Source organism: Aristolochia californica, unplaced genomic scaffold (assembly GCF_029961685.1).
Source record: "Aristolochia californica isolate CCGP_79_NKW_82.1479 unplaced genomic scaffold, dmAriCali1.0.hap1 SCAF_3, whole genome shotgun sequence".
Taxonomy (NCBI): domain Eukaryota; kingdom Viridiplantae; phylum Streptophyta; class Magnoliopsida; order Piperales; family Aristolochiaceae; genus Aristolochia; species Aristolochia californica.
Window position 1 is genome coordinate 11,563,559 of NW_027181992.1, and position 125,123 is coordinate 11,688,681.

Genomic DNA, 125,123 nt, shown 5'->3' on the forward strand with positions numbered 1-125,123 from the left:
TCTAACTCACACTGGACATCATTGCACATGTCTATGCTAGTTTGACTTACTGCCCCATGGCTATTGAGTTTCCCACTATCAAAACCAATTTGTCGTAAAGTGGGTGCCCTTCACGTCTATACTTCTCAGCATTGTTATGCTCCTACAAGAAAGAAACATCTTTTAGACCTCTTGCAATAGAGTTATAGTAATGTGAAAAACATGCAAAAATGTTTTGCAGTTCAGCATGATTTACTGACCTTGATATAGTCTTGCCATATAAAATAACATGTAGTAACTTGATGTGTGGTTGCATCTCAGTCAAACCAACTAGTGTTAAGATAGCTCGTTACTGTTTGGTAAGTTTTCTTCCATGATCTTGTTCGATTCTTGAGCTGCTCAAAAGTTTTTTTATTAAATGTGTCTTCATTAAACATCATGCTTCCAAACGCCATAGGGCAACATGTTCCCCATATTGACCTGCTCAACCAAGAGATCGCACATTTTGTTGTCATCCTCAAAGGTCCAAATGTCATATGCTCAAGGATTTGTTGTCTTCTTCCAGCCAATTATAATCTAAATCTGAGATGGTCAAACTTTATCAGACAACTTTTACTTGTCATAGTAAATAGGGACACATGGAAACACAAATAACCACTTAAAAAAACCACGTGGTGGATATTTAGGAGCCATTCGAATCTCCTCACCGCATGGCAAGATCATTCCATACCACTTCAAAATTATTCAACAACATTTTATAACATTTACAAATTAATCAAACTAATTCCATCTCAAATGACTAGAACAATGCAAAAACACACTCATCAAGTCCAAATTCACCTAACACACTTGGTAGAGCCCCATATGACTTCGCAATCACTACGAACCATACCACTTCAATGATGGAGGTCGGGTTTCTTTGGCTAAAGGACGCCCGTGTAGGCGATTCAGCCTAGTTTGAACTGGACTCAACCCACCCAATGGCCCCATAAACCCTAAACCTTAACTCCATTAGCCTCTAAACCCTAAACCCTAAACCCTAAACTTTTTACACTAAACCCCCTAAAAGCCCAAAACCCTAACCCTATAACCCTATAACCCCAAACTCTCAACCCCTAAACCCTAACTTCTATAAACACTAAACCCTAAATACCATAAACCCTACCATAACTATACTCTAAATACCCTAAACCCGAAATTATAGACTACCTTAACCCTAACTCTAAATACCCTAAACCATAAACCATTGAACCCTAAATACCATAAACCCTAACCCTATATCCCAAATTTATGCAGAAACTAAAATATAAATACAAATACCGCACACAAAAATTAAGATTAAATGAAATACAACAATAAATTAATAAAAAAAATTAGGGTTTAGGGTTATCTTCTAAAATTTTGGGAAAACTGAAACCCAATGTGGAAATCGAAGCCAAATGGAGAAATCAAGGGAAATCGAAGTAGAATTGAAGAAATTGACGCTAAAATGGGGAAATCAAAATCGAAATGGGTTGAATCAAAGGAAATTAGAGGATTTTTAGGGGAAAAGAGAAGGGCGAGAGGGAGAGGGGACATGGAGGCCGAGAGAGACAGGGAGAGGAGATGTGAAGACGATGAAGGGAGAAGAAATGAGAAGAAGATGAGAAGGGAGAAGAGATACGAAGAAGCCGAAGGGTGTGAGAACACGAGAGAAAGAAGAGAGAGAGAAAAAAAATCGGGAGAGGAAGGCCGAGAGGGAGAAGAGAGCGCGAATGAGAAAAAAAAATTCATCGGGGGAGGAAAAGATGCATCCCGAATGAGGCTCCAAGTGGATGATTCGCAAATTTGGGCTGAATCTGTCAAAGTCCTAAGCAAGAGTACTTCCCAGGAGGTCACCTATCCTAGAATTACTCTTGCCCAAACTCGCTTAACTTCGGAGTTCTAAGTCAGATACTTAGCCAATACAACCCGAAAAGACTAGCCGTTTAAGGTGCGGAAAGCCAAGTATCTAACTCAGAACACAAACTCTAACAAGAGGGAGGGAACCACTCTGACACCCACCCCGCCTGTTCTGGAGCCGCTTCTCACGGGATACGAACGCGGGCCGTGGTGTGCCTAGCTCTGATACCATGTCAAAGTCCTAAGCAAGAGTACTTCCCCGGAGATCACCCATCCTATAATTACTCTTGCCCAAACTCGCTTAACTTCGGAGTTCTAAGTCAGATACTTAGCCAATACAACCTGAAAAGACTAGCCGTTTAAGGTGCGGAAAGCCAAGTATCTAACTCAGAACACAAACTCTAACAAGAGTGGACGGAACCACTCTGACAGAATCACGATTCCACAATTTTAGCCTGAGACGATTACCTACATTTTTTCAGATGATGCTAGCACTGGTGCACTACTAACGACCTAATTTATTGGCAGATGGGCCCAAGCCCACACAACCAAGGAAGGCCCACATATCCAAGTGTGTTGGAAGATGGGCCCAAACTCATAAGACCAAGGAAGACCCACATATCCAAGAGTGTTGAAAGATGGGCCCAAACTCAGAAGATCTGGGACCCACAATGATCACGTGAGGTGGCATAAGAAGTCTAACATAACTATAATTATTATGGAAACAGATCTCATAGAGGAGTTTCAGTTTAAAGATGTTTTAGTCGTGTTAATCATCTATTTATATGGGGTTATTTAATTATGCTAGGACTTATCTTTAAGTGTTAGAGTTTGGGTGTAATTGGAACAAAGGTAGTTTAATTGTAATTGGACTCTACTACTTTCCTCTATTATAAATAGAGGTTCATGTACTTTGATTATAAGAAGTCAATGAAGTATATATCTTTTCCATAAATTCAACATGGTATCAGAGCAGGTTCTATGAGTTGACTTGGTCAACCCGCATAGGTAATGTGATCATTTTTTTATTTATTATATCCAGTAGTTTAGGTTCGTATTTATTTATTTTTAGTCCCTATACCTGTAATTTGTTTTATGTTTTTACCTCTATACTATGCTTTTTATATTTTAAATTATATATTGAAGGAAAGATATTCGAGTCTACTTTCTAAGGAAAAAATATTTTTCTAATTGGAGTTATCGACAAAGAGAAATCGATATTTGAAGCAGCAAAGGTCAGATCGCAAAAGAGGTACGAGCAACAACAAAAAGCTTGAACTTCTGAGCTATTTTATACTATCAAGAATAAGACTTTATATGGAGAATTTTATATCACAAGAAATATATGTAAATTTGTTTTCTTACTTATTTAACCAATTCTCGATCTGAATTTTTTATATGGAGATATTAATCTTGGAAGAGTCAATGGTCGTGCTGGTAAAAGGAGAATGAGTACTTAGTTTAGCCATATTATAGAGACCAAAATCTATCAGATTATATATCTCAATAGAAGAACATTATGGACCCATCATCTTGTCTTCCTTTGATTCTCATTATCATGTTATTGTTATTATTATTACTACATCTAAGTTATTTGGTTCAAGCTGGGATCACTGCCATTACCTCCCAGCTTGAGAGGGAGAAGTACAAGAAAGAGATATTTTATATGTTATGGTAATTTTAATGTAACAAAAATATTCAAGAAAAGGGGGAGCACGAAGATGAAGTTTTTGCATCTATGAAGAAATTTTTGCAAGAAAGAAAATTGAAGACCAAAAATCCTGACTCGCAATAATAGTTGTGGCATTTATTGGTGATACCTGACTCGACTCAACTTGATTCTATTTCTCAGGCTAGATTATTATTTTGAAGTATTCCCAACATATTCCTATAGTCAATATATTATTTGGTGCTGATACTCGCATCGGATTGTTTCATGGGTTCATCCCTTGTCAGCTATAGTTATTGTGTCTCTTTAGATGAGACAGTGGTGTCGTCAACATTTTATCTTCCTGTTTACCCATTACCAATTGGTTATTTGATAACCTTACTCTTACCATCATTTATTTGACTCTCACATACATCTTTGTGCCAACTTTTTGCGTGTTGTTTGGGTTAGGAGTTTAAGTCCATCATGGTTAGGTGTTTTTAAGTCCATTGAGACTTTTTTTATGTACTCGTGGGTCTTTTATCGTCGTCTTGTGAATGATAGGCATGACCTACTTATCACGTCTTTTATCGCCGTCTTGTGAATGACAGACATTTATCACCCATTTCTACCTGTGAGAGTCGGTGCCCGGGTTGAGCTTATTACTACATATATGTTACCCCCATTAATTAACATTTATTACTCCTACCACTTGAGAGTCATTGTCTTGTGGATAGATACGGTGATGGAAGAGTTTTTACTATACTTCTGAGCACTACGTATAAACCCACTACCTACGAAAGATAGGAGTGCCACTACCTGAGAATGATAGAAGTGTGCCCCACATTTAGCATGGGTTATGACCGGAGTATGGAGCGATGTTATACAGCTTGGAGTAATTTTATTCTCACTTATCTTATGCCAGTTGAGACTCATGGAAAAGAGCACCAGCGTGAGGGGGAGTGTTGGAAGATATGGATGACTGTCATTCTATACAATAAGATCGTATATATCATTTGCAGCAAGCTGAGAGTTCATAATGTTCTCTCACCGCCAGCTTGAGGGGGAGTGTTAGAAGATGGGCCCAAACCCACACGACCAAGGAAGACCTACATATCCAAGTGTGATAGAAGATAGCACCAAACCCATAAAACCAAAGAAAACCCATATATCTAAGAGTGTTAGAAGATGGGCCCAAACCTATAAAATATGAGACCCACTATAATCACATGAGGTGGCATAAGAAGTCTTATATAGTAAGAAGTCTAAGAGAGCCACAATTAATATAAAAGCAAGTCTCATAGAGTAATTTTAGTTTAAATTTTTTTTAATTATATTAATCTTTTATTTATATTAAATTATTTAATTATACTAAAACTTATTTTAAGGGTTAAGAGTTTGAGTCCCCATAAATTCAATGACAAATGCACGTGTACTTCATTGACTAACCCCTCTTAACGTTTCTCGCTTTGACACATGCACTGACAGAACCATTATTTAATGGAAATTGCACACTCCGCGGCTGTGCCCGTCTAACACAGATACTGTCTGGCTCTGCCCTCCCATCTCTCTTTCTGGCAAGCTCCATTTTCTCCGGTACTTCTTCAATCTCTACATATTGATTTACTTTGGTATTGGGACGTTCGTTTTCATTCTTTTTTGTTTTTAATCGCGTCAAGAATCAGTGGAAACTTTGTATGGAGAATCTTTTAAATCATTTGTATTGCATTTGTTGCCATTAATAGAATTAGGTGCTTTTTATTTTGTTTTGTGAATCGATTTTGCAGATTGAGGTTATTTTATTTATTTATCGATTTCTCTAGCTTGTCTACGGCGAGCCTGGGAGATTTCTGAGATTTCGTTGTTGAGATGGTTCTGGACTCTTTTTCTCGAACGGGTCATTTATGTTATTGGGGGTTTTGTGGTGAGATAATATCCTTAAAAGACGCTGGAAATGTGGACCTACAATGTCGAGTGGTTGAGAGATATGTTCTTTTGTAGTTGATGGAAAATATGAATGTTCTGTAGAATATTATAAAAATCGTCGCTCCAGGACAACGTTCTTCTTTCTTTTTTCGTACCCTTATTCTTTCTGGGATCTATGATTTTCTGTTTGTACTATTTGTTGAGGTGAGGTGCAGTAGGATGTGGAATCATTTTATTTTAGATGAGAATGCAAGAAGTCTTGCAGTTTTACATTGACTATCTTTTCTGTTTTGAGGTTTTGCATTTTATGTTGAAACCATTGCGCTAAAAGGCTCGAACCTATTAGGAAAGCAACTCCACGGATCTTATACAAGGACTGGCCCGGTCGATACAAACAAATATTCTAACACTCCCCTGCACGGGAAAACCCGTGGACAAACTCACCGGAAAAAACCCGGGATAAATTCACCAAAAATACCTGGGATAAAATTCGGTGGGAGCGGGACTCGAACTCGGGACCAACCTGCTCTGATACCATGTTAGTGGCTCCCCAATACTACCTAACAGACCGATCTATTAGGTGCGGAAAGCTACCGCCTACAAGAGTGGACGGAACCACTCTGACACCCACCCCGCCCATTCTTGACCACCTCTCACGGGATTCGAACGCGGGACGTGGCATGCCTAGTTATGATACTATGACAGCGGTTAGCCAATACACCCAAAAAGCTGATCTGTTAGGTGCGAAAAGCTACCGCTTACAAGAATGAACGTAACCACTCTGACATTTTATAAGTTCGTTTATGGTCTTCCGATTTCTGATGGGGGTTTTAGTGTTCCTTCTTGCAGGTTTGTTTTTGTCTCATTGCTTTGTCAACATTAGACATGACAATAATGTGCATTACATTTCTGCTTGCAATCCTACTTTTTTTGTCGATGCATGTCAAAGCCAGAAACGTTATTGTGTTCAGGAGATTTTGCAATTGGAATTGTTCAAGTTGGAAGAATGGAATTCCAAAGCTAAGGACTTACTGAGGCAGAAAAAAATTATGAGAATGTTAGAGGTGTAAAGAACAGGGAAAGGAAAATCAAGGATAGAGAGAGCAAGTGTCATTGCAGATTTCTTTACATTTTCCTCGGAGCTCTAAAATCTCACTGTTATGGATGCTGGGATTGCAGAGTTTCGAGGCAAATGTAAAGAACATAACATTTTGTATACATACTTTGTGTAGGAGGATAAAATGAGACCTGAGGAGAAAAGGTTTTTTGCTCTTTTATGGAACAATCGAAGCTATTAGAAAAGCTTTCAAAGCAAAGGATCAAAGGCAACTCGCCGCAAACAGGACTCTTTGTTGGACATTTGCCTCATAGTGCCTTGAAAGAGCATTAATGAGAAGAATTGAAGTACTTACTCAAAAAGACACCTTGGAGAACATTGTCAGTTTTGTTCTATTTGCCTTCCTTTTAAAAGACATGAGTGTCCCTCGATTTTGCCATTTTTTAGCCAATTGTTTATGGATACAGAAGATGGTTTCAAGCCTTTTGCTTTTCTCATTTTTGTCCGTTCACCTTTTTTTTCCCCGATTATTTGATGATTGTAATCTTTCAATTGTGCATGTGCTATCTTTAAGCACAAGATAATTTTAATCTACTATTTTGGTCATTGTTACCTCTGCATAAAATTCTCTATAATAGTTTGAACTTGTAAAAAATTATGCAAGCTTTAGCTGATGAGGCATTTTTAGATCGGGAGATATGAGTCCAAATGAGCATTCTTAGCATTGTCAATTCCTAAAGATTCTGTATTGAAAGAACAATTGAAGGGTATTGTATAAGATATGGGAAATTAAATATGGTTTTGAACATTTTGTATTTGTCACTTTTGTTCATTCCCTATTTTTCCCCTCAATTCATATATGATGGTAATCCCCATTTTTCCCCTCAATTCATATATGATAGTAATCTGCTATCTTGAATCAAAAATAATAATTCTAATATATTGTTTCGGTCATTGCTGCCTTCTATTGGAAAAGAGGAAGGCCGTGTGCCATTTAGGCTTATGTCCTCTTGCTTGCTCTTGCCTTAAAATAGAGTTTAAAAATAAGTTTTTATTACTCGAATAAAAAAGCCACGGAAAATAATAAATAAAAATATAAAAATAGTTCTTGATAAAATAGGTTAAGTCTGCAAAGCATACTTCTCCCACATCTCCCAGTAACTGGCCTGGCATACAGATTTCCTTTGACCTGTCACAAGACATTCTTCTCAAGCGTATATTTTCTCAAACAATAGTTTTGAAATTGATCATTGCGCTTATTCATTTTCCTGCATCAGGGCCACATGTTTGAAGTAAAATATTTGTCAAAAGACACAATTAGAAGCATGACTAAACCTTTTTTTTTAATTTCTATAGGACAAACAATAATTATCTCCAGCTTCGAACCAGTAAAAACATTTCTGAAACCATTACACAACGAGAAATACAGAAGCCCTAAGCAGAAAACTATCCCATTTCAAAAAAAAAAAAAAAAAAAGGAAGAAAGGAACTATCAGCACTCATCTTTTGTAAGGCGGCAATTTAGCTCCATCTGCTGATGGCTGATGCAATCCTTTCACACCGTACTTTTAAAGAACAGATTCCGATGAGGCCTTCTATAGTTCCATCAGAGAAGAAACACTTACAGAGCGCCTCCCAAGACTCAAATCTCCACTGTGGGAGTGAGAAACGTATACATATGAATCTTGAAAACGAAGAATGACGGTACAAAGGAAAGAATGAAAAAAGTACAAGATATTTCTCACGGATAAGTAGCAGCAGGGTATCGAACAAAAACAACAGAAGACAGTATCGGTAGTAGGAGGGCACTGGTTCCATTACCGAGGAACCTTCTTGCGGCTAAGTATTTCCTGCTCCTTTAATCGATGCTGGAATCTTGCCAAGCGGGCCTGCAGGCTAACCAAACCTGCTGCCTTACGTGAAAGGACAAAGCTCAGCTGCGTTACATAGTTGTCAATGAGACTACCAGGCTGGTCAACTTCAGCCAGTAGCTTCATCTCCTGATACAATAAAAAACAAGTATTAATATCAAGAAAACACCTTAAAAGTAACATGCAAAATCTAACTGTTGCTCTATAAATGTGCAAGGTTGTCTACTAGCTAAGTACTCATATACAGGCCTGTACATTGTGCAACAAAGTTTAAGACTATGGTATCCATGTAAAACATGAAACAGGGCCAACCACTACATTTTTACTGTAAAACACGGAAAAGACCAACAAATATAGCTCCCTTCATGAAGAAATTTTTAAAAGCTGTATTCAACCCATTGACGTAAACAAACTGAGGAGCCACAATAATCATGCCAAGCATTACTGTGCTCTTTATTTTGTTTTTCAGGTGCTTCCAGGGCTTTTTGTTTTTATTAGTGTAAACGGCTACTGCATCTGCAGATGACTATTGAAAGGGTAACGTCACAGGCTCAAGTCAACTCAGTGTACCACATATTATGAAAATAATTGTTTTGACATCAGACTGCAATAGCAGTTAAAGTAAGACTTACTTCACGCACTATTTCCATCGTCTCTTCAATTTCTTTTCTGTGAGCCGCAATTAAGGCTTCTTCCTCCTACACAAGTGAATACAAATTGAAAGTCAAACGTATGAAGCATCAAATTTGAAACATGCAAAAGAAAGAGAAACTCAAAGAACATGCAAAAGAGAGAAACTCAAAGAACATGCAAAGAAAGAGAAACTCAAAGAATAGCTATAAAATCAAAATAAAGCAACCTCAAGTATGGCATTGATTTCACCATCATGGACTGGGGGAGGTTCAGGTTCATATTGCCTGGATACAACATTATTTGAACTATAATCATATGCATGCTGCTGTTGCCTGTAACTGAACGATGAATCAGATCCCATGTCCTTTTTTGGCCAGTTGCTTTGCTTTTCAATTTTCTCTTCTCTATAAGCTTTTCTACGAGGAGGAGAAACTTTTCGTACTTTTTCTTCCTCAAACGTATCCACCGAGTTTTGAGCAGATGAATACAACTTGTTATTCGTTGTACTACTTTTCATGTCTACCCTTTCTCTGTCAATAGGACCAGTAGTTAACACACTTTCCTCCCTCCCATTGTAGCTGTATTGTGATGAGAAAACAGGGGCATTTCTCTCGTAATCGGCATCATAATTTTGTGAGAAATTCTCAATAACCCTCCTTCCAACATCAACTGTTTTCACTTCATTTGAATCTGAAACGTCTTCCATTTCCACTGGGACAGGAAGCGATGACGTTGATGAAGATTCTTTGATTGAAGGAGCAGATGCTTGATCCTTTTTAGTATTACCACTCTTAGAGAGGCTCTTGACCCTTTCATCATCATAATACAATTGATCAGAACTAAAGAATTTCAATAATACACGTAAATTATGTTAATACACTGTTGATAACATACCTATCAGCATATCTCAAAGTGTTGAGAGTATGTTCACATGAACCTGCATTCGGGGATATGCAAGAGATCATCACTGTCTTGGAATTACCGACAAAAGAATCACGAAGAACCTCTGTGAGTTTGCTTCCACGAAATGGAATATGAATCTGATCATTGTCAAGTGCACGGATACACTCTTTCAAGGCCAAAAGGCTCTTGTTGATCTCTGCACCCTCAATTCTGAGATCCAGAACCCAAAAATTAGTCAAAAATCTCAGAATAAATTATATGAAGAAAGTAGATAAGATGATTACCGAGTCTGCCGGTCATTATCCGTTGTGTCAGCACCACGTTCACTACCAGCAAGGTCAATAAAAGAAATCTTTCCAACGACCTTTGCAGGCTTGGATTCGTTACCATCATTATGGCATCTGGATTCAATTACTTCATGGTGCTTCTTAATGGCAAGCTGCAGAATAGCATGAGATCTGGACGACTCCTCATTAGCACCAGTGGAACCTGTACTTCTTGCTGCATTTCCCTTTTCAATAAATTCCTTAACAATTTGTACATCTGAGACTTCAAACTCCTGCAATCCAACAATGCATACTTGTTGACGACCATCTTCCCTCATGCACAGTTTCCTGATGAATGATCATTAAAAAAGGAGTTTAGATACCAAAAAAACACTATTTACTAACAAAAATATATGGCACTAAAATTATAAATCTTGCAATTTTTTAAATTGATACTAATTATATAACTTCTTTGAATCATACTAAGAATCAATGTACTTCCAACAAAAAGATAGATTGTTATTAGAACATATACTAGTAATCAATCTTGATTCCAGAAAATCACAATATCAGGTGTGAGTAAAAGTTAGAAAGATGAACAAAAACAGTGTGCAGAAGTAGAGCATAACAAGAAACAAAAGAACCTTCAACATGACAATATTAAAAACGTGAAACTTTCATGCAGAAAAAAAAAAATGTATGCAGCCAACCTTCGATCACTAAGCAGATCAAATAGTTTACCACCATATATCTCAAAATAGCTTAGCCATAGCTTAAACCTCTGGTTGCGGTAGATGGGTTGATGCAATAACCGAATGATGTCTTCAGTAGCTTTGAGCGGTAGAGGCTGCATGGTGAATGTTTTACCACTACCTGGAAATCAAATCCAGCCAGGTACTTATTAGTTACATGGGCATTTGTAAAATAAGATTTCAATAATAATGGACTAACAGCAAAGAGGTACTGGAGAAAATCCAAAAAAAAATCTCTGCACCTGTTTGACCATATGCGAAGCATGTCGCTTTTGTTCGCTGGAAAATTGTTGGAATGATCGGAGCTACAGTAACACGATAAACCTGTTTAAATCAAAGAAGCAGAAAAATGAATCATCATAAACAATGGAGATAAATAATTACCCAATAAATCAAAGTTAATAAAAAGATCCTAACAACAAGTAATTATATAAACGTGAACAATACAAAACTTAGTATGAAATGACATGAATGCATTGTTGGAGAACTTAGCGAGCCATCAAGCAAATCAGCAGAGTGAAATCAAATCAACAGAAGCCTGAACTGAGTTACTATTGATCTTTGATGTATACAAGACTAAACTGACTCAGACTTGACTTGTACGTGACTCAAGCGATATCAAGTGATAAAAATCACTTATTTGGACTGTGTGAGCTCAGCACTGTGTCCTTTTGCCTCCATCATCTCCTGGATTGCACGTGTCAGCCCTAGTTTGTGGTTCGTTGCATAAGTTTGTGCACTCAAGTGCTTAATTCTAGAATTATATTGTAAAAGAGAGTTTTTTACTTGAATTCTCTCTTTTTTCCTTGCCGAGTAGCCTGTCACTAGGCTCTATTGCCTGCATCATCACAGGATCAGGTGACGACAACCCTGAAAAAGGTGACATTTATAATTTTTCCCAGAGGATTACCTACAACAGCAAGAATTATGTGTTAGGGTGAGTTGGGTCTTCCAATTTTCAAAAACCCTAATTTTTTTCCCAGCAAGGTGGGATAGACAACACCTGTACACATTGACTTGTGAGTTTTTTTGAGACTGTTCAAGGTACATAATGGCTGATTCAGGTGAAGTTTTTACTCCTTCAAGTGGATCTGTAAGTTTAGAAAGAAAGGATACTATTATGATAACTACTGAGAGACTGAATGGCCAGAATTACTTAAGCTGGTCACGATCAATCATTCTATATTTGCAGGGCAGGAAAAAGACAAAATTCATTAGAGATGACCCTACTGTCACATTGACTGAAGACTGGGAAGCTGAAGATAGTCAGGTTATGACCTAGATACTTGAGAGTTTGGATCCTGATTTGAGAAATCAGGTTATGAACTGTGGCACTGCTAAGGAAATGTGGTATTCCTTAGAATCTGTCTATGCACAAGAGAGCAACTAGTCTCGTGTTTTTGAGCTGTATGCTATGATGTTTAGCCTTGAGAGGTCAACTGTCCATCACTACATACTACAGTGAGCTAGTTGGTATATTACAGGAGATCAATGTTTTCCATTCCATCACCACTAGTGAAAGGGAGAGTTCACACTGTTAAATTCATGGATAGGTTAGGACCTGAATTTGACCCTATTAGAGCTCAATTATTGGCCTTTGAGGATATTCAATCACTATTCACACCTGAATTTGACTCTATTAGAGTTCAATTATTGGCCTTTGAGGATATTCGATCACTATTCACAGCATATAGCCGAGTGTTGCATGCAGAGAATGTAGCATCAGGAAATGCATATGTAACCAGCACTCCAACATCAGCCCTAATTCCTTAGAATCATCTAAGGGTAGAATTAGAAACACCAGAGGAAAGGGCAAAGATAATCAAGGAAGAGGAAAAGCCCAAGTTGACATTAAGCTGAACAAAGAATGTATTCATTGTGATCATACAAACCACATCTCTGAAAAGTGATGGGAAAAGTTTGGTAAACCTGTATGGGCCAACTATCTTGTTCATGAGAGTACTGACTGCATTCAGTTCTATTTGTCCCCAAATTCCCTCTCAACTTGTTGTCAATAAGTCAACTCACTAAACCCATGAATTGCTCTGTAACCTTTTTATCCCTCACATTTTGTTTTTCAGGATCTTACAATGAGAAGGATGATTGGTCCGGCACGTAAGAGAGGAGGACTACACTATGTGGAGAGCAATTTACAAGAATCTCCACAAGCATTACACTTTGTGATTTCTCCTCTACAATAGCATCTACAGTTAGGTCATCCCTCTCCTTTAAAGTTGATTCAACTGTGTCTTGAGTTTCCTTCAAGTCTATCCTTCCAATGTGACTTGTGTCAGTTGGGCATACATCATAGAACATTCTTTCCTACAAGGCAATCCTGAAGCAGTTTCTCATTTGATGTCATTCATTTCGATGTTAGGGGACCTTGTCCTATGCCTAGTATTTCTAGTTATAAGTACTTTTTGCCTTTATAGATGATTTCAATCGATGTACTTGGGTGTATCTCCTACTGGAGAAATCTAAAGTATGTGATGTGTTCAAACGTTTTTATAGTGAAAGAAAAAATCAGTTTCAATACTTCTATTCATGTACTCCGCCCTGATAATGGTCTAGTATTTATGAATCAAAAGTTTGACTTGTTTCGTAAAGATTATGATATTATACACCAGTCTTCAAGTGTTTTTACACAACAGCAAAATGGCATTGCTGAATGTAAAAACCGCCATTTGTTAGAAGTGGATCGTCCAATGCTTTTCCATATGCATGTACCCATATCATACTGGGGTGATGTTGTCCTAAATGCTTGCTTCCTTATTAATCGGAAGCCTTCTTCTGTTATTGATGGGAAAATTCCTATCCACATATTACTACCATCAGTTACCTTATTTCCAGTCTCTCCTCGGGTCTTAGGATGTGTTTGTTTTGCACATGTATTTGGGTGTGTTCTATAAACAAGTTGTCACCTTGTTCTGTCAAGTGTATTTTTTATGGGCTACTCACCCACACACGGAAAGGATATAAATGTTATTGTTCATCTACAAAGAAAACATTTGTTTCTACTGATGTGACATTTTTTAAAGATGCTCCTTTCTTCCCTTCGACTTCCATTGAGGTGCCTTTGCCTATCTCTTTGCCTGAGGTTATTGTCCCAGTTTTTGTGGATGATATCCCTAATCCACTTCCTGATGCTACTACAAAGAAGTTACTATAGGTATATCACAAACAGAAAGCTAATAAAGATGAACCAATTCCCTCTCTCCTATTGGACAAAGAACCCCTTGTCTACAAATCCTAAGGTAAGTGAGTTATACCTGCCTATTGTTCTTCGGAAAGGTGTTAGAAAAGTCACATGTTATCCCTTGTCTCACTTTGTATCATTTGATTCTCATTCTGATTGGTACAAACAGTTTGACGTGTCCTGTCCTCCTACACTATTCTTTCATCTATGCAGGATGCTCATTTCTCCCCTCAGCGGAGAAAAGCAATGGATGCTGAGATGGAGTCATTATTGGATAGAGGCACCTGGAAACTATGTGATCTACCCGTTGGTGCTATAGTTGTGGGTTGTAGATGAATATACACAGTGAAGTATAAGCCAAACAACTCAGTTGAACGATATAAGGCTAGGATGGTTGCCAAATACTACACCCATACATATGAGATTAATGTTTTCGAAATCTTTTCTCCTATGGCACGGCTATCTTCAGTTCGAATTTTGATGTTTGTTGTTGTTAACCAGGAGTGGCCATTGTATCAACTGGATATTAAGAATGTTTTCTTGTATGGTGATCTAACTAAGGAGGTATATATGGAGCAACCTTCTAGGTATGTTACTCAAGGGGAGAATGACAAGGTATGTCAACTAAAGAAAGCCATATACGGTCTCAAACAAGGCCCACAAGCATGGTTTGAGAAGTTTATTCAAGTGATTGTGTCAATTGGATTTGTCAGGAGCCACTGTGACCATTCACTATTTGTTTTGAAGAAGTCTAGCATGGTGGTAATACTAGTATATGTGGACGACATCATTCTATCTGGCAGTGATATCCACGGCATTGAAAAAGTAAAAGCCTATCTAGCACAGAACTTTCAGACTAAAGACCTGGGCTCACAAAAATATTTTCTCAGCATTCAAGTAGCTAGAAGTTGTTAAGTTGTGGAGCCTAATCAACGCCCTACACTAAGTCGATACGCGGATCGATCTTCGCGGTAAGGTCACTGTGGGGGTTGGAAGGAGAGTGGGAAGTCCCCCTCCGCCCCCGCCCGGACCACGATATATTAATTGTTGTTTCATTAAGGGCAGTTTGAAAATTTTACTCTTGTATCGCGGTTGCCCTAATTTTCTCTTTATAATTGAGGGACGCCGTTGTTAGGGTTTTTTAATCATCACCGAGGAGTTGGAGTTGGAGTTGTAGCCCGAGAGAGGTTAGAGAAAACACTTGTAAGTGTGCGTAATTTCTCTTGTAAACTATTTCATCTTTATAGTGGATTACTGCAACGGCGGAAGACAGGACGTAATATCACCTTGAGGTGAACCTGTATAAATCTTGTTGTTTTTCGTGCTTATTTTTCCTTTCTTCCGCGATTATTATTATTGCTCTCGTTAGTTTGGAATTAGAGCGTCTAAATCCTAACAAAAGCAAGGCACATTTGGTACTAAATAAGAGGCAATATATCACCGATATGTTACATGAGTATAGATTATTGGGTGCTAAGCCATTGGAGACTCCAATGGAGGTTGGACATGACCTTCATGATGAAGATAATAATGAACTCCAAGAAAACTCATATATGCTACTATCACCCATCTTGACATATCCTTTGTTGTGAGTGTTATTAGTCAGTTCATAGAGTGTCCTCACATCTGGAAACTGCCTCGTGGATCTTCATATATCTAAAAGGGACATTTGGAAGGGGACTCTTCTTTAAACTTCACAATCACATGAAAGAGGCTTTCTCAGAAGCTGACTATGTTGGGTCAAAACTTCATCAAAAATCTATTATTGACTATTGCGTCTTCCTAGGAGGTAATCTGATTAGCTGGAAAAGTAAAAAACAGAATATTGTTGCTTATTCAAGTGCTGAAGTTGAGTATAGAGTTATGGCTCATACAATTAGTTACCTAATGCCAGCAAGATCTATGCTTAGACAATGGAAACTACAACACGAAAGGTCGATGACTGTGTACTATGATAATCAAGCTACCATATTAATTGCAGGAAACCTCGTGTTTCATGAAAGGACGAAACACATTGAAGTTGACTATCACTTCATTTGAAATGTTGTGATGAAAAATGAAGTCATCATCCCCTACATACGGTCCAGTGATCAAATTGGAGACATGTTCACCAAAGCACTGAGAAAACATGAGTTTGGTGTGTTTTCTAGCAAGTTGGGCCTTATGGATATATAAGCTCCGACTTGAGGGGAAGTGCATTGAAGGGCAAAATCATCATTTCAAACTGTCTATAAAGTCAAGCAACTACACTACTTTATTCTATATACTTTGTTTTATCTTTGGTTCAATTTTTATGTACTTTGGACAAGTATTTAGGGAGATACGTGGGTTTAAGTGAGATTTAAGTGACTAAGGGCATTTCTGTAATTTCTAACTCAGATCATTATAAATAGCATTGGGCATCCAGCTCGACCCCCACACAAAGTCTTTATGAACTCTGGTTTTCTCCCTTTCTTGTCTCCTTCTCCTTCTTCTCCAAAACCCTAAAAGTCAATTCTTTTACAATATCAAATATTTATTTTTTATTCTTCTCTCTCGATTTGAACATCAGACAAGTCGACGGAGAGGAAAGCAGCTGGAAGAATAAAAAAATCCGAAACAAGAAGTAAAGTATGTGCCCTAAAGAATTCCTATGCACCTTAAACAAGTTTATGTAAATTTTGATTATGTGTATGCATGTGTATGTGCCAGTTCAATATTTATAAAACTCATCAAAGTTACCAATCCAAGTTAACCAAGTCAAGAGTTTCAGGGTTGCTCCATCTAGTTCTAATTCTCAGTTTTCCCAACATACACAAAGATATCGTTCAAAAAAAATGCATGAAGGATCATCAACATACCCACATCCATCTATTCATAAATAAAATAGCACTAATGAAAAATATTGACACAAACAGTAAGTCATTTACCTTGTCATTTGTAACATGCTCATCCAGAACAGCATCAAAACAAAATTCATGCTTCTCAACGTAGGCAGTCAAATCCACCTTGTCACATTAATACTTACAATTAGCTCCCAAAAACAAACAACAGATAAGAATAGGAAAACCTTGATGTTATTCTTACTGAACCTAGCATCCACAACACTATTGGCTTAATTGAAAGTGAGATGTACGAGATTAAAATACATGGAAAGTAACAATTGCACCTTAAGCTTAGGTTCATGAACAGTTAACGCATTGTCATTGACAGTTACAATATCATCCTCCTTTCGAGACAATTCCTTCTTGTTCAAGGGCCTCTTACGCACCTGTAATGCATGTCAATAAGGATGAACAAAGTTAAAAAAAAAAAAATACAAGATCACGAAGCGAAATCTACTTTACTAAAATTTTGAAATAATGAATTAAATTACTTAAAATAAAAATTACTTAACAAAAAACTACAAGATCTCTAAGTTAAATCTACTTTACCAAAACTTTGAAATAATGAATCAAATTACTTAAAATAAAAATTCAAAGGTAAATGAAAAAAATGAAAGACGATAAGTTTGAAAAAGATCAGAGCATTAAAGGTTTTGAAATTCAGTAAAAAACTTATAACAAGCTTAATTGGGACTAGAATTCTCCAAACTGCAAACTCAGTTTCATGGAAAGAAAAGGGACCCCCAGCAGCCTTCCCATTCACAAAGCATAGCATATAGAGAGCAATGAGTGCCACAACAACAACAACAACAAAAAAAAAAAAAAAAAGTGTGTATAGTAGGCTGGAGATCTTTGACAGGTTTCAATTGACACATCGAACTGAGCTCTCATGGCAAATTGGAAGAAAACCCCAGACTTTAGGAACCAAACTCACCCATGTGAACAGCTCTTTCTTCAATCAGCCGCAGTCACAAACAAGAAACTGAACCTGACCATAACAATTGTAGAAGTACTTGCTGGTTAAGCAGAAGGTAACAACCATGCTGTTTACTTATTATATCCAAAAGCCAAGAAACTTCTTTGAGTGAGAAAATCCACAATGAGACCCAAGTTTATTCCCATGTGCATGTAGACACAACCATTCCAACACAAACTACAATCTAGATATGGTAGACCCTCGGGAACCAATGTCTACAACAGAAGGGGTAAAAGAGGAAACAAGGCCGACAGGAGAGGGTGGGATACCCAGGAGCTCATTGAGGGCGCTCCACCTGGCACCGGTAGTACTGTCCTCTAAGAGAAAAAACTGGAATAGAGGGACGTAAGGAGTGTAGAGTAGGAGGATAGGAAAATAGAAGAAGGTTTGAGGCTCTAGACCCTCAAAGTCTAGACAGTTTGAGAGTAGGAAGTTCAACAGAGGATGAATACTCACTAGGATTACAGCAGGTACACTGATGAAACTATTCTCAGGGTTCCAACAGGATGCAACATGATCCATGAAAATTATGGGTTCAGAAGAAAAGGAAGAGGTGATCCTTCAAACAAAAGAAAGGAAACTGAAGAGCATATCTTGGTTGCCATAATGTGATTGAATGAATGATGTAATCAAATGTTGGGCTTAACAAGAAAAAGACAGCTGGATATGTACACAAAAATCGTTTACGCTAGAAAATGGCAAATTAATTTCTGTTTTCTCATGTATTTCAAAACCCTAATTGGAAGAAACACAAGGGAATAAGGGAACTAGGAAATGCGCTATTGTTGAAATTTGTGGTCAAAATAATTTTTGGCAACTCAATTTTCTTTTCACCTTCTTTTTCATGTTGCACTCCATGTGTACGGGCACAGGCAATGGAACACCCTATACACTGTTCTTTCTTCTTAACTACATAAAATTTTCACAACATTAACCCTTTAAATACTAATATAATATTTTTAAAAGGGATAAATACTTTTAATAACAAGACAATTAATTATATAATGATAGTAAAACCTTTTCAATTTTGAAATAAATAGTTGTATCACACCCAAACACCACCAAATATCACAAGCTTGTCCCTAGTTTCAAGACAATCCTGACAGTAGCAATGCTTAAAAATTTTGAAAAAACAGAACTTACAAAATTCAAAAACATCTTTTAATAGTACAAAGGAAAATAAAGAGGGGGGGGGGGGGGGGGGGAGAGAGAACTATGGCTGCAAATTTTGGAAAAAACGTAGTCTCCAAACACTAGATGATACCATGTTATAAAGTGCAAATCTGTAAGAGTAACTCTGTAAATGAAACTTACAGAAGCAAATCGATCTTAATTGAAAGAAAACATACCACAACTTTGATCTTAGCAAGGTTGACCTCCTTTGAACTTGTTTCTTTGTCATTGATTCTCTCCTTCTCATTAGTGGATAACCTCATTAAGGCATCTGCTTGACCTCTCTGTTGTCTGTTATTTACTGCGTCCACATCATCATCAAATCCCCTACCAGTGACAGCAGGCATGAAAGGCGATGGCTCAAAAGGCTCTGACATAACATGCTACCAAGAACCAAACAGAATAACAAAATCAGCTCAACTTTTCTTTTCTTTTCTTTTTTTTTTTTAAAAAGTAAAATAGTAGATGCCTGGAGGTGTGGGGAAAAGAACTTTTCTTTTTTTATGAAACAGTGCAATGATGAATTATAAACAGCAGGATGGATAACTAAACTAACATCAAGAGAATAAAAGAGCAAAAAAAAAAAAAATTGAAGTCATTCTGATTGAAATATGAACATGTCAGGTCATCAGCACCCCTTCCCCCTAAGTGGTTTAAAAAAATAAAAAATAACTTCCAAAGTGCTCCGCCATCCAAAAGCTAAATATTATGTTCCTGGGAGTAGGCCCATTTTCCACTCAAATTCCTGATTCACATTCTTAGGCATGAAACCTGCCATCACCAATTCACAACTCAGCTAAGCAAATAAATTTTTATATTTGTATACATTTTTTTGTTACTAAAAGATAGTTGTCATATCAACTAAAACCAAAAAGATTTTTAGGAAAGTTTACACTTTTTCTTGCAACTTCACATCTAATTTGAATATTTAAAATTTTACTAGTTGATAACCCCTGGAGTTCACAGAACTACTCTCTTATGGGGTAATAGTAAGTTACATGAAATTATTCCAGAAACACAACAGAACTCGGTTGAGTATAAAACCCGAGCAAGTAAAATTTCAAGAGGAAGAAACTTTGTTTTAGAAGAAGAAGAAATGCAACATATCCAAAGTAACATACATCTGAAAGAAGCTCAGTGTCATCCATCGCATGAAGATCCAAGAGCCCCGCACCAAACTCCCCTCTCAGTTCGGGGGAATAAAACCCATCCGAACCCTGTGCTGTTCCTGAACCTTGGGCAGTCGGTGTGACCGGTTCAGACTCCCCATTCAAATTCAAGTTCCGCAGCAGCTTAAAGATTTTCTGCTTTTCCTCGGCAGATTGTACTCCATAACCCTACCAATAAATTATATAGATTTTCATAGCATCAGTACAATGCAAGAAACGAAACCTTAAATAGGGAAAAATAAAGTTTCAAATATACATGCAATGAAAAACCCTCAAAGTAAAAGCATATGATCGTTTTACTCGCTTCACAAAAGGAATAGATCAAAACAATCATGTTTTAACTATGAGCCGATCTCATATTTAAACTGCCCTCTCATCCTAAAAATACTGTAATGAGAACCAAATTATGCACTAACAAAACCAACCAGCGTTCACATCACATAACTAAACACGTTAATCAAAAAGGAAAAACCAAGATTAGTCAACAAACTGAAAATTAGTGTCATCATAAATTGATTAGCGTCACCCCAACAAGACATCAATCCTGAAAACGGTAAAACAGTTACAGAGAAACAGAAACTGAAAGAGAAAGCCTTACCTGCATGAGAAGATTTGGGAGAAGCCGCTGGTCGATTCCAGGAGCAGCTAAGGGAGCGGCCAGATGCTGCAAACCGGCAGATTGGAGCCAGCGCGCCATGACGGCGTCACTAGCGTCACTCACAGGACCCGCATTGTGCAGGGACCCGCTTCCGGGATGATCATACAGAGCAGCAGCCGCAGCGGCGTTGCTCTGCTGCATCTGGCCACCCATGTGGCGCTGGGCGCGGCGTTGAGGCGCCAATTTTTATATATCGAATAAAACCACTGCAGGGGAGAAACAAATTTCAAAAGAGAATCATAGATATGAAGCAGTAAGAAGAATGGTCAGAAATAGAAACCCTAAATCGATAAAAAAAAAAAAAAAAATACTCACATGGAGGCGAAAACTCAAAGATCGAGCAAAACATGAAAGTCTTTCCACGACACGAGATCCAAAGCGTATCAGATCGAATGCGGAAATGCAAGAGCGGATCGAATCCAATAAACGAATTTAGCCCTAACGCGAGAAGAAGAAACATTAATCCTCGAATGCATCGCAAGCAAGACGTTTACATAATGGACGCAATTCATCCAAAAAATAGTACTGAAAATGGACCAGATTCGGATCGAAATGAATCGCCAGGTTTGTCAGATGGCAATCCGTCAGAGAGATCTGACCACGAAACAACTAGTGAAATCTGGAGCAGATCGGAGAGAAAAAGCGAGACAACCCACGTCGCTCTGAGTAAGAGATTTCTCACGATGATGGCAGCGCCTGCACGCGGGAGTATGCTTTCACATATTAATAAATATTCACTCCGAAAGCAGATACATACCCAATTTTCCGGTGTATATATTTCCGGTGGAACGCTCCTAACCTCCAGAAGCGACTGATTTTTTCCTCGGAACCCAAATCTCGTCTCTTTCCACCAATTAAATTTTACAGAGGACTCGGAATGTCGGCCCTCAGCTCTGTATGCAATTACAGCGGTTGGCGGATATCATGAAAGGGAAATTTCTCCAACGATTCTAAATCTAATAACAGTAGGGCCGTTTTCGTCTCAGGTTAGCGAAGAGGGCGTTAATATTTGCCTTTGATATTCAGGGACTCTTTTTGTTGAAAGGATTTCGATTTCAAATCGCGCATACACCGGACGAAGCATGTGCCCGCGACGGAGGCCGAGCAGCCTCCATGTCGCGTTATGACCCAAACGAACAGAAATTTAAAATTGGAGGAACCTCAGAAAAGACCCTCGTCCTTGGGCCAAATTAACGAGATTACCCCCCATGTAGACCTCATCGGTCCAATCTGTACCAACCAAAGTCCTAGAAGTAGGACCCACTTTTCCAACAAAAACAAAAACAAAAGGGTAAATCCTCGTAGGCGAAGATTGCTTTGCCGTTACGGATAATAATAGGAAAAGACAAAGGGTAAATTCGGTAATTTACGTTACGCAAAGGAAATTTCTCTTCTAATGTTTGACATTTGAGAGGAGGGTACAGGTCAATTCAACGCTCCCTGTGATTAAATCTGATCCCTTCAAAAAGTGGGCCCAGAAAGGCTAACGACAAAGCTTCCCATTCGGTAAGGTCAGCTAGGGGACACCGGATAGATGTATTCTTTGGCGGAGAGCTCAAAAAGAAAGCAAAAAGAAAGGCTTCCTTGGGGCAAAAGCATGGAGGTTGGGATCCATCAAAAGCTGGGGGAATTCAAATTAAAGCTCATCATTTGTCTACTTAATTAGGTGTTCTGTCTCTTTTCAAGCTTTGAATTATATTCACCCTCATAAACATCAAATCCTATAAACCAACATTAGGGAAACCCATTGATTGATTAATGCTATCAATTTTGCACTCATTATGTGCCTCTTAAATCATCAAAGTAGGATTACCCAACTTTATTACCTCTTTATAGTCTGCATACTTGGGTGCTTGTGTTGAATACAATTGGCCATGTCTTAATTGTGATTGTCAAAGACCAAGGGGGGGTCACATACATGATTAAGGTGTTTACTTGTGAAACTATTCTAAAAATTTATCTTCAAGGTGTTGGGCCAAATTACTCTGACTATTTGCATGCCCATCAATTTTTAAGCAAGATATAATTTATGTAAGATGTTTAATACGATTAAATGTATAAATATTATACTGAGAATCACACATAGAGTAGTATTGATTAGATAATTCTGGAATAAAATTTATCAAATCATATACAAGGAGATTGTTTTAGCCTAGATATTTAATTTTTATACACCTGATTTATCTTCTTGTAAGTCATGGTAGTTGTTCCATATGGTTCACAATGCTTTGATAGAATTAAATTTAGTCATTAAATAAAAATCATAAAAATCAATCTCATAGATTTGTATATGTCCTTTAACCACAAGACAAATATTAGGCCATTCAAAGAATATTTGTAATGAACACCCACACCTACAAGCTATTACACATTTACCATTAGGAAGGGAATTATACAGTTGTCCTTTCTTCTTTCATTGTTGTCCTTACAATAAGGACGAAAAGGTCCTCAATATGAATTTATGTTGTGAAGAGACACTCATGTGTGTAGGGGTGGCATGACTAGTAAATAAAGAGAACTTCATAGATATGGTATAGAGTTGTTTGCAAAATTGTGTATGTCCTCTTATGTCTTTTTTCTTTTGAAATTTGTAGTCCTAAGAGCATTGTAATCATTATAAACACTTTCACACAACTATAAATACAATCGTAAGGCATGTGGTAGAACATTCAAGACTATTCATCTTGGCTCAAATTTGTTCATACACCTCTTCCTCTTTTTCTCTCCCTTTTCTCCCTTGGTTTCTTATCTCCTCTCTCCCAAAAGCTAGAGTTCCTCTCCTCTCCTTATCTTGAGATCTCTTGTGTTTATGTGTTGTCCCTAGAAATCAACATAGTATCAAAGTACACAAAGATTTGACGTGAAAAAGGAGAAGAAAATGGAAAAGAAATGAAGGAGGAAGAAAAAGAAAAAGACTTAAGAGGACATACAACATCTTGTATAATTACAACTGTATGTCATCTCTATGGAAGTTTTCCAATTATGTCACCCCTACACACATGAATGTCTCTTAATACTTTGGTGTTTGTAACTTCAATATCTATAATAGGCAAGGAATTAAAAAGATGTGAAAAATAAATAATTATTGGACACATTTAGTAATTGAGGTGGATTTTAAGATTTTTTAAGATGTGTCACGTTGCCCCAAACTTATGTCTCGAACATTAAGTTTTACATACCATTACATATGTCTCTTACTAATGTCCTAGGAATGCAATAAGGAGACATCCAAAATTTTCAAAAAGATAAAAAACCATGTAATCCTCAATCTATCCAGGTAAATTTTTTGAAATCCTCTTATGAATTTTGTGAAAAAAAAGTGTACAATGCACCAATTTTAAGAGAATGAAGATGATAAGTGTCTTATTAGATTGGGAAAAACTTGAAAATATCTTAATATAGGGCCGCAAGAGCGCCAAAAATTCAAAAAAAACATTAAATTAATTTTCCATTCATCCAACAACACACTACATTGTAATCACATATGTATTTCTTGTACTCCCGTCTTAAATGGGATATTATAAACAATCTTGTATCGATTTTATGCCAGTAATTATCTAATTCACAAAAAAGAATAGCCATATTTATTCGTTGAATAGCAAAATACATAGACTCAATAATTTTGCCAAAAAAATCATAATTGAAAAGTTCACATTTGAAATTGTTGCTACTTTCTAATAAACAACAAGTTTCAATGTAGGTAAAAAAAAAAAATGAAAATCGATGACTATTGAGTTTTGTGGTGCATATGGTCTAAAAAAAAAATAACGCTAACAAGTTAGCCCACCTTCGAGGAGGAGATGACCAAGGTATGGATTAGACTCAAAAAGAGGAGCAAATAAGAGGATGATCCCTTTTTAATTTGAATATTATATTTAATACTTTTAAACCATCAATTAGTTTATAGACAAGAAATTGATATTTATCATTACATCAAATTAATACCTTATACTTTATTTTATACCATCCATTCAATTAACTATAGTATTAATTGATTATTTATTAATTTAATACTTAATAGTGCATTATAGGGTTGAGTGTATCATACTATCAAGAATATGTTTCTGTAATTACACTTTAAAAAGATTACAATTACAATTATTATGAGTCAAAATGTTCAATTTAAACATGGTCATTTATTAACCACTAGTTATTTATGGTCTGATTTAACAAATAAAAAACAACTAATGACATGTTAATTGGATGTATTATTCATAATTTAAATTAATTGGTAGTTTAATTAACCTAAGTTAGAGCCTTATATTAGCCATCAAATATGCAAGAAGTTACAAATTACAAAGATAGGGCAAAAAAACAAGACAAACAACTATTAGAAGCAAAACAAATGCAAAAATTAAAGTTGGATCTTGTTATGAAGGATGGCAATAGGGTGGTTTCATGTGAAGCCACCCCATCCTAGCTTTAAACTTGGGAATGGGGTTTCTATTTGAACCCTATGATTTTATTTGTAAATAATTCAAGGGATGGGTTGTGAGTTAGAGAGAGAAAGAGAGAGAGAGAGAGAGAGAGAGACCATTCTTGGTAGATTTGACCTCCAAACACTTATAATACGGAGGGGGGGGGGGGGGCGGCATTACTTATATGATAATGTTGTCTTTCTCTTTTTAACAGTTAATTATGACAGCCAAATATACATGTTAATGCTCCCAATTTGTGAAAAAAAATTAAAAAGGTTTGCAAGGAATAATCTCAATAAAGGGAGGTTGGGTTTTGGGAGCAATAAGGAGTCATTGATGTCACATCCATATATTATGTATTTAGGGTGTGGTATATGGTATGTATACCATGTATTACATAAATACTTAAAAATATTATACCAGTTGCGGGGCAATGCTCTTTCTTATTTAGCTATAAAATACTTGACATTAGAGAGTTTTCTTTTATAAAAATTGATAGTATAGGGAGAGGATAGTTTTCTTTTATAAGACTTTTTCATACCTGCTCTTCAACACTCCATAATTTGGAGTTTAGAACTCAGCTACCAATGAAAAGGATTATTGGTTTTCAATTTTCTTTTGCTGAGAGGGGCGGGAGGTCAGTCAACGAAACGAAAATTTAAAGTTCATTTTCATCTCATGATTCAAATTTATTTCATTCATCTACATGAACTTCACCTTCAAACTTGGTGTTAGTGTGGACGACTTCACGTGCACTCGAAAACAGTTTCCAGTGTTAGTGCCCCAACATGAGAAAAATATAAAAATAAGAGAATCCCTAAACCCTAACAGTATACTTAATTAAAACATAATCCTTAAACCCCAAATTCGGTAAAGCATCCAATTATTACTACACGAATAAGTAATTTAATATATAATTAAAATATATTAATATAATAATTAATTGAATTAGATATTATATTATTTAATGATTACATTTTATTGTACATTAATACAGCAATTACATGAGCCAATGAAATATGCACATGATTAATTATAAATAATAAATAAATAATGTTATAAATAACAGAAAAGAATGTAATAAGTTCAGTTATTAATTTATTAATGACATATAATATACTTTAACCTAAAAAGGAATGATTTAACAGGAAAAATTGATCTAATCATAACTTTAACACACTATATATTTGTACGTAATAGTAATTAATAATATGTTTTCATTAAATTTAAAACTATTATTTTTATTAAATAAAAATGGGTTAATTAAACCAAAAGAATTGATCAAATGCTTGATTTAACAATATCTTAATTACCACAATTAAATCACTAATATAATACTAATTAAAAAATAAATATAATGAATAAATAAATAATTATTTTATTAATAACAGAAGATGGTTTTTTTACATGGTATTAATTAATAATATATTTCCACAAAATTGAATATAATTAATTGATCGAATGCATATTGTAACTATATTTTATTTACTAGACTTAAATATCTAGTTTAATATAGTAATAAAATTTAATAAAAATAATATATAAATAAATATACAACTTCATTAATAACCTAAGAAAGATTATTCTAATAACGAGTTCGTGCCTTTAGTATTAAAATCATCAAATTACAAGTTCAGTACAAAAGAACAACACATGTTCAAAAGCAATAAGATACAATCATCATTTATCATGCCACATACAAGTCGTTGTGTCATCTCAAAGTTGTGCGGCTCTTGTGGATTATAATGCACGTTGCCCCCGAATGCTTGTTGATTGGGTATCCTCTTCCACAAGACCATCGTTATCATCGTTGTTTGTATCATCCGTTGCACTTAATTGGACCCATCACCTCCTCCACCGAACTCGTCATCCGAATCATCATCTTCCAATTCAAATATATCATTGTAATCCTATCTACGTATATAATTGTGCAATAATAAAATTATAGTTTTTATCTGCATCTTTAAAGAAATGGAGGAGCGCCTTTCAACATTTGAAATCGAGCTTTTAAAGCACCAAAAGTTCTCTCAATAGTATTCCGCAAAAACGAGTGTCTTCGGTTGAATAATTTTTTTTCTTTCCTAGAAATATTATCTCCAAATTCTTGCAAATGATACCGAGTTCCTCGATATGGAGCCAAAAATCCTAGAAGATTTGCATAACCAACATTGACTAGATAATATTTACCTACAATAGAAATTGTATTTTACATAAAATAAATGAAGATAAAATAGATAAAAGATTACTGCATAAAAATATATTATTTACCTTCAGGTACAAATAGTATATCTCTACGAGTCAATGCGTCCTTCAGTACATGCGAATCAGATGTTGATCCCTCCCAACCAACAAGTACATAAATGAATTGCATGTCAAATGTACATGTTGCCATCACATTTTGTGAGAGATAACCATTTCTATTCCAGAACCTTTGTTGTTCTTCAAGTGGGATGTTCACTTTGATATGAGTTCCATCAATAACTCCAATACAATCCTAATTATATAATTTTAATTAAAATTGACTAACTTTGTATAGTAATCTAAATTTGTTTAGTTAGAGGGCAAGTGATGTTACCTTGAAGTATGGATAAAACATTGAATTATTTAAAATCTTCTAGTGTGTGCGTTCCAAAGGCCGTTTGATGTAATCAGAGTGACGTTTGAGAATAGCATCCAACACCTTGTTGAAATACCTACTTATGGTCTAGTTCGATCTATCAAACATCTCTGTTGTGACACTATGGGGGGGTTAGTCCACAATGAAGTGGAATGAATTCCCCCACATTACTTAGTTCATTAAGGGGGGGTTAGTCCACAATGAATTCCCCCCGCATTACCTAGGTCATCACAAATAAGGCGTTAGGGGGGGTTAGTCCACAATGAAGTGAAATGAATTCCCCTCGCATTACCTAGGTCTGACAAATAAGGCGTTAGTGTAAAAAGACTTGAATTAAAGTGAGATTACACCATTTCATTTGCCCAGGCAAAAACGGAGGAAAGTTGATTCCTACCTTTTTTCTGAATCATTCACTTACCACGAGTGACGGCGTCGCTTCTTCCCCCCCCCCGAAACGAAAAAATTCCTCTCATTTCCTCTTCTCCTCTCCTCTCGCTCGGCCTTCGTCTCCCGACGATTTTTTTCGCCCCATTTCTTCCCCTCATCTTCGCTCTCTCTGCTTTCTCTCGTTTTCGCTCTCTGCTTTCTCCGTTCACCCCAACTTCATTCATCCTGTCTCTCTCGCTGTACAACACCTAGGGTTTCTACCATCGGCATCAGCGATTCGTGGGATTTAAGGGTTCTTACCGAGTCTATGATGCTTCGGAGAACGGATTGGGACAGGAACCTCGTCGGCGCAGAGCAACGGAGGGACATTTGTTGCCATGAGGTCGATCTTCACGCCGTAACAGAATTTCGCAACGGTTTTGAAGGTCTTGGAGCCACCTGGAAAATCCAAAATCGAAGGTGTCGGAGCCGCAAGGCTCTTCGATGACGACGACGACTTATTTTTTATTTTATTTTTCACTTTTTAAAATTTTATTCTAATAACACGTAATTAGTATATTAATTTATAATAAACTTTAATCATGAATTAGTTTAATTATAATAAACTTTAAACCACTGGATTTACATTTTGTGTTAATATATTATTAATTAATAATACGTAAATAAATATATTATGTTATTGATAAATTAATATATTTATTTATTTATTATGTATTTTTTATTTTTTATTAAAATAGTGAGTTTTAATGTTAAAAAATATGTTATGTCATTACTAAATAATTTATTTATTTATTATATTCGTTTATGTTATTTTTAAAATTTTATTTATTTTAAATAATTTATTCTAGTCACATGTAATTAGTATATTAATTTATAATAAACTATAATCATTAATTGGTTTAATTATCCAAATTTATATAATTAATTAAACCATTAGGTTTATTTATTATATTATCTTATGTTATTTTTTAATTTTTTATTAATTTTATATAATTTTTTCTAGTCACACGTAATTATTTTTTTAATTTATAATAAATTATAATCATTAAGTAATATAATATAATTTTTCATTAATTAAGATATTCATATATTGTGGACTACACGTTAAATCACTTATAAGTGTAGTAATCACGTTTATTTTGGTTAATTATATGTTTAGATATATGTTCTATTTAGTATATTATAAAAGGTTACTAATTCTCTTCTTTATATCATACTTTTCATTTGGGGGCACTAACACTGGAATTTGTTTTCCAGCCACTTGAACTCGTCTATACTAACACCCAAACATGAGTTGAAGTAGAAGCAATTCATCTCACTTCAATTCAATTTTCCACTTCATTTCCACTTCATTGTGGACTAACCCCCTTGAAGTGAGATTACACCATTTCATCTGCCCAGGCAAAAACGGAGGAAAGTTGATTCCTACCTTTTTTCCGAATCATTCACTTACCACGAGCGACGGCGTCGCTTCTTCCCCCCCCCCTCTTCTCCTCTCCTCTCCTCTCGCTCGGCCTTCGTCTCCCGACAATTTTTTTCGCCCCATTTCTTCCCCTCGTCTTTGCTCTCTCTGCTTTTTCTCGTTTTCGCCCTCTACTTTCTCTGTTCACCCCAACTTCATTCATCCCGTCTCTCTCGTTGTGCAATACCTAGGGTTTCTGCCATCGGCATCAGCGATTCGCGGGATTTTAGGGTTCTTACCAAGTCTATGATGCTTCGGAGAATGGATTGGGACAGGAACCTCGTCAGCGCAGAGCAACGGAGGGACATTTGTTGCCGTGAGGTCGATCTTCCAGTCGTAACAGAATTTTGCGGCGGTTTCGAAGGTCTCGAAGCCGCCTGGGAAATCCAAAATCGAAGGTGTCGGAGCCGGAGGGCTCTTCGATGACGACGACTTATTTTTTATTTTTTTTTCAATTTTAAAATTTTATTCTAATAACACGTAATTAGTATATTAATTTATAATAAACTTTAATCATGAATTAGTTTAATTATAATAAACTTTAAACCACTGGATTTACATTTTGTGTTAATATATTATTAATTAATAATACGTAAATAAATATATTATGTTATTGATAAATTAATATATTTATTTATTTATTATGTATTTTTTTATTAAAATAGTGAGTTTTAATGTTAAAAAATATCTTATGTCATTAAAAAATAATTTATTTATTTATTATATTCGTTTATGTTATTTTTAAAATTTTATTTATTTTAAATAATTTATTCTAGTCACACATAATTAGTATATTAATTTATAATAAACTGTAATCATTAATTGGTTTAATTATCCAAATTGCTATAATTAATTAAACCATTAGGTTTATTTATTATATTATCTTATGTTATTTTTTAATTTTTCCTTTTATATAATTTATTCTAGTCACACGTAATTATTGTTTTAATGTATAATAAATTATAATCATTAAGTAATATAATATAATTTTTCATTAATTAAGATATTAATGTATTGTGGACTACACGTTAAATCACTTATAAGTGTAGTAATCACGTTTATTTTGGTTAATTATATGTTTAGGTATATGTTCTATTTAGTATATTATAAAAGGTTACTAATTCTCTTCTTTGTATCATACTTTTCATTTGGAGGCACTAACACTGGAATTTGTTTTCCAACCACTTGAACTCGTCTATACTAACACCCAAACATGAGTTGAAGTGGAAGCAATTCATCTCACTTCAATTCAATTTTCCACTTCATTTCCACTTCATTGTAGACTAACCCCCCCTAAATAACATCGTTAGTGTAAAATGAATTGAATTGAAGTTAAATTACATCACTTCATTCTCTCAGGCAAAAATCGGGGAATTTGGTTTCCCACCTATTTTGCGAATCAACCAATTGAATTGCGCATTGCTCATCACCCCCCCCTCGATCCTTCGACCAATTTTTTTTCCCTCTCTCCCTCCCGTCGGCCTTCCTCCCTTTCGGCCTCATCCACCATCCCAGAGTACGGGAGGCCGAGACTCTCAGCCTCCCGACTTCCCTTCTCTCTCGGCCTCCCCCTCCCCCTCGCGTCGGCCTTCCTCCCTCTCCTCTCCCTCTCTTCTCACTCTCGGCGTATTGTTGGAGCGCCGCCACCGTCGTCGTGGCCCGCTAGCCCGCCGCTGAGGAAGACGATGGTTTAATTTTTCTTAAGTTAAGGAAAAAATTAAACCATCGTAAAAGAATAATAATTTATATTTTTTATTTATTTAATATATTTATTTTATAATTACTATATTAAATTAGTGATTTAATAGTCGTAATTAGAATATTTTTAAAATAAATATTTGATAAATTGTTTTTGTTTAATTATCCCATTGCTATAATTAGTTAAACCAATGGTTTTAAATTTTGTGACAATATATTATTAATTATTAATACATAAAAATATATATTATGTTATTACAAAATAATTTATTTATTTATTATATGAGTTTCTGTTTTTTTAAATTTTTTATTATTTTTTAATAATTTATTCTAGTCACACGTAATTATTATATTAATTTATAATAAACTATAATCATTAAGTAATATAATATAGTTTTTCATTAATTAGGATATTAACATATTTTAATATTAAATGTTAAATCACTTATAAGTGTAGTAACCATGTTTATTTTAGTTAATTATCTATTTGGGTATATGTTCTATTTAAGTATATTATAAAAGGTTACTCATTCTCTTGTTTATATCATACTTTTCATTTGGGGGCACTAACACTGGAATTACACTAACACCCAAGGATGAGTTAAAGTTGAATCAATTCATTTAAGTTCAATTCAATTCAAGTTCATTTCGGACTATTATTGTTGACCAACAGTTAGGAGGAAATAGGCAAGTTGTTCTTCCACTTAGATGGTCTTTGTGACTGATAAAAACCCTCTGCTATTAAGTATCTTTGCCAATTTGCGAAATACAATTTGATTCATCCTACACTTTTCAAAATTTAACAGGTGATTTGTCTAGTGCCTTTTGCAAATACAACGGATCATTAATCCCACAAAAATGTGGTACACGTCAATCGCAATGGCATAGATAGTATCTTCCTATTACAACAATAATACATGTCAATCCAACAAAGTTGTAACCCTTTCTTCGTTTGTCATGATAGCCATGAAAATTTGTAAATTTAATATTCCTAAAAGTCATAAACAAAAATAAACATCAATCTTCAATCATAACCTATTCATCCATACTCAAACATCATATTCATAGCTATGAAAATCTTTAATTAACCACATCCATACTCATCCACCATATTCATCCACATAATATATTAACACAACAATCATATAAAATAAAAATATTAACCATACTGATAAGTCTTGCAACGTTATAATTCAAACATCGTCATTAATACATAACAATCTTCCCAAAGAAGATATTGTACTTAAAACGCATTACAAATATTTTCTTGCACAATATTTAAGCCACCCAACCCGCTCTTCCACTGTCATCGTCGTAAACATGGCCTTCTTATTTGGCGTATCCAACCATTCAGGAGTGCCATACTTCATGTCTTCAGACAGGTCCGGGATTTCCCTGAGGGCATTGACACAATCTTTTTCGACATCGCCCTCGTTAGTCTTCATAACACTATTCAATGCTTGAGCGATACGATTAACTGCATCAATGAATTTACTACTATCATTAATGGGTAATTCGCTTATCTTTCTATGATGACTTGAAGATGACACTTTACTTCTTCGAGATTGCTCAACTGTCGAATCATTTCGGCTAATGAATTGTGATGGAGTTTCCCTAACTATATCGACATTCTCGGGCTCGTCCATCGGGACAGGATCCGAGTCATGGAGGAGTTTATCACCCAGATCTATAGGAGCTATACTACTTGTCCCCATGGCTATTGATTTTCCCATTACCAAAGCCAATTTTTCGTAAAGGGGGCAACCTTGTTGTTTATACTTTTCAGCATCTCTATGCTCCTACATAAATAAAACATCATTTAAACGACTTGGAATAGAATTCTAGTAATGCGGAAAAAAATATAAAATATTTTACAGTACATCATGATTTACTGACCTTTATGTAGCCTTGCTATACAGAATGAGATGCAGTAACTCGCAGTGTGGTTGCATCCCAACCGAACCCACTAGTGTTGAGACAACTCGTTACCGTTTGGTATATTTCTTCCATGATCTTGTTCGATTCTTGAGCTGCTCAATAGTTTTTTTTTTCGACTGCATCTTCATTGAACCTATTGACACAATCCACATATACCTCATGCATCCAAACCTCATTGAGCATTTTGTTGTCTTCTTCGAAGGTATAAATGTCATATGATCGAGCAATTGGTTGTCTTCCTACAACCATTTATAATCTAAATTTGAGATGGTCCTCATGGAAAAAACTTTATCAGACAACCATTACCTGTCACGGAAATAAAAACCACAAAATAGAAAATACCATGTGGTGGATATTTATAACACCTGAATCTCCTCACCACATGGCAAAATCCTTCCATAACACTTCAAAAAATTTCAACAACATTCTAAAAGATTCTAAAATTAATCAAACTATTTCCATTGCAAATGCACTAAACAATGCAAACACACACACACACCCACACACATGAAGTCCAAATTCACCGAACAGCCCTGTAGAGCCCCATCTGACTTCGCAGTCACTACGAATTGTACCTCATCAGTGATGGGGATCGGGTTTCGTTGGCTAATGGCAGTGTATGCGACTCAACCTTGTTTGAACTGGACTAAACACCTCGAACTCTAAACCCTAACCCCAAACCCTAAAAACAATATCCTAAACCCTCAACCCTAATTCCAGAACCTAAACCCTAAACAATACATCTTAAAACCCCTTAAAGCCTCAAACCCTAAACTCTATCACCCCAAAATCGAGAACCCTATTTTTTTAATCCCTAAACCCTAAACCCCAAAATCGAGAACCCTATTTTCTAAACCCTAAACCCTAAACCCCAAAACCGAGAACCCTATTTTTTAAACCCTAAACCCTAAACCCCAAAATCGAGAACCCTATTTTTTAAACCCTAAACCCTTAAATACCAAGCATTAAATCCTAAATACACTAAATCCTAACCCTAATCCCCAAATTAAACCCTATAAAGATGGAATTGAACCATAAATACCATAAACCCTAACCCTAAATCCCCAAATTAACGCACAAAAATTAAAATTAAATCAAACACAACACTAAATTAATTGGAAAAAAATTAGGGTGTAGGCTTACCTTCTGATATTTTGGGAAAACCAAAGCTAAAGGGTGAAATCGAAGCCGAATGGGGAAATTGAAGCTGAATCAAAGTAGAATTGAAGAAATCAACGCAGAAATGTCGAAAATCAAAATCAAAATCGAAATGGGGGAAATTGAACGAAATCAGGAGGAATTTTAGGGAAAAGAGAGTAGCGACAGGGAGAAGGGAGTGGGAGGTCGAGAGGGAGAAGAGAGGGAGACCGGGAGGGATAGGAGAAAGGTAGAAGCAAGCAGGAGGCCTAAAGGAAGAGTGAGTGTGAGGGAGAGAGAGGGAGGCCAAGAGGATGTTCACAGCGAGAGGGAGAAGGGAAAGGGAGGCCAAGTGAGAGAAGGGAGAAGCGTGAGGGAGAAGGGATAAGCAACAGGGAGCAGGGAGAACGGAGATGGCTGCAAAGAGATCGAAGAAAAATTTCAAGGAGGAAGAAATGAAGAGAGAAGGAGAAGACCGAGAGAGCAAAAGAGACCAAAACAAAAAAAAAACGATGAGGGTTCGAAGCACGGTGCCAGAGTCATCTGGATGATTCACAATCTTCGGTGGAAAATAGATACCCAAAATCAAACCGTGGAGATAATTTTTGGATTCATCTTAGTCATCTACATGACTTGAACGTTGGTGCTCCACTAACAATGTCAGGAGATGAATTGAGTAATATGGTTGAAGTTCATCTCATGCGTCAAGTTGACTAACTCCCTCTTTATAGATGCAAAAACTTCATCTTTTGTGCTTCCCCTTTCTTAAATATTTTGGTCATATAAAAATTACCACAACATGTAGAATTTTTCATTGTAGATTATACTACTTCTTCTCAAATGTGGAATTCGGAAGGAGGCGCAACCATTGCAGTACTCAACTTCCAATCTCATTCTCATACTTCTCCTTCAATTCTCCCCCTCGAGCTGGGAGGTATATATATATATATATATATATATATATATATATATATAGAGAGAGAGAGAGAGAGAGAGAGAGAGAGAGAGAGAGAGAGAGAGAGAGAGAGAGATCTATATATATAAAAGGACCAACCAAAGTAACACACCAAAGGGTTGGCCAAAAAGGGGGTAACGGAGAGTAAAAAAAAATGATGGTAGGAGAAAGGCTACCAAGTAAAAGGTTAATGGGTATTAGAAGAAGAGAAAATAATCGCCACTTTAATAAAAAGAAGATTGTAATGAAAGTAATGAAATAATTGAATAAATTTGACCAAGTATAACTTTTTTTGGGGTGGCTACAATTTTTCAGAGTTAACTATGCAGATGATTTACAACCAAGTAACAAAACACTAAACTTGAAAACAACAATGATTCAAGATATTACATATCTTGAATGAGCACATCATGAAGTGATTAAGGGCACCAAAACTCGATGATTAGAAGACAAATTTGGCTAAAAAACTAAGATTTTAGGAGAAAAATGAACTCAATTCGTGTCAATGCCAGGAGAGATAATAGGAGTGAAAATAGGAAGGAGAGATTTTCAACTGAACTAACCTTTGGTGCTTCTAATATCAATATATAGCTCAGAATCACAAACGCTTTGTTGATTAAGAAACTAGACTCAAAGAGCTTTAATTTTGATATACTTTGACATAAAATATTCATTCTTAAATCTTTTAAGACCTCTTGATTTTTTTCATTCTGTAGTTTGACCTTTGCTGACTCCAATGCAAATATCTCCTTAAATATAGATAAGATTGACATGAAAAAATTTCCTTATGAAACTAGAATTTGATACCTTTCATTAAAATATAAGTATTCATAAAATATATTTATTTTGAGATAAATAATTTGATATATTTTGGACTTTGTATTTTGGTTGAACTGAGTGCTCTTTCTTCTTTGGCCAACATGACTATTGACCCTTCAAATTTGATATCTCCCTCTAGAAAACTCAGATTGGGAATTATTTTGATAAGGTAGAAAATATACTTAGAAATATAAATATCCATCTAAGTCTTGTTCTTGATGGCATAAAATGGCTCAAAATATGAAACATTTTGCTACTGCTCGAACCTCTCTTGCATTCTGATATTTGTTGCTTAAAATATCGATTTCTTTTTGTGAAAAACTTTGATTGAAAAAATTATTTTTGCAATGGAAATTAGACTTGAAGATATTTTCGTTAATATATAATTTATAATATGAAAAGCTTAGTATGGATCTATGAATGGTAAGAAAATAAAGGGTATTAGGATAGAATAAAAAAAAAGATAGAACACGAATTTAAACTACTTGTAATGACATATAAAAAAATGATCACATTATATCTATTGATTGACTGAGTCAACTCACAAAACTTGCTTTGATACCATGTTGAATTTTTGGGAAAAAAAATTTTCATTGGCTTGATGTAATTTGAGTACATGAGCCTCTATTTATAATAGAGGAAACAAGTATACTCCAATTACAATTAAACTATCCCAATTACATTCAAAATCAAATACTTAAAATAAGTCCTAGAACAATTGAACAACTGAGCATAAAAAGAAAGACTAGAATACCTTTAAACTGAGAATCTTCTATGAGACCTCCTTCCATAATCTTCTTGTTGTGAAAGTCATGTGAGACTATACCTGCTCTTCAACATTATCCAATTGAGTATGATGATTTTCAATATTTTTTAGAAAGTTTCAATCTATATGGATTTTAATTCTTCCTCCATACAATTGTTATTCTTGTTTAATCCTCATAAAGAGGAATTTCAATTTCTAATTTGGTGGAGGTTAGAGACATTTAAAAGCTCGAGATATGCATCTAATTTAATAGAATGATTCTGTTATGCACCTAACCAATACTACCCAAAAGACCGGCCTGTCAAGACCAGAAGACATAGGTACTTAACACAGGATCCCATAATCCCTCAGTGACACAGGATGCTCATGACATCACACCCCCCCTTCGCGAGCCGACAGCCCCGACGGGTCACTCGTCGTCACAGGCCCACTCGGGTTCCGTTACCTGGTGTTTCCCCTGACCCTATGTGTATTTAAATCCAGCCTCTGCGCATTGGGTCGATGCCGCCGGGATTCGAACACGCGACGGAAGGACGAAGCTCTGATACCAAATGTTACGGTCCCGGATCTGACACAAGGATTCGTTGTTGACGTTCTGGTTCGACCATGGGGAATTGTAGAATAACATGGAGGAATTGTAGAGAGACATGGAGAACGAAAACGAAGATCAAGCCAAAGGGAAGCTTGAAAACCCTAGAGCTCATTAAGGAGAGCTCCATGCCTGTTTACACTAGATTTAACCTAATTCTCAATGCTTCAATACTTGTCTTTCTCATTACTCTTACCCCTTAAATAGGGTTCACCCTGTTAGGGTTTAATATAAAATATTACAAAAAATATCCCTATAAATAAAATATTCCAAAAATACCCCGTGTGACCTAAACTGAAATAAATAAAGTAAATTAAAGAAAAAAACTAAAATAATAATGTTATTGTGTGCATAACATTACACCCCCCAGGTAGAACGATCTTGTCCTCAAGCTCGAAAGTAGGGTCTAGATGCCGACGTCTCCACCCGTGCCCAAGTAGCATCCGCGATAGCTATGTCCACCCTATGGACAACCAAAATTGGAGCATTTTTTTTCAGTGGCCCGGTTCGTGTTGGCCTAGGTTGACTCGGTTCGGTAAGCCCGGTCCGGCACGTGACTCAGCTTACTACACGGATTAAATTTTCCTAACTTAGGAAAATTTGAATCGGAAGTCGTCTTCCTCCTTCTGTGAAAATCTCGCCAACGGGTCTTCTACGGAAATCAGAAACCTTCGGCCTCCTCCTGTCGATCCCGAACAGAGCGGTCGTTGGTAATTGTGGAAACCTTGTCAACAACGGATCCTTCCCACACGACACCGACTAAGGCGAGCGACGGTCGTCTTTCTTTCTCATGGCACCGAACAGTGCGGAAATTTCGCCGACGGAGTCTCCTGCTTCTCCGATGGTGACTCGCAGCCCCCCAAAACTGAGAACCCCTCTCCCAAATTTTATAGAAGGCCATTTGCCGTTGTGCTGCTGAGATAGAGTTTGAGCGGAAATTTCGCCGACGACACCGACGAAGTCTCCTGCTTCTCCGGTGGCGAAGGGCAGTCTGTTGGGGCTTCGCCGCTTGGATAGTTTCCGAGACAGAGGGCTCTCGGAAACACATCCTGGTCGAAACCAGTGCCAGAAAATTCCCTCTGATTTTGGATTTTCAGGGTCCTTCTTGGAAATTTTTGAGGCCCCTGTAGTCGGATTTGGGATCGCACCAGTATCGCCCACCACCAACGACGTCTTGGAAGAAACACTTGCCGAAGCCCCAAATCTTGATCCCCGCTGTGTGGCTTTGGATCTCCCTGCGGGGAAATATTGAAAGTTTCCGAGGCATGGCCTTTCTGCTCGTCTAAAACAGCGTATGCCTCTTCAGCAGGGACTTTGGCCGGTAACGAAGATGAAATTTTTTATTTTTTCGGCCATTGGCCGTTCTACTTGACTAAAACAGTGGCTGCCTCTTCTCCGCATATGCTATAATCAAAGATTTGAGTTCGGAGGCCCTTCATTTCTGCGGCGGCATCGAGGTCCTCTCCTCTTTGTTCCGGGATTGTGTTCCTTCCGGTCGTAAGATGAGTTATCATGTTGTCCATCTTTTTATTCAATCTCTCCAACCACTCCATTGTGTTCCCGCTCTCTCAGAACTTGTCAAATTTTTTTATATAGGGAGGTGTAGGATGACTTGATCTCGGATCCCGTGTCAAAGTAATACCCGGGTTGTTTCTCGGATCCCCTTGCCCCGTGGATGGAGCGCTCTGCTCCCCTGACCATGGAGGTCGTCTGTGCAATGCCTTCTGTCGCAATTCTAAAGTACGAGTTATATTCATAGTGCTGAATAAGTTAACAGGTGCATAGAGCTCCACCTCAAGCTTTAACGCCTCATTCAGGCCTGCTATAAACAACGCAACTTGCTGATCTATTTGTACCATACTACTGGCTTGTGCTAATTTTTCCTGGAACAGTTTTTTATATTACTTTATGGCCCCAATTTGACGTAACAAACCAAATCTCCCAAAGGGTTGATGTAAGCTGAAGGACCAAAACGGAGAGAGCACAGTCGCTTAAATTCATCCCAATCTACCACGTCGCTATCAACCTCAACTAGCTAGTACCAAAGTTGTGCTTCCCCTAGTAAGTGGAAAACAACCACATTGACTTGGTCATAGGCTAGGACTCGCTGATGGCTAAATTTTTTTTCTCACCGATACAGCCATATCAAAGGGTCTTCTGACCCATTATAAGTAGGGAATTCCATTTTAGTATACCTTGGAACAGTGCCTCCCCTCTCGTAGAAGTGTCCCCCCGGAATGAGGGGTCCTTGCTGTCCCGAGAAACTCGTGCGCCTAGGAAATTCATCTCCCCCTTTGTTATATGAATGGTCCCCTCCTCTCTGATCTGGAATGAGAGGTACAATGCCTCCCCCCTGGTTGAGGAATCCCCCCGGAATGAAGGGGCCATTGGTCGTTCGTTCGGGAGGGCGGGGTGTACTGTTATGGTCCTTGGGTTAAGTACTTATATCTTCTGCTCCTAACAGGCCGGTCTTTTGGGTAGTATTGGCTAGGTGCTTAACATTTAGTATCAGAGCAGGTTCCCACGTCGCGAGTTCGAATCCCCAAGGGGAGTGCCTGGCGTGGGCGATAGCGAATCCCAGACACGGGCTCCGTAAGGGAGTATGGGCTCCTGACCCGGATCCTGTCGCTAAGTGTTAAGCAGTCGTGGACGTCGGCTCGCGAAGGTGGGGTATACTGTTATGTTCCTGGGGTTAAGTACCTATGCCTTCCTCTCCTAACAGGCCGGTCTCTTGGGTAGTATTGGCTAGGTACTTAACATAGCGATGCTAAATTGGAAGCATTTTGTCTAAATTGGTAAAACAAATAGAATTGTGATGCTCATGTCGATGGCATGAATTATGAGTAACTTTTATGAGTTATTTTTTATTATATCCGTATCAAGAAAGATTTAGATTATGAGTTTTGATAAGAGAAGGATGTCTAATAATTGGTTAAGAGAATTTTTATTCCATAAGAAGGCTATGTTAAATATTTGTGATTAAGAGGAATTGGAGTGGTTGATTGAGATTTGTTTAGGTGTTCTTTCATGGTTCATCTAAGGAAAGAAGCAGGCAGGGTGATAGTAAATATATGGATATGAATTTCAAGTATGTTATGCAATTTTGTTCATGGGTATGTAGGATTATTGTACTTCAATTCTATAAGTCTTGTAATTTTCAGATTAGGTGGATATGTAGAATCTATCTTTGAGATGCCAAGACTCTGTAAATAGAAAGTTGGAACATGAGATGGATATGGTGTTAAGTCTATGTTTGGATAAGCATCAAAACAACTATCATGTGTTACCTTGTTTATTCTTAAGTTACCATAAATATATTTCTTTCTTTTGGCTTAGGCGTAAAAGCTGAATTTTGGTTGTTATGATTTGGGGATGAATTGTGAATTATAATAAGTAGCAACACTTATCTTTTGAAACAGGTTAAGTAATTGTCATCTATAACATTAGAACTACGTGTGCATACATAGCGTATGCTTCTAAGATCTCATAAATGAACCTTCGAATTTGGACTAAGAACTTGTTATGAGACTAGGTGGATGGTTTTATTTGGCCTCACCTCATTTAGAAGTGAGGAATTTGTGGGTATTCTTTAATTAGACAATCATGAAGTTTTGGACCCTTAATATATGACGTTATATGTGTGCTTATTTTATAAAAAAAAAAACTTTTTTTTGTGTAAGTGCCCCATTTGTAGTAGGGAGTTTGGGCTTCAACTGGTTAACTAGAAGAAAATTACATGGACTTTATCAGAATATTGACAAGATGATATGGACATTTCTTGGGACACCAAGTGGGGAGTTTGGGCCTCAATTGGGTAACTAGAAGAGGATTAGATGAACCTTGTCAGAATATTGACAAGAAGATAATGAAGGTTAGAACAAGGATTACTAAAACTTATTTTGGCTAGAGATGATATTTCCCAATCACTTGTGTTGGCTTATTTTAAAATTCTACATTGAAGGCTTGTATTGAGATTATCTTCTTAGCTTTGCATGAAAATTTTGAGAAATTTTAGATCTTAAATCCTAAAATCCATGCGCTGATACCATGCTAGATTTTAGGGTTTAATCCATTATAGAGGCCAGTGGCAAGAGGGGAAAAGAGAAGGAAAATAAGAAGAAGAGAGAAGGAAAAAAAGAAGAAGAGAGAAGAAGAGAGAAAGAGGAAAAAAAAGTAGATGAGAAGAGAGGGAATGAGAGAGACTCGAACTTGAGATAGATAGAGCTTCCCCCCTTAGGTTCTAATTAGGTTAACTCCTCTCACCTTAATTTATATTTATAAGTCTTGATAAAATTATAAGGGTGTCCCTTGCCCACTTAGGGAGAAAAATAACATAACATAAACTTGATGACCAAATTACATCATATCCATTGCTATTTTTTTGTGTTTTTTTTCTCTACCCATTCTATTGATGAGTATAGATACAAAAAAGTTTGATGAAAATTTTCATTATGCAAAAGAAGTAGGGACAATATTCATATTCATAACCAAAATGAAAATTTCAAAATTTAATACCAAATTGATTAAAAATTTCTATGTGAAGCATATAAAAATTAAAAAAAAAACTCCAAACCATCTTATAAAAACAACTAGGTAATTCCAAAAAAAATTATTTAACTTGCACTAAATAATACTTATAATGTTTTCTATATGTAATACATTGAAATGGATTAATTCAAACAACCTTATACTTTTAATACCATCCCCATATTTCTATGATGTGTACTTGCTTTACATGATTAATTCTCTACAAAAGGTAGTGAAGGAATCAACTTCTTTAATGGCTAATGATGTGTGACCCTATTTGTGATAAAAAAAATATTGTAACTTGAATACGATAGTTATTTGAACAAATAAAAATTTTACAATTCAAATATTTCTCCAATCATATTTCTTGCCTAGAGATCATGGAAAACATGATGGGAAAAGTGTGATCGAGTAGTTGAAAGACTTCGTTAGTTTACTTAGTTAAAAATATATATTTCTAAACTAGAACTCATAGAATGTATAGGATAAACAAATATTTAAAAACAATTGACTATTGACTATTTTGGATATAAAAACTCAGATTTGTCCCAATTTGACTAACTATGAACCTTAAAAAGGTACAAGATTATGTAATGTAAAGACAAACCTATTTTCAACTGGAGTGGTACTGAAAGTAAGATGTGCAGTCAGTATTGATTGTTGTAAAATATGTTATTGCCTTTTCAAACAATCAATTTGCCATAGACTAATACTTGTAGTAACATTTGATGGCATAACTGGTATCTTAGTTGGCCTAGGTTAGAAAACATGTAGTTGCCAAATTTTGTTAATATTGTCACATTTGGTATAGTGAAGTGTTTTTTACTCATTCCTATGATCTTGATCACCACTATGAATACCACCTCTAGTATTATTTTTTTCTAGTATGACTTTCTCTAACAAATTGCTTATAACCTTCAATGCTTTCCCCTTTTCCTAACTTATAATTTAATAGAAAACTTCCTCTTGTTTAGTTATTCTCTAGGTAAGGTATCAAATCCTTATGGCTAGAGAAAATATTTAATCAAATGATTGTGATGGGTTTGTAGATAGAATATAAGAATGTATCGACTTCAAATATGGTTTTATTTATTGAGGAATAGTGCAACTACCAAGACTCGAATATCACTTAATATGTTCTAGATTTTAGAACTACTGATAAGATATGCAATATTTAACACCCATCTTTTGTAGTTTTTAATAATATTTTAGCTGAAAGATATGGTAAATATAGTTTGATATGCTATGACTTAACTAAACTATAGTAGATGATATGGGTCTCAACATGGTATATGATATCAAGATGCCTATTCCACTCTTCAAACAACCATATAAATTTAGTTGAAAATGTGTTTACACTATACTAGGAGTGACCTTAGCTATCTCTTCAAAAATATTAGACAGTGTTCATAAGTTTGACATGAAAAATATAAGTTTTTTTATGTGACCTAAAATTCATTTGTTGTGTCTAAATACATCCGTAAAAAAATGATTGACCAAACAAGATATGTTGGTTCATAGGTGTAGTAGTTGACTCTATGTAAGAAACCACAATATTAATAATAAGTGCGGGAAGGGTGGGGCTTTGCTTGTTGTCACACAATTGTGATCAGGTTAAGCAAAGCTTTCCTTGCCATCACACAGTCCCCTTCACACTTGCACTTTGTAGACTAATAGTGAGAAGGCCCTTGCCCTCCCTTTCTTTTTGCCAACAAGGGAAGAGCCCCAACCTCTCCTCCACTATTTCGAACTTCCACATTATAAAGGTAAAGGGGCCTTCCCCTTGGGATAGACAAGGGAGAGGGACAGGGCCATAGCCCTCCTTGCTTGTACCCGTGAGGGTAGAGCCCCACCCCTTCCCCTTGTAAAAATAGTGAGGGTGGGGGCTATAACCCTACACCTACCTTTGCACCTTCCTTGTACTCATAGGGGTAGACCCCAACCTCTTCCCCTTGAAGATTGAGGGAGAAATTCCTTCTCATATTTTCATTTTAAAATTTTTAGGGCATAAAGTTAAGTGACCTAAGGGGTGTTAGTCAACTTGAAGGATGAGATGATCTTCAACCGCATAACGCCCTTCAACACTTGAAGTCGTTAGTGGAGCGCAGATGAAGCTTCATCTCGATGCAGGGGATGAAGGGGTCCTTCATCTCCACAGTTTAATTTTGATCATCTGGAAGAAGGCCTTGTTTGATCTTCTTTGAATTGAAGGACGGGCGACGCTAGCTTTTTCCCCTTTCTCTCCTCGCACCCCCCCATCGCGTGTCGTCATTTCTCATTTTTTCTTCCTCTCTCCCGCACTCCCTCTCTCGTCTCCCTGTGCCCCCGACGTCATTGCTACCAAAATCGATCTCGTCCTTCGTCTCTGGCCACCGTCTCAGTTCCCTCTCGTCTCCGGCCTCATCTCTCGGTCTTCTCTCAGCCTCGCCCTCTCTCTCGCACCCCCTCTCTCGTCGCCATGACTCCCTCTCTTCTCTCGGACTCGCTCTCTCTCGCTTCTCTCTCTCTCTATTCCCTCCCGACCTCCCTTTCTTCTTTTTCGTCTCCCTCTCTTCTCCCTTTCGGCCTCCCACTCCCTTCTCTCTGTGGCTAGTCTCCTTTCCCCCGAAAATACCTTTCGATTTCGTTCGATTTCCCCATTTCCATTTCAATTTTCTTCAATTTTGGACATTTGGGCATCGATTGCTTAATATCTACTTCGATTAGGCCTCGATTTCACCCTTCGGCTTCGGATTTCCCCAAACTTCACAAGGTATGCCTAAACCCTAATTTTTTTCATTAAATTAGTGTTTTATTTGATTTAAATTTATTTTTAGTGCGTAATTGGGGGTTATTTGTGCATTATTTTGGGATTTAGGGTTACGGTTTATAGTCTAAATTCTTGATTCGTGTATGGATTATTTTTAGGGTTTGCTGCTCGGTATTTAAGGGTCCAGTAATTAGGGTTTAGGGTTTATGGTTAAGCATTTAGGGTATTTTAGGGATTAGGGTTTTTAAGGTTTAGGGGGTTTAGGGTTTTTAATGTTTAGGGAGTTTGTGTTTTTAAGCTATAAGGTTTTTTGGGTTTAGGGTTTGGAATTAGGGTGTAGGGTTTAGGGTTTAGGGCTTTTAATGTATTAAGTTCTGGAATTAGTGTTTAGGGTTTGATGGTTTAGGTTTTTTTTTGTGGTTTGTGTTTCGGGTTTAGGGTTTAGGGTTTAGGTTAAGGATTTCAGGGTATTTTAGGGATTATGGTTTTTAAGGTTTAGGGGGTTTATGGGTTTTATGGTTTTGGGGGTTTTGTGTTTTTAACCTCTAGGATTTTTTAGGTTTAGGGTTTGGAATTAGAGTTTAGAGTTTTGGGCTTTTAAGGTATTAAGTTCTGGAATTAGTGTTTAGGGTTTTTTAGTCCAATTCAAACAAGGTTGAGTCGCCTACACGGGCGTCCATTAGCCAACGAAACCCGACCCCCATCACTGACGAGGTACAGTTCATAGTGACTGCGAAGTTATATGGAGCTCTACCAGGGGTCTTTGGTGATTTTGGACTTGATGTGTGTGTGTTTTCATTGTTTAGTGCATATGCATTAGTGAAAATAATTTAATTAATTTTGAAATGTATGAGAATGTTGTTGAGAATTTTTGAAGTGCTATGGAATATTTTTGCCATGTGGTGAGGAGATTCGGTTATTATACACATTCACCACATGGTATTTTTTTATGGTTTGTGTTGGTATTTTTTTTTTATGGTTTGTGTTTTCGTGACGAGTAAAGGTTGTCTGATAAAGTTTTTTCTGTGAGGACCATCTCGGATTTAGATTATACATAGCTGCAAGAAGACAACCAAATGGTCGAACATATGATATTTGGACATTCGATGATGATAGCAAAATGCTCGATCTCTTGGTCGAGCAGGTCAATCTAGGGATCAAGTTGCCTAACGAGGTGTGGAAGCATGAGGTATACATGGACTGTGTAAATAAGTTCAATGAAGACACAATCATGAAAAAAACTATTGAGCAGGTGAAGAATTGAACAAGAGCATGGAAGAAAACATACCAAACGGTAACGAGCTGTATCAACACTAGTGGGTTTGGTTGGGATGCACCCACACAACGAGTTACTGCATGTAATTCTGTATGGCTTGATTACATAAAGGTCAGTAAATCTGTATGGCTCGACTACATGATGTACTATAAAATATTTTTTATGTTTTCCGCGTTAGTATAACTCTATTCCAAGACGTCTAAATGATGTTTTATTCTTGTAGGAGCATAAAGATACTGAGAAGTACAGACGTGAAGGCTGCCCCCTGTACGACAAATTAGCTGTGGTGGTGGGAAATACAATAGCGGTAGGGTCAAGAGCTACAACCTTTGTCGATCAGGGCGATGAGGTGATCCGTGAATCGGAACATGTCCCGATGGATGAGCCAGAGGATGTTGATATAGTTAGGGATACTCCATCACCATTATTAAGCATGGATGAGTCTCTAGGTAATCAATCTGAAAGAAGTAAACGGTTATCTTCAAGTCGTCGTAGAAAGAGAACCGAAAAGCCCGATGATGACACTAGTAGAGGAATCTTTGATGTAATAGATCGAATTGCTAAGACATTTGAGAATTTCATGATGAAAGACGATATTATAAGATATTGGGTCAAAGCCCTCAGGGAAATCCCGGACTAGCCTACAGAATTGAAGTATCACGCTCCTTCATGGTTGGATACACCAAGTAAGAAGGTCATGTTTACGGAGATGATAGTGGAAGAACGGGTCGAGTGGCTTAAATTTTGTTTTGAAAACTAATTGTAATGCGTTATAAATACACTATTTTTTTGGAATATTGTTATGTAGTAGGCATGATATTTGAATTATGACGTTGCAAGACCTATTAGTATGGTTTGTATTTAAATTTAATATGTTGTTATGTTTATATATTGCATGGATGAATATGGTGTTTTGAGTATGGATGTGGAATGTGGATGAATGTAGGATGTGGAATGTGGATGAATGTAGGATGTGATTGAATGTAGGATGTGGAATGTGGATGAATGTAGGATGTGATTGAATGTAGGATGTGGAATGTGGATGAATGTAGGATGTGGGAATGTGGATGAATGTAGGATGTGGGAATGTGGATGAATATGGTTGTTTATAGGTGTGATTACAAATAGGTCATGATTGAAGATTGATGTTTACTTGTGTTTATGAATTTTAGGCGATTGAATTTGTGGATTTCCATGGATACTATGACAGACGATGAAAAGGTTGCAACTATGGTTGCATTCACAACTTTGTTGATCGCTATGGAAAGATACTATCTGTACCATTGCAACAGACGTGTACCACATTCTTGTGGGATGAATGGTCCATTGTATTTGCAAAAGGCACTAGAAAAATCTCCAGTTAAATTTCGAAAAGTTTACAGGATGAACCAATTGGTATTTCACAAATTGGCAGATATGCTTACTAGTAAAGGGTTTTTATCAGCCACAAAGACCGTCTCAGTTTAAGAACAACTTGCATATTTCCTCCTAACTGTTGGTCAAGGACAAGTGTATAGTGTGATAGTAGAGATGTTTGATAGATCAAACTGGACGATAAGTAAGTATTTCAACAAGGTGTTGGACGCAATCCTCAAACTTCACTCTGATTACGTCAAACGGCCTTCGGAACGCACACACTAGAAGATTTTAACCAATTCAATGTTTTATCCCTACTTCAAGGTAACATTACTTCCTATAACTAAATAATTTTAGATTAATATACAAAGTTAGTAAATATTAATTGAAAATGTATAATTATGATTGTATTGAAGCTATTGATGGAACTCATATCAAAGCCAACATTCCACTTGAAGATCAGCCAAGGTTTTGGAATAGAAAAGTTTATCTCTCACAAAATGTGATGGCAGCATGTTCATTTGATATGCAATTCACTTATGTACTTGCTGGATGGGAGGGATCAGCAACCGATTCCCGTGTACTGAAGGATGCATTGACTCGTCGAGATAAAATCTTTGTACCTGAAGGTAAGTAATATATTTTTATGCAGTAATTTTTTATCTATTTTATCTTCAATTATTTTATGTGGTATATAATTTTTATTATAGAAAAATATTATCTAGTCGATGCTGGTTATGCAAATCTTCCTGGAATTTTGGCTCCATATCGAGGAACCCGATATCATCTGCAAGAATTTGGAGATAATATTCCTAGAAATGAAAAAGAATTATTCAACCGAAGACATTCATCTTTGCGGAATATTATTGAGCGAACTTCTGGTGCGTTAAAAGCTTGATTTCAAATGTTAAAAGGCTCTCCTCCATTTTCTTTTAAGATCCAGGTGAAAATTGTACATATTTTTTGCATATTGCACAATTATATACGTGCAGAAGATTATGTTGATATATTTGAATATGAAGATGATGATTTGGGTGGCGAGCTCGGTGGAGGAGGCGATGCGGTCCAATTAGGTGCAATGGATGATACAGACAGTGACGATTGCGATGATCTTGAGGATGTGGGTAGCCAAGTAACAAGCATTCGGAGGTAGAGTGCATTAGAATCCACAAGAGCCGCACAATTTTGAGATGCCATATCGACTTCCATGTGGAACGATAAATGATGGTTTACTCTTATTACTTTTGAACATAGGTAATTTATATGTACTAAACTTGTAACTTGTTGATTGTAATATTAAAGGCACAAACTCGTTATTTGAATAATTTTTTTTAGGTTATTTTCAAAGTTGTATATGTATTTATTTATTATTATTTTTAATTTTATTACTATATTAAACTTCATATTTAAGTCTCTGGTAAATAAAATATAATTAAAGTATGCATTTGATTAATTAATTACTTTTAATTTTTTCAAAATATATTATTAATTAATACCATGCAAATCTATCTTATGTTATTAATATAATATTTTTTATTCATTAATCATAATTTTATTTATTTACTCTATTGTATTAGTGATTTAATAGTGGTAATTAAAATATTGTTAACTCAAACACTTGGTTTAATTAACTTATTTTTATAATTAATAAAATCAATGGTTTTAAATTTCTAAGATGAAGTTGTTTACACTAACACCCTATTTCGAAGATAAAGTTGTCCACACTAACACCCATTTCGAAGATGAAGATCATGTAGATGCATAAGATGAAGATGAAGATGAAGATCAAATTTTCATTTTGTTGACTAACCCCCCCTAAAAACCTCAATTACCTAGTGGTCATTTCTTCAAATTGGGATGGGGATGAGCGAAATTTCAGAGGCTTGAGGTCAAGTTCTAGCATCATATTTGAGCTCGAACTTGGCTTGAGATAAAGTTTGGAACTCAAGCTTGAGTTTTAGGAGGAGGTCTACACCTCCTCTCCTTTTTTGTGAATATCGGGAGGATGAATGATGCCGTTCGTACCTCCCCTTTCTATGAGAATAGAAAAGGTGAACTCCTTGTTTTGACATAGAAGAGAGGGAGAGGGTAGGGCTCCCCTGCCCAAGCAATGCATAGAAAGGACTTCGAGTCAATTAAAGAGTCGAAGTCAAAGTTTAAACTTGGGCAGAGCTCAGATATTAACCAAGCCAACTGAGTCAAAACCAAGTTGCCAAATTGAGTCAAAACCAAGTTACCAGCTCGGTGCCAAGCTTACAAGTAGTCAAGCCTCGAGAGTAATCTTTCATGCGAAAGTCACGGTGAAGTCAAGAACTTCACAAAATCACAAGGGGGGCTTAGTCAACATGAATCAGGAGATAAAGTTCATCCCGATTATTTAAGTCATTTACTTGAATCCGTTAGTGATGCACCAGTGCTGGCTTCTAGTGATTGAAGTAGGTAATAGGGATAAAGCTACCCAAGGCATAAGCTATGGAATCAGGAATCCGCAATATTTTTTGAGTCATCCACTTGAAGCTGTCGGGACGCGCCTTTCCTCCTGAATTTTTTTCTTCTCTCCCGCTCTGTTCTAAGATGAGAGGAACAAAGTAAAATAAAAAAAGAAGAAGAAAAGATACAAAAAAGAGAGAAAGAAAATGATAGGGGAAAACTTTGCTCCACCTTTAAAGTTGAAAATGAAAGAAGCAGAAGGCCTTTGTTAATGATATGTTTTCATGCTTTAATTTGTATATTTTTTACTCTTTTATTTAAAGCTTTTATTTTGTAGGAAACCTCAATTAATGCTTTTAGTGACTTTGAATTGTTTCTTGCCCAAGCAATGCATAGAAAGGGTTTCGAGTCAATTAAAGAGTCGAAGTCAAAGTTTAAACTTGGGCAGAGCTCAGATAAAATTAACCAAGCCAACTGAGTCAAAACCAAGTTGCCAGCTCGATGCCAAGCTTACAAGTAGTCAAGACTCAAGAGTAATCTTTCATGCAAAAGTCACGGTGAAGTCAGGAACTTCACAGAATCACAAGGGGGGCTTAGTCAACATGAATTAGGAAATAAAGTTCATCCCGATTATTTAAGTCATTTTCTTGAAGCCGTTAGTGATGCACCAGTGCTGGCTTCAAGTGATTAAAGTAGGTAATCGGGATAAAGCTACCCAAGGCATAAGCTGTGGAATCAAGAATCCACAGTATTTTTTGAGTCATCCACTCGAAGTTGTCGGGACGCACCTTTCCTCCTGAATTTTTTTTCTTCTCTCCTGCTCTCTTCTGAGATGAGAGGAACAAAGTAAAATCAAAAAAAGAAGAAGAAAAGATATAAAAAAAAAAGAGAAAGAAGATGATAGGGGAAAACTTTGCTCCACCTCTAAAGTTGAAAATGAAAGAAGTAGAAGGCCTTTGATAATTATATGTTTTCATGCTTTAATTTTGTATATTTTTTTACTCTTTTATTTTGTAGGAAACCTCAATTAATGCTTTTTAGTGATTTTGAATTGTTTCTTGCCCAAGCAATGCATAGAAAGGGTTTCGAGTCAATTAAAGAGTCGGAGTCAGAGTTTAAACTTGGGTAGAGCTCAGACAAAATTAACCAAGCCAACCGAGTCAAAACTAAGTTGCTAGCTCGGTGCCAATCTTACAAGTAGTCAAGACTCGAGAGTAATCTTTCATGCGAAAGTCACGGTGAAGTCAAGAACTTCACAGAATCACAAGGGGGGCTTAGTCAACATGAATCAGGAGATAAATATCATCCCAATTATTTAAGTCATTTACTTGAAGCCATTAGTGATGCACTAGTGCTGGCTTCAAGTGATTGAAGTAGGTAATCGGGATAAAGCTACCCAAGGCATAAGTTGTGGAATCAAGAATTGGCAGTATTTTTTGAGTCATCCACTTGAAGCTGTTGGGACGCGTCTTTCCTCCTGATTTTTTTTTTCTTCTCTCCCGCTTTCTTCTGAGATGAGATGAACAAAGTAAAATAAAAAAAAGAAGAAGAAAAGATAAAAAAAAGAGAGAGAGAAAGAAGATGAGAGGGGAAAACTTTGCTCCACCTCTAAAGTTGAAAATGAAATAAGCAGAAGGCCTTTGTTAATGATATGTTTTCATGCTTTAATTTTGTATATTTTTTTAATTTTTTATTTAAATATTTTATTTTGTAGGAAAGCTCAATTAATGCTCTTAGTGACTTTGAATTTTTTCTTGCCTAAGCAATGCATAGAAAAGATTTTGAGTCAATGAAAGAGTCAAAGTCAAAGTTTAAACTTGGGCAGAGCTCAGATACAATTAACCAAGCCAACTGAGTCAAAACCAAGTTGCCAGCTCGGTGCCACACTTACGAGTTGTCGAGACTCGAGAATAATCTTTCATGCACAAGTCACGATGAAGTCAAGAACTTCACAGAATCACAAGGGGGGCTTAGTCAACATGAATCAAGAGATAAAGTTCATCCCGATTATTTAAGTCATTTACTTGAAGCCGTTAGTGTGCACCAGTGCTGGCTTCAAGTGATTGAAGTAGGTAATTGGGATAAAGCTACCCAAGGCATAAGGTGTGGAATCAAGACTCCACAATATTTTTTGAGTCATCCACTTGAAGCTGTTGGGACGCGTCTTTCCTCTTGATTTTTTTTTCTTCTCTCCCGCTCTCTTCTCCCTCTCGACTTCTTCGTCTCTTTCTCCCTCTCAACCTCCCTCTCGCTTCTCCCTTCTCGTCTCTCTTCTCCCTCTTGGTCTCTTGTATACGGAAGAAGCACATTGATCACGCTTTGTGCCTTGTGGTGGTTTCTTTTGGCGGCTATCTTTGGATAATCTTCGCTTGAAGGTATTTGATTTCCCACTCCATGGTTTTAGGATGAAAACTTAGAGGAGTCGTTGATCTTCTTGATAATTTATAAACACCTTTCAATTGGTTTCTTTTCTCTTTGCTGTTATGAGTTTTGGATTCCAGGGCATACTTTTCGATTGGTTCTCCTTTAATGATTTATGAGGCCTAGGAATTGGCGAAGGTCTCTTTGAATTAAGTTGATAATTCAAGAGCTGCTATGGATATATTTATATACTTTTTTTTTAAATCAGACGAAGAAAGGACAAGACAAGATGAAGTGATACTTTTGCCAAGTGTAATTGGGGCTCCTTTTTGGTTTCTTCTTGTCCCTAAATTTATTGACGGGGACCTGCTTTTGTTGTTCTTAGATTTCCTGAGACGACGAAAGAATCGAGCTTGAACTCAAGGGAATTTGTGTGAAAAAATGATTTTTTTTATCAGATTGTCAGAGGAGAGGAGGAATTTCTTTATTTGTTGAATTCGAAGCAAGAGAGAAGAAATCAAGTTTTGTGTTCTTAAAACGATTGCCATATAGGCTTTTGGGGGTTTTCAATAAAAGGGTGATGCAGCATGTTCGAGTTTCATCTTTCTAAGCTCTTGTCCAAAAACTAGGAGAATTGGTTTAATTAACTCGTTTTTATAATTAATTTAACCAATGGTTTTAAATTTAACGGAAATATATTATTAATTAATAATACGTAAAAATATATATTGTGTTCAAGTAAGCATTTAATCAATTATTTTTGTTTAATTATTCTTTTTACCTTAAAATATATTTTATGTTATTAATAAATAAATAAATAAATTTATTATATTTTATTATTTTATTTTTATTTTTTATTTATTTTTAATAATTAATCAGTGCACAATTAATTGTCACAAGTAATTACTGTATTAATGTATAATAAACTATAACCATTAATTAATATAATATTTTAATTAATTAATTAGTATGTTAATATATTTTAATTCTACATTAAATTACTTATTAATGTAGTAATCATGTTAATTAATTAGTGCACAATTAATTGTCACACGTAATTACTGTATTAATGTATAATAAACCATAATCATTAATTAATATAATATTTTATTTAATTAATTAGTATGTTAATATATTTTAATTCTACATTAAATTACTTAATAATGAAGTAATCATGTTTGTTTTGGTTAATTTGGTGTTTAAGTATATATATTCTATTTAAGCATACTATTATTCTCGTCTACAATAACACCCCACTGGAATTTGAAATTGAATTAGATCATTCAATTGAATTTGAAGAACCTCTCGAACCGTAACGACGTTTGGAAGTGGATGCAGGATTGCTGGCGTTCACAATATCCTGAATCTCTCATTATGCTCTCGCCCCAACCCAAGTGAAGAACACAGAAGCAAGGATTCTCTTCGCTCATCTATTCACAAGGTCCAACAGCTTTACATTGGCATCCCGTGAATTCCTTTGGTCTGTTTTTATTTATGTTATTGGTGCTTGGGTTGCTGGTTTTCTCTGTGGTCATATATAATTTTATGTTGATTGCTCTGCATTAATCTGTTATGCTCTGTGGTTATACGTTTGATGTCCCTCTCTCTGTCCGCATGATTAGGTTTCCTCTTTTGCTTTGCCTGAAATTTAGATTTTTCGGGTCTTGGTTTGGGTGTCACATATGATACGTGTAAGGATTGAAAGTTATTATTTCTGAACCTTTGATGACTGCTACTTATGACTCGATGATCATTCAACCGCTGGTTTGAGTATATTTAGGATCTCTGATACCAATTTTGGTTAATTTCATTCTTTCACATTTTTCTTGAAATATTTGAAGTAGTTTGACACGATTAAATACATGTCGGATTCTATATTTAAGTGTATACATGTTTTTAGGTACCATGACATGACATGTAAAATTACTGGCGAATGAGACATAGTTCCTGTGGGTCCTTGTTTCTTTGTATTGAGTGTTTGCATATGTTCTGTCAGCGAGCTGAGTGATGTCTGATGTCTGGCAGCCAGCGTTGTCATGGCTATGTCCTATGATTTGCATTGTAAGCCTTGAACAGTTGTACTGGCTTTTCTTCTTCACCCATGTTTTCCTTCTATGCAGCAATAAACTGCGGTCGACTTCCCAACATTAACTACTCTGATACTTTGATACGAATTAAACACTTATGTCGACAAAATAAGGTTAAATTGGTAATTCTGTTGTGAAGTGTATGAAAGCTTTTTTCCAGGACTTTTGTAAGCATTGAGACCAGCTTTGATCATGTAGTTCTGATATCTGGCTGCTGAGATATGGTTGCTAGAAGGTCAGGTGTGTGTTTTAAATTGAGAACAGTAGTAGGATTCAAGGGGAACTAACCTCGGTTCATTTTGAGGAAATCACAGGTTTCATAATTGTAAAGGACAATTTTTTGGGAAAACATTTGTTTCTTTGGTCTTCTTTCATCAACTAATGTAAAAATTCTTTCTTTTATCATAAAAGTAATTGAAAATGATTATCCACAGTCAGATCTAATACCCAATGATTGAGATACCATTTAATGAAGTATAGTAACAGCTACCTAAAACATATTACTTTATTAAGGCTAGCTTGCTTTGTGGAGGTCTTGGCACTGGTGTAGTTCAAGTAGCTGTGCAAGACAAACTCGAGGGGCACTCTTGAATGACAACGAGTGAAAGATCACATGCTGTAGCAAACCACACCATTAAGGTGATACTAGTTCTACCACTGGCAAATTATAAATTGATGTGGAATAGGAATTTCTTAATTCAAGAAGGTGAGATTACTGAACTATGTTTAAAACATATATTGAATAGAACAAATATGGATGAAGGTCACAATAAACAGAAGAATGCTAGTTTTTAAATTCATCTCCGCCTATATGTTTCTCTCAAACAAAAAGAAAAATCTCTGCTTATACAAGTGTGAAAAGAACCTAACATGTTTGCAACACGAGAGAAATGAGCTCTGATGTGCTAATGATAGGTTGATTGTGTGTTTTTAAATTAGTTGATATTTTTGAAAAAAAAGGTTAAAGATGACTTAATTTTTATTCATGATGCTGTCATGCAAGGAAAGATTATTACTCCTTATGTCCGGTCGTTTGAATGACTAAGAGACATCTTTACTGAACCCTTTGGGAGACGTGAGCATATGATATGTTGTAACAAGTTGGAGCTGTTAGATATTTATGCTCCAGTTTGAGGGGGGAGTGTTAAAAAATATGGTATAGGGGTGTTTTGGTACTTACCTTTGTAATTTTGTCTAGGAGTGACCTAGTATTTTGTTTGGAACTAGCTTACAAGAGTATCTTAATATCTGTTTTTTTTTTTCTGCTTTGCCTTAAGTGTATTATGTAAGGATGTAGGAGAGGGTTATTTCTGTCTTTTAGCCCTTCTCACTTAAGTTAATACAAAGGATTAGGGTCGACTTTTTCCCCTAACCAGCTGCTTTTCTCACACTGCTTTTCATCTCTCTTCTTCCTACTTCTTCATCTTCACCTCTCTATTTTTCTCTGTTTTAACATAATCAAAGATCCATTCATATTGAGGTCGATGAAATGAATCATTTCATTTTGAGGCACCTTTGGGGTTACCCGAAATGATACTGTTGTCTTTAAATAAGTCCAAAATGGTGGGAGGCATTATGGAGGTGACATCCATTCTACTCGTTTCTGGTGTATACTTTTTTGTTTTTTTGAAATGGTGATGATATTGTTATGCTAAAAGGGTAGCTGCTAGAAGCCAGCTGTTAAGTGCATGTGGAGGGGGCCTAAGAACGAGAGGTTGTAGCTTTACTCCCTCCTTTGCTAAAGAGTTACGTGATAATGTCTGAGGGCTTTGTGGAGCTGCCCCATGCTTTGATCAAACACAACTGGAAAGATGTTGTTCATCTCCCTCTCATGCATACCTACAGAAGTAATTAATCTGCTGTCCCTGGCGCTTTGGAATCTTAAATTTAACTTTGATGAGAGTGCCTATGGGAATCCTTGTTGGTGGGTGCTACAAGGATGGCTTTCATGGACTGTTGATTGGTGAAGGATATTCAAGTTGGTAATTGATTGGATGAAGAATGCTTTGAATCCTCTGGGAGGTTCAGAGTAGTTTCTTGATGAAGCCATGAGCATCACACAAAGGTTTTGACATCTCTTGGAATCATGCAACCCAATCTGCAAATTTCATTGCTGTCTCCCTAGGTAAGGAGAGCACTTGCTTCAACAACATTGTTGTAGGGCATAGTGTATCCCTTCAGCTGTGTTTATATTTTGATGGAGGGCTGTTGTGGCCTTGTTTCTCTTTGCTTTTTAATGTAATCTTTTTTTTTTTTTTTTTTTGCTTCATTTATGCAATCATCATTCAGCAAAAGAAATTATATTATTTTCTTCGACTTTGATTAGTCTGCTTCTAGTCTTTCGTCACCAGCTTTCACCTAGCTAGCTGTAATCTGTTGTGAGTTAATTATTTGAAACTCTACTGAATGTTGGTGAAGGTGTGAGTATTGTAGTGTGAAACATAAAAGTCTTATCTGAAGCCATTTCATCTTTAAGAATTTGAAAAAAGTAAAAGAAATTGAAAATCAAGCATGATGACTTTAGGGAACTTTAAAAAAAGAGCATGAAGACAGTAAATTATAACATGTAGAAGAAGAAGAAATGAATTTTTAGGTATTATATTTAAATGAGATGGCTAACTTAGAAATATGTATAGCCAATTTTCATGGACAACTGTTTTATGTCCCATCAAATTACATCACTTTTGGTGCTTTTATTTGGCAAATTACCTGTATTTGCAACCAGGAACTGCCAAAACAACCAGATTAAAACTATGCAGTCCAGTTCAATAGTAACAGCACAAAGGAAAGCCTAAAAATTGCCTTATAGATGTACTTATCCATGTGGCATGGAACAACAAGTTAGGAGTTGGTGCATGGAAAAAGTGGGTCATTGAGGAAAGGGGAGAGATAGTTCATGCCATGATAGTGTACTTTGTTTTTTAGACTCTACTTTTCTGTGTTAGCTTGAGCAATATAAATGTGATGAAAAGTGTGGGGCCACTTGATCTTTTAATTTAAATGTAAAGTTGCAATTTAGGATGACATTATGCTACATTATTTCACTTTAACATTCTCTTTGGAAAGTTCAGAAAGCGAAATTATACCCTCTTTGCAAAGGATTGGTTTTCTTGTGCTGGTCTCTCTCTTCATCACATGTTGCAGTTACTTCTTGGATCCCTCCGGCCTTAAAACTCCATCAATTTAAGTTATGATTGAAGTTCCAAAGGTAATCTCAGCCTGGCGGGTTGTGATGGGGTGTTCACAACTCAGTTAGTGTGATCTCTTGGGTTGGCAGACCTAAATAAAGCAGAGATCAAGTTGGACCTTTTGCGACTTCTAGATTTCATTGAGTGTATCATAATTGTAGGGTCTCATCCATATAGAACTACAAATGGTCTTGCTGATAAGCTAGAAAAAGTGGAGGTCACTCTCCACCAGCTAGTTGTGAATGCTATCTTCCCTTCTTAATCTTTGGATCTCCTTCTATCTTTATTAAAATTTTCCATCAATAAGAAAAAGTTACACCTCTTTGTCAGTGAGTTAGATATTATCTCTAAGTGTAATTACCCTCTTACTTCCCTTGTTTAAATCTTTTTTATTCTATTGGAGAGTGATTAAGTGAATCTATTACAACTTTACCAGATTTCCGTGGTTTGTAAATTCAATCGTCCTCTTTTCTGACAGGTAGTCTATAGTACCATTAAGCAGTAAATCCTCTGTGCTGCTGTGAAAGACCTGCTATGTTACCCTGTGATACGACCATAATATCCTTAGTTGATATTTCGATACTTGATTTAAGCCATTCGAATCTATAGCAGTTTTACAAGGCAGTAAGAGCGCATGGGCAAGAGAGGCAGGGCAGCTGTGGTGGTTCTTGGTGACATAGGGCAAAGTCCCCGGATGCAATATCATGCGCTTTCTCTCTCACAACAGGCACTTGATGAACTTTCTTCTCTGATTAAATTTGCTTTTATGTTGAAATTGAAATGGCTCTTATGATATCATTGGGTTTCTTGTGAAAATTAAAAATGGATTTTTATGCTATCTTCTGAGGGTCTTAGTGACGTTGACAGAGTTATTTGCTTATGTTTGCAGGCTTTATTAGAGGTGGATATTGTTGCATATGGAGGTTAGTGGACCCTACTATGTGTTTCATTTTTTTTTTTTTTTGAAATAGTGCTGGATTATATTAAAGGCTCAAAATTAAGGAGGGGGGGGGGGGGGGACCGTCCCAAACAATGAGAGATTGCTGGGATGTTCCAAATTTTTATCTAGCCTATCAGCCAACAAATTAGCTGACCTAGGAATGTGATTTCATGTACAAGAAATAGAATATACAATGTCTGCTATGGAATAAATGGTGGGCCAATGTCGCTTAGGGGGGGAGGCCGTTTTGGAGCACCAACTAATGACAACTTTAGAATCCCTTTCAATCATTAGCTTTCCGTGAAGACGGTCCTTGAAAATTTCCAACACATGGAGAAGAGTAGTCACTTCTGCGGTGTTGGAGTCGGCAATACCAACCGACCACACATATGAAAGAATAGTCTCTCCTCTGTGATTTCTGAAGACTCCACTTGCACCGGCTGGTCCTGGGCACCCCATAGCACTTCCATCAAAATTTAACTTTATGTAGTCGCTAGGGGGAGGCTCCCATTCGGCCATGGCCGACACCTTTTGAGGACCCACCATATGAGCCAGAAGACTCCAATTTAAATGAAGGGATATTCCTGGCTTGAGGGGCAAATTCCTTCTTGGTATGCAACCAGCTGGAGATCATTCCTAATGCGCAAGAGATAGTGCTTTTCAAGTTGCTAAATTTGAGGTTAAACCTCCGATAGTTTCGCTCCAGCCAAAGACACCACGGAATATGGGCAAGACATGCAAAGAGAAGCAACTTGCCAATTCTTGGCAAACGTGTCCCCAATACCATCTGGAAGGTGCCGAAAAGGTCTTGATGAAGGCCCATTTGAATACCAATTTTCTGGAAAATCGCCATCCATACTTGCCATGATTACCTGCAGTGAAGGAGAATATGCTTAATAGACTCCTTGCAAACACAACTAAGAGGGCAAATGTTATCAGGGACGGTGAAGCCCCTTTTTGAAGGTTGTCTACTGTGAGTATTTGTTCCTTGATGGTTGTTTATATGAAATTTTTGATCTTGCTGGCCGTTGAGAGCTTCCATGCAAGATTTGCCTTGTGCTCAGGTATGTTGGGGTCATCCTCTCTGATATGGGAATAAGCTGAGGCAACCAAGAAGATACCGTTAATGCTAGACTTCCAGATCAATTTATCGTGCACCCGATCCCGAATGACGGTGTTGTTGAGGCTGGAAAGATGTGAGCAAAAGGCACTAGCTTCATCATCATTCAAACCATGGCGAAAGAGGAGGCTCCAAGACTGATTACTCCATGAGTCGGCCACCGAGTAAGATAGATCCATAGCGATCCTTGCTAGTCTCGGGTAATCCTCAGACAATGGTCGAGGACCGCACCACTCGTCGGTCCAAAAGCGAAGGGTCTTCCCGTTACCAGGATATAAGGAGGTTGCGGCCTTGAATGTGGGAAGCAATTTGTAGACGCATTTCCAAATCGGGGATAAGCGGGAGGGGGCACCCCTCTTTGTCCACCAGTGGCCTGGGAGCTGAAGATAGAATAAGCTAAGATCTGCACTCAACTTCCTAATCTGGTCCATGGTGCCCACACCAAAGCAGATGGTGTCATTCAGAAACTGAAGAATCGGAATATCGAAAGCCTCGAAGTCAGCTGTAGTGAGAAGCCACCCTAATCCTTTGGTTGAGTAAATCAGGGAGGAAAGGTACTCGGCTACCACATTGAAGTGCAGAGGGGACAAGGGGTCTCCCTAACGGAAGCCCACGAGTTCCCTTAAAGTAGCCGCATACTATCCCATTAAGAAGTACTGAATAGCTGGTTGAGGAGATGCAACTTTGAATCCAGAATCTCCACTTGTTTTCAAACCCCATTTTTCCTAGAAGAATATCCAGAAGCTTCCAATTTGCTTTGTCAAAAGCCTTCTCCAAGTCTAGCTTGAGGATAAATCTGGGCTGCTTCAAAGTTTTGAAGTGATGAAGCAGCTCATGGCAAGCCATTGATGAGTCCAGAATATTCCTCCCTTTGATGAAGACACTCTGTTCCTGATGAATAACAACCGGAAGTACCGCCTGGAGACGGTTGGCAAGGAGACGAGCTATCACCTTATAGGTGCTGGTGGGGACGCTAATGGGCCGGAAATCCGAAGGAAGCTCTGCCCCATCTTTCTTGGGTATGAGGGTAATGAAGGAAGCTCGAATACTCTTAAACGTGATGCCACGATGTAGAACGAGTGGGCCTTGTGTGTGATGTCTTCACCAGTGAAGGGCCAACAATGCCGGTAAAATAACCGAAACCATTTGGCCCCGGAGCTTTGTCCAAAGGAAGGCCCATAGCAGCTTTCTCAATTTCTCGCCTAGAGAAGGGAAGCTCAATAAGATTGGCGGCCATCATAGGAATAGCCAAGATGTTGATGCTCTGGAAGAAAGGTCGAAGTGGTTGACATTCCGTATAAAGATCTGCAAAAAAACTCACCAAAATGTTAGTAATATGGAATCGGTCCGAGGTGACCTCACCATTGATGTTGAGCAAGGTTATCCGGTTGGCTCTTCTCCTGGCTATGGCGACGACATGAAAAAAATTAGTGTTAGCATCCCCCTCCGAGAGCCATCTAAATTGAGTGCTCTGTTTCTAGTGCACAAGTTCGCAATGAGCGAACGATTGCAATTGCTCCTAAAGGGCATAGCGCTGAGCCATTTTAGTAGTGGTCAGGCTTCTGGACTCCTCTTTAGAGTCAAGAGCATCCAATTGAGCAAGGGTGTCGGCTTTTTTCAACCAAACGGGAGGGTTGACGCTCCAATGCCCAAGTTTTTAAAAGGGGCTTTAGCAGCTTGAGCTTCACTAGGAGGGACCACCCACTCGGGTCAACAACAACATTCCTTCCAAAATGATTGGACTAAAGTATCAAAAGTGGGGTTTTTAATCCACACATTGTTAAACCTGAAGGGAGGGGGGGCCCAATTGCCGAAATGAGTATCCACCATGATTGGCCAATGACCTGAGATTGCACAGCCAAGAAATTTTCCAGTTGTATTGTTGTAGAGCCGAAGCCAATCCTTGTTGGAGAGGAATCAGTTGAGCTTAGACATAACCGGGGGTTGCCTTCTGTTGGACCAAGTAAAGGTTTTTCCGAATAGTGCGATCTCATCAAGGTCCCAACTTCCTATGAAATCGGCAAAAGGTCTCATGGAGGTAGAAATCCTTTGAGACAGTGGAGATTTCTCATGAAAAAACTGCGTCACATTGAAGTTTCCAGCAAGCAGCAAAGGAATAGGCCCTCTGACAGACCGTTGGGAGTTCATCCCAAAATAGGTGTCTCTCTCATTGTGTCAAGTAGGTCCGTAGACACCCATCCGACAACAAATATTACCTGAGCTCTTATCCCTCTGCTTGACACTGAGAGGGTAGTTTCCCCGAAAGCTGTCAATCACCTCAATAGTACTAGTGTCCCAAATAAGGAGAATACCGCTCGCCGAGATGATGACGTCCACAGTAATCCAGCCGGGCTCCTTTAGGCGCCAATTATCCCAAACAAAACTGAGAGGGAGTGAAGCAACTTTGGTCTCTTGGAGCACCACAATGCACGATTTTTTAGAGGCGAGGAGGCTTCGAATAGACGCTCAGTGACGCGTTGAACCAATTCCATGAACATTCTAAGAAAGCACAATCATTGATCATCCTTCTGTTTCTTTGACTTTTCAGAGGGATGATTATGCCCCGGTAGAGGCCCTGAGAAAACAGAACCTCTACGTGTTTCATTTTTAATAATTCCATTATCTTCTTGAAGTCTTTTTTTTTGGCACTAATAACTTCAAGTTTTGATTTCTGAACCTTTCTTATTGGGAGATATGTGTGGTTAACTTTGCTTACTTATTCAAAATGCATAACCATTATTTTCTAAGTGTTTGCATTGGTGCCCACAAGATCATCTGATGAATGAGTACAATGACTCATTGTGCTACTTCTAGTTTAAAAATGCTCATTGCGCTACTTTGTCACTAATGTTTAATTTCTTTTAACAGGAAGCAATCCTCATATTGCACTTTTAGAGAATCCATCTATTCATCTTCACAAAATGGTACACAGTTTGCATCACTTTTGCCATGAATTAATTTCTTGAAAGACAAAATATAGATATTTCACTAATTTATTTAATTTAATTTTTTTTGCAGAAGCCCGTTGTGTTTAGAGGCTTACCAAAGATTTTACTAATTGTATTGTTACCCTTAAAGGCATTGATTCAGTTCTTCATGCTTCTTTGGTTTCTGTGTGTAAAAATACCTCCGCCAGATGTTTTCCTAGTGCAGGTATGACCTGTCTCATTAAAAAAGAAACAAAACTTCACTTCAGAGAAAATCAAATTTCTTGTACATCCATGAGAGACTCTTTTCTCAGAGGAAAGCTTCTAAAGGGCATGTTCTAAGTGGATTGCCATCCTTATTACCCAATGTGGAGTTTATGTGGACAGCTGCTTTTTTAGTTCTTTTAGTTTCTTTTACTTTGTCAATAGAGTGTCAAATGGCTAGTTCTTGCTCTCAACAAAGATATAAATGCTATTTATATTTCTGATTTTTTATCTGGAGCTGTTTCAACAATTTTACCCTATTCTTACATTTGGGGATCTTGCAGAACCCCCCTTCTGTTCCAACTTTGTTTGCTGTCAAATTAGCAAGTTGGTGGAGGAATTCAGCTGTCATTATTGATTGGCATAATTTTGGATATACACTACTTGCCTTGTCTCTTGGGCGGAATCATATCTTGGTGAAGATCTACTATTGGTATTTATCAATTTATTTTATCTGAATAAACTCATCTTATGTGGACATGGATCTCTACATGGTCATGAAGAAAGAAATGTGTGTTATTATTTTAGGTTTGAAAGGCACTATGGAAGGAAAGTAAATGGTTCCTTTTGTGTCACAAAGGCAATGCAACATGAACTTGCATGTAATTGGGGAATCAAGTAAGTGTACTGAATGCAAATAAAGTATCTTAATTATTTGGATGCTGAAACAGCATTTTATATTCTCTCATTTAATTAGAGCAACAGTTGTATATGATTGCCCGCCAGAGTTCTTCCATTGTGCATCACTTCAGGAGAAGCATGAGGTGAGCTTGTTGTTTGAGTTGCCTTTCTTTTTAGAGCTTTACAGGAAAATATTGATGTATTTCTTTTCTTGGGTAGTTATTCTGCCGGTTAAACAATGATCTCATTCATCCTGATGGTATACAAGACTGTATCAGCTATGGTAATGATCATCTTGACCATATTCATCAGGTTTGTTAGCTGAAAGTTTTCATTATGTAACTTCATGGAATTTTTTAGGAAAAGGGATGAGTGAAAGGGATTCGTTCGTTGGTAATACAATCTTTACCACTCAAGATAGTGTTGAAATTTTCTTGAAGCCGAACAGACCAGCCATCATAGTTAGTAGCACTAGCTGGTAAGTGTTCTTGATCAAGATAGAAACTAATGGTGATAGTTTTTATTTCAAAAGAAATATGGCATCATGATAATATCTGGTTTTTCTTTTTGATTTGCTTCTTATTTGTCTTTTGTTACAAGAACTTGAATCTTATAACAATTTATGAGACTGAGGCTATTCAAGAAAAGTTTAGATGATTCTGATGACATTTGAGGGAGTAATGTACGCTTAACCAAAATAAAAAGTAATACACATCAGGCTATTGTATCATGTGCCGTGCGATTTCAAAATCGTTAACGTGTGCTGAACATCAATATGCGAGAGAGATTCCCCCTGACGGTCATCGCTACTCCGGCAGGGCCATCACAACCATCTATGACGCCGGTAGAAGACGCGACGAAGTTGTGACGAGAAGAACCGAAAGAAATTTCTATCCACGGTGAGGAAGAAAATCCAACAGACCGTCGGATTCGTCCAACCACCGCTCTAGCGAGCCTTCAGAGGCTCTGACAGAGGACCAAGAAGCCTGTTGGACGATGGTCACCCGACGGAAGCAGCGAAGCAACCTTTTCCGCTTCAGATACGAAAAATGTAGAGTGACCATTGAGAGAGTCGTTTGGAAAATTGGTCTAGTGATCCGCATCTCTTCAGCTGACGGATCAAAACTCTCCTTCATCTGCATCCCAGTAGAAGCAATCCACAACTTCAGGCTTCAATTTCAGAGAGCGACCACGGAAATGGAAAAATCCCGTGAACTTTGGTTACGAGATTCGATTTTCTTCTTCTCGGTGACTATCTTTCGTGGTCGTAGGGAATGTCGGGTCACTCACAGAAGAGGAACTTTCGTTTTGGTTAGATTGTTCATCCCCGAGGCCACAAACTCGGGTTTTGGTTGGAAAGAGCTAGTCGATGCTCTCTAGTGCTTCTCCTCGACACTTGATCCAATAGAGGCGCCAATCCAGAGAAAGATTCCCTCCACACACATAGATACCTCTGAAATCATCCAAATCCTGCCAAACCTTCTCCACGATGGGTGCAGAATTTTGACTCGCTCCATTCTCGACCAAACATCCCCTAGCGCCGTCAAATCCAGCATTCTTCACTGGCTGATTGACGAACTGCACCTCCCTTACACTCCTAGAATCTCCTACCTCAGCCCTCAAACTTGGTTTGTTCATTTTGGAACCCAGCAGGAGTCTTCTGCGGCTCTTGGTCTCGTATCCCACACCACCTCAGGCATCACTGGGGTCTCAGAGTGGCTCCCCTCGGAACCCTCCAGCCAGTACGGCCAATGGGTTTCTACTACCGGACTTCTTGCCTTGCTCTAGCAGAACACGGTTTTCTCGAGAGTCATCTCTGAGTTTGGCTCCATCATTGCTTTGGACTTGCTCACGGAGCACTGGCACCGTCTTGATGAGGCCCAGATCTTCGTCAACCCTCTTCACCCTTGTGAAGGGTAATATTTCAGATGCATTATGGTGGACAAAGCGCAGTACTAGATCCGCATCAGCATTGTTGAGAGGGATGACTTTAGAGATGTGGTCCCTGAAATCACAGCCAAGTTTCGGGAAGCCACACAACCAGTCAATACTTTGGGAGTAGCACCTCTGGACCCCCCAGGTAGCTTTATAGCTGGCACAAGATCGATTCTTGTTGACCCCCTCAGCTTTCCCTCACACCTATCCGACACATCACTCACCCACCCACCCACCCCAGTCCCCCACAGAAAATACCCTTGGCCCAGATAGAACCTACTCCAAACTTCCAACTGTCGTCCACCCTCACTTCCCCTCCCATTTAGACCCCCACATGCCCCCCTATAAATCTTTCCCATTGCCCCCACTCCCTCAAGCTTCCCCCCGGATAATGGACTCCCCGTCACCTCCGAGAAATCCCCACCCTGAAAATTACCTCTCTGACACAGAGTTCGAAACCAACGAGCGTGCTCCCCGTGGTCACGTGCAAAACATTTCTCCTCCTCCTGTTGTCACCTACCAGCGCCAAGCTAGAGGCCAATTGAGACAACTTCTCCAGGGAGGACCCAGTGCCACCACTCGATATTCCTTCAACCCAAAGACAGGAGATTTCATCCTACCAGAACCGGGTGAAAGAGCTCAAAAGTTTGTGGCTGCTCTCCAGTCAAAGCAGCATAAATACGACCCAGAAACCTGGTCCTAGATAGTGGAACTTGCCAAAGTGATGGGCACCGTCTTCACGGAGCCTCTCCTGGGAGATAACCACCTATCTGAGAATTCAAAAAAGAAGAAATATGATCAATGATCATTCTCTCCTGGAATGTTCGTGGAATTGGGTCCTTGTGTCGCTGCGCCTCCATTCGGGACCTTCTTGCCTCTTCCAAGGCAAATGTTGTTGTTCTTCAAGAAACCAAGGCGACTTCTCTTCCCCTTGGATATATTCGAGAGTTGTGGCCCCTAAAGGAGCCCGGCTGGGCTTCAATGGATATAGTGGGTTCGGTTGGCGGCATCCTATTGATGTGGGACACTAGTTCTATTGAGGTGCTTGATTGTTGTTATGGCTCTTACTCCCTTGGCCTCAAGCTGTGAGACAAAGGTTCGGGGAACAATTGGTGTCTAGTAGGTGTCTACGGCCCTACCAGACACCACAAGCACCACCTTTTTTGGGATGGCCTATTGTGGACTTGTCAGATGTGGACTATTCCTCCGATGCTTGCAGGTGACTTCAATGTTACTTCTGCCATGAGAAATCCTCTGCCGTCCCAGAGAATCACAACCTCCATGAGGCTTTTGCTGACTTTATTGGCAATTGGGACCTGGATGAGATTATCCTATATGGGAAGACCTACACTTGGTCAAATGGTAGACAACCCCCTGTCCTCTCCAAGCTTGACCGATTCTTAGCCAACAATGATGGCTTCAGCTCTATAGCAATGTCTCTGGCAAAGTTCTCACTCGAGTCATCTCTAATCATTGGCCGATTATGGTTGATACCCATTTGGCAGTTGCCACCCCCCCCCCCCCCCCCCCCCCCCCCTCTTCAGATTCAATAATAATTGGTTGGCAAACTTTTCTTTTGATCTCTCTGCAGTTCTTCGGGAGAATATGACCGTTGCTGGCCCGAGCGGGTGGACCTTACCAATCAAGCTAAAGATGTTGAAGCCGTTGCTGCGGTCTTGGGCCTTTGAGAAGAAGGCCTCTTCCTCGGCTGTGAGAGCCAATGCCCTTGCTCAAATAGCCGCTCTTGACTCTGAGGAGTCTAGAGGTCTCTCTTCTCTGGAAGTCTCTCAGAGGTATGCTCTTCAACGACAATTGCAGTCCTTTGCCCACATCGAGCTAGTGCACTGGAAGCAACGTGCAAGATTCAAATGGCTCTCTAATGGGGATGCTAACACTAAATTCTTTCATGAAGTTGCCACTACTCGTAGAAGGGCCAACCGCATGACCTTGCTCAGTGTCAATGGTGAGACCACCTCGGACCGAACCCTTATATTTGACTCACTGGTGAATTTTTACTCTGATCACCAACCAGTCCGCCCTTTCTTCCAAAGGGTTAACCTTTAGGTTATTCCATCAACTGCAGCAAGCCTCATCGAGCTCCCCTTCTCCAGCCGGGAAATTGAAATTGCAGCCCTTGGTCTTCCTTTGGATAGCGCTCCGGGCCCGGACGGATTCAACGAGGAATTTTATCGCCGTTGTTGTCCCTTCATTAGAGACGACAATTCTGGCATGGCCCGCTCCTTTTATCAGCATGGCATCAGATATAGGAGCAATGGAGCCTCGTACATTGCCCTCATCCCTAAAAAAGATGGGGCAAAGTTCTCATTCGACTTCCAACCGATTAGTCTCACTACTAGTGCATAAGGTGATTGCACGCCTCCTTGCTAATCGCCTCAAGGCGGTCCTCCCTATTGCCATTCACCATGGCCATAGTGCTTTTATTAAGGGAAGGAACATTCTTGATTCGGCCATGGCATGTAACGAACTTATCCACCACTTCAAGGTTCTCAAGCTCCCCAGATTCATCCTCAAGCTTGACTTCAAAAAAACATTTGACAGAGTCAACTAGAAGCTTCTGGACATCCTCCTGGGGAAGATGGGATTTTGGGAAAAATGACGCTTCTGGATCCGAAGCTGCATCTCCTCTATAAGTTACTCCGTCCTTCTCAATGGAACAGTTTGTGGGTATTTTAAGTGAACCAGGGGAATCAGACAGGGAAATCCCCTTTCCCCCTTGCACTTCAATGTGGTAGAAAAATATCCTCCTTGATCTACTCGGCCAAGAACATGGGATGGCTCCTCCCCATGACAGATTGCATAACCTTATGATATTCTGATGCTCCAGTTTGCAAATGATACTATTTGCTTCGGGATTGGTACTATGGATCAGATCAGAAAACTGCGTGCTGTTATGGGATCATTTGAATTGGCTTCTGGTCAGAACATAAACTGGGGAAAAACCGCTCTTCTTGGCTACCACATCGATCCAACTGAGCTTGAGGATACGGCAGACTACTTGGGATGCTCTGTGGAAAATCTGCTAGCTACATATCTTGGGTTCCCACTTTTTGATTCTCGGCCTTCAACTTCACTATGATCCCCCCTCATTGAGAAATTTGAAAAGAGGCTAGCCATTTGGAGGGGTAAGCTCTTATCTACACCGGGGCACCTCACTCTCCTCAAGTCTTGTTTGGCAAGGCTGCCAAATTATTTGCTATCATTTATGCACTGTTTGGCCTCTGTTTGCTCCAAAATTGACACCATCCGTCGGCGATTTCTCTGGAGAGGATCAGAAGACACCTTCAAATACCACTTAGTTAGTTGGAAGGATATTTGCTTGCCTCATAATAGGGGAGGATTAGTCATCCAGCCTACGAGGGAAATGAACAAAGCTCATATGCTCAAATGGATTTGGAACTTCAACACCAAGCATGACAGTTTTTGGAGAAATATGGTCAAATTCTACCTTCAGTTTTCGAGTGCCTGGTGGAGAGAGGGTGATGCCTCTTGCCTCCTATCCCCGATATGGAAATCAATTTATAAGCTCCTCCCAGTATTCAGAGATGCTACCTTGTTTCACACGGGCAATGGAAGGACCCTACTCTTCTGGTCGGATGAATGGTGTGGCCCCTGCTCTCTCTCGAAGGACTTCCCGGGACTGTATAGGGTGGCTTGCGACCTCTCTTGCTCAGTGGCTGATTCTTGGAGGGATCAATCGTAGAGTCTCCCGTTCCGTCGGTGACTAAATGATGAGGAATCTTTGGCTTTTTGCTCTCCTTGTCTCAACAACACTATTATCCGGGAGCATTCAGTTGATAAGCTGACTTGGAAGCCCACCATTAATGGCCGATTCACGGTTGCCTCTGCTTACTCTCATATCAGAAAGCTAGACTACAATATACATGAGCACAAGGCAAATTTTGCTAGGAAACTCTTGGCACCAAGCAAAATCAAAATTTTCATGTGGTCGGCCATCAGAGAACAAATCCTTACATCTGACAACCTTCAGAGAAGAGGATTCACCGCCCCTGATCTTTCTTGTCCCCTTTGTGGTGAGTGCGATGAGACAGTCCAACACGTCCTCTCACACTGTGGATTTTCTTGGCAAGTCTAGATGAATTTTTTTCAAAAGATTGGGCTCCAAATGGGGCTACATCAGGACCTATTTGGCACCTTTGAGATGGTTAGAAGGATTCGCCTTTCACGGTTGGGCAAGTTAATACTTTCGGCCTGTCTTGCACATGTTCCATAGTGCATTTGGCTCGAGCGAAATAACCGAAGATTCAACTCCAAAGCTTGCACCTCGAACAACACGGCTTCACATGCCGTTGGTCTCATCTCGAGTTGGCTTCATACAAGGAAGGAATTTGCCGCTCTATTGGGTGTTTCCCTTCGGGAAAATTGGAACTTGATTGCCCATATGACTGGCCCCTGCAGGACTCCGATTATGGCCATCTGGGATCCTCCCCCTTGCGACATCATAAAACTCAATTTTGATGGTAGTGCTATTGGCTGTCCTAGGCCGGCTGGAGCAGGCAGTGTTTTCAGAGGTGACAATGGAAACCCTATTCTATTGTATGCTGGACCGATGGGCATTGCTGATGCTAATACTATTAAAGTTAGTGCTCTTCTATTCAGCCTCCAAATTTTCAAGGAAAGTTTCCATGGCAAGTTAATAATTGAAGGAGACTCGAAGACTGTCATCAGTTGGTGTTCCAAAGACAACTCTCCCCCTTGGCACCACTGGCCCATCACAGATTGTATTGCTGACATTGTATCTTCTTGTAATTGGAATCTCATTCCTAGATCAACCAACTCTTTGGTTGATAAATTGACAAAATTCGGAACTTCCCAGTAATCTCTCATTGTTTGGGAAAACTTCCCTCTTTTGTAATTTGCTCTTTTGAGCAATGGTCTTAATAAAATTCAGCATTATTTAAAAAAAAAAAAAAAGACATTTGAGTGAGCATCAAGAAAATACTTGATGATGTTTTGAGTAGTATGAATTGGTGAGGGAAATTTGTGGAGGAACTTGATAGAGTTTTGAGGTTTGACAAACGGGCCTAGTCTTTCAATTTTTTTATTAGGACTCATTGTATATGTTTTTGGCTCTGATGACAAGTAGCTTAGTTTTTGGTACAGTTCTTGATGGACTTCATCGGTACATCAAAGAGGAATGACTAGAAGAATTGAGGGACAATGACAAGAGTTATAAGAGGAAACATCTCATGTAATTTTGTGAAGACCCTAATTCTGTTAAAATGATGTGGTTTTTTATGTATGGCCACCTCAGAATTGTTGGTAATGAAAATGAAAGAGGATATGGTGCATGTGTTTTTAATTTTTTGAGGTCCAAAACACTCTTATGCAGGCTCTGTTAAGGTACCAAAAACATAATCATCAGAGGCATCAGTTTGTCTTTGAAGCATAAATGGCCAAAATATCAAATACATTCAAGACAAAGTAGTTATAAAAGAAGGCTGGATGAGGCCTGCTATTCAGACAAAAGTATAAAAGAACAAAAAAGAGGGTTTGGCTTGTGATACGGTTGCTAGGCATTGAGGTCTTACTTCAGCTATTACATATTGGTATCTTGCCCATGTATCTTTGTTCGTGTGCATAAATTATTTACTTGTCTTCATCATTTCCAGGAAAGATACTGATGTCTCATTTAAAGGTGTGCTTCATATAAATTTTGGAAGGACCTAAATTTGAAGAGAAGATAGTATGAAATGATCATGGCAATCAATGTTTAAAACCCAATATCCAAACTTTTTATTTCCTATGATGATTATATTCCTGCATTCAATTAGAACTTTGGTTCTTTTTGATTCTTTGAGTCATATTTGAACTTGTTGAAGAGAAGATATGAAAGCCTCTTACATGACTCTCACAGTAAGCAGTCTCACAGAGCTAGAATTAATATGGTGGAGTCTTACATGAGTCTCACAAAAGATGGTCTCATAGGAGAGTCTCAGTTTAAAGGTGTTTTAGTTATGTTAGTCTTCTATTTATGTTGAGTTATTTAATTATGTTAGGACTTATCTTTAAGTGTTAGAGTTTGGGTGTAATTGGGACAAATGTAGTTTAATTGTAATTGGATTTTTCTACTTTCCTATATTATAAATAGGAGTTCATGTACTCTAATTACATCAAGTTAATAAAGCTTTTATCTTCTCCATAAATTCAACATAGTATCAGAACAGGTTCTGTGAGTTGACTCGGTCAACCCACAAAGATAATGTGATCCTTTTCTAATCTATTATCTCTAGAAGTTTAGGTTCGAATCTACCTTTTCTTTTCTCTCTTTTCAGCCCATATACCCGTTGTTTGTTTTACATTTTCACCTCTATACTGAGCTTTTAATATTGCATGTTATATATTGTTGGAGTTTTATTCTGAGAATCATCTTCTTCTCTATTTTGTTTACTGCTGCCTTGCTATTCTATTTCTGGGAGGTTTTGGTTCATCGCTGATAGAGGTTGTTGATCATAATCTCTCAGTTGTTGATTTATTTCTAGGTCGCATACTGAGATGGTTCTTCGCTGGCCTTTCCATTACATCCTGAGCTTACCGCTGTCAATATTTCTATTCTGAGTTGATTTGCCAGATGTCTTCTTCTGGTTTGGCATCTTATTATTCCGCAACTATATCCCGAGCATTACTCTGCATCTGGTATATCATTCTGAAAACAGAATCGATGCCTGTGTTTTTAGGCTGCTGGAGGACAACAACTTTGCTGTTTCTGCCGAGTTAATCTGATGGATCTTCTATTTCTAGAAGTTACTGCTCAAGCCTAACTCGAAGTATTAAACTCGGATTTACTGTTGTTAAATTCCAGAATAGACTCTACCATTAAAATCAAAGTCATATAACCATTACTGGTTGGAAGATTTTCTACTGAAAAAACAGTTGCCGATCTTGAATTAATCTATCCTAGAAGACGTCTCTGCTGAGTCCGTTTTCTGTTTCGGCTCGTTGGATTATTTCCTTCGCTGAGAACTGTGTTTTCGTCGAGTTATTTGCTCTTACCGGCTGTCGACATCTTCCGAAGTAGCTCTTTGGTTCTGCTGGTTCTTTGGTTCTTATTTTGCTGTGGCATCTTCCTGTTCGCTGCTACCTCTACGAGATTGTCTTTGCTGTCAATTCTCGCTCTGTTAATCTAGAAGTTGTCTTTCCTTCACTGCCTTATTTCTGCCTTTGCCGGATCGTTATTGAGCTATCTCTGTCGAGAATCACAATCCCGTTGCCATTGTCGGAAAAGACGACATTGTTCCGATGTTTTGAAACTCTTCAAGGCGTCAACAGTAGGAGTTATCTTGTTGGTTCACTGCCACGCTGTTCGGAAACTAGCGTCGTGGGGAAGAATGTTGCAAAATTAATGTTTCCCTAAAGTTAGGAAACTAGGTTTAATCGAGCATTGGTTTTGAACGCAACCCGGACCGGGCCGAGTTAGCCCAGTGAATCTGCCAACCCGAGGTTGTTTTTGTTTTGCTGAATCAACTCGGTTCGGGTCAACCCAATGAATCAACTTAGGCCCTGGTCAACCGGACTCGGCCCACTTATTTTCTGCCTCGGTTATACGTGTTCGGGTCCCAAGTTCTATACATATTTCTTCTGTGACTCGATTATATTAGTCTACTATTTCACTTGGTTCAACTTGTTTCTCTTTCTCCGGCTAGATTATTATCTTGGATTATTACTTGGTTCCAACATACTATTTGGTGCAACTTCCTTATTTACTAATGGACTCGTTGCGGACTATTTCACGTGTCCTTATTACTTTTAAGGACTTTTATTTTTTACCTATTATCCGCTGCTATATAACTGGACATGTGGTACATGTTATTTGGGCATTGGCCCATTTTCACTACTGCTATTGTGTCTCTCTGATTGCGACTTTATTTCTGAAGAAAAACTCCTTGGTCGCTTGCTTTGGGATCATTATTTGCTGACTATTGTCGGCATTGGTTCGTCTGATGCGGAATTTGAATTTCTTAGAAAAATAAAGCACATGGTGGCCTCAACATCTTATCTTCCTCTTTGCCCATTACCCTTGGTAGTTTCTTCTACCATCTTTTATTTGACTCTCACATACCACTTTGGGCCAATATCTTGTGTGTTGCTTCAGTTAGTTTACCTTTATATATATCTATATCTATATATATAGATATAGATTTGGTTTTTGTATTTTCAATTTTAATAAGGGGTTTTCTAGAGCCATTTAGTTTAGAAGGAAAATTGTCCACTAGAGGTAGAATCTAGCTGTATTCAATCTCTTTGAGAGAGATTTGGAATTCATGTAATAGGGTATTACACTTAACTTTAAAAGGTCAAAATCTCTTTACTTGTAATTTCAATTGATACCAAATAATAGTGATACCAAATCTAGGGGGGTACTCTTTTAATCTGGAGTATTCAGAGAAGACGACTGAACAGGTCTTCTAATTATTTGTTGTCTAGGTATTCTGGGTATGATAATATGTCTATATGAGTTTAAAGATAAAGTAAAGCAAATAAGACTAAAGATTACTAAATTACAGGATATTATAGTTAAGGCTATAAAAAGGAAAATCATATACCAAAATATCTTACTAATATATTTAATAAAAGGAAAATATCAGAAGCAAGTAAGTTTTCTAACTGTTCTGGCAAAAATATAAAATATCCAGATAATTCTATTCCTACTATACTTAACAACAGTATATAATGGAAAAAACCTATGATATAGCACAATAGTCTCTCAAAGTATTATACAACAAAGCTAAATACAGATAATAAGAAGGCAGTATTCTTAACACAAATCTTAAAAACAGTCGTAGAATCTTATTAATTAACCAAATATACGTCAAGGGTACGGCGGCATTGTATCTTTCGGGAGCGACGCTTGGCTCTTTGGAAGCAAGGCTCCTCAGAGGCAGATGCGACTGTCAGGGAATAACCCTCACCCAGTAGTATTCCAGCCTAATATACCCAAGATTGACTATAACTACTAACACACAATAAAAGCAGTAAGAATCAGAGCAAGAAGAACAATACCAAGCGTAATAAAAAGAAGGAGCATATAGACAATACTGATCAAGGGAGAAGACACAAGAAGACAGAGAAACTAAAGATCGATAATCAAATAGATGTAAACTTCCAAAAGGTAACCCCTAAACTTCTTAGTGGTTAGATCTTTCTCAGATTTCCAATAGCTCTCGAACACCCAAGACATGAAGAGGTGTGTGCTTCCCTAGCAAAAAGCTTTGGCCACGGGCTCCTTTCATAATCCGACACACAAATAGCCCTTTGGTCTCCGTGGACAATAACGGGCAAACATCGGAACATAGCACCGTGAAACCTCAGAGGGTCACAATGCTTTTACCGCATGCTCGGGATGAATCCAAATTTAGAGGAAATCTTTACAGATCTAACCAAAAAGAGTTGAGGAGTTCCCTTAGGGAAGACCCCGAACTGGAGAAATTAAAGGAATGGAAAACGAAAACTTACTGCAGAGATCGTATACGGAAACGGCTCAGAAGGGTTTTGGGACGATGGAAGGAGGAGACATGGATGCAAGGAGTAGGCAAAAGGATTCTCTCATTCATATCTTTGAAGTCTTACATATGGCTATTTATAGCCCAAACTTTTTTTTTGAGAAGAGTTGTAAATGTATTCAAAAGAAAAAATACAAACCTAGAGACTAAAAAGACATTTCCTCCACAACAAGATGTTGGAGGGTAACGCCTTTTTTAGCTTGAACATCGGCTAAATGATTAGCGGATCTTGGAACATGCCCAAACTTGCCGACACATGATAGAAAAAAGGAATCACTCGGGTGCTCATTGGGCCCCATCGACAGTGATTGCTCTTTTGTGCTATCCAAGTGTGCGGTTACAAAAAGATCATTACAATATATATATATATATATATAGATATATATATATATATATAGATATATATATATATATATATCTATATAGATAGATAGATATATAGATATCTATATAGATATATAGATATATATAGAGTAGCCGTATGTATCAAGACAGGTGTGGTGGCAAGGCGATGGTCACTACACCAATGGACAACTAGCCTTGGGAAGAAAAGAGATTTGTCGAAAGCCTATTCACTAACATCCTCATTTGGAAGGAAGAGTTCGTTTTGTGGCAAAGATCCTCTTCTGTGAAAAAGGTTTGCGTTCCTATGGGGCACATCCTGAGGGGAAAGATCGTTATGTGTGTGTGTGTGTGTGTATATTTATATATTTTTAAGTCTATTGAGACTTTTTATATGTATCCGTAGGTCTTGTATCGCCATCTTGTGAATGATAGGCATTACCTACTTATCACCTATTTCTAACCTTCGAGAGTCGGTGCCCGGTGTTGGGACACCATGATGGAGGAGTTTATTACTACATCTATGTTATTTGGTTCAAGCTGGAATCACTACCATTACCTCCCAGCTTGAGGAGGAGAAGTAGAAGAAAAAATACAAGAAAGAGGTATTTTATTCCATATGTTGTGGTAATTTTATTGTGACAAAAATATTCAAGAAAGGGGGAGCACAAAAGATGAAGTTTTTGCATCTAAAAAGAAATTTTTGCAGCAAAGAAAATTGAAGACCAATAATCATTTTCATTGCAAACTGAAGTTATAAACTCCAGCTTAAGCGGGAGTGTTGAAGAGAAGATATGAAAACCTTTTACATGAATCTCACAATAAGCAGTCTCATAGAGCTAGAATTAATATGGTGGAGTCTTACAAGAGTCTCACAAAAGGTGGTCTCACAGGAGTCTCAGTTTAAAGGTGTTTTAGTTATGTTAGTCTTCTATTTATATTGAGTTATTTAATTATGCTAGGACTTATCTTTAAGTGTTAGAGTTTGAGTGTAATTGGGACAAGGGTAGTTGAATTGTAATTGGACTCTACTACTTTTCTCTATTATAAATAGGAGTTCATGCATTTTGATTACATCAAGTTGATGAAGTTTTTCTCTTTTCCGTAAATTCAACAGAACTGAAATTTTGATGCCCATACAGATTAAATCTACGTTATAAATGTATACTAAAAGATGGCAAGTGTTTCTCTTTCTTGTTTTTAATCAGTTTACCTCTACCACCTAAATAGGTGGTTGATTTCCAATCTAGAAATAGTGAATGGTTTTGCTTTTTCCATGTCCACGTAGAATCATTACATCATAGAGTGTCTGCACTATCAAGAATGTAAGGTTCTTAGAGTTTTTGAATGAAATGAAGCATGTTATATATTTTCCCTTTCCAGGACTTCAGATGAAGATTTTGGATTGCTTTTAGAAGCAGCAGTTATGTATGACAGAAGGGTTTCTGCTATCCTAGATGAGGATGATTCAGTTGATGATGAATTGCTTTGGATGGAAATTTCTAATGGGAAGCAATATTTATATCCAAGATTGTTATTTATCATAACTGGTAAGCCGGTCCATCTTTGTTCCCTCCATGTATTTTAGTTCTCTTTTGGCAAATCTAATCTGTTTGATTGCAACATTACCCTTTTGTCCTCTTTTTATCGAAAGGAAAAGGACCGGATAGAGAAAAATATGAAAAACAAATGAAGAAGTTACACCTGAAACGGGTAGCCTTTCGTACAATGTGGCTACCAGCTGAAGATTACCCATTGTTGCTAGGTAGCTTTTGTTGTCTGCTTAATTGGGTGTCCGTCTTTCTTCTTCTGACAACTACATATTTGGGCTTCCTTTCCTAGTAATTCTTTCCCACTTAAATCTACGAATTTCTTTTTGAGTTTTGTAGGGTCAGCTGATTTAGGTCTAAGCTTGCATACTTCCTCATCTGGCTTGGACCTCCCTATGAAGGTTAGTTTTTTAACGGGCCCATGAATTCTTGTGTTGGTGGTTTTAAAACAGTTTGATTCATGTTCTGTTTTATGGTTTAATGCTTGATATAGAGCATAGCAATACATATCACCTGGCAGATACGCAGTGGGTGTAGACCTTACTGAACATACATAGGTCTTTTGGACAATGACTTAATCATAGGATTTATGCAAGTTCAGACAGTTTTAAATCAAAATTCAATGTTCAGTTAAAAACTAAGACACATAACCATCTTGTACCTGTTTTGCTGAGTGGTGAGGGTATTTGAAATAGGTTGACCTCCTTGCTTTTCTCATGGTACAATCTTATTGCTGCTGAACCCCCTTTCTTCTTGGTCCACAAAGACAAAATGTAGGACTGGTGCCAGCAGTTCATCATGGAAAAAAGGACTCAGTGAGCTGGGATCACTAACTAATATAATAGAAAATTATAGAAAGGAACTGTCTTTTCTGTATACTTTCCCTGATTGTTCTCTTTCTCCCTAAGCAAAAACTGCTAGAAATCAAATAGCCTAAATAAAACTAGTTACATGTCATTTGAGTTGACTGGGTTCTTATAAACAGTTCAATATAACAGATTTAAATTCATATTTGACTGTATCTTGAAACTAGGGTTGTGGATCTCTGCTACAGTGTGAACCAGAAGAATCCTATGTTGAAGAAATCCAGTTACTGCTTCTGAATAAAAGAAATATTTATTAAATGTTCTGTAATTAAGGTGGCCAATGGCCACAATTGGGGGGATGGGGGGTTAGGGCTTGGGTTTAAGTCTCACCAGGGTATGGGGTTCAACATTCTAAAAATGCTCTATTGTTGAGAAAAACAATCACAAAAATTGCTGTCTTTGTGAAACAAATCATGTTCTTATATGGTCATTGAACTTGACATCAGGTTGTGGATATGTTTGGATGTGGTCTTCCTGTTTGTGCCATCTCTTTCTTTTGGTAATTCCTATGGTCAAGTCCTCTCTTTTCGGTCTTCTTTATTTTTGCCACCCATTTCTGATTGTATTTCTTTTGTTTGGTTGCATAAAAAGCATCGAGGAGCTCGTTACAGTTGAGAAAAATGGCCTCCTTTTTTCTTCATCTTCTGATTTAGCAGACAAACTCCTGGTGAGTGTATTTAATGTCTGATACAGTATTCCAGTTGTATTTAGCCATTGTGGTCGTGGTATTCTCTTAGCAGTAACACAAAAGCTTATCCATTGAGGACGGTGTGTCAGAGTCTGGTAAATTTTTCAATATCAAGTTGCTAAGTTCATTTATTGGTGCCAATACTTCATGCAGATGCTCTTTAAAGATTTTCCAGATGGATGTGCTTCTCTCAACTCCTTGAGGGAGGGAGCTTTAGCAAAAGGGACGTCTACTAGGTGGGGCACTGAGTGGGAGCAGCAAGCCTTGCCTCTAATAGCTAAGGCAAGTTTTTCCTCTCTTTTTCCCTTAAGGTTTGTTTATTCCGTTGGGAATCATCGGAAAAACTGTTTTCTTTCTTACTTGAATTTCCTGTGTTTTCGTCACTTTTTCCGTTGGATGAACTTTCACATTGTTTCCTCTCTTGCAAGTATGGCTGTCAACGGGTAAGAATCAGGAGGCTAAGAGGATTATTTTGTACTGATTACTTGATATTTATTTTGTTACCCCCTTCATTTGAAATGGTGTGGGATGTTCCACTTCCTGCTTATTCAATTGATTATCATGGATAACTCGGTAAACAGGTTAATAAATGGGTATATTAAAGGTTCAAATGCTGTATACACATTTATAGGAAACCTATAATATAATATAAAAACACCACAAAACATGTAAAAAAACTAACTAAATATAGAATGAGGTTATTTCCCCAGAATATATCGTAATATTAAGTTATCCACTACTTAGAGAGGGATTAGAATCATAAACTTACCCTATTGGATATGAAATAACCTTCACATATACCTATCTTTTGATAAACAAAATATGATTAGATGAGTAAATCTTTACAGGGTCAAGGGTTTTTTTCTTTTCATATCAGCTAGAATCATAGTAAAGTAGTTGGGTAAAATTGTCAGCACTAGTTAGAAGTTATTTATATGTTCTAGGAAAGTCAAAATGAAAACTACACAAATTGTGTTTACCTTTTTTTGGCAATGTTAAATACCAAAATACTCCTGTTGAAAAATGTTTTCTTATCTAGATAAATGATTTCTTTATTAATCTAGCGAAAGACCATCTGGCACCATGAGAAAAATTGTGTCAATATAGCTTGCCATAGGTTGAATAAGTGACATGCTTCATGTGGTATATGTAAATTGATTTCATTCACTTTAAGCAAGTGCTACCTAATCCAAGAATGAAATGGTAAAAATGCACTTATACACAGATAATGCTTTCTGTAGTTAATAATCGAGATAAATGTTAAATGATGAGGCTTACATGAAATTTATATTATTTCCAAAGGTTGGTTGAAGTCTTTATTCATTTTAATTTAAAATGCTTTTATTTTAGAGTTTTTCTTTTTACTTGTGGTACAGCCACAGACACCATAAGTTAGTTTTCCAGTTGGTTCCATTATAGGCCTAATTACAAGAAAATTGGTTAATAAGAATTTGATTTCTGAACTTTAAGATTTTTTAAATGAAAAGTTGATCTAAAGGAATTTAGTTCCAGCTCTTATTGCTTTTCTTTTTAGTAACTATAATTTTTTTATCTTTTATTGATGATCAGGTAATCTCAGATAAATGATTGTGAAGATACAGGAGTGACACACGCATTATTGTGGGAAACTTTTAGCATATGAAATAGTGGAAACATTATTGTGATAATTTCATTCTTTGAGCATATGACTGTTTAGTTTTCTTGCTGGATGAAAGTGTATGTTATAATTGTTTTTTCTTCTACGCCGTGTAGTAAAATGAAAAAATATTTTTATCTTTGCTCTTTTTTTTACTTTATGAAATGATAATAAAAGGGCGTATTACAAATAAAATAAGAAAAAGATGGGAAAGATGATTAAAATCAGGCATATTTTTTTACAGTTGAGTTTCTTGCAACAATGGCGGACTAAGTATAGGTATGCTACTAATTGCAAGAAACCTTTAGGATTTTGTGCTTATGTGATTCAAAGCTCTCTGGCTGAGCTCTTTGCTACTAGGTATATGTTAAAGGCCCGTGCCAAAGTCCACAAGATTGCTTCACGTGATCTTTGAAAAATGGATATGCTGTCACATGCTTTTGGAACCAGTTTGGTCAGAATCAAGCACAGGGATGAGGTAAAACTCACTTCAGTGCCGTTTAGCAGTTTGATTAGTTTATTGAGAGATTTTCAGTCTGCATTGTTCTCCAAGCAAATATCCCTATCCGTGTCTGTGTTTGGTGTTTGTGTTTTTGAAATAAGGAAAAGACTCGAGAGAGGGGGGATAGGGATAAATGTTAATGGTTACGTGGTGAGGGTATTTCGCTTACGTATTTAAGGTATTTGTGTTTAATTTCTCTATCTTATGGCATATTATCCCATTAATCTTTAAAAAGAATATATAACAACTGCCATTGTTGCCGCAAATTATTTTCTTAAAGATTTCCTTTTCACCCTACATATTTGGCCGTAGACTACATTTCTTTTGTTTGTTTGGATGTAATTAACGGTCCGAGTTGATTTGTCCAAGTTGACCTGAGCGGAACAGAATCAGTAAGCAATGCTCAGGTCGCTGGTTTGCTATGTTAATTCGGCAGATTAAATTTTGAAACATAAACTCTCGCTTCCAGCAGTAACCGAGCTGAAAACCAGAGATAGGGTTTTCGTCCTCCAGAAACCTCAACGAAGCAGGTGCAAGGAGACGAGCAAGCGAAGTAGTGTTGGAAATAAATCAATTGGAATAACTGGACTTGCTGGATACAAAAGCACAACGCGTCCACCGCACAGAGCAAGTTACAACCATGCGTCATGATTGTCTCGGAGTCTTGGGTTAGATGAAGCAAAACAGAGCAAGTTGATTAACATCAATTTTGGACGGCAATCAGAGCTATGGCAATAGGACATTGCAGCAGTCAACTCGAATCAGTAATGTTCCAGAAATAAACCACCCGTAGAGATGCTTAATTTTAGATGAAACAACAATCATGTGCTGGAAATTTGCTGGAGTCGAAACTGTCAATGCTGGAACGGAAATTTATTGGTAACTTTCCCGGATAGCAGCGTGATAGAGAAATATAACTCGTAGAGACGGAGCTGGACACCACGTATGAGACCACAAGCGAGTAGCGATTAGCTAATGTCGCCACGCTCACCACACCTGAGAACCAGAACTGTCGGTGTGAACGTCCGAATGATGACAGCCAACAAAGACAGTGGTGATGGCAAGTTCCAGTGAAGACGGTGAGCAAATTTTGACGACAAAGATACTAGAGAACTACCAGAGTGCCAACAAAATCAATTTATCAGTTTGTATTCGAGTAACAGTTCAATGGCGAATGGAGGACATGATTTAATTTATGCAGAGGAAACGCCCACGAGCTTCCTCCATTTTAGACCGGACGTAAGCGCATCAGACCGGTGATCGACTTGCCTGCAAAGGTGATTGCCATGAAGACAAGGACATCAAAGAAGAGCAACTGCTTTGAGTTTCAGGTTAACGGACTGAGTTAACCTGAGTTAACAGTATCAATATGATTCTCAGGTCGATGGTGGAACAATCTCTCAAGCCCGTTTTGATCTGGCAGAGTGACTCAGAAATAAGAAAATTACCAGCTTCGGAGGCTTCCCAACGGAAGAAAAAAAAACAGTGAAGTAAAAAAAAAAAACTCGTAACTATCTAATACTGATCGATGTTTTGATACCATATTGATTTTTAGGACTCTATGGATTACCTCATGAAAAATGAAGAATAACACAAATTGGGAAGGAAAAAGATGACGAAGAATGAAGTTATGGAAGTGTATCCCTACATTGTATCCTTTAACTCTATTTATAAATGATAAAAGTATAATATTATAATTATACCCTTCAACCTAATAAGAGAAAAAAAGAAAAAAAATGAACTAATTACATCAATAACATCCTAATTACATCATATCTTCTAACATTAATAAATAAAATAAGTAAAATTCCTTGTATGTTTCAGGTAAAAACATAAAATTGCATTATGATATACTTGCATACTTTTTATAAATTATCAACATGTAATCTAATAAAAGAATAAATTTTAATATTTTCATTCTTAACATATAAAATGGCAAAAGAAAAACCGCCATGAGAGATGTTGCAATTGAAGATTTTGATTCAATTCCATATGCTTCTTTGTGTGTGTAGGTTGGACCTGAATGACTAATAAGGATCATATGTACAGATTCATTTGGCTTGGTTTTCGTAAATCCAGGGTTTGAGTTACATATGAATACCCCACAGCAAAAGTTGAGTCCTTTCAACTCTTCCCCCAATCACTTAAAAAGTCGGGCAAGAAGGCAACATGTTTAATTTGTGAGTGAGTGAAAGTGGCAACAAAAATAAAGTTCAATTCGATCAAAATTATTTCTAGACACATTTTCTCTTTTACAGATATCTATTAGAACATGATATAAAGACCAACGAGACAATCACCAGCACGCACCATCAGCCTGCTCTGACAAACCCGACTTCATTCTTAGATCTTCCTCCCACCCAGAAATTAAACACAAAGAAGAGGAAGAACTCTCAAGCCAAAATCATCAATTCAAAGCATACACCAACGGCAATATACAGAAACTACCTTTGCCACCATCTCTTCAATTTGCTACCATTGCAGGAGAAGAGTAAATTTTAGTTAGCACGTCAATTTTTCCTCCTGAAAAAGCAGCCTCCTGCGATTTTAACTCCAGTGGCAGAGTGCTAACAAATATAGCTCTCTGAAATTATAGTTGCTGTAACGGTGTACTGCATGGACTTGAGTCAGCAGTTTGAAGACGTTATCACCTCACATCACATCTCCTGTACATTTTTGCATCCAACAGCAACTACTACCACCACCAGGCAACAAATATCAATTAGCCTTCAACTGTAGGATCTCTTTGGCAGTCCTCCTCCGGAAATACGGCATGTGTTCCTGAATAAAGAATATCATAATCAGATCAAACACTTTGACTCAAAAACTTGACAACTCACATGAGTTAGTGGCCCAGAGTAACAAAGTGAACCCACTAAATAATGCATAAATGTACCCTCCACACCAGATGCCCATCATGATCCAAATACAATCAAGAGTGTAAGATATCAACATCTTGACAGATGAAGATCATCTAGCTGACGGAAGTCCATAGAAAGGATCATTTCCCTAAGCCCCTTAGAAACCGGGCATTACACTTAAACAAGCATAAGACTTACCTGACTGAAAAAAAGGCCTAAACCTCGGCTGTAGAAGTCTGCATATTTAATCATGAACATGCCACAATCCCACCTGTTGAGATAACAAAGAAATTCTCACTGTCTGGGCAACCACAGAAATTCCCATATCCAGAGCTTCGCAACCACAGAAATATCTTGACAATCTACAACTTTCAATCTTCTTGAAACAATTTGCACAGTTTCATTACCAGAAAGAAACTAAGGCAAGGGGCACAGAGTGCAGATCCCAAAATCGTTTAGCTTAAATTGAAGTAAATAATTGTAATATAATATCACAAAGTCACCACTTGGATAGGAGAAATGGTCACTGAATAGATAATGCAACAAGTTCAGTCAGACTGATCCAAATAATAAAGAGCATAAAAAGCAGTTGAGTTTAAAATGAAATGTTGAATAGAATAACTAAAACTGCACAATTAAGAAAGCTCATTTAGTTTTCTGGGGGTATGCTATATGCCTCAGGTTAAGATGATTTTAAGTCACAGAATTAAACGTAGTAGAATTCTCAGGATACTAAGGTACACGGATTATAAGTTTCTAGGTTTCGACACGAGGAATATAGAGAATTTTGATTAAAAATGTCCTTGCTTTTTTACTTTCTTTGCTTTTCAATGCAAAATGAAGAAGAGGGAAGTCCCACTTGGGTTTGGCAACTTGTTGGTGAATAGGCGAACTGGCCCATCTGACTCGATCTGAAATTGACAATACACTGATGTAACCAACAAGAGTAACATATTTGCCGGGGGGGGGGGGGGGGGAGGCAAACAAAAGTCCAGTGGCTCCAGCTCGATTGGAAACCCGAGGGGGAGGCCAGTTGCCCCACCCCTGTGCAGAGAGAGGGGAGGGTCGCACTCCCCCTCCCTCTCCCCTTTGTCAAAACAGAGAGGAAACCCAATGTTGACAGAGAGAAGAGAGGGAGTGTAAGATCCTCCCCTTCACACTAGTGGAAGGGGTGGCTGTGCCTCTCAGTGGCAGCACCAACCCAAATAAAGAGCTTAAGAAAGCATAGAGGGGGAAGGTCGCATCCCTCCCCTCTGTTTCCACAGTGAAGAGAAGAAAAAAAAAGAAGAAGAAGAAGAAGAAGAAGCACTGGCAGTGATGGATTGGAAACGAGAAGGTAGAATGAGGAAAGAAAAAATTCTACAAGTTCTATTCCCAAGGAGCAAAAGCAGAAACAGGATTTCAAACATCTCTAAATGGTCATTTCTTTGTTTATTTTATTCTTTCTTCCTTTAACAGTCTGACTGAGTGATTGCATTTAATGTTTTTTTCTTTCTCCATAATAGTACAATGACTGAGCGACAGTGTGCAGTACTTAATGCTTTATGTGAAATTTTACATGCTCTTGGGAAGGATTTTGCTTGATGTGTAGTTGATTTAATGCTAAAATATTACAAGCCTGTGTGACCAGCCTCAAACCGAGTGAAATGCTTGAGCTTGGCTCAATTCAGTAAACGAGCCTTATTTAAGGCTTAAGTTTGGTTCAAGCTTGGAATAAATCAAGCTAACTCGAGGTTAAACCGAGTTGAGCCCAAGCAGCTTGCAAACTGGCTCAACTAAATGGCACCCAGATATACCCCATAATAGCTTGAATGGGACGTGTAAATTGAATAATTTGCATGTTGATATTCCAATTCAGAATCTCAGGCAATTGCAAATCAGAAAACCTAAGTTTGCAACCATATGTCGTTTGACATACAAAACATCCAAATAACTTAAAATGAAAAGAAGAGTCACCATAAAGCCTCCAAAAATGGGACAATTTCAGCTCGACTCATGCAAGTGTCCAAACCATCTAGTCCAATTCCAACAACAATTTTACCGAGTGGCTCATTCATGTCATGTTAGCTGATTCAATGTGAAATTGTAGTTCTCTTCCCAAATATAGAAAACAATGTAGTCGGAATACACAGTGTGTTAGTAGGAACTACCACTATGTAATTGACAAAGACATGGAAACAAACACAGCAGAACGAAAATAAAAGAAATTACCCATTTTGTTGTTCTGGAAGATCTTTGACAAACTCTTGCGTCCAAGAACTCACATCAATATCCTTATTGCTCTTATCCTGTGCTTCGTCCACCAAATATTTAGCCTATAGTACTCAAAAACAACAAATGAGACAAAAATCAGTAAAACAACAAATGGGCACTATTGTTACCTGCAGAGATTGGGCCCTATGATCTTGCTGTATCTCAGCCCTAGTATTTTTTTTTCTACCTCAGGAGTCTTCTGTACCTTTTTCTTCTTAATAAAATATTTTTCTCATTGTGTTAAAACGCAATAAGAAAACCCTTTCACCTCTTCATTCTGTGATTTTGTACTTTTAAGAGTTTCACTAACCTACTCTGAAAGTTAAACAAGAAGAAGACATGAGATTTATGAGCTAAACATTGCTACTAATACGATGCCAAAAAAGTGTGCTCTGAACCACCCACACACAAATAAAAAAAGAAAAGAAAAAGGAACTAGTAGCTCAAGGAGGGATCTCACAAAGGAGCCAACACATTCATGCAACAGCAATTCGTTTAGCAGAATCAGGGAAGCAACCAACCCCATTAAATAGAAACAAAAACTTAACAAGAGATAGAGCTCAACAACACAAACAGAAGAAAAGATATCCTACTCCACTAACAAGATTCTAAATCTCAAACTAAGTTCTAGACTAAATAGGCAGCTACAAGTAGCTTTTTTAATTCTTTCCCCAGACAAATTTTTGCTATATCATGAGAAAAAATTAATGGCGGTGTTTATACTTCGCAAATTGAAGTTCATGAAGCACATCCAGTTGATGAAATTGTATCTTTTAGTTCAGTAGAACATAAACTCAACATTGTTTTCATTGTATGGATGGATTATGAAGAAGTAGATGCAGTAAATTTGACATGACAAGAGTCAGGAAGTTAAAACTTTTCAACAAACTCGCTGTACAATCTTTGCTGAACATGAATGGAGAAAATAAAGGTTACAAACTCATTAGTTCACACAATAAAATGTATATGCATGTCCTCACCAGCCAATTTTTTCATTGGTTATCATTCACTCGATCCAGTTAAGAACAATATGCCACACAATATTCCTTCATTCATGTTACTATACACAAAAATAGAACCATGTAACAAGGATTAATGAGATAAAAAATAATTTAAATGCCAAAATGCACATATCTAACAAGCATTATCAAAATATTGTGTCTATTCATATTTTCCCATTGGTATAGCAACATTACTAAGCCGATCCCTACAAAAGCGCACTAAGAAAATTTGGAGCAAGTCCTTTTCGATTAAGGACTTTAGCTCCAATACAGCACCATCATGGCATATCATGGTAATACTAGAGTCAGACATATTGATAGCACTCAATTGTTGAATTTAGGACCCCATGAATAATACCTCGAGCAAGGGGAGAGAAAAAGGAAAAAAGGAAAAAGAGAAGAGCTCTCGGATATAGAGAGAAGAGAAGGAAAATAAAGGAGAGTAGAGAGAGAGCACTTCACACGAGAGATAAAAAAAAAAAGAAACTTGATATTTCCGAGTTACAATCACCCCTATTTATAGTTGAGGAGGATATAAAGTCCATGTACAACTAACCTTAGGACTCCTAATTACGTTCCAACTAGAATTCTCTAAAATAAGCTTATCATGATAAGATTACATTATCTATTTAAGAGACTAATTTTAACTCAACTACAAACACCTTCTTTAAGGACGTAAATCAAGCTAGAGAGCCAGCTCTTGGTCTTATCTTTTGGGTCCCACATGATCTTCCAGCTCATGTAGATAGAACTTTGTGGTTCTCACTTGATCTTCAAATCTTCTATTTAATTCCAGCACATGTTCCTTATCTTTTAGCTAGAGCCACTTTGTATGAGGACTCTTGTTGACACCTCTCGACCTCATGCTGGGTCCCACCAGCTTGTGGGGCCATGGTGGGTCCCACACTATAACACTCCCCCTCAAGTTGGGGGTGAGAAAACATAATAGATGCCCAGCTTGCTGCAAATGTTGGACAAAATTTTGTGAGTGACTGGTTTGGTGAGAATGTCTGCAACCTGGTTCTATGAAGATACATGCAGGAGAGATAAGATGCCGGCAGTAAATTTTTCTCGTATGAAGTGACAGTCTATTTCTATATGCTTTGTTCTCTCATGGAATACTGGATTTGATGTGATGTGAATTGCAGCCTGATTATCACAATTTAGATTCATAGGAGCTTCTTTGTAAAAACCCAGTTCAGTTAGGAGAGATCTAATCCACAGGAGTTCACTGACTGTGTGTGCCATGGCTCTGTACTCTACTTCTGCACTAGACTTTGCAACTACATTCTATTTCTTGCTCCTCCATGTAACCAAGTTTTCTCCAACCATCGTACAATATCCCGAAGTAGACTTTCTGTCATCCGAGAATCCGGCCCAGTCTGCATCTGAGAATCCTTCGATGTTGAAGTGTCCATGATTTTTATAGAGGAACCCTCTTCCTAGTGCTCCTTTCAGATATCGTAATATCCGCTCTAGTGTTTGCCAATGACATGAGTTGTGGTTTGTGCATATATTGACTTACCACACTGACTGCATATAAAATATCTGGCCTCGTTATGCAGAGATAAATAAGTCTTGCCACCAATCTTTGATATTTTCCGATATCTACTTCTTCTCCAGTAGCTGCACATAATTTTGTATTCGAGTCCATAAGAGTTTCTGCTTGTCTACATCCCAACATTCCGGTCTCCTCCAGTAGGTCAAGGACATACTTCCTTTGAGTAGTCCGAGATCCTTTGTCTTGAATTCAGTACATATCATTTCTTTTGTCTTTTGGATGCCCACAAGATCACTGCCAGTTATAATAATGTCATCAACATATACGGCTAGAATTACCTTACCCTTCGGTGTGTCTTTAATAAAGACAGAGTGATCTCCAGAGCATCTGTGAAATCTGGCCCGTATGAGTGTTTGGCAAAAAAAATCAAACCACGCACGAGGCGATTGTTTGAGACCATAAATAGATTCATGTAGTCAACATACGGACTCCCCCTCAACCACATACCCAGGTGGTTGCTGCATATAAATGTCTTTATATCCCCATTCAGAAAAGCATTTTTGACATCAAGTTGATAGACCTACTGGGAAGAGTTAGCTGCCAAAGATATAACAAATGGACAGAGTTTAATTTAGCCACTGGAGAGAAGGTTTCTTCATAATCAATGCCATAACATTGTATCTAGCCTTTAGAACACAGGCGAACTTTCAACCGAGCCACGGACCCATCCGGATTGTGTTTCACCGTAAATACCCATTTACAACCGATGGGCTTCTTATCTAAAGGAAGTGGGACCAGAGCCCATGTCTGATTTTCATAAAGGGATGTCCGTGGAATTGGGTCCTTGCGCCGCCGCGCCTCCATCCGGGACCTCCTTGCCTCTACCAAGGCAAATTTTGTTGTTCTCCAAGAAACCAAGGTGGCTTAGCTCTTGGATACATCCGTGAGTTGTAGCACCTAAAGGAGGCAGGCTGGGCTTCAGTAGATGCAGGTGGATCGACAGGCAGTATCCTACTGATGTGGGACACCAGTACTACTGAGGTGTTTGATCGTTGCAATGGCTCTTACTCCCTTGGCATCAACCTGCGAGACAAAAGTTCGGGGAACATTTGGTGCCTAGTTGGTGTCTACGGCCCTACCAGACACCACAAGTGCCACGTTTTTTAGAAGGATCTATCGAGGACTTGTCAGAAGTGGCCTATTCCTCTGATGCTTGTGGGTGACTTCAATGTCACTCGCTTTTGCCACAAGAAATCCTTGCCGTCCCGGAGAATCACTACCTCCATGAGGCTATTTGCTGATTTTATTGGCAGCTGGGACCTGGACGAGATTGCCCTATCTGGGAAGACCTTCACTTGGTCAAATGGTAGGCAACCCCCTGTCCTCTCAAAGTTGGACCGATTCTTAGCCAGCAATGATTGGCTTCAGCACTACAGTAATGTCTCCGGCAAAATGCTCAATTGAGTCGTCTCTGATCATTGGCCGATTATGATTGATACCCATTTTGGCAGTTGGGGCCCTCCCCCTTTCAGATTCAACAATAATTGGATGGCGGACCCCTCTTTTGATCTATCTCTCCAATCCTTTTGGGAGAATATGTCCGTTGCAGGACCGAGAGGGTGGGACTTCCCAATTAAGCTTAAGATGCTAAAGCCGCTACTGAGGTCTTGGGCTTCTGAAAAGAAGGCCTCTTCCTCAACTGCAAGAACCGATGCCCTTGCTCATATAGCCGTTCTCGACTCGGAGGAGGAAGTCAGAGGTCTCTCTTCTCCGGAAGTCTCTCAGAGGTATGCCTTTCAAGGGCAATTGCAGTCCTTCACCCACAGTGAGTTAGTGCACTAGAAGCAACGTGCAAGATTCAAATGGCTCTCTGACGGGGATGCTAATATAAAATTCTTCCATGCAGTTGCCTCTGCACGAAGAAGGGCCAACCGCATTGTCACGCTTAGCGTCAACGGTGAGACCACCTCGGACCGAGCCACTATTTCTGACTCACTGGTGAATTTTTTTGCAGATTTATACTCTGATCACCAGCCATTTCGGCCCTTCTTGCAACGAGGTAACCTTCAGGTTATTTCATCAGTTGCAGCTAGTCTCATCAAGCTCCCCTTCTCTACGCGGGAAATTGAAATTGCAGCCCTTTGTCTTCCTTTGGATCGTGCTCCCGGCCCGGATTGATTCAACGGAGAATTTTATCGTCGTTGTTGGCCCTTCATCAGAGATGACATTTCTAGCATGGCACACTCCTTTTATCAGCATGACATCAGATATAGGAGTATCGGAGCTTCATTCATCGCCCTCATTTCTAAAAAAGATGGGGCAGAGCTCCCATCCGACTTCCGGCCAATCAATCTCACTACCAGTGCATATAAAGTGATTGTGCCCCTCCTTGCTAGTTTTCTCAGGGCAGTCCTCCCTATTGCCATTGACCATGGCCAGAGTGCTTTTATTAAGGGAAGAAACATTCTTAATTCAGCCATGGCATGTCATGAACTTAGTTATCACTTCAAGGTCCGAAAGCTCCCCAGATTCATCCTCAAGCTTGACTTCAAAAAGGCATTTGATAGAGTTAACTGGAAGTTTCTGGACACCCTCCTGGGGAAGATGGGATTAAGAGAAAAATGGCGCTTCTGGATCCAAAGTTGCATATCCTCTGCAAGCTACTCCGTCCTTCTAAATGGCACAATTTGCGGGTATTTTAAGGGAACTAGGGGAATCAGACCGGGAGACCCCCTCTCCCCCCTGTTCTTCAGCGTGGTGGCAAAATACTTATCCTCCTTGATCTACTCGGCCAAGAACATGGGATGGCTCCTACCCACGACTGATTGCACAACATTTGATATTCCGATTCTCCAGTTTGCAGATGATACTATTTGCTACGAGGTTGGTACTATGGATCAGATAAGAAAATTGCGTGTCGTGGTGGGATTATTTGAATTGGCTTCTGGTCAAAGCATAAACTGGGGAAAAACCACTCCTTGGCTATCATATTGATCCAGCTGAGCTTCGGAATATGGCGGACTATCTGGGATGCTCTGTGGGAATATGCCAGCTACGTATCTTGGGCTCCCACTGTTTGATTCTCGGCCTTCGACGTCACTATGGTCCCCCTCATTGAGAAATTTGAAAAGACGCTAACCACTTGGAGGGGGTAAACTCTTATCAACAGCGGGGCGTCTCACTCTCCTCAAGTCTTGTCTGGCGGGGCTTCCAAATTATCTGTTATCATTCATGCACTGTCTGGCCTCCATTTGCTCCAAAATTGATGTCATCCGTCGACGATTTCTGTGAAGGGGTTCAAAAGATACCTTCAAATACCATCTGGTCAATTGGAAGGATATTTGCATGCCCCATAATAAGGGAGGATTGGGCATCCAGCCTACAAAAGAAATGAACACAGCTCTTATGCTCAAATGGATTTGGAATTTCAACAAGCACAACAGTTTATGGAAGAATATGGTGAAATTCTACCTTCAGTTTTCGGGTGCATGGTGGAGAGAGGGTGGCACTGCTCGCCTCCTATCCCCGATATGGAAATCAGTTTTCAAGCTCATTCCAATATTCAAATATGCTACCACATTTCACGCAGGCAACAGAAGGACCCTTCTCTTTTGGTCGGACGAATGGTGTGGCCCCCGATCTCTCTCAGAGAACTTTCCGGGGTTGTATAGGGTGGCAAACAACCTCTCTTGCTCTGTGACTAATTCATGGAGTGATCACTCGTGGAGTCTTCTGTTTCGTCTGGGATTAAATGATGAGGAATCGTTGGCTTTTTGTTCTCTCCTTACTAAACTCAGCAGTACTATTATTCGGGAGCACTTAGTTGATAAGCTGATTTTGAAGCCCAGTAATAATGGCCGATTCACTGTCACTTCGGCTTACTCTCATATCAGAAAGCAAGACTATAGTCCTCATGAGCACAAGGCAAATCTGGCTTAGAAACTCTCAGCGCCAAGCAAAATCAAGTTCTTCGTATGGTCAGCCATCAGAGAGCAGATTCTTACTTAGGACAACCTTCATAGAAGAGGTTTCACTGCCCCCGATCTTTCTTGTCCCATTTGCGGTGAGTGTGAAGAGAATCCAGCATGTCCTCTTACACTGTCGATTTTCGTGCCAAGTTTGGATGAAGATCTTTCAGAAAATCGGGATCCAACTGGGGCTACATCAAGACCTCTTTGGCACCTTTGAGATGGTTCGAGGGATTCTCCTTCCTCGGCTGGGCAAGTTAATTGTTTCGGCCTGTCTTGCGCATGTTCCATGGTGCATTTGGCTCGAGCAGAACAACCGGAGATTCAATTCCAAAGCTAGTACCCCAAACAACACGGTTTCTCATGCCGTCGGCCTCATCTCAAGCTGGCTTCATACAAAGAAGGATTTTGCCACTCTATCAAGGGTTTCCCTTTAGGAAAATTGGAATTTGATCGCTCACATGTCTGGCCCTAGATGAGCTCCTAGAATGGCTATCTGGGATCCTCCCCCTTGCAATTGCATAAAGCTGAATTTTGATGGTAGTGCTATTGGATGTCCTGGTCCAGTAGGAGCTGGTGGTATATTCAGAGGTCACAATGGAGACCCTATTCTTTCTTATGTTGGTCCGGTGGGCATTGCAGATTCTAATACTGCCGAAGTTAGTGCTCTGCTGTTCGGCCTCCAAATCTTCAAGGATCGTCTCCATGGCAAGTTAATAATTGAAGGAGACTCGAAGACGGTTATTAGTTGGTGTTCCAAAGAAGACCTCCCCCCTTGGCGCCACTGGCCCATCACTAACAGTATTGCTGACATTGTATCTTCTATGCATTGTAATTGGAATCTCATTCCTAGATCAGCCAACTCTTTGGCTAATAAATTGGCAAAATTCGGAACTTCCCAGCAATCTCTCATTCTATGGGAAGGGTTCCCTCCTTTGTAATTTGCTCTTTTGAGCTTTTGTCTTAATAAAAATCAGCATCATTTCAAAAAATAAAAAATAAATAAAGGGCCTGCATTTCTTCATCCATAGCCACCTCCCAACCTAGATGTTTGAGAGCCTCCTGATAGGAATGTGGTATAGGTACGGAGGAAATAGTCGATAGAAATTGACAACAAACAGGGGATAGACCATGATGAGACACAAAGTTTGTTATTGGATGAGAAGTAGAAGGCATGGTGCATGATCTGGGCTCTTTCCTAACAGCAATAGGACGAGTATCATATTCTGGGCCAAAAATAATCGGAGAAGGACTTACCTCGGTAGGATCCGACAACTCAATAGGTGTAGTGTCAGCCAGTGTTTCTAGGGGCTGCGTAGTTTTTGCAACACGGGGCACAACCGGTTGAGGAGAACCTGGTACTGAAGATAAACCTAGAGGAGCATTATCAGAATAATATGGAGTCTTCAAAAAATGTGACATCCCTAGACACAAGTAAACACTGAAGAGAAGGATTATAGCAAACATAATCCTTTTGTGTGCGAGAGTAGCCTAATAAGATACACTTCACAAATTTAGGATCAAGTTTACTGTGTTTTGGGGAAGAAATATGGACAAAACATTGACAGCCAAAGACTCTCAAGGGCAGTAAAAAAATATCATCATCAGGTAATAATAGAGAGTAGGAAGATTTTTTACCAACAACGGAAGAGGGTAACCAGTTTATAAGAAAACATGCGGTAAGAACTGCATGTGGCCAATAAAAATATGGAACTTGCATGGCATATAGTAAACCGCGAGCTACCTCAAGAATATGACAGTTCTTCCGTTCGGCTACACCATTTTGTTGAGAGGAGTAGGCACATGATATCTGATGAATAATGCCATTTTCCTGACAATACGAGTCAAGATCTTTGGATGTGTATTCTTTGGCATTATCTTACCGAAGGACTTTAATTTTCTGCCCAAACTAAGTGAGTACCATTGCATGAAAAGATTTAATATCAATGGTAATTCAAAACGTTTTTTAAACAAAAATAACCAAGTGGTACGAGTAAAGGCATCAATGAATGTAATAAAATATTTCACTTGAGAAATGTTGGAGACACTCAAGGGTCCCCATACATCATTATGAATTAACGAAAAAGGAGAGACTTTTAATTTCTAGATGAAGTGAGTATGTAGACTTCTGATGTTTACTCATTTGACATAATTCACAACGAAGGTCTGACCGTGCTTTAGGAAAAATATGATGAAGAGATTAGGCGGACGGATGTCCAAACCGGTTGTGCCATAACCTAGTTTCAGTGTCACAGGTGGATGCAGTATTTAATTGTGACACATCCAGGAAGTAGAGTCACCCTTGTTCACGGCCTCCACCAATCACCCTCTTCGTTGTAAGATCCTGAAACACACATGAAGTCGGTAAGAAAGTGATATTGCAATTAAAATGTTTGGTGAGCTGACTAACCGATAAAATATTCAAAGGGACAGTAGGAATGAAAAGGATATCAGTGAACGGAAGTGATGGTGTAACAAAAGTGGATCCTTTTCCTTGAACTTTAGTTTGTGACCATCAGCAATGGTAACAAATTTATGTGAAAGACATGGAGAAACTGAGTATAGTAGATGTTTGTTACCTATAAGATGCTCGAAGGCTCCTGAGTCAATTATCCAGGTTGAAGAGGAGGCTAAACATGCCTGAAGCGGTGGTGACAGTGGTGGGTGAAGAAGTACTTGGGGAGGACCCCATCATGGTCTTCATTTTCTGGAATAGTTCAGTCTTCATCAATAAAAGTATGTTTTGGAGTTGTTGTGGTAGACTATTCTACCTTTTTATCACTCATTAAGGCTTGGTTAGCCTTATTCTCATTAGCTTTATAACATCTTTAGCGAGAGTGGCCCAATCTACCACAAATAGAGCATTCTTTCAGGTGAAAGTATGTGTCTCTAGTGTGGCCATATCCCTTACAATGGTTGCATTCCTTCCCATCTGTTCGGTCAAAACCAGTCCTTCCACTTCTTCCTCTACCTCCTCTATAAAATCTGCCTCGGCCTCGGCCTTGGTCAGATGGTGTTCCCCTATGTCCAGAGTACATAGCGGATGGTATTTCAGTGGTAGAGGGAGAAGCGTCTAGGATATGGAGAAGTGTAGCACATACATCATCAAAACTGGGAACCGCGGAAGAGCTAAGAAGGTGAGTCTTACCAACTTCAAGATGTGGTTTAATGCTAGCAAGGCATATGGCAGTAATCAAGGCTTCTTTCTGTTTATGTTGGACAGAGATATCTGTAGAGGTTGGCTGGGCAAGTTTCCATTCTTGAAGAAAGCCTCGAAAGCGGGCCAAATATTAATGTATATTGTCTCCTTGTTTGGTGGTAAGCATCCGTTGTAAAATATCATATGGTTTTTATAAGTTGTCGGAGTTTGAATACAACTTGGCGCATGTCTCCCAAATTTGATCCTCCATATTATTGATAAGTCAACTAATAACCAATGTATCCTCCTTTAACCATTTGGTATAGAATATATCATCTTCATCAATATGTGGTCCATGGTTGGTGAGATGACCAATTAGGTCCTTTGTGATAAGAAACCGACGAACTGATGTGGACCAGTTCATAAAATTTGATACCCCCAAAAAATTTGAGCAAGCGAGCGAACGTGAGGGGCGATTTAGGCGATTTTTTCGCTTAACATGTGCCGTTAACGATCATATCGTGCGCCATTTATTTCGAAACTGCTAACGTGCAACAAAACCCCTAAAATGGGAGAGAAAGCTCCCCTGACGGTCATCGTCCCTACAGCCGGCGACCGAACCACCCCCGACGACCACCGCCACTCAGGCAAGGCTACTGCAAGCATTTTCGACGCCGGTAGAAGACGCGATGATGCTGCAACGAGAAGAAATGGAGGGAAATGTCTCTCCACGGCGAGGAAGAAAAACCCACAGACGGTCAGATCCGTCCTGCCACCACTCCGACGAGCTTTCTGAGACTTCGACGAAGGAATACGAAGTTGGCTGGACGACGGTCTCTCGCCGAAAGAAGCGAAATAATCTTTTCCGCTTCAGCTACGGAAAATCCAGAGTTAGTGTTAAGGAGTTGTACGAAAATCTGGTCCGGTGACCCATATCTCCTCAACCAACGGATCAAAACTTTCATTCATCTGCGTCCCAGTAGAAGCGATACACAACTTCAGGCTTTAGTTCCAGAGAGCTACCACGGAAACTGAGAAATCCCGTGGTCTGGTCACGGGACTCGATTTTTCTCTTCTCAGTGACTACCTTCCGTGGTCGTCGAGAATGTCAGGTCACCCACAGAAGAGGAACCTCCATTTTACCCAGATTATTCATACCCAAGGCCACAAACTCGGGTTTTGGCTAGAATGAGCTAGCCGTGGCACTCTAGAGCCTCTCCCCGACGCTAGACACAGCAGAAGCACCAATCCTCCCCGGTGATGCCAGAGTAAGATTTCCACCTCTCTTCCCCGCAACCCAGCGCCACCAAAACACCCCCATGACATCCCCTCCTGCTCCCAACAGCACCCCCTCCTCCTCGAAAATTCCTGATTTGCCCCAAAACCATACCTCAGTCCCCCCTGTTCCCACAAAAACATCCGAAATCATCCAAATCCCACCAAACCTTCTCCATGATGAGGCAGAATTTTGACTCGCTCCATTCTCATCCAAACATCCCCCGACGTCATTAAATCCAGCATTCTTCACTGGCTGATTGACGAACTTCACCTCCTTTACACTCCCAAAATCTCCTATCTCAAAGTCTTCTACGGCTCTTGCCATCATACCCCACACCAGCTCAGGCATCATTGGGGTCTCAGAGTGGCTCCCCTCGGCACCCTCCAGCCAGTACGGCCAATGGGTCATAGTTACAAGGCTTCCTGTCGAGCTATGGCAGAAAGCGGTCATTTTTGAGAGTTGGGTCTGAGTTTGGCTTTATCATTGCTTTGGACCCACTCACAAAGCACTGGCACCGTCTGGATGAGGCACGGATCCTCATCAATCCTCTTCACCCATGTGAAGGGCAATATTTCAAATGCGTTATGGTGGATAAAGCGCGATACTGGATCCGTATTAGCAGCGCTATGATGGATGATTTTAGAGATGTGGTCCCGAAAGCACAATCAAACATCGGGAAATCACACAGCCAATCAATGCGCTGGGAAATGCACCTCTTGACTCTACCCCCTCCCAGCAGATGTGAGCCCCTCCAGGCAGCTTTATAGCTGGCATGGGAACTATACTCACTGACTCTTGGCATTCCCCCCCACTTATCTGACACATCACTCAACCCAATCCCCCACAAAAAATACCCTTGGCCCAGATCCAGATGTCGTTCAACCCTCTGTCTTAACTCCAGAAAGATATTGGAATCCCCCCCTTGCTTACCCTCGAGAAATCCCCACCCTGAAAATTACCTCTCTGACGCAGTCCAAAAGTAGTGAGCGTGCTCCTTGTGCTCACATGCAAAACAATTCTCCCCTTCCCGTTGTAACCTACTAGCACCGAGCTAGAAGTCAACAGAGACAAACTTCTACAAGGAGGACCCAGTGCCATCACTCGATACCCCTGCAACCCAGAGACGGGAGATTTCATCATTCCAGAGCCGGGTGAACGAGCTCAAGTGTTTGTGGCAGCTCTCCAGTCAGAACAACACAAATACGACCTAGAAACCTGGGCCCAGATAGTGGAACTTGCCAAGGTGATGGGCACCGTCTTCACGGAGCCTCTCCCGGGAGATAATCACCCATCTAAGAAGTCGAAGAAGATGAATAATGATCAATGATTATTCTCTCCTAGAATGTCTGTGGAATTGGGTCCTTACGTAGTCGCGCCTCCATTCGGAACCTCCTTGCCTCTACCAAGGCAAATGTTGTTGTTCTCCAAGAAACCAAGGTGGCTTCTCTTCCCCTTGGATACATCCATGAGTTGTGGCACCTAAAGGAGCCCGGCTGGGCTTCAGTGGATGCAGTGGGGTCGGTAGGCGATATCCTACTTATGTGGGACACCAGTACTACTGAGGTGCTTGATCGTTGTTGTGGCTCTTACTCCTAGGCATCAACCTACGAGACAGGTTTGGGGAACATTTGGTGCTTAGTTGGTGTCTACGGCCCTACAAGACACCATGAGAGACCTATTTTAGGAGGATCTATTGAGGACTTGTCAAATGTGGCCTATTCCTCTAATACTTGTGGGTGACTTCAATGTCACTCGCTTCTGCCACGAGAATCCTCCACCCCCCCCCCCCCCCCCCCTTTTGATTTATCTCTCCAATCCTTTTGGGAGAATATGACCATTGCTGGCCTGAGCGGGTGGACCTTCCCAATCAAGCTCAAGATGTTGAAACCGCTGTTGAGGTCCTGGGCCTCCGAAAAAAAGGCATCTTCCTCGGCTGTGAGAATCAATGCACTTGCTCAGATAGCCGCTCTCGACTCTGAGGAGGAAGTCAGAGGTCTCTCTTCTCCAAAAGTCTCTCAGAGGTATGCCCTTCAAGGGCAATTGCAGCCCACACCGAGTTAGTGCACCGGAAGCAACATACAAGATTCAAATGGCTCTCCGATGGGGATGCTAATACTAAATTCTTCCATGCAGTCGCCTCTGCACGAAAAATGGCCAACAGCATTGCCATGCTCAGCGTCAACGGTGAGGCCACCTCGGACCGAGTCCTTATTTCCGACTCACTGGTGAATTTTTTTGCAGATTTATACTCAGATCACAAGCCATTCCGCCCCTTCTTCCAAAGGGTTAATCTCCAGGTTATTCCATCAGCTACGGCTAGTCTCATCGAGCTCCCCTTCTCTAGTCGGGAAATTGAAATTGCAGCCCTTGGTCTTCCTCTGGATTGTGCTCCGGGCCCGGATGGATTCAACGGGGAATTTTATCGTCGTTGCTGGCCCTTCATCAGAGAGGACATTTTCAGCATGGCCCGCTCCTTTTATCAACATGGCATTAGATATAGGAGTATTGGAGCCTCTTTCATCGCCCTCATCCCTAAAAAAGATGAGGCAGAGCTCCCATCCGACTTCCGGCCGATCAGTCTCACTACCAGTGCATATAAAGTGATTGCGCGCCTCCTTGCTAGTCGACTCAGGGCAATCCTCCCTATTGCCATTCACCATGGCTAGAGTGCTTTTATTAAGGGAAGAAACATTCTTGATTTAACTATGGCATGTCATGAACTTAGTCATCATTTCAAGGTCTGAAAGCTCCCAAGATTCATCCTCAAGCTTGACTTCGAAAAGGCATTTGACAGAGTTAACTGGAAGTTTCTAGACACCCTCCTAGGGAAGATGGGATTCGGAGAAAAATGGCACTTCAGGATCCAAAGCTGCATCTCCTCTACAAGCTACTCCGTCCTTCTCAACGGAACAATTTGTGGGTATTTTAAGTGAACCAAGGGAAACAAACAGGGAGACCCCCTCCCCCCTACTCTTCAACGTGGTGGAAGAATATCTATCCTCCTTGATCTACTCGGCTAAGAACATGGGATGGCTCCTCCCCACGCCTGATTGCACTGCCTTTGATATTCCAATTCTCCAGTTTGCGGATGATACTATTTACTTCGGTCAAATCAGAAAATTGTGTGTCGTGCTGGGATTATTTGAATTGGCTTCCGGTCATAACATAAACTGAGGAAAAACCACTCTTCTTGGCTATCACAATGATCCAGCTGAGCTTCGGGATATGGCGGACTACCTGGGAAGCTCTGTGGGAAATATGCCAGCTACATATCTAGGACTCCCACTTTTTTATTCTCGGCCTTCAGCGGTACTATGGTCCCCTCTCATTGAGAAATTTGAAAAAAGGCTAGCCACTTGGAAGGGTAAACTCTTATCAACAGCAGGGCGTCTCACTCTCCTCAAGTCTTGTCTAGCTAGACTGCCAAATTATCTATTACCAATCATGCACTGTCCGGCCTCCGTTTGCTCCAAAATTGATGTCATCCGTCGACGATTTCTATGGAGAGGTTTAGAAGACATCTTTAGATACCATCTGGTTAGTTGGAAGAATATTTACATGCCTCATAATATGGGAGGATTGGGCATCCGGCCTACAAGAGAAATGAAAAAAGCTCTTATGCTCAAATGGATTTGGAATTTCAACAACAAGCATAATAATTTATGGAGGAATATGATGAATTTCTACCTTTAGTTTTCGGGTGCCTGGTGGAGAGAGGGCGGCGCTGCTCGCCTCCTATCTCCGATATGAAAATCAATTTTCAAGCTCCTTCCAAAATTCAGAGATGCTACCTCGTTTCACACGGGCAATGGAAGGACCCTTCTCTTCTGATCAGACGAATGGTGTGGCCCTCAATCCCTCTCGGAGGACTTCCCGGGGCTGCATAGGATGGCAAGCGACCTCTCTTGCTCTGTGGCTGATTCATGGAGTGATCACTCGTGGAGTCTCCCATTCCGACGGGGATTAAATGATGAGGAATTGTTGGCTTTTTGCTCTCTCCTTACCAAACTCAGCAGTACTATTATCCGGGAGCACTCAATTGATAAGCTGATTTGGAAGCCCAGTAATAATGGACGATTCACTGTCACTTCGACATACTCTCATATCAAAAAGCAAGACTACAGTATTCATGAGCACAAGGCGAATTTGGCTTGGAAACTCTCAGCGCCAAGCAAAATCAAATTTTTTGTGTGGTCAACCATCAGAGAACAAATTCTTACTTCAAACAACCTTCATAGAAGAGGCTTCACTGCCCCCGATCTTTCTTGTCCCCTTTGCGGTGAGTGCAAAGAGACAGTCCAACATGTCCTCTTACACTCTGGATTTTTGTGGCAAGTTTGGATGAAGATCTTTCAGAAAATTGGGCTCCAAGTGGGACTACATCAAGACCTCTTTGGCACCTTTGAGATGGTTCAAGGGATTCTCTTTCCTCGGTTAGGCAAGTTAATTCTTTCAGCCTGTCTTGCGCATGTTCCATGGTGCATTTGGCTCGAGCGGAATAACCGGAGATTCAACTCCAAAGCTAACACAGCTTCTCATGCCGTTGGCCTCATCTCGAGCTGGTTTCATACAAAAAAGGATTTTGCCACTCTATCAGGGATTTCCCTTCGGGTAAATTGGAATTTGATCGCTCATATGTCTGGCCCCAGCAGAACTTCAAGTATGGCTATCTGGGATCCTCCCCCTTGCGACTGCATAAAGCTAAATTTTGACGGTAGTATTATTGGATGTCTTGGGTCAATTGGAACAGGTGGTGTGTTCAGAGGTCACAATGGAGACCCTATTCTTTCTTATGCTGGACTGGTGGGCATTGTCAATTCTAATACTGCTGAAGTTAGTGCTCTGTTGTTCAGCCTCCAAATCTTCAGGGATCGTCTCCATGGCAAGTTAATCATTGAAGGCGACTTGAAGACAGTTATTAGTTAGTGTTCCAAAGACAGCTTCCCCCCTTGGCGCCACTGGCCCATCACTGATAGTATTGTTGACATTGTATCTTCTAAACGTTGTAATTGGAATCTAATTCCTAGATCAGCCAACTCTTTGGCTAATAAATTGACAAAATTCGGAACTTCCTAGCAATCTCTCATTGTTTGAGAAGGCTTCCCTCCTTTGTAATATACTCTCTTGAGCTTTTGTCTTAATAAAAATCATTATCATTTAAAAAAAAAAAATTGAGTACAGTGATGATTCCGAGTATGTCACTCTTGTGACTCATATTATCTTCAGCCATAGTAGGCAAATCAAGTAAAATAGTTCTCCAATCAAGTAATCAAAATATGACCAAGTGGAAGGCTTTAACCAACTTGGTTAATGGAGATGCTTAGCATAAACGCTAAGTATTTTTAAGGGATAATGACTCATAAAAGGCTCAAAATCATCCTTCTTTATCGGGGAATCTTGTTCCCATATATTTATAAAAAAAAAAAAACAAATATGCACTGGTCTCGATCAAAGTATTGTGCAAACCAACAAAAACTGCCTTGATAATCTCTTCTAATCAAAGATAATCCAAGATGCATATATTTTCATAATTTCATAAGATGAAAACATGCATAAGGACATCTCTAAACCACTTCTTACTACCGAAAACCAGTAGCATAAAATTAATAATATCATAAATAAATACTTATCTCTTGAGCTTCAATCTAGCTTCATAAGGAGCCTTCTATGAGCAGTTTTTAATCATATCTTCATAGAGCATGATAGGGATCCTAAATTGGTAGCTTTGATACCATGTTGACATTAGGACCCCTTTAATAATACCTCAAGCAAGGGGAGAGAGAAAGAAAAAAAAGGAAAAAGAGAAGCTCTCGGGTATAGAGAGAAGAGAAGGAAAATAAAGGAGAGTAGAGAGAGAGCACTTCACACGAGAGAGAAGAAAAAAATAAGAAACTTGCTTGATATTTCCGAGTTACAATCACCCCTATTTATAGTTGAGGAGGCGATAGAGTCCATGTACAACTAACCTTAGGACTCCTAATTACATTTTAACTAGAACTCTCTAAGATAAGCCTATTATGATAAGATTATATTATCTATTTAAGAGACTAATTTCACTCAACTACAAACACCTTCTTTAAGGACGTAAATCAAGCTAGAAAGCCAGCTCTTGGTCTTATCTTTATGGGGTCCCACATGATCTTCCAGCTCATGTAGATAAAAATACCAGCTCGTGGTATCTTTGTGGGTCCAACTTGACCTTCAAATCTTCTATTTAAGTCCAACACATGTTCCTTATCTCTTAGCTAGAGCCACTTTGTATGAGGACTCTTGTTGACACCTCTCGACCTCATGGTGGGTCCCACCAGCTTGTGGGGCCATGGTGAGTCCCACATTGTAACATCAATCATGTAACAACTAAGCTCTTAAGCCTGAGCTTTTAGGACAATTTCAAACACTCAATTCACAAATCAGTTTAGAGTGATCACTTTACTGACTCAACCTCATAACAACAAAAGGACCAACTACTCAGCTAATAATGCCTCATAAAAGATGTGAAATACTTCAAATGGAAGACATCAACCACATACCAGCACATTAAGTACTCTGGAATCTCGCCCGCCAAGTGAATCCAGATATTGGAACTTTTCATCCTTTAGATTGATAACAGCCAGACACCAATGAACTTCCTTATGTATAGGGACAAATATCTGCAGGGAATCACCCCATAAGTCAAGATTCCAAGACCCACTCTTTCAACCAGACAACTGAAAGGATGTAAGGGTTTAGAAGGGGCTAAATAACTTTACTTTGTCACACTCAATAAGGCCGTACCCTATCTTCCTTGGTGTTGTCCATCTTCGGACAGCTTTGTAATCGTAACCATTTCTTCCACTGATCAGCTGGTAGTACAAAATCAATAATTAGCATAAACTTTTTCAGCTTCAGATGTCTTTCATTTAAAATTGCACAAGTGTTGTCAAATAATGGATAAATCTTCCGCTTCAAAACAAATATATATCAGCTTGGGGATATCTTCAATGTGATAATACGCCTAACATAAGCAGTGGAATACCAACCTTTTTGTAGAAAAAAGTATTGAAGAAGTGGCATTTCAAAAAAATTGTAGGATTGCTACTTTCTCGCTCTTTCAGCAATTCAAGATACAAATTTATGACCTGCAAACAAACAATGATGCCTATCAGAGTGGAAAATTAACTGGTACATAAGATAAATGGAAACAATTAGTCCCCTATGGAGTCAGGATCAAAATGCTCCTATTTGAATTGAAAAGCAAATTTTTTTCCTAATAGGAAAAGTATTTTTTGTAATTCTCTTTTTTAATAGTTTATACAACCTAGTTCAAAAAAAAAAAAAAATTTTCTTAAATACTGAGACTGGCCAAATGATCACTCATAAGAAACCTACAGACCTGCAAGAACTGAAACTTAGATATCAAATTATGATCCTCCTGTGGCCATTGAACCCTGCAGTGGACTGGATGAAATCTCTCTTTACTATCAAGTCTTTCTTTTAGAAAGATAACCAAGCACAATGCCTCCTACTATTCTTCAAAAAGGACTCTCCATAAAGGCCTTTTCAAGAGATTTTTCTAAGATAGGGATTTCATAAATATCCCACCTTCATGTAGTGAACATTCATAACATATAGTCAATTACAGGAATACTAGGCAAAAAGAAAACAAAGAAGAATAGAAACAAAGATTACCTCATCATTTAACCAGGCACCTGGTCTCAAGCACTGCATTTTTTCTCTGGTAATTTCGATATTCGAGCTCTCATGTGTAACTAATAGTTCCCGACTAAAACAAGAAAATTAGAATTATATCAATATCAATACGCCACTAGTACTTTACTGTATAAACCTCATAAAATTTCTATTTCAAAACTTATCTAATTACTACAAAGAATTCTCAAAGAAGATCCTGCTTCGCATATTTTTTGACAGGATATTTATTGTACCTGTTATATCCGTCCAAAGCACAGGAAACATAATCTTCTTCCTGTTCTGTAAGAGGAGTAAAGAGTTCTCGAGTAACATCCTGAACTTTCAACCAATGAGAAATTTCATATAAGATAACACCAAAAACAGTTAAGAAATTTTATGACAGAAAACTCCAAAGCACAGGAAACATCATCTTCTTCCTGTTCTGTAAGAGGAGTAAAGAGTTCTTGAGTAACATCCTGAACTTTCAACCAATGAGAAATTTCATATAAGATAACACCAAAAACAGTTAAGAAATTTTATGACAGAAAACTCCAAAATGTAACAGCTCATGCACAATGAATGGCATAAAAAATCAGAATATTTGTACATTCAAAGTGAGTACTTGTTTGTAAAGACCTCTTTAGGAGGGGAAGTGTTGTTGGTAAAACTATCCTAAAGAGTACATTACATAGAAAAGAGTCATGTATCAGGTTTAGTTACAACTATACCTTTTTTAACGTTAAATTACTAAAAAACTCTTATTTTACAACTCAAGAGTACATAGCATATACGACATTTTTAAAGGTAAAATACACTATTTAAACTTTAAGTTTTATAATAAAATATTAGAACATAAATATAACAGATTAAGACAATTTATAAAATTAAATTACTAAAATACCCTTTATACCCATAAAAAAATTGCATAACCAATTTAAAAGCTAGATTATGGACCCACAAATTTTTAAGATTAGTGGTCCTAATTGAAAAAAAAATAAAATTAGTGGTCCTCAAGCCACACATGTAGACCATATTAGCAAGTCATTTTTTTGTAGGATTTGTCTGGTGGGTCTCACACAATATGAATGGGCACAAGTTAAAAGAGAGATTTTTTTTTACTATATCAACCATTTTAATGAGGTATATGCATAATGTATGAAATTTGGTAATATTACATGGGTATATTTAGCAAATGAAGATTTATTTTCTCCTATTTTGAAAATGAGTAGCTTCATTTTGTAGCTTCATCAAACACGTGGTTTTCTCCTCTTTGGAACATGAGCCCTTTCACAGAGAAAACTAATTAAATACACTTTTGAACACCAGAATTAGCTCCTTGATTGAAAAACTTCTTCTAGGCTCCAAATAGCCGTGCCAAACGCAACCTTAATGTAAATCATCCAAATTGAGAGTTGGTTGGTATTCTATGTAATAAGTTCATCTTGCCACACTTCAACCCTGTGTTTGGCAGACCAGACAATTGCATTTTCTTTATTTAACAGGTGGACGCCTGCAGTCGTAAAAAATTCTACTGCATGTCAATGTTCCAAAGGTACCTTTGTTGTATTTTCATTGTTTTCTTTAGTTTGGACAACAAGATAGGTCCATGCTAATGTGAAAAACACGAAGAGGCATTTGGCTTATGAAATATAGGGATATCCAGAATAATAAAATGCTATTTATTAAAATGTAGGAAATGGAGGTACTTCAGAAGCAGGCAAGGACCATTTGGACATGCTTTAAAGAGAAACAACATCAAGCTAGCAGTGTCCAGGCATTCATTGATTAAGCAGAAAAACAGTGTGCAAATTATGTCGGTTGTAGGATACTATTCAAGGATGGAAACTATCTATCATGGAAACGTATTTCCTTAACAGACGTGATTTTTTTGCCTTGGAAATGCCCCATCTGAAAATTTGGTTAGTTATCATGTGTTAATCAAAACCTTACATAACAAAGAATGCCTCTTTTCCAGAATCTGTGTAAACATCGAGGACGGCTGCTCATATACAGCCCGTGAAATCCTCATTAAAAATGTGATTTTATTGAAAGACAGAGCATAGTCAGATTCTAACCAAGCGGGTGCCATCAAAATATAATAGGAGAATAAGCAACACTAAGAAACACATAACCATGGGCAAAGCTGAGGGGAAGTAGGAAACAGTTACCTCTTTGGCTTCTTCCACCGGACGCTTGGAAAATAACTTGAATGCAGACAACTTTTTCTCGTTCAGTCTGAGTTCAAAATCTATGTCGTTCAATCTAGTATTTCGAACCCTTGAATTCTCAAGCAATGTTTTGTACACTGGTGTGCTGTTTACAGTCTCCCCACTGTTAAAAGATGGATACTGTACCAGTTGCGCCTTAGCATCCTTCCTGGGAGTCAATATTGTCAAATCTGATGCAGAAGGGGATTGAGGCTGGGAAGGAGAACAGACTAATTTTGAAGACTGCCCCACTTCATGCGACCTTTCAGAGACAACCGAATGATCTTCCTGACTATGAACTAATTTTTTATAGGCATCCACACTTAATGCTTCACAAGTTATATCCTCCGTGGACTTACCATCCACATTCACCACCGTCTCACGCTTGCGAAACCAAGGGATTGTACGCAAAGCATTCCATTTAGCTTGTTTATATTGTGTCAGAACATTACCCATCTCATCAACTCCCTTACTTCCGAGAACTTGGCTTGCCTCTAGCTGAGATTTCCTTTCCAAATTCAAAGAGCGGGAAAATTTTGAATTTCTCTGAGGAGCATGGACAGGCCGAGGCAATGGTGAAGGGGCAGGGAAGCTTTGAGACTTAATAATCGAAATTCCGGAAGTATGAGAAACTGTTGGCTGGTCCTGGGCAGATGGCATCGAAGTAGTTCGAGCTCTCTTTGCAGGCGGAAGATTGATGGTGTAATCTGAATCAGAAGATAACGGTGGAGGCAGAGAACAGCTTAAGGTGAAAACATCGGTGAATGTCTTTCGACTTTCCGTTAGGGCACCCATTCTACGTCACTGAGAAACCTTCAAAAGCGATTATCTTATGAATCCTACGAACTCTTCCCATCTAGCAGCTAACATAACATAAGTCCAGAAGTGAAAAAAAAAAGAATTCCATGAAAAAAGAGAACCCCTCGCTTTAATTTACCAAAAAAGGTCAAACCCTAACGGTCAGTAACCTTAAAACTGACGATAACTGACATTCAAAGTCCAGTCAAGAAGCCCAACCCCAAATACGACTCCAAATATACCCACAAAACTAATTACTTGAGAGAAAATTATAGATCCAAGAAATAACGACAAGCTATTCCAATTTCAAACTTGTCACGAAATTTAGAGCGCACATCCCGCTACAAAGGCCAAACCCTAATTCAAGAGGGTGAAACGACAGTCGGCTTGCACAATTCTACGACACAAAACAAGGAAAGATGAAGGACAACTTACTACATCCGATAAACGAGCGCCAAAACCCAAGAACGCGAAAGTTTGCAGGACGATCCGCCAGGATCAGTGACCCGAAGAAAAAGGAGGGACGGATTTGAACTCAGAAAGTTGAACGAGCACCTAAGGTCACCAGAACGTGGGCCGTCGGAACTTGGAAGGAAGTTTCTTTTGGTGGGCCAATAGAGTGCCAAAATGATTTGTCTTTAGCCGTCCCTAATTCAAGAGCCGACATGCCCATACCACGTTTTTTTTTTTTTTTGTTCAACTGAGCTGTCGCTTAAAATCAGAGTTCTGCAGCGTCTTCGGCTTAAAATAAAATTCAAAAACATAAAAATAACGAAAAAGATTAAAAAATATCTTTCTTATGATATGTACTAAATTATTTATAATTATTTAAATATTTTAATGATTTATAGGCATAAATCTAAGTAGGTTGTGGGTCTAAGTAAATATTTGGAAGGAGAAAAATACAAATATAAAGCTTAATTATGTAAAACTCATGGTTTTTGGAATTGAGATATGTATCCAACTTGGCATCCAATAATCCCAAATCCTGACTTAGCTCCCAACAATCCCAAGTCTTTAATGCCTCTAATGATCCCCAAATCCTGACTCACCTAATCCTTTACCCAACTCGATCGTATAACCTTCTACAAGGAGACTCAAATATAATTAAAATTCAAATAATTATAAAAAACCAAAAAAATACCTTCATTATGATATAATATGTTATGTATAATTAGTTAAATACCGTAATAATCTTCTTATATAAACTTAGTGGGTTGTAGTTTAAGTAATTGTTTGATAGTAGAAAATGGAATATAAATATAAAACATAATAGTAATAGAATTATAGTTTTTGGAATTGGAATCAATACCCAAGTCGGCCTCCAATGATCTTGAGTCCCACGGCATAAACTTAGCTAAATGTTACGCATATATAATATAGTAACAAATATATAATATGTTATGCATAATTAGCTAAATATAATAATAATTTTCAGGGCATTAAATTCAGTGTGTTCATTGAACACATTGTTCATTGTGCTACCGAGTCTAAGCCCTTGTTTAGCAAAAGAGAAAGAAAAACAAATATAAAATCATCAATACAAGAATGACAAATATAAAGAAATTTGTCACATAAGACTTGAATTTAATTATACATTAGAATGCCAAATTATCCTTTCAAAATTTTTGTCACTCAAAACTAAACGAATCATTTTTATAAGCTAAAAGAATGATGAATTCCGATGAATGTCAAAATTTGTTGGGCATCTAGATGTATAATTTGTAAGACCCTGAAATATGGCACGATATAACTCACCTTCCTATTGTGATGATTGAAGTTGATTAAAAGATTGTGATGATGATGAACTCGGTCATTTTCAAATGAATAATTTTTCTTCGGATTATAATTTTCCATTCGATAAGGTGGATCAAATTGACCATAATATGTAGGCACTATGTACATGTGCGTTAACTACAGGTTGACTTTCTTATTGATTTTTATGATAACAACACTTTATAAAACTGACAATGTTCAACGTATTTCAAATATTTTACCTTCGAAAGACAATGCATCTCAAGATCTACAACTTCAAAATGAATAAGCCTAAACAAGACCTCAAACAACATTGAAGGATATCTCTTAAAGAAACACTCATGAAAGAAGAGACATCATGAAGATTAGAGTTTAGGAGTCATTGATATATATCTAAACTCAGTCAAAAGTGTAAGAGAGTTTATCTAATTCCTTTCTTTAAAGTCCAACGGTATACATGGAGTTTTAGGACATATATTGCATATACATATAGTTAGAAACATCATACACATCTTCTAAAACATGTTAGAGCACTTAGATTCAATCATTCCCGTGTTTTAAAAGTTAAATTAGTTGAACTAGCACTGAAATGATTGATCAGCCTCTACCATTGATTGATCATCCAGAAATGTGCAAGCCAAGATTATAAAGCATAATCAATTAACCATACTCGATTGATTGATCATCCAAAACATGGCTATTTCATGCTATAAAACATGATTGATCATCTCATTTGGGTTGATTGATCAATATTGTCAAGACAAGCAAAAGTTACATGGAATAATTGGTCATCCCACATGATTGATTGATCAATATTGTCAAGACAAGCAAAAGTTACATGGAATAATTGGTCATCCCACATGATTGATTGATCAGATCAAATCTTACCAATTAGGAAGATAAAATATGATCGATCATAGGAAGTTCACTAATTGATCATACTTACAATGCACAACTATTTTATTGATTGATCATCCCTTGGTAATGATCAATCAACTTAACTTTTCTAGACCAACGATAACTTATTGATCAATTAATCCATCAATAAATAAGTCAAATCCTAACAGAAAAAGAGTTTTTATGATCGAGTGATATCAATCAACTTACTGATTTTTGCAAACATGCAAAAAACGACTAGTGGACTTGGAGAAGTTATAAATACCCCCCACCAAACAACACATAGAGAAGTTAATGATAATTTATTAGCAAATCCATAAGCTTTCATTCTCAAAGACTTGCAATTTGTTCTCTAAAGTGTTTTGGACTAAAAGAGAGTTACACACTTGCATAATCTTCACTCTTTCTTTCCATCTATCCTTGCATTTTATACTAGACAAGTTCCTATATAATCTACATTATGTTGAAAAAGAAGCGGATACTTGGATTTCTCAAGGAGAAGGTACTCTCCAAGTGTTGGGTGTAAGTTTTCCCTTTCTTTATTTTTATTTAAGAAAAAATCATCTAGAACCTATTTAATCTAGATATAAAGACCTAGCTAGAGCTAGAATCTAGTCAATCTTTTAGGGAGATTGAATTTGTAAAAAGTGTGTATGGAACTACACGTGGCTTAAAGAGAGCCACAATCTCTTTGTGTGACTCTAGTTATTAGAGTTTTTAAATAGTGGCATTTCCCAAGCTAGGGTTCTTGGCAATAAATACTAATAGGGGAACATCAATAACAAAAATTCTTTTGTCTCATATGGGGTGTGAATGCTTATTTTACTTTGAAATTACTATATTGCATGATTGTTTTATTAAATGTCTTACTTAAATTTGTAACTTAAAATTCTCAATTCAACCTCCTTTTGAAAAGCCACCTGGGCCAACAATGTGTAGTCCTCCATATGTGGGATACACGTATGTTATCTTTGGATAAGGTTGATTTGGAGGTGTTGTATGTGACACCTATTTGGTTGATGATACAATAGTATTTGTCAGACTAAAATTATATTTTCCTTGTGGCTGATAATAAACACAACCACCCTCATGGGACTCATACTCAACATCCATTGCATCAATTTGATGTTTTTCATTTATATCAACCATGTTTACATTGCCTCCAACACTAGAACCTCGGTTGGGGTTTCTTCTTGAATCAATGTTATTTGTTTCAGACCTAAAAATATCATTATCTTCTTCATTTGTGTAAAACTATGAGTGAAGTCATCAACGAAATTTATCAACATTATCATCCAAAAATGGTTTTTGAACCTCCATAGTCTAAAAAACTAATAGGCCATCTTCGATAAAATATAATTCAAGTTTATTGGAATCTAAGTGTCATGATTATTATTCCTACTATTTTTTTATGTTTGTGCATTTTGGGTCCTAAACTTCATGTTGTAATAAAGATAAACAAGATCATTCAAGGGATATATCTTTTAATCAAATTTTTTTTGTTTCATATGGATGCTAACAAATGTACTCCAATTTCTTTTACATCCAGATTATACACAAGTTTAATCTAAAATTCTTCTCGTTATTTGTTGTAGCTTTGAGTATCAGACCCAAAATACATCCACCAATTAAGTAAAAAACATATACATCTATATGTTTTAGATATTAATAAGAAAACTATCATTTGTAAATTTGTAATGATTTAACATAAACTTTATACATCAAGATAGTATTCATCTATGGCTCCAATTATCACTCTGGTACCAAAGAGTCTCATTTGTGTCTCTTATTAGTATAAGCTCACCGATTGTACAAATTTATGTAGCTATATCTAACAATGTTTGCATCATAGTATCCTGTATTGGTGCTCTATAATAACAACCATATCCGATTGACATTTTTTGAACAATATCTTAGGATTTTAAAACCAATCCGCTTTCATACAAATGACAAGATATCTATTTTTTCAATGTTTATCTCTAAATACTTTTTATACTTTTGGGAGTAGTTTAACCAAAGAGCTAATTTAGTCCAATGAATAGCATCATATACAAATCTTGAAGGCAATATATTCTTACCATCAACAAACAAAATACTTTTACCAAAAGTAATAATATCAAAATCATTTTCTTGATTTTTCTTTAAAATTCATCTTAAAAAAACTATATGATCGACTTATGTGTTCTTTTTATTTATGACTTTGTTTCTAAGTCAATTATAGCTCTCAATCATTTAATGTAAAAAGTATTTTTAAATCAAACATGTATAGAAGATATAAATGTAAAGTTTTGTTATAAAATATTACTTAAATATTAATTAAAATATTTATAAATTATAGCATATCCTTACCTTTGAACAAGGCTCTCAAGTGCGATAAAATGAGTGGCAAAACCTAGTAATGTCAAGAAGAATTATTTTCTTCTCACTTGTATAATCTCGCATCATATCTAGCAATCATTTATGAAAATAAATAAAAATTGTAATTTTGTTGCATTTTGTGATTGCCCCATAAGGACATTTCAATTTGTAATTGTCTTAAATTACTAGATCAATATGTTGTTCAACATATAGACTTCAATATATAGTATATCTTTTAACATTTTGCCAACTATTTTACCATTTGATGCATTGTTTGTAACAATGTGCGTAACATTTTTTTTTTCTAATTCTTCAACAATCTCATCCATCAATTGAAACAAGTATTTGCGTCTTTCACTTTTCCACTACAATCAATTGATTTAATAAATATTATTCTTTTATTTGAACTAACAACGATTAAACTTTTTCCAGTTAGACTAGTCTAATCATCACATCAAAGTGCATCTCCATATTTGTCAATCATCCTTAAATGCTACAATGTATGATCTCATTTTATCCATTTTCTCATGTAACTATTTTAATTTGTTCTTAGCTATTATTAAATTTTATTTTCTAAAAAGGCCTAATATTATTTGTCATGCTTTGGTTAATTTACTGTAATAGTTATTTTTATTTAATGTTATTTGATTATTTTTTCCTTTCAATTTACTAATATTTAAAAGTTGTACTATTAAGTTTTAGTTAATTTAAAAAATTTAAAGTTTTTTATTTTTATTTTAATTAAATATTAATTAATATTTTAATATTTTGATTAATGGATTATTTTATTAAATAATTAAATTTGATAATGAAATAAAAATTAAAAATATATTATTTTTTATTAAATCTTAGTATTTTAGTTTATTTTATTTTATTTATTTATGTTCATTCATTTTAATTGTTTCACTTTTTTCTACTCTTTTATTTTCTTAATTTTTTATTTAATTAAAAATTTTGTATTATTTATTTATTTTTGTTCTATTTTAAATTTTATTAATTATTATTAATTTTAAGTTTAGTTATTTTTTAATATGGCTAAAAATGATAAAATATTATTCATTTTGATTAATTTTATATTATTATTTATTTGTTTATTTAAAATTTTCATTACTTATTTTTTGTAATTATTTTCTCTTTCCATTTCATAATCTTTTTATTTTCAACAATTAATATTTATTTGATTTCTATTTTGTTTTATTTATTTAAAAAATATTATGTTACTTATATGATTTGTGTTAAATAACATGTATGGTAGAGTTTTACATGACGGTCACGACAAGAAGTCTCATAAAGCCAAAATTAATATGGTGGAGTCTAAGAAAAGTCTCATGAAAGGATGTCTCACCAACAAAAGTCAATTAAATGTTTTAGTTATGTTATTCTTCTATTTATATTCAATTGTTCAATTATTCTAGGACTTATCTTTTAGTGTTTAACTTTGGGTGTAACCGGGACAAAAGTAGTTTAATTGTAATTAGATTCTACTAGTTTCTTCTATTATAAATAGAAGTTAATTGTACTCAGTTATAAACAAATTAGTAAAATATTTCTCTTTCCCGGAACTTCTTTTGGCATCCATAGAATGGGATACTATTGGACTTTTAAACTTCAAAAGAGATTTTCAAAATAGACTTATAGAGGAGATGTGAAAGTGAAACAAATAAAAAACAACTTGCTTTAGGCTTTTAAACTTCTGTCATATTTATGATGCTATCCCATTGAACCACCGAACTGCCGGTTTTAGCTAGACCCAATGGCTGGTCCGGTTCGTACTGAAACTTTTTGAATTCTGGATGCCAAAAGATACCCAATTTATTCTCAATAAAGAATTGTGGCAGACTAGCCGTTACGAAAACGACCTTTGCCACTCCTTTCCTCTTTCCGAAATTTGAAGCCTAAGGAATATTTATAGGATCGCCTTCTTTATGCCTCTTTGCCTTCACTCTTCTTCGCTCTCGCTCCCTTTGGTGATTAATCTCTGTAACGCAAAATACAAAGAAGAATGGCTCTCAAGTCTCTTGACAATGCTCTACCTCTCTCGCCGGAAAGACCGAAAAAGATCGCAAAAGTTGCCGCAAACTTGATCCGTACTCCGCCAAAGCTCGTCGTTAACGACGAGAACACGGCGCCGATGGATCCTACGCCTGAATATGCTGCTTCCCATGACCTTAAGCCCTTATCTGAGCCGAAAGCGAAGCTCGAGGTAAGCCGTTTTATTCTCTCTGTTTTTTTCATTTTCTATCAAACATGGTTGGCATTTTTTTAGGGTTTACTCCGAATTGTTTGCCGTTTCAATACAGCGACTAGAGAATTTTGAATACATACAAAGTTGCGATACCCGCACCATTTGGCCCTAGGTTAGGAATTTTACTTGCAGAACATTTCATGTTATATTATAGTTACTCCGAGCCTCAATTGGGTATTCCACCGATGCCATTTGTTCATTCCTGGTCATTTTCTTTTCTTCGATTTCTGGGTAGTTCCGAAGATATTTTAACATTCTAATTGCTAAAATCGTCAGGGGTTGATGAAAAGCTTAGATTCAAGGGAGTGGATGGTAGTCTGTGAAGCTTTGAATGATGTCCGCAGATTATCACTACATCATAGCCCACTCTTAGTCCCAATTTTGTAAGCGACTCTTACTCAGTTCATTTAATTTTTGTGTAGCAAGTGAGTCGGAAAGATTCAATGCCAATCTCATGGCTCTATATCTTGCATTTCCCTGGACCGATCTCATACTTCACTGAATAATAAATCCAATTTTCCTTTATACGTATTGATGTGAGTTAGGGATAAAGTTGTGTTAGTTTTGGTGAAATCCATGAAGAGTCCAAGGAGCGCTCTCTGCAAGACATCACTATTGGCTTCTGCTGATATTTTCCAGTGCTTTGGCCATCTTCTGCTCTCTTCACCAAGCAACGAAGCCTTTAATCAATTGGTAAGCGACCAAAATCCTCAGCTTTTGTACCTCACACTGCTCACAAACCGCTTGTTCTAGAATATTGGTCCAGCAGCAAGGCCTCTGAAAGAACGCTTAGAAACCAAAAAGGAATGCTTTAACTGAAAAATAAAATCGGAAGGTTCACTTCATTTTCGACCCAATGTGCAGCTACTTCGTCTTCTGCTGACGGCCTCCCAGGATAAGAAATTTGTTTGCGAGGAAGCACAGAAAGCTCTTCTTGCAATGGCAGCGTCTCTGCCTCCATGCCCACTGCTCCAAAATCTAGCTTCATACGTTAAACATACCAACCCTAAGGTCAGAGCCAAAGCTGCCGTATCTATCTCCGACTGCGTCTCCAAGATGGTACATTCGACCCTTCACATCCTGAAAATTTTCATATGTATACTGTACTTGTGAAGCTTCCTCGTTCGTACTCGAATGAAAATTTGCTGTTTCTGGACAATTTTCTGTTTTGTGCAGTCTCACGAAGGAATGCAGGAATTTGGACTGTCAAATCTGATAAAAATTGCTGCAGATTTACTGAACGATAGGTTGCCAGAGGCTAGAGAAGCAGCTCGAGGTATCGGGAATTCAGTTTATGAGGCGTTCATGGGTGATCATGAGAATGAGAAAACAACCGGAATAGAAGCTCCAGAGGCGTGGCAGGATTTCTGCTTGTCCAATTTACCAGCTATTTCAGCTCAGGCAATGGTTAATATAGCTCGCCGATAGATTACTAGTGTAGTAGATGTTTCGTCACTCCATAGTCAGTTTGTTAACGTTTGTTGTCTGTATTGTGTAAATGTTGTTTGCACGATACATAAGATTTATCTGTAGCAATATTGAGATTTGATGCTTATATTATACCCACAAAAAAAAAAAAAAGGTTTTTTAGAAGAGAAAGGATTATGTTAAATGGTTGGTGGGGATAAAAAGTGTCACTGATCATGAGTGTACATTCAAAGGCATCGGGCCTCACGAGGACCAACCACAGTTGGGAGATTACTCTTTTTTATAATTTTATTTTATTTTTACTTTTATTCTAGCTTCCCTGATTTTACGAGATTCAATCGATATGTAGAAGAGATCATCGATGAATATACCTAGGAGAGGGGGGGGGGGATGAAGTTCATCTTAATTACTTAGGTTATTCAAAAAAGTCGTTAGTGGCACACCAATGCCACACCAATGCCGTCAGGACGTGTCTTTTCCTCCCAAATTTTTTTCCTTCTTTCCCGCTTTCTTCTCCCTCTCGGCTTCTTCATCTTCGCACCCTCTCGCACTCCCTTCTCCTTCTCGGCCTCCCTTCTCCTTCTCAGCCTCCCTTCTCCCTTCTAGTCTCTCTTCTCCCTCTCCTTTTTCCCTCTCTCTTGGTCAACATATATCAGGAGATGAAGTTCATCTTGATTACTTAGGTTATTCAAAAAAGTCGTTAGTGGTACACCAATGCCGGCTTCAATTGAATGAAGTGGATAATCAAGATGAAGCCACCCAAGGCTCAAGCTGTGGAATCAGGAATCCGCACGATTTTTTGAGTCATCCACTTGAAGCCATCGGGACGTGTCTCTTCCTCCCAATTTTTTTTCCTTCTTTCCCGCTTTCTTCTCCCTCTCGGTCTCCCTTCTCCCTTCTAGTCTCTCTTCTCCCTCTCCCTTTTCCCTCTTGCTTTGTCAACATATATAAGGAGATGAAGTTCATCTTGATTACTTAGGTTATTCAAAAAAGTCGTTAGTGGTACACCAATGCCGACTTCAATTGAATGAAGTAGATAATCAAGATGAAGCCACCCAAGGCTCAAGCTGTGGAATCAGGAATCCGCATAATTTTTTGAGTCATCCACTTGAAGCTGTCGGGACGTGTCTCTTCCTCCCAATTTTTTTTTCCTTCTTTCCCGCTTTCTTCTCCCTCTCGGCTTCTTCATCTTAGCACCCTCTCGCACTCCCTTCTCCCTCTCGGCCTCCCTTCTCATTCTCAGCCTCCCTCTCCCTTCTCCCTTCTAGTCTCTCTTCTCCCTCTCCCTTTTCCCTCTCGCTGCTCTCCTCCTCTTGGCCTCCCTCTCTCTCTCTCTTGCACTCGCTCTCCCTCTCGGCCTCCCTCTCCCTTCTCCCTTAAAAATCCTTCCGATTTCCTTCGCTTTTCCCCATTCTAGCATCAATTTCTTCGATTCTACTTCGATTTGCTTTGATTTCCACATTCGATTTCCCCATTGAGCTTCAAAATTTCCCAAAATTTAGAAGGTAATCTTAAACCCTAATTTTATTTTCAATTAATATACTGTTGTATTTGATTTAATTTTAATTTATGTGTCCAATATTTATATTGATTGTTTAGTTATTACATAATTTTTAGGATTTGGTTAGGATTTATGGTATTTAGGGTTCAATTTCGTCTTTTGGGAATAATTTCGGGTTTAGGGGTATTTAGAGTATGGTTAAGGGTATTTAGGGTTTTTTTTTTTTAGGGTTCTCGGTCTTAAGGTAGGGTAAATAGAAATTAGGGTTTAGAGGCTTAGAGTTTGGGGTGATAGGGTTTAGGGTTTGGGGCTTTTAGGGTTTTTATGGTTTAGGCATTGGTTTACTTTTTGGAATTAGGGTTAGTGTTAATAGAAGTTAGGTTTGGGGTTTAGGGTACTTTATGGAATTAGGGTTAAGGTTTAGGGTTTAGGGGCTAATTGAGGGCGGGTGGATTCCAGTTCAAACTAGGCTGAGTCGCCTACATGGGTGTCCATTAGCCAACGAAACCTGACCCCCATCACTAACGAGGTATGATTTGTAGTGGTCGTGAAGTCATATGGGGCTCTACCAGGGGTGTTCGGTGAATTTGGACTTGATGAATGTGTTTTTGCATTGTTTAGGGCATCTGCAATGGAATTAGTTTGATTAATTTTTAATTGCTATAGAATGTTGTTGAATAATTTTAAAGTGCTATGGAATGATCTTGCCAAGTGGTGAGGAAATTCGGGTGTTATAAATATCTACCACGTTTTATTTTGTTTAGTGGTTTTTTGTGTTTCCATGTGTCCCTAGTTACTATGACCAGTAAAGGTTGCCTGATAAAGTTTTTTCAATGAGGACCATCTCGAATTTAGATTAGAAATGGCTAGAAGTTGACAGCAAAATGATCGAACATATGACATTTGGACCTTCGAAGAAGACAACAACATTGCTCGATCTCTTGGTCGAGCAGGTCAATATGGGGAACAAGTTATCCAATGGGGTTTGGAAGCATGAAGAGTATATAGACTGTGTTAATAAGTTCAATGAAGACGCAATCAATAAAAAGACTATTGAGTAGCTCAAGAATCAAACAAGATCATGGAAGAAAACTTACCAACCAATAACGAGTTATCTCAACACTAGTGGGTCCGATTGGGATGCAACCACACAACGAGTTACTGCTTGTCATTTTGTATGGCAAGACTACATCAATGTCAGTAAATCAAGTTGTACAACAAAATATTTTGTATGTTTATCGCTTTACTAGAACTCTATTCCAAGACGTCTAAAAGATATTTTTCTTTTCTTTTAGGAGCATAGAAATGCTAAGAAGTATAAACGTGAATGGTGCCCACTTTATGAAAAATTTGCTTTGGTAGAGGGAAACTCAATAGCCATGGGGACAACAAGTCAAACGAGCGTAGATCTGAGTGATGATCTCCTTTTTGAATCAGAATGGGCACTGATGGACGAGCTTGAGGATGTCAATGTAGTTAGGGATACTCCATCGCCATTCTTTAGCAAGAATGAGTCGACACCTGAACAGTCTCGAATAGGTAACTCGTCACCTTCAACTCGTCGTAGACAGAGAAACAAAATGTCCACTGATAACACTAGTAGATTCATTGATGCAATGAAGGAAATCACTCAGGCAATTAGGGATGTCATCAAGTCTAAAGATGGAAATGCTAGTAATGATTGGTACAGAGCCCTCCAAGAAATCTCGGACCTGCCAATAGAGTTAAAGTTTTGTGTTTGCGAATGGTTGGAGACGCCAACTAAGAAGGCCATGTTTACAAAGATGACGGTGGAAGAGCAGCTTTAGTGGCTTCAATTTTGTTCTCGTGTATTGTAGTAATGAGTTTTAACTACACTATCTACTTTGGGATAAGCGTTTTGTATTTTAATGATTCTTTTTGAATTATGACATTGTAAGACATGTCATTGATGTTTTATGAATGTCATTATGGTTAAGATTTATTTTCATGATTGTTGTGTTGTTATTGTGTGGATGAATATGGTGGATGAGTATGGATGTGGGCAATTGAATGGACATGGTTGTGTAGGGTTGTGGACAATTGAATGGATATGGTTGTGTAAATGTGTAATTAAAAATAGGCTATGATTGAAGATAGGGGTGTGTTTTTGTTTATGACTTTTAAGAAGAAACATGACTTTTAGGTTATTGTATTTTTAGGTTTTCATGGATATTACGACATACGAAGAAAAGATTGCAACTATGCTTGCGTTCACATGTATTTTGTTCGCCATGAGAAGATACTATTTCTACCATTGCAATAGACATGTACCACATTCTTGTGGGATTGATGGTCATTTGTATTTGCAATAGGCACTAGACAAGTCACCTATTAAATTTTGAAAAGTTTATAAGATGAATCAAATTGCATTTTGCAAATTAGCAGATACTTAATAGTAGAAGATTTTTATCAGCCATAAAGACCATCTCAGTGGAAGAACAACTTGCATATTTTTTCCTAACTGTTGGTCAACAACAATCTTATCGTGTCAGAACATAGATGTTTGATAGATTGAAACGGACCATAAGTACGTATTTCAATAAGGTGTTGGATGTTATTCTCAAACTTCACTCTGATTACATCAAACGTCCTTCAGAATGCACTCACTCAAAAATTTTAAACAATCCAATGTTTTGTCCATACTTTAAGGCAACATCATTTGCACTCTAATGAACAATTTTAGATTAATATACAAAGTTAGTCAATATTAAATGAAATGGTATAATTAGGATTATATTAGGCCTATTGATGGAACTCATACCAAAGTGAACAACAAAGATTCTGGAACAGAAAAGGCTATCTCTCACAAAATGTGATGGCCACATGTACATTTGACATGCAATTCACTTACGTGTTTGCTGGATGGTAGGGATCAATAGCTAATTCTCATGTACCGAATAACGCATTGACTCACCGAGATAGGCTCTTTGTACCTGAAGGTAAATAGTATATTTTTATCTATTATTATCTTAAAATATTTTATGTGGAATATTTTTTTCTATTGTAGGTAAATATCATCTATTCGATGCTGGTTATGCAAATCTTCTAGGATTTTTGGCTCCATATCGAGGAACTCGTTATCATTTGCAAGAATTTAGAGACAATCTTCCTGGAAATGATAAAGAATTATTCAACCGAAGGCACTCACCTTTGAGGAATACTATTGAGTTAACTTTTGGTGCTTTAAAAGCTCGATTTCAAATGTTGAAAAGTCGTTTTCTTATATGATCCAGATAAAAATTGTAATTGCATGTTGCATATTATATAATTATATACGTAGAGAGAATTACCATGATATGTTTGAAACGAAAGATGATGATTCAGGTGATGAGCTTCGTGGAGGAGGTGATGAGGTCCAATTAGTAGGTGTAAATGATGATGTAGATAGCGATGGTCTTGTGGAGGAAGACAGTTAAACAACAAAAATTCGGAGGTAGCATGCATTAGAATCCACAAAAGTCGCACAATATCTATATGCCATAGTGACTCGCATGTGGAATGAAAAATGGTGGTTGTATCATATCGATTTTGAACATGTATATTATCATTTATATGTACTAAACTAGTAACTTGAAGATTTTAATATTAAGAGAACGAACTCGTTGTTATCTTCCAAGGCATAAACATTTGCTTTTATGCCACAAATTGTGGACTATTATGCGTAATTCAGTTCATTTTCAAACATGTTTTATAATTTTAATTATATATATTATTAATAATCTATCTTAGGTTATTAATAAAATAGTATATTCATCTATTTATTATATTTATTAATTTTATTACTATATTAAATTTGATATTTAAGGCAGGTAATTAAAATATAGTTAAAGTAAGCATTTGATCAATTATTTTTTAATAATTATCCCATTTTTATAAATAATTAAACTAATCATTTTTAATTTTGTGGAAATAAGTTTTTATTAATACTTACTAATAGAATAATATTTTTATATATTCATTATATTTATTTTTAATTACTGTACGAAATTAATGATTTAATAGTGGAAATTAAAATATTATTAAATTAAGCATTTGATCAATTATTTTGGTTTAATTAACCCATTTTTATAGTTAATGAAACAAATGGTTTAAAATTTAGTATAAATATATTATTAATTAATAATACGTAAAAATATATATTATGTTAAAGTAAGCCTTTGATCAATGATTTTTTTTTAATTATTCCTTTTTTATGTTAACATATATCTTATTTTATTAATGAATGAATGAATTTATTATACTCATTTTTGTTATTTTTTTACTTTTTTTAATTAATTTTTTATAATTAATCAGTGCACAGTTAATTGTCACACATAATTTTTGTATTAATGTATAACAAACTACAGTCATTAATTAATATAATATCTAATTTACTTAATTAGTATATTAATATATTTTAATTCTACATTTAATTACTTATTAGTGTAGTAATCATGTTTGTTTTGGTTGATTTGGTGTTTAGGTATAAAGGTTCTATTTGTATATATTATTACAAGTTACTCTTTCTCTTGTTTTGGGACACTAACACTGGAAATTATTTTCTGGTGCTCTTGAACTCGTACACACTAACACCTAACTTAAAATTGAAGTTCAATTATTTCATTCAATTGAATTTGAATTTAAACTTGACGTTGAAGTTGAAGCAAATGTTGACTAACCACCCTAGTTTAGCTTCCTAGTCCTCTTCTCTTTCTCTTTCACTCTCTTCATTCTCTTCCAAATCCTAGCAACAAAGTCTATTTTCCTCCTTCAGGTACGCTTAATTAAGGACCTGTTAGTGCACTGTGTGGAAAACGTGGTCCCAAAAGTGTTAGTGCACTGTGTAAGTGGGGAGTGAAAGTGAATTACATAGGTAATTCATTTTTATTTGTTCAAGTGAATAAACGAGTGCAAGTGAATTCACTCCATGAGATGACTGAATTCACTTTCACTTATGTTTTCACTTGCACTCGATGCTCGGTTGCCCTCTTCTTCTGGCTTTGGCTCTCCTCTTTCCTCTTACTTGTGCTCGCTATCCGCTCTCCTCTACTTGCGCTTGTCATCCATCAATCTGCTTGTTGTCCATCTGCCCACCATTGGTTGGCTCTCATCTTCCTTCTAACTTTGTTTCCAGTTTGTGTTCACCATTCATCAATTTGCTTGTCGTCCATCTGCCTACAATCGGTTGGCTCTCATCTTTCTTCTAACCCTCTCTTCAGTTCTCCTCTATGTCCTCGTTCCTCTTCAGCTTCTCTTCCTCTCTATTTCAATCGACTTCTTTTCTTGTAATCTCTCTTTTCTCTATTTTCTCCCTCTCAGATTCTCTCATCGTGTCTTTCTCTTGATGCCCCTCTTTCAAAACCTAACCCTAATTCTATCATTCTCAACGTCCTTTACCCTCTTTCTAACACTAATTTCTCTCACTCATCTCATCCTAGATGCCCTCAATCTTGAACCCTCAACCCTAAATTTCTCAATTTAATTAATCTCTCAATTTCTTTGCTAACCCAAAATTTTTGTATACATTTTTAATTATTTTATTCTTATATTTAATTAATTAAATAATCTTAATTTATTTTTTAATTATTAACTTATCACAAGTAAAAATATATCTTAGTTTATTAATAAAAAAACTTAAGTACAACTATCTTATAAGACTAATATTAATTATTTTATTCCTATATTTATTTATTTAATTAATTTATTATTATTTTATCACAAGTTAAAATCTATCTTTTAGTTTATTAAGAAAAGTTAATTAAAAGTTATAAAATTTAAATTTATCAAAATATTTTATTAATAAAAAATCTTTATGCACTTTACACCGTACTTTCCATTGTGCACACTAACACAAAAAACAAAAAAAGTATTTTACACTGCACTTTTCATTCCGCACACAAACATAAAAAAATAATTCACTTTCACTTTCATTTCACTTTACAGAGCAATACCCCCCCCTAAAGTAATTAATTGGCCCTCATAAAATTGGTATCAGAGCCAAAGATCTTATTATCACTAGCTTTCAATAGAGCCAAAGAACCCATCTCTTCGTCTCCTTCTCAATTTTTGGTCTCTTTCTTCTTTTTTCCCTTCTTCCAAAAATGAAACCCTAAGTACAAATTTCGAGGTAGATATGTATTCATTGGAAAAATGGGGCACTTATAAATCCGAAAATACATTTTTACCTAGAAATAATTTTCTGGTTTTTCCTAGAAATGGAGTAATAGGGTCTAAGGAGAGACTTATCACAAGAGCAAAAAAGAGGCACCCGACAACCGTTTTAGCCCAAAAATTGAACAAGAGAAGATTAACCGACATGTTGAAAATAGAGATATTTGCTCCTGCGATTTGCCAACTCCTACAATATGGGTGTCACCAAATGGTCTCAACTCCAATGTACGACTGTAGGAGAACCACAATCTTCCTACATTACTCCTAAATTTAATCATGATGCACTACAAACTTTGGGGAGTTAGTCAATATGAATCAAGAGATGAAGTTCATCTAAATTACTTAGGTCATTCAAAGAAGTCATTAGGGGTAGTCCATAACGAACTTGAATTGAAGTGAAAAATTGAATTGAAGTGAAATGAATTGATTCAACTCTTTGGGTGTTAGTGTAGACGAGTTCAAGTGGCTGAAAAACAAATTCCAGTGTTAGTGCCCCCAAATAAAAAATATGATATAAAGAAGAGAATGAGTAACCTTTTATAATATATTTAAATAGAATATATACCTAAACATATAATTAGCCAAAATAAACGTGATTACTACACTTATAAGTGATTTAACATGTAGTATTAGAATATATTAATATACTAATTAATGAAAAAACTATATTATATTACTTAATGATTATAATTTAAAAGAATAATTACGTGTGACTAGAATAAATTATACAAAATTAATAAAAAAATTAAAAAATAACATAACAGAATATAATAAATAAACCTAATCATTTAATTAATCATAGAAATTAGATAATTAAATCAATTAATGATTACAATTTATTATAAATTAATATACTAATTATGTGTGACTAGAATAAATTATTTAAAATAAATAAATAAATTAAAATAACATAAGTGAATATAATAAATAAATAAATTATTTTGTAATAACATAAGATATAGTTTAACATTTAAACTCACTATTTTAATACGAAATAAAAAATAATTAATAAATAAATAAATATATTAATTAACAATAACATAATATATATTTTACATATTATTAATTAATAATATGTTAAAAAAAATAAAAAACTAATGGTTTAATTAATTGGATAATTAAACCAATAATGACCATGGTTTAATTTTTCCTAACTTAGGAAAAATTAAACATCGTCTTCGTCTTCCTCAGCGGCGGGCCAGCGGGCAACGGCGACGAAGGCGACGCTTCGACGGTACGTCAAGAGGGAGAAAAGAGGGAGGCCGAGAGAGAAGAGAAGTCGGGAGGCGGAGAGGCTCTGCAACAGAGGGTCGGCCTCCCGTGCTCTACGACGAAGGTCGAGAGGGAGAGGAGAGGGAGGTCGAGAGGAGGGAGGAAGGTTGACGGGGGGAAGAGAGGGAGGCCGAGAGAGAGAACAGCGAATGAAGAGAAATTTTTCGTTTCGGCGGGGG

General features: G+C 37.7%; 6 protein-coding genes across 15 annotated transcripts; 3 read left to right on the forward strand and 3 right to left on the reverse strand.

The window, feature by feature from the left end:
- The first annotated feature begins 1,399 nt into the window (after positions 1–1,399).
- On the forward strand, positions 1,400–1,906 carry LOC137959356 (uncharacterized). Its single transcript, XM_068806757.1, has one exon. The coding sequence runs from the start codon at positions 1,400–1,402 to the stop codon at positions 1,904–1,906; it is 507 nt and encodes a 168-aa protein (XP_068662858.1).
- Positions 1,907–7,808: 5,902 nt separating this feature from the next.
- On the reverse strand, positions 7,809–22,045 carry LOC137958692 (kinesin-like protein KIN-13A). Of its 3 annotated transcripts, none has more exons than XM_068805784.1 (14): positions 21,752–22,045; positions 21,268–21,648; positions 20,893–21,158; positions 20,247–20,462; positions 19,302–19,508; positions 17,261–17,362; positions 17,022–17,099; positions 11,159–11,240; positions 10,875–11,037; positions 10,183–10,512; positions 9,890–10,108; positions 9,222–9,804; positions 8,995–9,060; positions 7,809–8,491 (listed from the first exon to the last, which is right to left on the reverse strand). In XM_068805784.1, the coding sequence occupies exons 3-14, from the start codon at positions 21,103–21,105 to the stop codon at positions 8,309–8,311; spliced, it is 2,442 nt and encodes an 813-aa protein (XP_068661885.1). In that variant the 5' UTR covers positions 21,106–21,158; positions 21,268–21,648; positions 21,752–22,045; the 3' UTR covers positions 7,809–8,308. The 3 variants fall into 3 exon arrangements, with proteins under 3 accessions (XP_068661885.1, XP_068661886.1, XP_068661884.1); XM_068805785.1 differs by having other exon boundaries at positions 21,268–21,390; positions 21,710–22,045; XM_068805783.1 differs by having other exon boundaries at positions 21,268–21,390; positions 21,490–22,045.
- Positions 22,046–32,787: 10,742 nt separating this feature from the next.
- On the reverse strand, positions 32,788–33,721 carry LOC137959357 (uncharacterized protein At2g29880-like). Its single transcript, XM_068806758.1, has 2 exons — positions 33,629–33,721; positions 32,788–33,333 (listed from the first exon to the last, which is right to left on the reverse strand). The coding sequence occupies exons 1-2, from the start codon at positions 33,719–33,721 to the stop codon at positions 32,788–32,790; spliced, it is 639 nt and encodes a 212-aa protein (XP_068662859.1).
- Positions 33,722–53,738: 20,017 nt separating this feature from the next.
- On the forward strand, positions 53,739–80,243 carry LOC137959831 (UDP-glycosyltransferase TURAN-like). 3 transcript variants are annotated; one of them, XM_068807209.1, is made up of 17 exons: positions 53,739–53,917; positions 58,191–58,439; positions 58,602–58,635; positions 62,641–62,696; positions 62,791–62,925; positions 63,248–63,396; positions 63,492–63,581; positions 63,661–63,727; positions 63,804–63,867; positions 63,945–64,062; positions 76,784–76,950; positions 77,055–77,165; positions 77,290–77,351; positions 78,263–78,315; positions 78,408–78,483; positions 78,658–78,786; positions 80,074–80,243. In XM_068807209.1, the coding sequence occupies exons 2-17, from the start codon at positions 58,347–58,349 to the stop codon at positions 80,089–80,091; spliced, it is 1,422 nt and encodes a 473-aa protein (XP_068663310.1). In that variant the 5' UTR covers positions 53,739–53,917; positions 58,191–58,346; the 3' UTR covers positions 80,092–80,243. The 3 variants fall into 3 exon arrangements, with proteins under 3 accessions (XP_068663310.1, XP_068663309.1, XP_068663311.1); XM_068807208.1 differs by having other exon boundaries at positions 53,739–53,878; XM_068807210.1 differs by having other exon boundaries at positions 53,739–53,878; positions 62,794–62,925.
- Positions 80,244–82,672: 2,429 nt separating this feature from the next.
- On the reverse strand, positions 82,673–107,886 carry LOC137958440 (ubiquitin-like-specific protease ESD4). Of its 6 annotated transcripts, XM_068805453.1 has the most exons (10): positions 107,753–107,886; positions 106,481–107,332; positions 104,567–104,646; positions 104,313–104,406; positions 103,664–103,762; positions 103,394–103,486; positions 103,175–103,294; positions 85,715–85,818; positions 83,702–83,774; positions 82,673–83,423 (listed from the first exon to the last, which is right to left on the reverse strand). In XM_068805453.1, exons 2-10 carry the CDS (start codon positions 107,312–107,314, stop codon positions 83,361–83,363), a joined length of 1,560 nt encoding a protein of 519 aa, XP_068661554.1. In that variant the 5' UTR covers positions 107,315–107,332; positions 107,753–107,886; the 3' UTR covers positions 82,673–83,360. The 6 variants fall into 6 exon arrangements, 3 of the variants coding, with proteins under 3 accessions (XP_068661554.1, XP_068661553.1, XP_068661555.1); XM_068805452.1 differs by having other exon boundaries at positions 106,481–107,886; XR_011113988.1 differs by lacking the exons at positions 82,673–83,423; positions 83,702–83,774 and adding exons at positions 85,885–86,066; positions 94,398–94,570 and having other exon boundaries at positions 85,722–85,791; positions 106,481–107,886.
- A 6,318-nt stretch (positions 107,887–114,204) lies between these two features.
- Positions 114,205–116,263, forward strand: LOC137960342 (uncharacterized). The gene is made up of 5 exons (XM_068807938.1): positions 114,205–114,530; positions 114,849–114,955; positions 115,118–115,265; positions 115,437–115,631; positions 115,749–116,263. The coding sequence occupies exons 1-5, from the start codon at positions 114,330–114,332 to the stop codon at positions 115,998–116,000; spliced, it is 903 nt and encodes a 300-aa protein (XP_068664039.1). The 5' UTR covers positions 114,205–114,329; the 3' UTR covers positions 116,001–116,263.
- The last annotated feature ends 8,860 nt before the right edge of the window (positions 116,264–125,123 follow it).

Bases quoted from the DNA above. Each gene is read 5' to 3' on its own strand.
- LOC137959356 (XM_068806757.1), top strand. From the start codon at position 1,400: ATGTGGAAATCGAAGCCAAATGGAGAAATCAAGGGAAATCGAAGTAGA.
- LOC137958692 (XM_068805784.1), bottom strand. From the start codon at position 21,105: ATGGGTGGCCAGATGCAGCAGAGCAACGCCGCTGCGGCTGCTGCTCTG. The intron at 10,513-10,874 runs GTTGGCTGCATA...ATCATTCATCAG, and splicing joins GATCTGCTTAGTGATCGAAG to GAAACTGTGCATGAGGGAAG. The intron at 10,109-10,182 runs GTAATCATCTTA...TCTGGATCTCAG, and splicing joins GATAATGACCGGCAGACTCG to AATTGAGGGTGCAGAGATCA.
- LOC137959357 (XM_068806758.1), bottom strand. From the start codon at position 33,721: ATGGTTGTAGGAAGACAACCAATTGCTCGATCATATGACATTTATACC. The intron at 33,334-33,628 runs GTATATGTGGAT...TTATTTATGTAG, and splicing joins ATGAGGTTTGGATGCATGAG to GAGCATAGAGATGCTGAAAA.
- LOC137959831 (XM_068807209.1), top strand. From the start codon at position 58,347: ATGGGCAAGAGAGGCAGGGCAGCTGTGGTGGTTCTTGGTGACATAGGG. The intron at 64,063-76,783 runs GTAAGTGTTCTT...TTCCCTTTCCAG, and splicing joins ATAGTTAGTAGCACTAGCTG to GACTTCAGATGAAGATTTTG. The intron at 76,951-77,054 runs GTAAGCCGGTCC...TTTTATCGAAAG, and splicing joins ATTGTTATTTATCATAACTG to GAAAAGGACCGGATAGAGAA.
- LOC137958440 (XM_068805453.1), bottom strand. From the start codon at position 107,314: ATGGGTGCCCTAACGGAAAGTCGAAAGACATTCACCGATGTTTTCACC. The intron at 103,295-103,393 runs GTAAAGTTATTT...GATTCCCTGCAG, and splicing joins GCCTTATTGAGTGTGACAAA to ATATTTGTCCCTATACATAA. The intron at 83,424-83,701 runs GTAAGTCTTATG...TTCTTTATTCAG, and splicing joins TAGGCCTTTTTTTCAGTCAG to GAACACATGCCGTATTTCCG.
- LOC137960342 (XM_068807938.1), top strand. From the start codon at position 114,330: ATGGCTCTCAAGTCTCTTGACAATGCTCTACCTCTCTCGCCGGAAAGA. The intron at 114,531-114,848 runs GTAAGCCGTTTT...TAAAATCGTCAG, and splicing joins AGCCGAAAGCGAAGCTCGAG to GGGTTGATGAAAAGCTTAGA. The intron at 114,956-115,117 runs GTAAGCGACTCT...GATGTGAGTTAG, and splicing joins CCACTCTTAGTCCCAATTTT to GGATAAAGTTGTGTTAGTTT.